At 26.6% G+C, this 144,179-nt stretch overlaps 1 protein-coding gene across 2 annotated transcripts; it reads right to left on the bottom strand.

Moving 5' to 3' along the window:
• Positions 1-70,286: 70,286 nt before the first annotated feature.
• Hsl (hormone-sensitive lipase) lies at positions 70,287-141,583 on the bottom strand. 2 transcript variants are annotated; one of them, XM_067277729.1, is made up of 8 exons: positions 140,973-141,583; positions 117,394-117,630; positions 113,144-113,326; positions 109,266-109,373; positions 98,285-98,429; positions 95,205-95,423; positions 83,028-83,692; positions 70,287-71,104 (listed from the first exon to the last, which is right to left on the bottom strand). In XM_067277729.1, exons 1-8 carry the CDS (start codon positions 141,486-141,488, stop codon positions 70,904-70,906), a joined length of 2,274 nt encoding a protein of 757 aa, XP_067133830.1. In that variant the 5' UTR covers positions 141,489-141,583; the 3' UTR covers positions 70,287-70,903. The 2 variants fall into 2 exon arrangements, with proteins under 2 accessions (XP_067133830.1, XP_067133829.1); XM_067277728.1 differs by lacking the exon at positions 140,973-141,583 and adding an exon at positions 119,399-120,014 and having other exon boundaries at positions 70,295-71,104.
• Between the last annotated feature and the right edge of the window lie 2,596 nt (positions 141,584-144,179).

The following is a 144,179-nucleotide window of genomic DNA, read 5'->3' as shown; positions in this document are numbered from 1 at the left end:
CTTGATAAAATACTACAAAACTGTTTTTATGCATATGATAGATTTAATTCATAATGTAATAGAAACAATTAATAATTGTTTCATTTGGTAATCCATTTTATTGGTATAACAAGAAGCAAATGAAACGTAAACTACCAACAATCTTATAATTTGTATTTATTTAATCGTTTACGTACAAATACATTTCTATCTAATGAACCACTTCAGTGTGCTTACGCAAATACTATCACAACTAAATGTGATACAACGACTCATTGATGAATCAGTCGTATATATCATCGTCTGTATATACTGTATATAGATCGATATATACGAGGAACTAGCAATGATGAAGTCCTTACATTGACTTTTTTCTATGTGGTTTGTTGACTAAGTTTTTTTTTTTTTTTTACTTTTACACTTTGTTATAGCAATATCAATGCTCAAGGTAGGTCCCTTCTCTCTCTTATATTCAAGATATTTTCTCTTTCATATGCATTAGTTGTGATTCTTAATTCCTTAGCTATTCATAAAGGATATACTAGTCTTACTATCTCTAATAACAACTGTCATTGAGGTGCAATTTGAAAAAATTGTAGACCTATAAATTTTTACTGTCTTTCCTTAATCTCTAGAAAGGAATTATCAATAGATAGATGAAAGACAAAACCAGATATGGAAACCGTAAGAGCAGGAGGCCCCAATTATATAATTGTAATTTCTTTTGCAGAGTTTATCAGAGTATTCGTTTTCTTTCTTCTTGATCTATCTTCTTTATGCTCTTTTGTTTTCTTGCGTAGGTTGATCGTTGTATTGTCTATACATAATATAGGTCTATATATGTTTATTTAATGTTCGTATTGCGTCGTACACATACAGTAATATGAAATATGGCTACGCTTCGTTACTGCTGATTTATTCGTATATATCAGGCGTGGCGAACCTTTCGAGCCCGCGTGCCATATAGTAAGTACACTTAGCTTTAAAGATGTTTATGTGTGCCAAAGTTTTAGACTTCGAATAACGATATTTAAAGAAATTAAACGAATATGCTTTAATTAGAATGAAATGTACAAAAAGCTTATTGAAAAAAGGATGATTGAAAAAGACAGATGATCAATCGAAATCGTATGATACGTTACGTGCCAGATGATTTCTTTATACGTGCCACTTTAGGCACGCGTGCCATACGTTCGCTATCCCTGGTATATATCATCGTCTATAAAGTATATATATATATATATCATATAGACCCAGTTACATTTTATTTTATTTCATTTTAAATTTTATCTAATTTAAATATAATATCAAATCATAGAACACTGCATGATTTTAAATATTGTTTAATTACTTTTATTAAGACAATTTAATAATCATATATAAAATAATTTTAAGATTTTAAATACAGTATTCAAAATTCAATAATACGATTTTTACATATATTTTTATAAATATTTCACCAGATTTTCCTGAAAGCAGTGATAAAAGTTTTATGTTCTAAAAATCATGCTGCTTATTATGAACTTTTCTGCAGCATATCGTTGGTTTTTTTGACATTTTTTAAGTCCTACTTGACATCAAAATAAATCATCAGAAGTCAGTTCTATTTTTGGTGAACACATTGAATATGTTTTCATTACTTTAAAAGCATACTTGCCATCGACATAGCCTTTGATGTTTCCTTATACGAGATCTAAATTTCTTTTTATACTAGTTACGTTTGACATTATTATTTGCATTGGTTCAGACCGCGTATTTTTTATATAAATATTTATAGTGTTTTTATTAACGTAAAAACAAAATTTTACTATAATTCTGTTTTCATGAAATACTTTATGAACATCTTTTGTTATAAGTGCAAATTGTAATACGTTATTAATTTTGTACAAATTAACCATTTAGTTTCTTGAAAATACAGTCAAATTTGTTTTTATGCGGTTTTTTTTTTTGTACGATTTTTTATGCGTTTTTTATGCGGTCCCTATCCACCGCATAAAAACAGGTTTGACTGGAATTTTATTTGATAAACAAAACATGCTGGAATATAAATAAAACATATATTGATATAATTTTAAATGCATTCTTATCAAATTAGCAGTTGAATTTTGAAGCAAAACTTCTGTAATTTTTCGACTATATACAAAAAGTATGAAATATTTTATTACTTTTGATTGTTGTTGCAGATTTTAAATACTTTGAAATAATTAATATCTGTGTTAATAATGTTTAAGCATGTAATTAAATGTTTATAATTTCAAAGAATTTAAATGAAAATACAGTAATTAAAATTTATAAAAACAGAAGTATCAAATTGTGAATTACTTATTATTTCTAAAGACAATAATTGTTGCGGTTTTGTCATGATAAATAAGAAAAGGATTTCGTTACGATAATTACTTAAAAGAGTTAATTGATGTAAGCAAGTGTAAATTGTAGAAAAAATATTGTCATTAGCATATTGAATAAATTACACATTTAGATTTTTAGAAAGATCTAATGGATTTTAAAAAAATATTAAGAATGAATAATTAAAAAAATTTGAAAAAATTTGCATTACTGAGATTCTCTGTGGGAGATTTTGCTTATTTAAGTAGAAGCAAACAAATTATCCTCATGAATTTCCAATGTCTTCGAATCTTTGAATAAAAGTATATATGACTGTGAATAAACTTTAGAAATAAACAGATATCTGTATTTAATAGAGATGCAATCAAGATTTTATAAAAATGAATAAAATTTAAAGATAAATCATTGAAAAAACAATTGTATTATCAGAGATCATGAGTAAAATTTAATTTATAATTGACTGAAATATTTATTAAATTATTATATTTAATTATCATAAAAAAGTAAACATTTAACAACAATCAAGTTTTAATAATTTCTGATAATAGTGTTTTAATTTTAAAATAACAACTTTAGACAAATATTGAAAATTAAAAATTAAGGATTTGAACGCGAAAATATTTAACAATGGCTTATATGTTCAAATATTAGCATGTTTTCAGAACATGTTAATATTTGAATATGTTAACGTTCTTCTACTTTCAAAAAGCTGACATATCTAAATAGCTCATTTTATTTCCAAATTCAAACAAACAAAAGGAAAAAAAAAACAACTTGAATTCCTACAACATCAATCCTAGAAGCTTATTCTGTTTTGAATAAATAAACTGAATATCATATTCAACTACATTGTACACATTCAACTCGTATGACATTCAAATATGTCAATACAATATGTGTCTCGCATCGTATAATGCAAGTTGAATGGCGATAATTCTTGAAATCAAAATAAAACTTTCTTAATAAAAACAGCTATAACTTATTTTTCTCTTGGTAAACTTATTTCAAAAGTTTCTCGGCAACATTTTCTGTGTGAACATTCGGAATGAATAAATTCAATCGTAATAAATAAGCAGATAAAAATTTTTAAAACTTGAATAAGCCACCATAAATAGATTAACCTAAGTTTTATATATCAATATAAAGAATAAGTCTGCCGAACGGACATTTTGAATCTGCCTTTCGATTACAAATAGTATACACATAAAAATATTCATTTTTATGTGTATACTTTCATTTCACTACTTATGTGTCTTTCATTTCACTCGGTAAATCAATATCTTGAAAAATTTTTAGAAAATCACTTATTAGTTGCCACGATTATGTTTGATTCCTCTCAATTTGTTGTGAGTATCTCAGAGCGGGATTTAAACATATGCTAAACAAGCTGTAGCTTTGGACCTTCAGAGGCTTAAGATAAACAAGCTGTACAGTTTATAATTTAGATGATCGCATTACGCGTATATAATTTAGGTATATATATTTTAATGTATCATTGATTGGTGGAAAGGAAGGACTGTTATATGACATTTAACAGTCCTTTTCCTTCATCAAACGATGATACATGATATGCCAGCCCTGTCAGAATATCTGAATTTAAGTATTAAAATAAAACTTTAAGAAATTATTCGATCCTCTCCGATCTTTTCGTTTTAGAATTATTCCCATACCCCAAAACTCTACATTCGGTAAGATATTTTAAGAATCTATCATTCTGATTCTGTAGCTATTATTCAATTGTTGAAGATGGTCCTGTTTCAATCAAAATTTTGTTATTTATTTATGTTTAATAGAAGAAAATAAAATCATAGGTATATTCGTTTTCTCAACATTCGACATTTTTCAGCATCCATGTATTTATTATCAAACTCGTTAATAGTTATAAATCTGTCAATCAGAAAATAACATCGAGAAAACTTCGTGAGAGTTAAATATAGTAATAATTAATTAAGAAGTATTCAACATAGTTTCGAGAAATTGTCTATCTTTGACTCCATCCATTATGAAAACCGTTTGTATTACGTTTCGTTTACATTTGCATCATTAAAATTTGATATTGAAGAATATAGAAACTTTCGTAATTAGCTAAAGGACATTTTAGAAAATTTGCAAACTATAATACATAAATATGATTTGATTCATATATTTACATTTTTTTATGTATAAAAATATATTAATTTTTGGTTATTAGTTTTTGCATAGATATATGTAGACCTACGTTAAATATTTTATTTAAAAAAATACTAAATGCATATCAACTTCTACACAGCTTTAAATTTTAAAAAATTGTAAACATTTTTAAAATTTATTTAAAACAATATTTGTTTTAAAAATTATAAATGTGATTATAAATTATTCACATAAATATAGTGAATAGAACGTATAAGAAATAAAATATCAATACATAAACATTTATTAGATTTTCAAATAAATAGAAACATTTAAATTATTTCATTTAAAAAAAATTATTTATTATAATGGATTTCTCAAATTTATGAATATTTGTAAATTATTAATAAATTTTAAGTTTGTTTAATGTAACCAGTCATTTCAGTATTATACTGTTTCAGTGGCGTAGAGTGGCTGTCAGCCGCCCGGGGCGGAAGAAAATTTCGCCGCCCCCTTATTCAGGTATCTCAATTTAAAAGACTAAAATATATAGTAATTCTAAAGAACTTTTCAGCAAGAACAATCATCATTATTGTGTATATGTACAGGTTCAAATTTTTACAAGATATTATTATTATTTATTGTGAAATTTTGCCGCCCCCTAAAACTGCCTCCCCTGCCGCCCCCACTACGCTACGCCACTGTACTGTTTACATGTATAACTAGCAAGAATATAAAATGTAGCATATAAAATTTCATCAGGTAACTCTGGATATAGTTAACAATATTAAATTATCAAAGCATTTTTTAAGCAAAATTTCTACTTTCTTTACTTAAATAATATATTTACATAGCAAGTACTAGTAAATTAGAATAATTATCATCTTAACTATGTATCATACCTTAGAATTATCCAATACAGTACTTCTATATTTAAAATAGAAGGTATAAAATAGGCCTATAATTTTATTATTCTATTAATTGTAAAATTTTTACGAATAAAATATTTTTAGTATATATACTCTGTAGACAGTACTCATAATTTAAATTCTCTTTTTCTCGAATTTTAACGCTCTAAAATATATGTAAAAAATTGATTTGTTACTTCAATTACTAATCCAAATTATATGTAATTTGTGATATTATTAATTAACTTTGTAATTATTTTTTAATCTAATTTTAGTAAATTTTTGAGACTGTTAATTGTTTTCTCACATGAATCGATTGACATATAGTATGGATCTATCAATATTTCATTTATAATCAAAGTGTTTAAGTCAGTTCATTTCTGTTTTATAAGGTTGTACTCAAGTGAGATTTGCTGAGTATTTTAATTGGTTAATTCAAGATATTAAATACTAATTTAAAAGATTTTACAACTGCGTAATGTTGATTTTAAAAATTGGAATTGCTTGTGGTCTATATAATATTTAATCATCTGTTCTCCGAACTGTCTGTCTGAAGCGATGTTTTTCTATGTTAATGTAATATATAACGAATTAACTTATTACTTCAAATTTAAATTTTTTATAATATTAGAAATAAAAACTTCGAAATCTATTTTTTAACCATCTGTTTTTGATCAACTGGATCTAAAATTATTTATCGCATAATCTATACAGTCAACATGCCAACAAACCATCAATATTTTGCAACCGTACATACTTTATTTATAAACATTTTTCCATTAATGAGAAGACATTAATGATTTCTAAATTAGACTATAACACACTGAATATAAATATGTTATAATAACTAACTAGAATTTAAGAAAAATGATAAAAACAATTACATTTTATATTGAAAAATCAATAACATTAATTACAAACATGCAAAGAATTGCATATAATATAAACTAGATTCTTATTATTTTTTCTACTGCTTATTAACAGCTTCTATACTCTAGAATATAAAGTAAATTGGTTTATTTGTTCCTGTGACAAATGTACAAGATTTATACTACATGTAAGTTTGATGATTGATAGTGTTGTTTTAGAAAAGAAATCCTTTTATGAGCTCTTCCTATAATTCCAAACTGTTATTTTTCCAAAATTTCTTTTTAAATTTATTTTAAGAATCCCTAACCATTTTTACTTTATATAATTAAAACATAAAAGAAAAAAAATTAATAAAATTATAATTGTATTTTAAAATTTCTTCATATATTTAGCTATTTTACTTTTAATTAATTTTTAGTAATACAATCATTGGCAAAGATTTTATTACTTGATCTTAAATAAAATATATTTATGAATTAAACTACTTTCATCTTAGATTATATAACATTTCATATTGATCGATGTAAAACTTATTTATTGTATACAATAAATATATAATGGATATCTTAATAATGTTTACTTATTCTTAATATTTATTATACCTAGCTTGAAAGTCTTTCAATGTTATTGCTAAGATATAGCAGACTTTTTCATTTCTAACTTATCAACAAAAATATATTTAATCCACTGAGTGTAGTTACTATAGATACTGTAAGTCTATACTCCATAAATCCTCAAGAAAGAATCGTTGTAGAATTACGTGAAATATTAATTCTGTTTATTTATTATTAAAAAGATTACAGTATTCGGATGGAGATTAACTTATTAAGTTTCAACGAAATTAGTTTTAAAATAAGTAAAATTTTTTACTTCAGAAGGAGTATTATTATAATTAAATTTAGATTTTTAATCATAGAATGGCATAAATCTAGATAATCTGTTACATCAGACAATCAAGTTTCTATTTTACGTAATTAGAGTTTTAATCATTAAGTGATACATCGTCTAAGTTTAACATAAAAATAGCAAAATATATATTACTATATAAAATATAATATGTAATATAATATACTGTATTTAAATTCTTAATTTACATGATTATTATTATATTATTATTATTTTTTATTTTTTAATAGCCAAATCCAAATCGTAACGATATTAAATTCTAATTTTGCATATATTCAAAATTAGAATTTATTATTATCGTAATTATTTATTAATTGTAATTTGATTTCAAATTAGAATTTAATATCAAGTTACAATTTGAGTTACAAGTTTAAGTTTACAAGGTATAATTTGGAGATATTTTTAAATACTGAATACAAGCTCGGTTTTAGTATATACGGAGTCCGATTGGGATTATCATAAAAGAAACAATAATTAAAATGCTATAAAAATATATAATTCACACAATGTTGCAAATCTAAAATTCTCAGCTCTCACAAAACAGGATAACAATTTCCTCTTTAAAATGAAATTTCTTCTCTTCGTGGAGGTAATAATCTTAGAGAGATTCTTCCTAGAGTGTGGGGCCAAATTGAGTCCAATCGGCTTAAGTCCGGCTTGACTTTTTGCAATTTAAAATTAATTAGTTGATAAAGTCTAAAAGAAACTACAGAAAAGTAAAGAATTTTATTTTTAACATTGGATAATAGAACAATTATTTCCAATTTATTGGACGAGTGAAATAAATAAATTTAAATTGTATTATTTGTATCCCCAACAGAAAAATTTTTCCTAAGTCAATAAATATGATTTGTGTATATCAAAATATCGATACAATTTTTAAAAATATTCTAAATGTAAAAAATAAACTTTCTATAATAATAAATCTGTTAAAGGGTGTTGACCAAAATATTTAATTTAAAAATAGTTCAATTCAGATAGCATATAATCACAGACCAGAATCCACAGGATGCTATAAAGATTGATTGTACTTGACTACAAAAGCTATCTAGTTGTCAAGCTAAAGATTAACTAAACAGGATCTGAAAGGCTGCGATGCAGGAAATGACCTTCTAAACTTATCCTTTCTCAACAGGTACGATAACTATGAAGAATGAGAAGAACAATATCATTTCATTCACTTATTATTATTGTTTTTTTTTTTCCTTCTTTTTGTATATATGCTATTGTCATTAATTTATCAAATAATTTATATAATTTTAGTTTTAAAATTTAATAATAATCATAAATAAATTACTCATAAAGAATTACACGAAGTGAGAATTATAGTATAATATAAAATTGAAGAATGTTATTTAAATTTGGTGTATGTAGAAAAATAATTGTTGAAATTTCAACGCAGCGTGTTTTCTCGATTTTACTATTATTATTTTTTTTATTTTTTATTTTTTGGACTTTTTTGGTCTCAAAAATTGGAGTGTGCATTAGAATCAGGCACAAAGTCGCAATTTAATGCAGCCGTTCGCATCGTTTGCTCTTAATTATGCTCGGCAAGTCGCATGCATTTTGAGTTAATGTTACGTATGGTTCCAAAATGGCGGCTCGTCTCTGATTTCAGCAAATAGAAGAAAGGAAACAGTGGGGACGGTAACATTAACCACCTTTTGTTGGTATAAACATGATACACGCCCTCCCACTACTTCACTTTTTATTTGGTTTCGGGTTTTGAATGGTTTAATGGTCTTTTAAACTACAGCAAGCTGAATGAACAATGTGCAACAGACAAATCTAAAGCTGTGTTTAAGCAGAGTTATCCACTCTGCTGAAGAACATGTATACAGATATTTCAGTGTGATACTCCATATCAGGCAAATTTCAAGCTTACATGCTTACAGCGAGATCGTACAGTAATTTCGACCGTGATTTTGTACTAGTCCGCAGATCCTCTGTATCTGATAATTGAATACATTCAAAAATGTGGACATTGTAAGGCACTATAAACATGAAAATAAAATGTTTTTCAACAATTCGCGTTTATTACTGTTTAAATGCATTGACTTTTGGCAGCTGCTGTTCGGTAATATAGGGCACGCATTACATTCACAAGCTAAATTTTTTTCGGGTTTTGACGTCTCGAAAACCGGGTGTGCATTAGAATCGAGAAAACACAATAAATATAAAAGCAGCCTCATTTTATCTAGGATAAATTATTCCTGAATCATAAATTATTCTTTCAAACGTGAAATGGTCTCTTAGAAATGCCAGCATTGGTTAAACAAGAACATTATTATATTGTCATTAAATCCACAATTCCCAGACTAATGTTTCATAGAGAAATTTTAGGATCTTCAAAGGATATATATTTATCTACCTCGCATCTCCTTTAAGTACATAAACGCGGGTCAAGTATCGAGAGATTTGAGAGAAAAATACTAACTCTTCCTTTGTTGATGATAATTAATCAACGTCAAAAGATAGCAGTGAAATAAATTTTGCATTCGACAAAGATATCATTATAAACAGATAAGCGTGAAACGCATACTTCTAGTAGCCTTTTATATAGTGAATTAAAATAATAAACCATTGATAACATTATTTAATACTATTTTATAAAAATTAATTTTCTTTGGAGTTTTTCAAGAAATGTAAATAAAATAATAATAAAATCTTATTTGAATTAATTTATACAGTTTTAAAAGCTATTTTAATAAGTTACAATATGTTTTTTCAAATATTTAATAAAACACTTAATTAACAATTGAATTAAAATTACGACAATTATTATATTTTAGTAAAATAATTATATATTTTTATATTATATGAAGATCAATAAACAATTCATAATTTAACCATTCTTATTCCCTGACATTTTCATAGAAATCTATTTATCGAAATGTATTCAAAATTTTTAGTTTTATACAATAAAATTTAATCCTAATATCTAGTCAACTAAAAGATGCCACAATAGAATCTTCAAAAATAAATAAATAAATAAAATTTGTAAGATTAGTTTGCATTATAAATATTAATATAAAGAAAATATCTCAAGCGATCTTAACTCATTGACTTACTATAGCATAACAACACACATATAACAATAGCATAACAGTACACAGCATCGAAGTTAAGATTTTATGTATAATTTTTAATATTAATAAATTAATTTTTACAGAATATCTCCGTTTTTAGTAAATTTTCGGTGAAAGACAATTTTTTATGGTAGCAATTTTTGATATCAGCTGAATTTTTTTTTCTTTCTTTTTTGCTTAATTTTCTTTTTTACCTTGATCGTATAAAATTACAAATTTTGAAAATATTCTTATAATCTTCTCTAACAAAATAGAAAACTTTGAACTTGATTAATTTATATATTAACACAAAACACGACAAAGGAAAGTCGACATAAAGATATACTTTTGATAAAACATAAATTGTCTTCTATCAAATTTATTTGCTCGAAAAACTACAATGAAAAAATAATAAATTTACTACATTTGTGGTTACTTTCTGATGTATAAACTATTTCAATATAAGCATCAAAAAGTATCCTTAAAAATTACATTAAAATTCCATAACGTACTGTACAAGTATATGAATAGACTAAAAAAGATTGTAAACTAAGCGATTTTGTCATCAATTAATTTACATTTTTACATTAGATAAATTAGATAGATTCAATAATGATGAATAAGCAATAGACTAAAAAGAAAAAAATTTAACTCGAAATTCAATTTAGTACTTCTTTAAAGTATTCAAGTATTCAAAATTCAATAATATACTTGATAAGATCTCAAGTGAGATCTTATCAAATATATGAATTAATTCCAAATAGCAATTCACAAATCAATAATGAATTTGAAAGCTATCGTGTAGTTATTTCTACAGATCATACAGTACAAATCAATAATTGGCATTATTATACTTTCATGGGTCGTAGAAGACTTAATTTTCTTTCCTTATTCAACGATTGGATTCGGTTTCGTGCGTGTCTAGAAGAAAAATAGGATCTCTGTATTCTTATGAAGAAGAATTATAATAAATGGATTTTAACAACGCACAAATGACTATTTTTTATGTTTATTTTGCTCAGTTAAACTGTTCATTATTGACTATTGCAACAAAAATATCTCTCGGTTTATTGTTTTTGTACATTCTGTCGACCTTTTGTACATTTTCTTTCTTTTATTTTAGTTAATTTTGTACCAATTTTCCTTAAATTGTAGTTTAAATGTAATATTTTATATCTATAAAGTAAATACAATTGAAATAAATAGATTATACTGTATATCGTTAATTAGTAATAAACTAGTAAAGCCATATCAATTTATCTCAAGAATTTTAAAATAATAACTATTAAAATGTATCACTTCTTAAAAAGAATAATTATATTATTTATATTTATTTGTTTAATAAACCATTGAAACCTTACAGAACACTAAAAATAGATACTAAAGAACTGAATTCATTTGAAGGATATCAAACTTTTTATTTAATTATTGTCTAACGTAATACTTTCAATTAGAACTGCGAAACATCGATAAAATTCTACAGGTGTCGTAAATAAAATTCTTCAATTACGAAAAAACTTAATTCTTTGTTCACTTTTTTCGGTTCTTTTTCTTAAGGTCAAACAGTTGAAAAAGGAGAAAACAAAGAACAAAAGGATATAACAATTCCCATATAAAAAGAAAACTCAAAAAATTAAAGAACTAATAAAACTGTGGGTTCTAATTAAATGATCAGGAAACCATTTTTTTTTAATTTTTCAGTAAGATTAATAGATTAGAGTTTCTTGTAACATCAATTGATTTTTAAATTCAAAAACTGAAATTTGAGACATGGTAGTATTTACGAAATATGGTAACATTTTGTAAATTTTGTAATCAACTAATGCATCAAAATCTTCATTCTCGTGAATTTTAATATTATTTATGATTCATTTTTTTAATTATTGATATTTTATGTTATATTTCACTTACAGTATGATATTTTATAGTGAAATTATCCATATAAGTCGAAATACACTGATAGAAATGAAAGTTGTAAGTTAGTTAATTAAAATTAAATAACACCAAAAGAAACATTTTTTTATAAATATGTTGAGGAAAAACAGAAATAAGTTAACTTTTTCTTTATTGGTAATAGACGAAATTCTCCCAGTAAATTTCCAAACCTTCTTCTTGAAGTTATTGTTACCTTGCAAGTAACCGGGAGAAGATAGTCTTACCTCACTTAAAGTAAAGAGGGATAAAGTGATGAAAAACATTATATATCTTTATCCATCGACTTCTTTCGTCAACTGTCGAGTATAAGATTAGAACCAGCAGATCATCAAATAAAAAAAAAGAAAAAAAAAAAGAAAAACGAAGACGGAAAACATCGCGCGATATTCCTTCCATTTCTTGGAATCGATAACTGACCGATCCAAAAAGCATTTCCCCAAAAAGTTATTTTATTTTATTTTTTATTTTCGAACTCAACAGAGTTATCGAACTTTCACTGAATAGATGATCGATTATAGTTATTTGCTATCGATAAAGTAAAATTGTAAAAATTAATTTAAATATTAAGTTATTTCTGTATAATTATATCATAAATATAAACTTATGCATTATATCATCAACAAAAACTTTCAAAATTTGCTTTTTAATTACTCGATTTAATTTATTTATAGTAGCGAATGTAGAATATATCTCTATTTATACAGTTTGCTTAAATATTATTTCAATTTTTGAGAAGTAAACATTTCATTATTTATTTTAAATAAAAATAAAAATAATAATAATAGTAATAGTAATAAAAGGAATATTGAACATGACAAAAATAACTTTTCTTACGGCGCTAAAGCTTATTTTCTGTGAAAGTAGATTATGTTTGTACTGCACGATCGATTTTTGAAATATTGAATAATACTGAATATATTATTCTCCTCAAGTTAATTAAAATAATCTACTTACTATTAATACAAACAATAATAATTCATTGTAAACAACTATTCATTTCATAAATGTATTAATATTTAAATACCAAAATATAATTTAGTATTCATTTAATTTTTACTCTTTTTTTACAGATCTATTATTAAATATATTTATTAATTAAATTAATTTTTAATTATTTTTTTTCTATAATTTTTAAAATTTTATTTATAAGTATTTGAAACTTACAGCTGAAATGTTACATTTTTACAGCAATATCTTATATATTTAAAATAGGTATAACTTTTAATATCGTGAAATATCATTAAATTTGAATATTTTAATGAATTGTAATAAGTTTTATTAATTTATATATCAAATTAAACAACACTGTTTAAATATTTTGATTTTTTAAAATATTTATTCAGAATAATAAACAATGAGTTAATCTAATATTTTGTAATTATCAAGGGAAATAGTGATAATTTTCAGCTTTGGGCCCTTTAACAAGTCCATTTTCTAATTTATTTTTATTTTAATATATTTTAATTACATGTAATTCAATTGATTATTAATCGTAAAATTACACCTCCCTATAACGGGGATATTACATAAGCACTAAAATAATTTTAGCAGGAATTTAATTGTGTACTCTTATAATTTGTTTAAAAAGTAGTATAACGAAATTAGATAATATAACAGATAATTTTTAAAAAATTATAAAAGAATAAATATAAATTAAGTTAATTATTATTATAAAAATTAATATTTAACAGAGTTTACATTATTAATTGTAATTCATTACATCTTCAAAGACAGAAAATGAAGAAAAAGAACTCTTATTAAAAAAGTGAAATTCTCTATTTAAATATGTTATTTTTGATTTATATTTCAGGAGTTACGTATTTAATCTCTGTTAAAGAATAATTGATAAATTACAATAAGAAATTCTTAAATTGTGAAAAACATATTTGTCATTTATTCTTACAATTTATAGAAGTAACTTGTTTAAAATTTATTACAATCAGGATTAAGAAGCTGCATTGAATAATTAATTATCACGAAATTAAATATTTTAAATTTAATATACCGCAACATAAATTTATATAAATTAAAGTTTATATAGATGAATATGTATTATAAAATTTTCGTTTTCTATAGTTGTTTAATTACTCTTAAAAATTTATAGATATTAAATTATTTAAATGATTTTTGTTATTGCATTTTGTAATTTTATTAAATAAAAATTAGGTATTTCACTCTATAAATTTATTGATATTCTTGTATGTCTGTGCACACAGATTTTAAAAATTGTCTCGTTTTGTCTATGAGCTGAAGTTTAATAACCTTTTTTAAATGGTTACATCATTTTAAAATGTTTATAATTATAACTACATATATACTAAGACTTCTTTCATGGGGGCCAGCAGTACTATTTGGCTGCAGGGCCTCAAAAATGTCACAAATTATTCGTTTTATTGCATTTTTTTATGCATTAAGGAAAAAGAATTCCAATGCATAAATAATCCAGATTGTAATAAAATGCGTAAAAAGAATTTAAAAAAGTCGTATTATTGAATTTTATAAATTTAATAATACGATTTTTTATTTTTTTTCACATATTGGGATCTTAGAAAACAGTGTCTTGAACCTTCTTTGACATCTAACATTTATATACGTTTTCTACGTATACATGCATACATGCATGTAGAATAATCCTTCAAATATATATATATATAATTAACTCTTCTATATTCTACAGAGAATAGCTGAAATTATAACAGATTAAATAAATATTTATCTTAATTTTGCCGTCGACTTTCAGAAAAGTTTCTATCCTTGTAAGACACGGATTAGAAGCATGCTTTGAACAGAGTTATTAGCTTTTGTCGGCTTTTAAAGAGGATTTGTTATTAGGATTTTGGTAGCCACTAAAATTACTAATCTTTCTGGGGTTATACTTTATTAAATTAACTTACTATAGATTTATATACGTTATAATAATGGCTTTAATAGTTCCATTAATATCCAATATTTAATATATACTGTATACTGATGTGACATGTTGTAAATTATATAACAAATTGAAAATTTAAAACTAAAGGAACAGTTTAAGGTAATTCTGAATAAGCTCTTAATCTAGAAGATGCTTATACGTTATTTGTTCTGCGTATTGAGTTGCTTTATCAGGAAAATAATTTAAAACAAGAGAATATTATAGGAACCTATTGTCATATATTCGAATAGACTGTTAGTATTAATTAATAATATATTATTAATAAGACGTTTATTTAAAAATAATATACTGATTTTTATCTCTACAATATTTTAATTTAAACTTTAAATTAAAATCTGTATCAATATCTCATAAATTGGACGTAAATTGATCTTAAAAACATTATTATGTTATTTTATATAAATTAAATTCGTATATAATGTAGAAAATATATTACATTACATGGGATAGCTCCAAAGTCAGTTAATCGAAATATATTTCAAGATTATTTAAAAAATAATTAAATCCGTTTTAAAAAAATAAATATAACTTATATGTAGTAACTGGTTTTCTGGGCTTCTCGGCAGCTACATATAAAGCAATCAAATAACAGAAAATACTAATAATTTTTCGAACAATAAAACAACAATTTTTCAAAAATGGTTTTCTTAAAACTTTCAAAAGATTTAAACTTTCAGTATTTTACTTGACAAAGAATATATTAAATCGCTAGGAAAATAAAGATGACTCAACTTTTTTTTCAAAGAAAAGAAAAGAGTTTGTAATTTCCTTTACAGAGTCATAATACATAGAATAAGCTGTTGTTTAATACATATCTTTCTGGTTATAATATATGGAGTAGGATCTATCGTAACATACGCAATTGTTTTCTTTTATCCTGTTATGAAGCTGGCAATGAATCATAAGGGAAAATAATATATATACAAAAAAAATCCACAACCTAATGATTATCGTGAAGATGGATATACATTAATCATTATAATTCTTTTCACACTGAATCAACGATTTCTTTTAATATGTTTCAATTTTTTTTGTTCTTATTTCATCAAAACTTTTTTTGTTTTTTTCACTCCTTCTTCTTTATTGCTTTTCTTCCACAAATACCCTTATAATCAAGTTTCTCATTCAGTCATTTCGACATAACGAAAACCAATTTAAAAATAACTTATTCACTTTAATCATTTCTTATTATTATTGCACACTCATTCCATAAGATAAATTATTTATAAAAGTTTTTATATTAATGATTTAACTGTAACATTAAGAAAAATAATTAATTTTATTTGATTTTAAAATTTTAATTGTTCATTGCTTTATTATTTATGCATAAAAATGAATGCAGAAACAATGATTTTCTATTGATTACCTTTCATTTTGTTATACAACTTCCTTCTATATTATCATATCCTTTTATTTTTTTTACATTTTTGTGCTTTTCGATCATATTGTATAATGAAATATTGTATGAACTTTCTAGAAATCCATAATAACATTCTAGTACAATGTATATTTTTAGATTGTAGTTTATATAATCGCGTGTTTGCTGTTTCGATTCATATTCGATTGGTCAAGAGAAACATATTTATGCTTTGAGTTCTTAATAAATTAGTTTTAAATATAATTTGAAGATGGAAAACGTTCGGTAAAATGATTTTTTATATCTTTATATAACTTTATGTGAATTGTAAGGAGTTTAACGTTAACATTCAACGGCATGGACAGGAATTAAACTTGGTAAGCTTACAAAGTAACTTAAGTAAAGAAATTATATATGTTCTTATACTTTATTCGTACAAACGTTAAAATAATAAAAATATATATTAGTATTATATTTTAAAATTTAATTTGATTTATAGATATCGATCCATGTTATATTGAGCAACTTTTATGCTAATTTATAAATTTTTCCATTGCCAAATCTATTTACTTTAACTGTACTGAAATAATTATTTCATTTATTATTGTAATTTGAAATTTTTTTAATACTTCGTTATAGTTAAAAAGAAAAATAATAATAATTCTCTATCCTATTCATGATAAGTCAAATTTTCAAATTTTGAAAAAATTAATGATTCCCTTGAAGTTTTAATGATTTAAAAATCAAATGAAAGAAATTTTAGCTACTGTATTTGTGAATTTTAAAATATTTAAATTCAAAATACTTTAAAAGAATTTGAAAAGATTGTAGTAATGGTTAAATTATTTTACTGTTTAATTTTAAATTTGATAATTTAAAATATAATTCAAAACGTCTGATAATTATCTTGATTTATTAATTGCTAAAGAAATATATATATTACTTTGCTTACTTTTTGCCTTATATATTATTTTTAGAATTTTCATCAATTTAAACAAGTTTTTACTGTATATATTAAAATAATTATATTTTTAAATATTTAAAACTTATTTCCAAAAATAAAAAGAAAAAATTCATTTCTAAAATCTCATTTTAAAAATCAAAGTTTAAATATTATTATTATTAATATTATTATTATTATTAAAATAAAATATCATATACTAAAAAGATTTATATTTAAAGTTAGACATTTACTACACATCAAAATATTATTTTATATTTTAAATAAAAATCATTGATGCTTTTAAAATTCTGCTGCACATAATGTTCTCTTTTTTATTTAAAATTCCATTACGAAGAAAGTATATTAGAACGTTTGATAAAAAAAGAAATATCTGTGGCATTTACTAGCAACTCTTCTAAGTTTACAAACGTATTTTTATCTTATTCTACATTATTTAAAAAAAGAAAATCTTCCAGATAATTTGAAGAATTACTATCATCTTCATACTTTCATAAGCTAGGATTATAAGGTCTCAGAGAATATTAATAATTAAACAAGACGAAACTTTACATCGATATATCAAAAAATCGATAATATATTTAAAAAAGAAAAATTTCTTGATTAAACATGTTTTCTTTTATATTTGAAAAGCTGTCTAACAAATATTTTGAATAAATAATTTACATAAGATCGATTGTTTACTCATTTCTATATGTAAAAACCGTGTGTGTGCTTATATTTAAAATTCATGCAGGAAAGAATAATTCTATATTTAAGTTTGCATTTGACAGGAAAGTAAACATGTAATTTTTGAAGAGAAGTGAATATCTTCTTGTAATTCTATCATAAGATAAATATTTTTACAAATTTTAAAAGATATTATATATAGTTGTGAAAAAGTGTCCCATTTATGGAAAGAAATAATAAGTTTTTCGACGAAAAATTTGATATTAAAAAAAGATATTAATAAAATTTAAAAAAATAAATAAATCAATAGTATTGCATTATTTTTATATACAATACTTTGCTTAGAAGTTTTTATCACTGTAAAAGATTATCGAAGTTTTCGTTCTAACGACACAATATTTCCAATATCGGGAGTTAATGGAAACTACAATACATGATATTCCGAGATCGATAATTCTATCTTGTGCCAACAGACTGACGTTATCGACTTTTCAGATGCCTAATGATAATAAAATTTAAATAGTATAGAATAAATCTATAAAAATAAACTAAAATTTCGGATATTTATGATAATACGCATACTTTCTATATTACTTAGATTATATGAGAATTTCATTATACAATTAAATATCGTTACACTTACCAATTATATTCATTTCAAAATTGAATAATAATAATAATAATAATAATATTCTAGAATTCAAAGTTAAATTTCTTTTTTTTTTTCTTTTACCATTAACAAACCACTATCTTTGATGTGAGAAGCACGGGGAGCTTCGTGGCAGCTGCTAACCATCTGTTGTATTTACAACATTTCTTAGGCCTGTTTCGAGACGAAAACTAATAACAAAACTTAGGATAGGAAATTTAAAAAAAATAACGAAGCATTTTTTAAAAAAACAAGAACTTATTTTTTTTATCCTCAAGAGAAACTCGTTAAGCGAAAAGAAAGATGTTCCACCTGCAAACTCTTTATCGATCTGAGATTCCATTTTTTTCCCCTCCTCTTTTTTATTTTCGGTTTTCTGTCTTCTTACGAATGAAATGACTTTTACTTACGCTTCTTCTACTCGCTTGAAAAATAATAATAAAATAAATAAATAAATAAAAATTGCAAAAGTAAGAAAATGTTTTAATCCATATCTTCGAATCGCATCAATTTTAATTTTAAAATTATCCCTTTTGATGTCTCTAAGTGATAATTTTTTTAATAAGGAAAAAATATATATATATACAGTACATATAAATAATTTAACAGGATTTTTATTTTCTAAAGTTAATAATGCGATTCGTCTAGAATTGATGCATAAATTATTTAAATTTATATGCGAATAAATATGTTTATTTACATTAATATATGCATATTTCGTATTTAAATTATGTAATTTGAATATATATTTTACATTAAATATAATTTGATTAATTAATTAAATATGTTAATTAATTATTTTGCATATTTTTTATTCTTTTATTTATTTTTTAATGAAAGTGATGAATATCAAAAGAATTTGTTGAAATTTATAAAGTAAATGCTTTGTATTGTGAAGTTTCTTCCGGATCAGTGGAGTGGTTGAAGAGGTACAACCAACATCTTCTACAAGTAGCTTTCGATCCTTTTTTTAGCGTTTGAGTAAATATTGTCAGATATCCCTCCTTTTATTTTCTTCTAAATTCTGTACTAGTCTTCTAATATTGATTTGTTATGAAACAGATAGTCTTTTATTCTTCTGTCTATTTCTTTATGTTGAATTAATAAATTTTTTATTGAAAAAACACATTAAATGTAATGAAATCACTTTTCTTTTCAAAGATTTTAACGAGAACTTAATGAAAAAAAAAATGTTCATTTATTATAAATTACGTTACAAATCTTTCCCCCTCTCTCTTTTCTTTTCTTTTTTGCAAACAATGATTTTCTCGTAAACTTTTCTTTTACTTCGAGAAGAAAAACATGTAAGTGTATATGTTTATATACCAAGTAACTTTATATATAATGTATATCCACTAAATCTTTGCTACCAAATTGACATCTTTCCTCAAAGATTAGCACTATTGGCAGATATAAATGTCAGGTTATTACCACATACGCAGCTGTTCCTGACCATGGATGATCCTCTTTTCATTTCCTTGCTCAAGATGACAATAAGCTTTATAAATATCATATAAAGAACACGAATGAATATCCAACACACGAATCTACTGAAAATAACTAATTTGTAGATTTTATGGAGAGTTTTTTTATGTTGTTAAAGTATTTTTACATGTTTATATCAATCCGGCATTTATTCAAATAAGATTTTTCTTAAATAAACATTGTCGATAATTGCGATTTATATTAAAATATAGGTTTTATATAATCACTTCTTTAAGTTTTGCACCCGTGTTTGTTGTTTTAAGCAATCTTCCTATAAATAAAGCTGACATAACGCCAACTTTATTTACTCAAACCACTATGTATTGGGTTGGTTTACACACAATTTAACTTGAGTAGTATTTTATATTAATTATTGTAAGCTTTTTATTTTATAATTTACTTCTGAATGAAAGAATAAAGCAAATATTTCACATATATATACATTTTTAAAACGATTACGTGTAAATGAACATTATAATTTAGCTATCAATGTCAACATCTTTTGATATTAATAATACTGGTGTCATCATTACACCATTATTCAGACTAATAAATAATCTAAACTCATTATTCCTCAGAGATTTAGTATCGTCACGTGATTAAACTAAGATTTTAGATTATCAAATTATACCATTTTGTCTTCTTTCGTGAGTTAAATTCTTTATTTTGAGTTATAATGATATAATAATGGTTATTTTATGTATCTACATATAATTTATAAATGAAATACATTTTTTATTTATTAAATAGTACGAATGTAGATTTATTTTTGAAATAAATGAATCATTAAATTCGTTTCTGTAAATATATTCGAAGAAAATAAAAATGATAACACAATCCAATTTAAATCGCATTAATGATGTGCATGCAAGCCCATCATTAATGCGATTTAAAAATAATTAAGATGGATAATAAATGTAATTAATATTAATATATAGGATACATGACAAACTTTCGGAAGTTTAGGGAACAAATCGTGTGGTGTAGTTTGTAAACATATTGAAATGGCAATTATGCATCATTTGAATCAAAAAAGTGTTGAAAGGTATCAGCTTCTCATTTTACTGCTTGCTGTTAAGAATGACACTTATAAATCATTAATTAAAGATTGTATCTAGTGAGTTAATTAGTTTCGGAATAATTGCAAATAATAATTGTCGATGATGGATAAGATGCGCTTAGCGTATCAAATATATAGGCCTAAGTGTAAAACTAGAAAAAAAAAATTATTATTATTATTAAAACTAAATTTAAAAAGTTTAACCAAACTTTTAAATTTGTAATTAATAGATTTTTTATATATAAAGGATATTATTATGAAATTTAAATTTTTAAATCGAAATAATTGTGGGAAAATACTGTGAAGCAAACAAGTGACAACAAACAGTTGAAATGAAGATTTATTCAACCAAACTAAGCCAAATATAAAAGAAATATATGTATGATTGATATAATCAGGGATAAAACACGTAACATCTTCATCATAAATTCATTTTAAGTAGACAAATCACCGAGATACGCTCATTTTAATTGCTGTTGTTTCTGTATGTCCCAGATGGATTCTATTTCGGTAAATTTTATATCCTTTTATGCTCGAAAAGTTTTTAAAATCGATTGGATAATTTTTATGTTCTAATGATTACTCAACAATTTATAGATTAATATTGAAATAATAACAGATTAATTATTTAGCCAATTTTACAGTTAAGAAAATATATTTATATATAATTTTAAGTTAATAATGTTTTGTCATTTTTTAGCTTATTTATTTCTTATAATCATGATGTTTTTTTAAAAAAAATCTTGCAATTAAAAGTTTTCGGACGATTCCCGCAAAATTCGAAGTACAATGTGCAATATTCATTACAAGTTTAATTATTATACAGTCTAATAATTTAAATAATGCACATGAAATGTGATCGATATTTAAAACATGTATTAAAACAATAAAATTAATTATATTGGCGATTATAAAAATATGTAAAATCCCTTACATTTAAAAATCATTAAATTTGTTTAATGTTATCAAATAGTCTATTGGTAAAGTGTTATAAATAAGATAAGTCAGTGAAAAATATATCGTCTGAATTTTAAAAATAGTTCTGTCATCTACCTTTTAAAACACTAAAACAGAAACATGAAATCGTAATTTCTGACAGGAAAACTTTCTAGTTATACTAAACATTTTGTTCTTTCCTCAGAAGTTTGGCTGATTCTTATTTACGATTACTTTAAAGACAATTTTGACAGCAAACTGAAGCCTTTTAAATATAAACGACATCATCGACTGTAAAGTAACTAATTCAATTTTTGATTATTTCTGTATATCCAGAGTTGTTTGCAAAGTATTTTAATCTTCATAAATCTTTTCATATTCAAATTTTTGTATAATATCTAATCAAATTTCTTTCTAAGTCACAATAAAATATATATATTTTTCTATCCATAATTTCATTTACTATGAAAATCCTTCAAAATTTCAAATAAATTTTCTATCGATTTTTTTTTGTTTCTTTGTGACAATTCAAAGCATTTATGGAATCGAAATTAACATGATTTAATTATACTAAAACGTATATCCCTTTTATATTAGAAAAATGTGAAACCAAAGTTAAAATTAAATTGAAAAAATTTTGATATAAAAATTGTATCTTTTGCATTAATGTCTATTTTAATTTGCTTTTTTGATTATTGATAATACTGTAAAAATTGAACAGAAATTTTCCAACATGGGTTTGCTTTTTGAGAAATCAAGAAACAATCCTGTGTTGAAAAGTAACCGATGTAAATTTTCGTATTCAAAAATTATAAAAATAAACACGAACCTAAAACTTAAAATAGTAAAGAGTAACAAACACAACGACACATTAACAAAATATTTTATTAGAATTTACAATTACGTAAGTAATAAATAAGTATTAATACATGTGATACAGATGTAAACATTTTGAGATATTTGATGAATTTTTAAAGCTTTTAAAGGTATGGAAGAACTCAAAATTAAGTATTTAAATGAAATTTGAACATATTAGTTTCTTCTTTTCGCTTCTGCATCTTTTATAAGTTATAACATTATTTAAAAAAATAATAATATATTTTATAGGTTATATTAAAATCTATTGATTACAGATAGCTTTCTCCAAATATATAGCAAAATTAGTCAAGATGACTCGCATTTGCACATCTACATATTACTCAGAATATTTAGATTTTTAAAAATTTTTTACATTTAAAAAAAAATAAGACCATGAGATATGAAATTTTTGTATATTATGTCTCATAAACTCATATTCTTTGTGGCTATTTGTATATATATATATACATATATATATACAAAGAATATTTAAAACAATACAGATTTATGTTTATATTAAGTAAATAAATTTTTATAATCACTCATGATTAAAAAATATTAAAACTTTTTAATTTCCATTCTTTTCTCTTCATGATAATATTTATCTTATATATATATATATATTCGTTAAGAAAGATGACATAAATATTCATCATAAATAACTTGTTCATTCTCTAATTATTTTTGGAAGAAAATATATAAATAAGTAAATAAATTTATTATATATATATTTTTTCCTATATTTTTATTGATTAAAATTTATATTTTATATTGAACTTATTAATATTAGAAATGATTCATCTCATAATTGAATATAAAAAAGTAGCCTAAAAGAATATTTCCTATCAAGATATTAAAAGTTGTTTTTATAATAAAAACTGACAAAAATGAAATTCTAAAAATCTATAAAAACATTTAAAATAGTTTATTATAGAAAATAATTAAATAAAATAACTAAAATGAAATGTTTGCTGATATTATTTCCTATTTAAAAAATCTTTTAAAAAATTATACTAAAAGTACATTTTCATGTTATATTATTTTTTATTTATTCCTGAAAAAATAAACTAATGACATTTAAAATATTATTTTAGTTCTTATTAGAACTTCATTCAATTCTTTATTTAATATAAATATTAAATTCATAAAGAACGTAAAAAATAAAAATTTTCCAAATTTAAAGGAAAAAATAAAGTAATAAACTTGTGAAAATAAAATTTAATTTAATTCATGTTTTATTTCAGTAATAAGTTTACTATTCCGTTATTAAAAAAATTTTTTATATTTAATTAAATAATTTCTTACTTTTTAAATTTTTTATATTTAATATAAAACATTACTGCAGACTATTATTTTATATAAATATGTAAATATTTATATATATAAAGCTTAACATATATACATATACATAAGCGCTCGTATGTATAAGTAAAAATATAGTATAAAAATTTTTACCTGCATAAAAACGTTTCCTTTTTAGTGATAAAAGCTATTTCAGAACACCTATAGAAAAACAGGAAATAAAAAGAAGTTTCCAATATTTAAAATAGAATATATTTAAGTAGAAATATTTTTTTTTTAATATATTACTTTTTATCAAACACAATAAGCTCGTGAAAAAGACAAGTCGAACTTCATTCTTTTTTCCCCTCTTTTAAAAGGTTGATTGTCTGTTTAAAGGAAAAATAAAAAAAAAAAGACTTTCTTTAAAGTCCATTCATTTCTCTTGATCGATGTCTCTCTTTCTAAAATGTGACAAATCCCCTGTTACATTACGAGATAAATGATTAACCTAACACCAAAGAAAAGAATGTTTTAGTAATTTATTTTTTTATTATTTCATTCTTTCGATTTTTATAAACAAAACAAGATTTTTAAAGCATATTTTCTTCTTCAGATATTACATCTTTTATGTTACATAATGTTTATATCATAAAATAACAAAGACGCTAACTAACTGTATTAGATTTGTTACACAAAAAGGATATCAATGTCATAAATTCGATTCACTTAAAAGAACTGACTGTGTTGTTTAATGATAAGAAATCTTTAAAACTGTGTTTATACGTTTTAGAAAGACGAATATAAGATAAAATTTAGCGTGAATACCGCCTATAACTGGCTATTCTTTAATAGTAATGAAATTTTATTCTAGAGAAGAGAATGTTATCACTGAAGAATAGCCAGAATTCAGCATGAATATAGCCAAACTAAAACTGCAAATACAAGAAAAATTTATACAAATTTCGCCTTATATTCGGCATAAATATAGGCCGAAACCTGTATAACCCAACTTAAAAAGAAATGTTTTTATAAAGAAAAACTGAGAAAGGATTTTTTAAAATTCTGATAATATTAGTTTGATGTATATAAATGAACTGTAAAGTGTTAAGAAAAAAAAATCCAACAGCTGTTCTTTCAGAATTATAAACTTACCATTCGAATATAGAACTATACATCAGTAATGACAAACCTTATATTTAGAAAAAAAAGTTTCTTAATGGTTTAAGTCTTTAAACCATCATTTCTTTTACATTTCTGAAGTACGGTTAAAAACATTCGACGTTTAAAAATATTTTCTTAACCGACAAAATATAGAAACTGTATATATTACGGAGGACATTATTAGTTAGAAAAAACATATATATATATTTCTGTTTAGTACACGATTCAACCGGTAGGGGGCATGGCTAGCTTATATTTGCAACGACAGATGTTCGAAAATGACAAATTTCCATACACCGTAACGGAAATTCCAAACTTACTTAGGGAAATGATAAATTCGATTCTGGATAATTTATTGTGCATGTCTTTGTATGGTGTTGTTGCCTTTCTCGAGACAAATTGGATCGTCTCGGAATCAGAAATCTTGTCTATAATTCGTCATTTTGTTGGAAGTGAGTTACAGAATGCACCATAGACTCAAACAGCATTTGACAAATAGTTCAAATGATATCTTCTAAATGGTTTCAGTATTCTTTATCAGAAATCAATAATAAAACTAATTTTCATTTTTAAAAAATGCATAAATTTAACAGTCAAAACACCTTAATTACATTAGAATTTATGATGGATAATACTAAAAGAATCCATAATTCTAAATTCTAGACTCGTTATAAACGAATAAACAATTGAAATTTTGGAAATTTAATCCAAAAATATTACGAATTTTACTTTTTAAAAAGAATTGCTGTTATTTTTTAATCGATAAGATTACGTGTCTCCTTTTCTCTTTCGAATATTATAATCACTAGTTATATTAGAGGGGAAAAAAGTGAAGAGAAGCCTTCACTTGTGGTAGATTTATATGACAATCTGTCTCACAATTAAAGACAATTTCGTTTCAATTATCAAATTTGAAATATTACAGTAATCGATCTTTTGCTAAATCTACGCCTCTATATTTTTCCAAGTTGACAACTTGATTAAAGTAACGTTAATAACAGTGATAAAAACCTTTTCTGACAGAATATTTCTGTCTCGAAAATAAGAAAACTTTATAAAATTCTGAATCTATATTTACGAAATAATAATAATCAGAACATGTTTAAATTAAGACATGTTAGGCTTACGTGCTAAAATTTCTAAATTTAATAAACGATTTTGCGGATAAATAACAAAAATTCTAGAATAATTTTTTACAGTGTAGTTATATTGTACGCGTGATTTGCCTTTGTTTATGTTTTTATAAAAAGCTTCCATTAATTTTTCCTACTTATCTGTACGTTCTGTTAGATGTTACGTGATTATCAAACTTATGTTAGCAATTATTAGCGACAGATTTTCCTCAACTAAACCTGTACTTTGGATCTATTACTCTTTTCTTGGCTGCTCGTAAGTCCTATCAATTTTTATGACTACCTGTAAGTTCTGTCAATTTTTATGACTAACTTGCAGGTCCTATCAATTTATTTTTTCCTCTACCAACTTTTATATTTGAAAGTTCAAACTTGAAAGAACTTAATTACTAGTAAAAAGATTTCTTTAAAAAATTCTCTACAACATAATTAATTTTTTTATAATTTATTCTAAATGTAAACTCTACAAATTTATTTGTAATTTCTTTTTACAATTTTCATATTATTTGCGTAGTTAAGATATAAATAATCTGCGTAAAATCGATTCCACATTAACTGTATGCAATCTTCCGTATAGGATAACAGCAAATTAATTTTGAAAAGAATCGATTTACATGCATGTATTAATGTCAAACATGCAATAACATTTAATTTTAAAATTATTTGATGGTTTTAAAAGATTCTCAGACGATAATTAATAACTTTGTTATTATTAATAACGGTATAATAAATATGCGGCATCAATTTTATTACAATCAAGTGGAGTTACGTATCGGCTGTCAACTACCAGTAAACTAGAAATCGTTTTTAACTTATTCGTTGGATGTCGATTGTTATCGTTAGGAGCTAAGCTGACGATGCAGTGTGGATGCGATAATAGGTCATATTTCATTTCACCCGCCATAATCGTTGGAAAGAAAAGAAAACTGGACTCGAACTAGTAATAAAATCTTTTCTACCCACAGCAGTGAGTTGAGTTTTTCTTCATAGTTTTATAACATCGGCAATGAGTTGGTGCAAACGTCCGAAGATGTATAAAAATATCTTAAACCGCTTATTTTACAGCCCATAACAAGACTTTTATAGGCTTGTGCAACGTTCGTCTCTTCCAACATTTCTTCGTCCAAAAGACATCGTAAAGTTTCCTTTCTCGCAACTCAAATAATTGCTTCATTTCATGCTTTTTTGACTTTCTTTCTCTACAACGTATTAGTGAGAATTGTTGCTCGACCGTGGAATTAGTTGACTTTAAGTTCTCAACATTTTCTACCAACAGAAATGGGATTTTTAGATGTGAAGCCTAGAATGTTGTTTCTCCCAGTAAAATCTAACTTTATAGAGTCTTCCATCTTGGGAATTGTGTTTACATCTCCGGAAACAATTAATATATGTTTAACAAATACATAACGATTATGCCTTCGGGAATTTATAAACTGAATTTCTAAAACCTAATCAACAAATTTATTTCTTCGTTTTCCTTCCAGCTAAAAAATATGAAAATTTTTCTAGATACGATATTTACTATTACTCGCTTAATGCCTATCGATTCGATTTATAAAACAATTTATTGGAACCATCGAAAATTTCATAACTCTACACCAACAAATAAATATCTAATAATAATATTTTAAATGAAAAATATTACTTCTCACAGTTTACAACAGAAATTTTTACCATTATTTTCACAAAATTACACGAAGATTTGTATTAATCATGCAAGTTACTATAAGAAAATTATATTTTACTCTAAAAATCATATTCAGATAAACTAAATAAAGATAAATTATCATTCAAAGGCTACGAAAAATAAAATAAAACACTGAAAATAAAATTTAGTAACCATAAATATAATAACTATTCTTAGAGATACGGCAAATTAATTACTAATTAATGTACACACCTGCAAAACTATATTATCTGATATAAAAGAATTAACTTTTAATAAATAATTTAATCAAAATAAATTTTAAAAAATCGTAATTTTAATTTAAATAAAAATCAACAAAACAATCGAGTATGGTCTTAAAAATGGTACGAGTGGACAAATGGTCAGAATAACCCCCTAGTCATGTGACCTCGGAGCAATAAAGGATAATAGTGAGTAAAGTGACCGGAAGTTGAGAAAAAAGGCGAATTCCGTTTGAAGTTTATCATGGTAACAGAACACGATCAATTTAACCAGTAGCCACAATGATATATGAGTAGAACACTAAGATGTCATATTTTTGTTTTGCAGTAAACAGAACAGACAAAACTGCGTAAGATAGTTCGTGTTATTGATTACATCCCGGTTGATGCAATTTTTATACCAAATCTTAATTTAATGTTGTCTTATGTAATTTTTCTCAGAAGCTATAAACGGAAAATCTACTAGGACAGTAATGATTCTTTTTTCCCCCCTTCTTCTTTTTTTCTTTCACTGATATAGAAAATTGAAATATTTAATAGATACTTAAAATTGTACGTATTAAGTTAGAAGATATTACATATCTTCAAAATAAATTTACTGAAACTTAAATTATTTTAAAATTTACGAAAGAAATTAATTTTTTAAAAGTTACTTTTATGCGTATTTAATGGGTAAATTTTGTTTAAATTTATGTCCCGGATTAGTTTAAAAGGTAATAAATACAATAATCTACTAAATTATTCTGTGTATATTATGCAGACTTCATTTTTCCCTTCAAAAATATACTAAAAATAATAAAAAATAAATAAAAAACTAATTTTTAGAAGTTACTTTTACGAGTATTCATTTCATACTTTAACTCATGATTAACATAAAATATATTTGAAATTAACTAAAAGAATTTAAAGTTAGCAAAGTAATTATAATTATATACATTTTAAAATATGCTTGTTAGCTTTAAAACATACTTAACAATAAAATTTATATAAAAAAAATATAAGATCATGTGACGACAATATACTATAATCGAATATAAATAGTCATTGCTTAAAACTGAATACCATAAAAATCATTAAGATTATTTTTGGTAAAATAAGCCTCATTAAAATTGTAAATTCTACTTAAAAATAATTTTGTTTAGTTAAGATAATTATGATAAATCTGAAATTAAATTTCCAACCACATTAAAAAAAAAGCACAATAATTACATTGTGTAATGTAAGTTTCAGTTTAAGTCTTTTACTCGTTAAAATAATATCTTTGTTTAATGCTCTATTCTTTAAATTAAAACAAAGTACACCATTAGAATAGAGTTTATGTGTTTTTTCTATGTAATTTATTCTTTAATAAATGTATAAAGTTTTTATAATTTTTATAAAAATATAGAGAAGAAACATATACATGTATACGTATATGAGCATTAATTACAGATAAATTAATATAATTTAATATATTTTATTCGTTAAATTAATGAAAAAAATCTGTCATTACAATACTGTTCATGCGTTTTTTTTAAATTAAGGTACAGAAATGTTCGAAGGTTTTTGCAAATGTTATAAAAATGAAGTAGAAATATATATATATATATATATAATATATGTGTACTTTAAGATAAACCCTACATAGATATAAACATCAATAAGTTAATCGGATAATCATAAGGAGGAAAAAAACATCATCAATCAGCGAAAAGCTCAGTAGTAGTTTGTTGACTCGATCGCGTCAACAAAGACGGCTGCTCTTACCGATCGAAAAAAATAATAAAAAACAAAATTTGATTCATTGAACAAAGTGAATAGAACTTTGAGAAAACTTATCGGCAATAAAAGAACATCTAACACCTTGATATTTATGGAAAAAGAAGGGACAAATGTTTTACAAAGAATCTTCATATGAATAAAAAGTCATTTCTTAAAATTGCATTTTTATTGAGTTTTTGCAATAGTTTCTTTTATAATTCTGTTAACAATATCTCCCTTAATATTGATTATATATTATGTAATTTACATAGAATAGTCTAATCTTTTGTATGGATTTCTTTATCATCTTTTCTTTATAAAAAAAATACAAAAAAAGGAGATGTATAAAGGAAAAAAATTATACATTACCAAAATTACTTTACCTATTTCAACTAAATGTAACTTTAGTAGTAAATTTTATAGTTATAAAACTGTTTCTCCCCTCCCTATTAAATACGGAAAAAACATTTTCATAAATAATTCCTAACGGTCTCTACGGTAACTTTTTTAACAAATAAAATAGATAAAAAAATATTAGCCCATTTAAATATATATATATTTATATACTTATTGAAATAGATAAAATGTAAAAAATTCCCGAATTAAAAATAATACTATTGTTAAATAAATAAAATAGTTATTTTATACCGAATGCTTTTTATTGTGTAATTTATATTATTTCATATTGTAAGCGCGTAATAGATGCAGTTAAAATGTTTTTCTTTAGTTTATGATTTGCGGTTTTTTCCTCCCGAAATTTATTTTAAAATTATAAACTTATTTAAGTGAAAAACACACAATATATATATATATTTATAGAATTTCATCTTGAAATTTATTATAACTAATATACACTGGAAAGATTTTTTTCGTTTATATTAAATAATATTTACGACGAAAACGCATCAAACTTTATCTGAAATTTTTCTTCTAATGGCTAAGTTTTTTCACAAATACGATATATTCTCTGTCTGAAATAGAAGGAAGAAAAAAGGAATGAATATTATAGGCTGTCCTCTTATTATAGAGAAGATTTAAATAAATAAATAAAAATACTACTTTTTAATTTGTATGTGATGTGAGAAAATGGTCTGTCAATATTGACCATACTTTTATTCCTACTCGAATTTAATTAACAGTTTGTTTTCCTATTCCAAATAATATTCTCTTTCTCTCGGAATAAATTAAGGTTATTTGTGTTTTATTAAAATTTATTTAGTTTTATTTATAAATTTGAAAATAAATTGAATAAAATTGCTACATAAAATATGATTAGATTATTTTTTTATAATGTTGAAATACGTCCTCTCTTCCACGGACACGTCCTCATTTTTTGTCTGGGCATTTTTAGATGTTTATGAAATAAATAAAATACAAAATTAGGAATAAAAATGTCTTTATTTTAAAATTTATTTTTCATTATAAAACAGAACTAGTATAAATTGGATATTTATATTATATTACCTTTTATCAAAAATTTTCTTAGGTGTTTTCTCTTCTTTTTCTATATAATTTGATTACGGCAAACCTATTTTTACATTTCACTATTTTTAAATTTAAATTTGCTTTATTAATTGGATTATCTTATTTTTCCTTTTTTTTTGTTATAAAAAATTAATGTTCCTCGCTTTAAATTTTTATAGCATAACTGAATATTTTTATTATTTCATAATTTTGTTCCGAACAAAACTTTCTGACACAAATTCGCTAAGGTTTAAAGTTAATGATTTTTAACGACGTTTAAAATAAACTATTTCAAAAATGTCTGAGACACATTCAAGATGTGTCTTTGACTTTAAATTTTTGATCCATTATATTTATTTCTAAAAATTTATACTTGTTTTTTTTGTTTCTTTTACTTTTTATTACGTAATGATTACAATTTAAGCGTGCATTTCAATCACAACTTTTCACAGACAATAAAATTAGTACGGTAGAAAAGTTTTAAACGGGACATAAAAACAGATTAGAACTTCTAAGTAATGATCTAATTTAGTTCAATGAGCTGTTAAAGCAATTCTGTTTGGTCGTATTCTTTCTGTCCCTAAGTCTTTGCACCACATTCGAAGATTGCCTGGTAATGCGATGTAATAGCAGCAGTAAAAATCAGCTACTGGTGACATCCACTGAGGCAAACTACAACTCCGAAATTCGAACCGGTGATAAAATCTGCTTCTCATAAGTGAAAACATTCAACCTTTTATTCGACTCTGCAAAAGTTTTATTTTTATCATAAAATATTTCTCAATTATCACTTATTCGCATTAATAGTTCTTATATAGTGAACTATAAGTAGCCTATTTCCCCTATGGTTGCAATAATTACAACTGTAAGTATTAGTTGTAATTAAGTTAATAGATCTAAGTTATTACAATTAATTAATTTTTTTTAACTAATATATATTTTTTAAATACTTTATTGGAGATTGTACTTTATTGGAGATTGACGTATTGCTTTTCTTTTCAGAAATAAAATAATAATGAAGATATATCTCAGAAAGAAGACATCATTCTTAAGGAGCTTAACCAATTGACCTTATACTTATCCTTTTCGAAAACATTCGATTGACAATAACTTAAAGTAGCAGTTCTCAAACTGTAATCGTGAACATCTTTGTTAATGGTCTCAATCATCCATTTTTTTCCTCGACATAACTCCACATCACATTTAGGTACTTACGAGCTACCCATCTCTTTACGAGTCCATTCATCTCGGCTGAAGTTTGTAGACTTTAAAAGAGATTGAAAGACGAGTAAATAAAGCGACTGCTATATTTTTTGAAAAGGTTTTAAACTTCAATTCCAAGGAAATGTCCTGATTACTGAGTCGTAGAGGATAGGTCTATCTCTCACTTGAAATTGCTTCATCAATACTGTAAATCTAATTTAAAATTTTTACATAAAAATAAACCGAAAAAAGAAGTACTTTCTGTAGATAATTTCGAAAAAGGAAAGATTTAATATAATAAATTTTAATCATTAAAACATTACATTAAAATTTTAAATTTTAAATAAAGTTCGTGGTAGTTTATAACAAAGTTTAGAACAAAAATTTAGGTATTAAAAAAACTATACTTATAATTTTACTTTAAAATATTAGATGAATAACAAATCTAAACTTGATTATAAAATTTATAAATGAATAAATCTCTATTTAACATAAAGTTTATTTAATATAATTAAATATGACTTGAACTGTAATTATAAAATCGTAATATAAAAAGTTTCATTCATGCATTAAATATGCAAAGTTTAAATAATAATTATTATTTAATATTTACAATTTTAAATTCGATAAAAACTTAATTTAAATAATATTCAAATTCTCAAATAATACATACTAGAAATTAATTGCTTTGCCATTACTACCATTAGTTACTTACCTCAATTAGATATAACTTATAAGCTAATTCGAGCATAACAGATTGAAATTTGATTAGTGTCAGCATTTCTATCACGTACAAAACATTTTTAGATTAATAATACTTTCCTGATAAGTATTAGCAGATACAATATTAAATTATCCATTAAAACCATTTTAATTTATTAATTTCTCATATGAGTTATGCCAATTGGAAGATTCTAAGATGCTACCTTTGACACAAACCTTTTAAATGATGTTCGAAATTTGCTTACGAATAATTTTATAGAATAATTGCATAATTAAAGTACAAAATTTCACCTTTCTCCATCAGAACCTCAATTATACAAACTCTTTATTAGTGTTGTAATTTTTAATCAAGCATTTAATGCAAAACATTAATACCACAAGAAGAATGTAAAACTTCACTTGATATTAAATTAATGTTATAATTTAAGAGTATAAAACAGCATAATCAAGCAACACATATTTTATCTCTAGGAAGAATAAATTTACAAAATTTTAAATATTTTAAACATAACATTTGTATTTAACCTTAGATATTTAATATTGTATTTAATCTGAAATGTTTTAATTGAAGAAAATTCTTCTCTTCCTACATAAGTTGATTTATATTTACTTGATTATTGAATAAATATTAATTATAACAAGGAAATTGTTTTAACTTATATTCACTTGTAAATATTGTATTTATTCAATTATTAATTGTCTTTGTATCGGAATTTGTCAATGTTATTTTTTCCTTTGCATACTTTCTAAGAACATTGATTAGATAATGAATGACTTTGAGCAAGTTCAATTAAAGAGATCTCTTCTTGCCATTCTTGATAATCACTTAGTTCTTTTTTTGTTATTTTTTTATTTTTCTTAATTTCGAAACTTAGTCTTTACATTATTAAACAAGGGATAGGCCTACTTTTCTTGACAATAAACACTATTAAATTTTCTTCTTTTTCACATTCTTTAAACGTTTAATTAAAACTAAAGTCATTTATTTCCATAAATTCCATTATTTATTTTCATGTAATTACTAAATCCCTCACTATTATGGATTATCGCATAATCTGACAATCGTATCATTTATTTTTTCATGATAATACTGGAAAGAATATAATAGATTTATCTGTAAATACTTCAAAATTATAAAATTCTTAATGAAAAATTATTCACGAAAGTAATTTTTCATATATTTATTTTTTACATAAAATGAATAAATAATCAAAATCACCATAGTTACATTGATATATTATATAATAAAGTCGTGAAGAAGCTGAATGTTTGTGTATTTTCGGTGATTCCGTCTGGAAGATTGAAATTTTCTAGATGCGGAAAAACCTTGTAAACTTTTTAAATAGGAATCTAAATTTATACAATGCATTCAGGAGTTATCATTTATCATAGATCTTGTATTATGATTATAGTGACCTACTTACTGTTATGTAGACTCTACACGCTTATTCATAAAGAAAAAATATAACCCAAGGATAATTTCAGTATGGAAATAGCTTAATTGCGTATTGATTTTCCATATTTTTTTTTATTTGAAATGATTATTAAAACGATTCATAAATTTTATCGATTTGTTTTAATTTACAAATCAATTAAAATTGGTACAAAATCTTTACTAAATTAGCAAAAAATTTAATTTTGTATAATTTTATTGTTCTAAAATTATTCATAATAAATATCTTTCGTACGTAAAACTCATTTTAATATTTCAATATAATTTTGCATTTTAGGACTCAAATTAAAATTATTTTAGTAGAGTAGTTGTAGTATTAAATAGTTAATCTTTGCAATATATTTTTTTCAAATTTTCACTAATTTTACAGAATATAAAGACGTATTTCGAACGAATTAAATTAGGAATTCAAATTTTAGAAAATCAAAAAACACATCATTAAATTCAAACAATCTTATAAATATCCAAATGCCTGAAAGTCGTTAATTTATATAAAATTTGAAAATTATGAGATGGGTTTTAAAGTAAATGAAGCGCATCGCCTTTACGGTATTTATAATTATTAATACCTCTGATATTTTCCCAAACAAGAAAGATTTATTATCGGCCTTCTCTTAAATCACTTCCATTGAAGTAGTTGAGTGTTGCAAACTCCGTTTCTACTCTTAGACCTCATTTTTCTACTATTCTACTTCGACAGGTCTCGCCAGCTGGTGGTTAGTATCATCAACAGACACCCCACCAGTCCATGCCATAACTAACACACAAAAAAGAAATTTTCAATGATAAATTTATTAGAGTTGTTGAAGTAATTTATTTACCAACAAAAAAAAAAATCTTCCAATCAAACTTTACATCATTTTATGCAGTCTTTTTAAGTTTTACATTTTCAATTACAATAAATTTTACATTAAAAAATTACTTATTGATTGATGAAAGTTTAATTATAAATAACATTTTTTTAAATTAAATGAAATGTAGAAATTGTATACAGTTTTTTTTTTCTTTTAATACTATTTTTATATTTAATTTTTGATAGAAATGTTTAAAAAATATAGTATAAAACATTTAAAGAATAAAATCATTAAACTTAAATTATAGTTTTATTTATTTATTTTTAAAGTTAAATAATAAAATATATTGAAAAAGGTATTTCAAACAATGTTTAGAATGACATTTTACATTAAATAATGATGTCGAAAATCGCACTCAATATTTTCACTGTGGTTTATGAGGAAGGGTAATATCCCGTTTGAGACAGGTATAGCAAGCCATAGGCAACAGAAAATGACACATTACTGTTTACATCCCTGCAGCGAGAAAAAGAGAATTTTTGAGTTTTCAACTCTTTATGTAATAAATAAAATAGCCTACATTAATCATTATTTCAAATTATATTTATATATTTTCCTTTTTCTCATTGTATACGAAAAAGTCAGAATGCAAAAAAAATATGAATAAATTAAAGTATTTGAAAAGTTTATTTGCTTTAAATTTTAGTTTTTTTAAAATATTAAATTATATCATGAAATATTAAAATATGCTAATTAAAAGTAATAAATATTTTAATTATATTTTCTTTTAAAAATAAAATACGAATACTTAAAAAACAGCATCAAGTTTTTCGTTAAAAATTAAGCAATTAAATTATTAATTTCGAACTAGGAAAAATATATAATGAAATTTAATATAATTTGTGTGTTTTTTATAACGAATTTCTTTTATGTGTTAGGTAGTTTAAAGGTAATTCGTAACATAAAGGCTTTTGTTGCACCATAATACACGAAATCAATTCCATAAATGTAATTAAATTATTTGCATATGCTTTGGTAGTACTTGTAGAACAGGAATGTAATTAAATCAGTTGTCTCTGTTCGCTTATTATATATGTGTATTCCTTTATCTGATATTGTTACGCATACATTTCTGTATTATCAAACTGAATATAATTATCACTGTACAGCCGACTTATCATATAAAAATATTGCCTATAGTGATAAAACATATATAAAATTTAAGATTTTCATTGGTTATATAAGCGTCCAAGTACCATTACAAAATATGAAAAATATGATTTTTATACGTAAATTGTCTGACTGCACTAAAACTTAAAGAAGGAAAAAATTCAATATCCTCAAAAATTTAGATTTTTTTCAGAATTTGCAAAAAAAAAAAAAAAAAAAAAAAAAAATTCAATAGCAAATCGCAGAAATGCTTTCATATCATTGAAAAATGTTTTATCCAGTAAGCGATAAGGTATTACTATTTTTTAGCTGCAGTATTGTAGCAGCTTCGAAACAGTTTGTTGCCAATCAGAAAAGGAAATTATTATTATAGATATAGAATAAAAGAAAAACAGGCAATCAAAAAGTATAAATTTAATATATTATATATATAAATACAATATTTGCAAACATTTACTATATTTCTTCCTTTTATATATATATACAAATGTATATATATATACTTGTAAAGGAATACCTGTACATATATCACAGTATTTCTTTATGTCGATATACAGTATTTTAAAATATATATCACTATCTTAAAATATAGATTTTTATGACTTTGTTATATATAATAACACTTCAAAATATTCATCGATATGTCGAAAATTTATACAAATCAATGAGAGTAATATATAAGACTCGTTTGAAACACTTCAATAGCGAGGTTGAAGCCGAAGTTTTAAACGCGAAAACGTGTACGTCGGACGTTCAGCGCCGCTTTCCTGTAAGCCTAGAAGTTTGACAATGGCGTTTGGAATGTCGAGCGTGATTCCACTGACTTTCCAAACACCATTGTCAAACTTCTAGGCTTACAGGAAAGTGGCGCTGAACGTCCGACGTACACGTTTTCGCGTTTAAAACTTTGGCGTCAACCTCGCTAATATACGTCTAATTTACATGGAAAAAAATGATAAAAATATAATAATAATTATTATTTTTCCAATTCATATTATACATTTTCATATTCTTTATCTTATTTACCAACTTAAGATATATTTCTTTAATTTTATAATCAGCAACTAGAGTTAGTAATATAGTCAACAATGCCTTTAACTTTGTAATTAACCACACAACTAAATGTTTTTAAATTTAAGAATAAGAATTTCAAAATTTCTTATTATTGTTGATTTTGAACATTTTTCAAATATAGGCTATTTGTTATATGATCCACTCATTCGTATGCCAGCAATTATCTATCTTCAAGAAATAACTATAAAGAGTATATAATTTTTATAGCAATTTTTACACTAATAGATTTCAAACGTTTTGAATGAAGACAGCAATTTAAATCAATTTGTTATATCTTTCAACATTCTTATAAGCACAGTATGAATGACCCGTATTCACCATCAGCAAAATACAAAGAATATGAATATTCGTGCCACTCGTTGAAGATGTCTACAGCACCCAGTTTGGAAACAACTGTTCTGGATAGCTTATTGAAATCTCAGAGTAAATAATGTATATCCTTCCCTATAACAGAGACAAACAGAATTTTCCTTTCGTGAAATAGATCTTCAACAAAGAAAACCTTGTCCACATTGATGAAATTTCATAAAAACGAATTACCGAAAGTTAACTTATTGCCATGTACAATATAAATATAATTTTTGTAAATAATAAAACTAGATTAAAAGATTATTAAAATAAACATTAAATTTGGAGCGTACACAGTTCGTTCTTCTCATACCTTTGAAGTTTTTCCTTATAAAATTTCTTTAAAAATGTCTCTATTAAATAATTATAAATATATTTGTTAAAAATGCTAAATATAAATTAAATTTCTGATTACAAAATCACTTAATATTCATATTTCTGTTTCATAAATGGATTTTTTTCGTCTAGTACTTATCTATAATAGTATTAAAACGCGTGATTTCTTTACACGAAAAAGGAAAATAATAAACAGACACAAATCTGTTGTCTATCTGTTTTCTCTCCCTCTAAATTTAAAAAAAATCTTCAGAATAATAGATTAGAAAATATCCATATAAAAAATCCATTATAAACTTGGTGATGTGACAATCTCGTGATAAAATAAAATCTTGGATTTACATCATCATTTCTCTGAATATATTAAATAAGCTTTCAAAATTGGTCATATTTATTAAATTTTAAAAAATAATAAAAAAAAAACAAATTGTCGAGAACAACTTCACATCCATCATACAGAAATTAGTAATTGAATATTAAAATATATTTAAGAAGAGGGAAAAGAAAAGAAATTTCAAATTTATATTCGGTAATATTGGACAAAAGTAAAAATAGTTTCATGATTCATTCAATGATATAAGTAATAATTAGAAAAAATAATAATAATTAATTCAGCTGGAGTTAATTTATTTTAGAAACAAATAAATCAAAAATATAATTGAAAAAAAAATCATAAATTATTAATATTTTTTTCTTTTATTTTCAAAGAGGAATTGCGTGATTTTTATCTGTTTCGAGAAATATGATAAAAATAAATACTTCCATTTTTCTCAATTTTACTATTGATACATAATGTTATCGTGTTTCATCAATGTGAATTTTCTTTTCACGAATAGAGTTTCTTCCTATGTCATAACACACGTATCTAACACGAAATGCATCATAATTTAAATAAATTAAATCATAAAATATGTAAAGTGTCAATTTTAAATGGGCATTGAGAAAATTTTGACAAACGCTTAGAACATTTTTCTTTTCAGTTGCAATTCTGTGAAACATTTGGATTACATCAATGGTTATCTTCCTTTCTTAAGAACTTTCAATCTTCAAACGTCGATTTAAAAGTGATTTGTATGCACCAACTTACATAAAACAATTTTTCCTATAATATATATTTATCATATATTCACAGAATCAATTTAAATTCCACAAATTGCATAGTCCAATTTTGTTTTTATCAAGTTTTCTGTAATTATCTATTTAAATCGATACATTGTTGAATGCATTCTTAGGATTTTCTTATATTAATCTAATAGCTCCTTTTGCAATTAAATTGTTGGAAGTATTTGTTAATAAGTTTAATTCAGATAATAGAATGTTGTAATTAAACTTTATATAGTATCAAGCTTAATGAGTCACGTGGCACATTTACTCTAAATATATTAATAGCTCTGTACGTTCTATCTGTTTCACTAAAAAAAAAAAAAAACATATTTTTTTAAACTTGAAGTTGATGAAAGGAGCTGCAAAAATTGTAATTTAGAAAATTATTAAAGTACTATACATTTTAGGTAAGTATTTTATTAAAAGAATATTTTATAACAAGCTTCTCAAGGCAAAAAAAACTTAATTCTACTCCTCCATCAAAGGCTAATTTATCCTCCCTCCAGACTTTCATACTTTAAAGCCATTGTAGATCTATATTAATTATCAAAAATGAAATTATGAAAATTCCTTATATATATATATTTATATATTTTTGATAATTAATATGGATCTACAATGGGTTTAAAATATATTTGTTAAAGATAAACTGTTTGTTTTTTTTATATACTTTAAAATATTTATCTAAATGACTAAAATATCAAGTACGTTCTCATTAAAATTCTCCTTAAGTAAACTAAATAAATATATATATTATTTTCTTTACTTTCTTTAGTTTATTTTAAAAAACAAACAGTTTAAAATGTCTAGAAAAACATAATTATTTGTTCACAAAAAATAAACAAACGAAACAACAAGGCAAGTTCGATAAATTTAAGTTCAATAAACCTTAATGTTGTGCATTTCTCGGTGTAACCACCTTCATACAGTTAGGTTTAGTGCCATTATTCGAAAATAGCGAACAACAGTAACAACGATATAAGAGTTCGATTGAATTCAGTGGGGATTGGTTGGAAATGGCTTAGTAAAAATATGTGGAGAAAAGAGGTTTTACGGGCTTACTGTAATGGAAGCTAATGTAAAGAGACTGCATTCTAGAAAGAGGTTAGCTTGGTGCTGTAATCAGTACTGCTATTAGAATCGTTTATTTATATGGCTTTGCTAGGAATAGCATGATTGTGAATATTCTTGGAAATTCTATTTGATGAAATGATGCTTACAAAACAATATTAAACAAATGGATGCTACAGATGATTTCCATAAACAAGAGGTAAGCTTATAGTAATATATATGTTATTTATTTCTCAGTTAGCAACAAATGAGTCCAAATAAATATGTAATTTAAATCTATGATAATTATATTTCTAATTTCGTATAAAACTATAAACTTATGTAATTATAAACATTGATATTTTCGAAATTTTAGTGGGGTTTTCACTACTTCAAATTGTTACATTATTCAAAAATATTGTAATAATTATTAAAATATACTTCAGAAAATTGATTATATATTTAAATTTTAATGAATTTAAATTTTTATTTTATTTTGTGATTAAAATTATAATTTAGGTAAAAAATCATTGTTAACATTAAATGCCATTAATGAAAATACAGAATACCATTGTAAAAACTAAATTATCTTATTCGAATACTTTATTTCTTACAAACTTTATAAAAATTGTTTAAAATGAGATTCTTCTTGTTATTAACTCATTAAAAAAAGACATGGTTTACTCATTTTGGAGCAAACTTTAACTTAAATATTAAAAAAAACTATAATTCAATATTATTAATTGTAATTAGAATTTAAGTGTATTTGATATTATTGTATTACAGTGTAATTTGTTCTCTATAATTCCAAAAATAAAATGGATATAAACTTAAATTTTTGAAAAATAATTCGAGATAAAAACTGATTTTTTTTACATTATTCAACAGTATTATAGTAATAGGAAAAAATCAGTATGGGTTTATGGATGAAAAATATCGTGTTTGAAATTATAGTTGACAATTCTGAAGAAAACCAAGAGATAATCTAATCAGCTTTGAAGTAAAATTTATTTTTCCCAGAAGATCTATATACGTATATAAATTACTACACTTAAAATTTATAGTGAAAAAGCTTTAATTTTAAAAAATTTTTAAAAATTACAAGTTTAATCTCATACATTATAAACTTTTTCATTATATTTTATCATTGCTAATATCAATGAAAATAAGAATTAAATGAAAATGAATAGAATATGTTAAAGAAAATATAGAAAAATCATTAAGTTATCATTTACAATTTTAGACAGTTTTTTTTCGATCACTAAACGTTCCACAGGTTTATCTTCTTTTATTGAAATTCTATATCAATCCATATAAAATCTATAAGACAATTTTGATGTATTTTCGATTTCTATATCTTTTCCTTTAATATATTTTTCTTCTTTAGTTATAAACTTATCATAATAGATAAAAATTGCTATACTATCCAATGACAGATTTGTATATCAAATATCATTTACAATTTTCAACCAAAACTTCTTCAATTTAAGAACAAATATATTAAAATTTATCTCGTTTAGTTACATAAAAATATATATATATATATATTTTTTAAATTTATTTCAAGAAAATTTTTATAAAATTAATGTAGAAAATTTAAATTTAATGATAGAAAAAAAAATTTCTTTAATATTGTTCTGATCGATTATAATCTACATCCGTCCTTTCATTACTATAGTTTGAAACAAAAATTACAGGACGGTAATTCATTTAACGATAGATGCAAAAATTGATCCGCTTTTATAATATAATACGATCGATATTAGATGCATTTTGAAAAGAAAACTGGCGTCGAACTCATTTCATTCTAGGAAAGAAAGTTTTGTAAATAGGAATAAGATAAAATCGAACATACTACTAGAAATACTGTATAAAAATACATTCTATCACCCTAGGGCGCTGAGTGAAGAGAGCTTCCAAGATTTTATTTTATTAAATAGATTGTTGACTCTCTCTTACTTGTTAGATTTGATATTCTATAACATCAAACTTCGAATTTAAAAAAGAAAATCCAGCCAAGTATTGAAATTCGTTATAAAAAATCAAGACACAAATTGACGAATTACAGGTAATTTTCGACTTTATACAATTTTAAAAATTGAATAATTTCTCTTTAAAACCTTCAATTGTATAAAATTTTCGTAATTTACTTTAGAATTCGCATGATGTTTTTCATTTTCTTGTGTTCTAGCTATTTAAATTCCAACTTGGTTAAAATTTCATAAATTAAAAATACTAAACTATTTAAGTTCTATTTTTATTTATAGAATTTACTGTTTGTGAATGTCTTATTTAACCAGTTAACGTCTCAATAAAATAGGTCAGCATACGTGAAGAACAAAAAAGAACGTCTATTCAATACTGTCATCGTGATAAATTAGGGAAGTGTCTAGAATTGATACGAACTTGGGTTCCAACTGTGGTAGATTAGCGTGGCGATCCCTCTTCATTGAACAATACAAAACAATCTTCACAATTGGCCACAAAATAGTTTCATAACTTATTACAAGATGGCTACTTACGAAAGTTAAAAGTAGCAAAGATTTTTTTTTCTTTGTTACGTATACCAACCCTTAAGGAAAAATACATCTAGTTTGCAAAATATGTCTCAAAAATGTAACGATAACACACTATAATCCATTTTGAAGAGTCATTACATTTAATGCTCAACATTCACTTTTTTTTTTCAATACTACACTCCCAAGAAGCTGTAAAAATGTAAAGCACTTTACTTTTTTGTAAATGAAATTTGATACGATTTTTAAAAAATATCTGCTAATATTTTTAGTGTAAGGAGACAAATAAACGATAATAGATTTTTTTAAAAAATTTATTTGACAATATAAAATTAAAATTAAAACCATATCATTGAATGCTTTCATAACTTTACTTTCTGAATTTATATAAATTTCTCCGCGTATAACCTTAACAAAGATAGATATATAATTATTAATTAATTAAATTCCTAAACGGTGAAATGATATCAGATTCATAACAAATAATATTTAACAGAAAACAAGGGAAGAAATAAGAAATTTTACAGATTTTCTAAAAGAAAAAAAGCAATGTTGTCTATTAGCAATGATAAAAAGAACACTTACACAATCCTTTCATCTCTCCCAATTGCAATTAATCTTGTCCAATCCTAGTTAATCCAGTTGAAGTGAGATAAAGATGGTTTTGTCTGAAGGATTAGTAGTCGTAACTATTTTTCACCATTAGCTTCATTTTCTGCTGCTTTCACTGATTGTTTCGTTTTTTCTATGCGGTCAGAAAAATTTAGTACAGATAATTTTTTATATACATATATATTTTCTTTTACTTATAAAAATTCTGTTTATATTTAGAATTATACAATAACAATACATATATATATATAGGCTATATATAAAATTTAATTTTAATTTTAAATAAAACAACAAATTAAATTCAATTTTCTAGTTTTAAATAATATTAAAATTAGAAGAAAAATAAGAATTTAATATATACGTAAATTTTTCTCTATTTTTAAAAAATTGTAAGGCGGTTGGCCATAAGGTAAATTTGCATTTTATTTTTTATTTTTATTTTTTTGTTTTCTTTAATAATAATAGCAATATATATAAAAATATTACTTTCTAAACATTTTTTTTTTATGTTTAATTATTTTTCGGGGAGAAGGTTTAAATAGAAAAAGATGGTGCAAACATTAAATAAATGTGAATTTGTGACTAAAACTAGATGAAAGAGATCAGGATTGCGAGTTAGAGAAAGAATTTGCATGTCATTATCGCAGACAGTCTAGGATTTGCAAATCAGCTTAATACGCTTCATTTAAAATCAAAATTAACGAATAATGAGAATGCAAATCGACAACCTTCTCATATTTTTAAAACTGTTTGTGTATTTTTTTTTTCCTTATTCTTCTTCTTCTTCCTTTCATAAACTTATTATTCTTTGCTTGCCTCATCATAGTAAAGAGTAATCTTCTATTATTGTAAGATATATATATATATATATTTTAATTTCGGAAAACAATTTACATTATTTTTTTAAAAAAGTGATCATTATTCAACTGATTATTTTTAATTCAAAAATTACAAAATCAATCGTTTCTTTATTTAAAAAACTTGTATGTGTCATTGAAGAGGTAGTTAAAAAAATCTCGCAATACTTTAATTTTAAAACGAATTAATATTTATAAATTCAATTTAAATCTTATTTTTATTAAAATTATTTAAATATTTTATGTATAAAATTTAATTTATAATAAAATTTTAGCTTGGGAATTCTTTTTCATTATATTATTTCAATTTTACATATTTTAAAAAACTTATGTAATAAGGTATATATAAAAGCTAATATTTATATTTTATAGTCAATGTTTTGCAATCTTTCAAATGAATAATTTTCTATTTTGCAAATTGGAAAAATGACATTATCTAGAAATATCGTTTGCATTCTCCAAGGAGCAGGAGCTGGAAACTACCGTTGACGAACTAAAGAATGAAATAAAGTAATTTTTTCAAAAATAAAAAATTGAAAACAGTAATAGTGTAAATGTAATCAAAATAAAAGATGTGTACTAATAAATTTGATAAATTAAAGTATATAAATCCAATATTTATGCTATTATAAAACTGTAAAGTAAATCAAACTTCCACACAATATTCATTGAATCTATATATCATATTATTTAAAAAAAAGAAAAAACTTGTATAAATTCAATAAATAATAATTTATTTTTCGATTATATTTCTCACAATTTTTGATATAGAGTCCTTATTTCGAGTAAAATTTATCATAGTATTACTATTGTCAGTGTTATCAATGTATAGAGCACTTCATCGTGTAATTCTATACCTTTTGCATGTAACAATTTGACTTAAAATAGTATTCCAGTAGGACTTAGAAAAATATGAATAATTTTGAAAGTAAAAACAATTTATAACAGTGTATAATAAGAACATTTATATAACTTTTATTACTAGAAACGTTCAACTTTTTCTCCTCCTCAAACATTTATCAATGGTTAACAACAATTGGTGATATCCCTTATTACTCCTTTGGGATAAATTCCTATACATCATCGGCATTTGATATTCTACATAGTTATTCAAGTTATTCTATTTTGAAAAGGAGAAGAAAAAAAAACGAGAAAATAAGACAATTTATCCATAAAACTAAGAAGACTAATATTAGAAAAGAAAATATGTAAGAAAAATAACATTTTCTTATTGTGGTTTGTAACTTTTACAAATACAATTTTTCACAACAAACGCGGAATGAGATATTTATAATGATTATTACATATACAATAACATAATGTAGTTTCATACATTGTCATTATTGGTTCTTTACATGAGGACAAATCTAATTTAGTGATAGTCGCCGGACCATTAAACCGCCAGCAATTGTCAATGTGTGCTCAACTCATTAACGATAATGACTTTTTTTAATAGACCCCAATAGCAAACACCATCTCGTCACAGTCTGATAGACTCGAGACTATCACACACCTTGTTTTTCATACTCAAATTTCAAAATATGATGATAGGGTGACTTGTTTTAATGATGTCTTTTTCTCCCTTCATTAATTTTAATGGGTTTCTAATACTCTATTCGTGTTCTGCTAAATGAAATAAATATGTTTAGATCTGATTTATAGAGATAAACATTTAAGAAATAAATTAATAGAATTATGTTTTACTATTTATAAAATATTAATGTTAAAAAGAATAAAATGTGTTTAGCTTTATATTTGTAATGTCATATCATACAAATAATTCTCTTATTTTTATTGTTTGTGTATATATTACACTTAGGATCTCTCAGAGGTTGAAAGAGACTTGAATCACTTGTCTTTGAGTCCATTAGTATATTAAAAAATAAAAAATAAAAATAAAATAAAGAGCATTAAAGAACTTTATCGTATTTAAAATTAATAATATTGATTTAGAAAGTACAGATATTTTTCTTAGTGCACAAGAAATGCAATTAAATGAATAATTTGTAACAAATCCCTTCTGTAAATGTGAGTCCTGATGAATGAAAGATGAAGAAGAACCCTGCTAGTCCACCTGTAATAGGGGATGAGATTAGTTACAATTTTTTTTAATTTGGATAATGTAATATACAAATTATAAACATTTATAATTAGATATTTAATATTAATTTTCTAACTTTTTACTTTTTATATTAAAAATGTAGCAGAAAACACGCTAACTGACTTATCAGAGATTCAAGAGGTTTAAAAGATAGAAAAAATTGACAAGACATGATATAATTCAGAATATAAGATGATAATCCAAAATAAATAATATAAATTAGTTTAAATACATTAATTTACGTAATAACAGCCATCTTGCAATCTTATTTACTTATTTTGGAATGAAAATATATTTAAAAAATACAATTTAATATTCTCCTGATATTATAAACATAAAAGATTAAAATCTGTTTATACCAATTTAAATGAAAAACATAACGTAAAGTATAGTCAGAAGAAATGAAATTATAAATAAAGAAATAAATTTTTAATTGTGAAATTATTTGAATAAAGCATTATAATGCTATAAAATAAAAGAAAATTTAAAAATATATATATTTATAAATTCATCTTTGAAGCTATAGAAATAAGACAAAGTCATTTGTGTTTAATTAGTCATTAAAGTTCGATGTTATCCGGCAAGAATGAAGAGCTAGAGTGTTATTTATTTAAGTCCCTCAGTGCCAAATTTCTGACACTAAAAAACTCTTAAAAATTTTGCAATCACAAATGTAAATTTGATGGAATCTCCCACATGATGGATAGTAAATGTTATTGGTGATGGCTTAATAGATTTTCCGCACTCTCCTGAGACAACAAAGCTATCTAACTCTCCATGATGATATGTTCTAGTTAATATACAACAGCTGAGGGAAGTGCCAACCATTATGTTCAAACAGGATTTGGGATTAGTGACTGATGTTTGGTAATGGAAGTAGACAATTATGGCAGTCGTTGTCATTAGTAGTAAGCAAAGAGAGCAGCTCGTTTGATGCGGTTGTAAAAAGAAAAAAATATATATAACTACTTATACGTTTGTACTGTTTTTATTCATCTCTCTTTACTTTCTCTTTTTTTTTAGAAATATTGTAAACAAAATACTAGCAGAACTTCTTCTAAAAAATATTCTCTAAAGTACAAAAAAACTTTTTACAATATAACATAAACCTTTACTTGTTTTTAACATTATATTGTCTTACCATACTGGAATATTATTACTATGTTATGTTAATAATGACATTTGTAAGAATTCGTTGCAATATTTCATAAAAATAATTTTTAAATTTTACTTAATTTAATACATAAATTTACATAAACTAGATTATTCTTTTAAAAAGTTATAGCCTAAATTATAAGCCATTTTTATAAATATTTATTTTATTTGTTAAAGCTTATAAAATTTAAACATTTATATATGGAAATATATTATAATACAATGAAAATTTATTACAGTTTTTTTAAATTAAAGGAATTTTAACTTAACTTAGAAAGTTAAACTTTTTTTTGTAAGAAAACAAAAACTAAATTCTATACACCAATTAATGTTTTGATAAATTACAATTTGATACTGAAACAAACAGGAATTATGTAATTAATACCTTCATAATGATCTGTCAGTCTTTTTTATAGGGTACACTATACACTTATAATATGTATTTATAGCACACATATATTAAAATATATTTTGAACATAATTTTTAACATTTTTTTCGATATATAAATCGAGGTATACTGTACTGGTACATATAAAACTTATATACAGTATACTGTATAAGACATGTTATTGCTATCAATTGAATTCCTTATATATATAAGAAATTCTATTCTATTATATATAGCAATTCAATTTTTATTCGGTTATTGTTTTATACAACTATCATAAAAGAAAATACACTACTTATAATTAAAATTATTTTTTCGTTTAATAATTAAAGTTAAATTTACAACAAACTAATAATTATAGCACACTCCTATCGAACCAATTGATGTTGTTAGTACATAGGCTAATTATCCAATAATATACTGGGAATAATAGGGTATGATTGATTGATTTACGACAATATAACGATTACGTACGCGAATTTTAATAATTATAAATTTTATAAAATAAATAGACGTGTTTTTCAGTGCATTTTTCTTAATGAGTTTGCAGCTTTTGCTTTTTTTTTTTTTTTATCTTTTGTTCATTTTCGCCTTCATACCTCGACAGAAAATATATTAAAAAATTATTATTTTCGTAATATAGAATACTGATTGTAACCTTGTAATTAATATTAATTTGTTTCTTAGTGCTTATTACTTATTCAGTTTTAAAAAAAGTGAAATTAACATCGTCGTGTTCATTTTTCTCTATTATTTAATAATTAATATTTGTCAAGTGCAACTATCACGTTTATGCTTTTGTGCAGTTAATAATAATTTTCTGTATTATATAATAAATAATTCATAACTAAATAAGTAAACAAATTTATTTAATTAGTTAAAAATATTTATACTGCAGATGTAGCAAATAATTATACACATCTAGATATCTTACATATAGATATTGCATATAAACATTGCATTTATATTGCATAGATGCGCAGGCTTCAATTACTATAAATCTATATATAATACATAGATTGAATTCTATAACCATACAGTTCTCATTATTAATATCCATACAATTGATCTATATGAATCAATACTTCTGTAGACTAACATCTACCTAATAAATTCAACACTAAAAATTATCTATTAATATAGAATATTTAGAAAAGTATTTATATTGAATAAAAAAAAATTAAGAACATCTTATTCCATCTTCCCAAGTAAGCATAATTTTTTTATGGAATTTGCGTTTGATACACCATCTGAAAGAAAACAAAATCCTCGTGTTATCTAAGAAAACTGAAAGAAATAGCACAATTACTCAAATTTAAGAGATGTTCTGTTGTGAAAAGAATGTAAATAGAAATTCGTATTACATAAAAATTGATTTTTTTCAAAACTATGCAATATCAGAAAGAAGTTACACATTAAGGAAACTGGGAGGATAATAATAATAATAATAATAATAATAATAATTAATAAATAACGTAGCTTGTAGCAAATTGTTTTATTCGTTTAAATCTTTGATCATAAAAAGATCAATGGCATAAAATCCGTATTATCAAATAATTAAATCTATATTATCAATGATACTGGATTTAATGCTGTTGTACTTCAAGTTTTATTTTTTTAATCGATTATAAATACGTTTTTCTTCTTCGCATTTCGAGCTTTCTTTTGTTATAGTGTAGATAGAACGATACTCCGTGAGCACATTTACATTTTATACATTTTTTTCCTCCTCGGTATAAATGAAACATTTAAAAATTTATAGGTTATAGAATTACTCGCTGACAATTCGAATTGTAAAAATTCAATTTCGAGAAGTAGGAATTATATTATTAGCGGTTAGGCTATAAGCCGTAACAGAGAATAATAAATGGAAAATGGTATTCGTTTTCCATTTAAATTTTTTTTTTCTTTTTCTCGTAGTAAAATTCTCTCAATTCGAAAAATATCTTTCGATTGTAACAATTCAATATTTATAACGTCGTTCGGATTAATATATCAATCTAGAAGTAAAAGGTGACAATTGAATTGTTAGAAACCCATTCAATATAACTGGTTCTGGAGATGTCCCGAATGTCACTACTTTTCAAAACACGGCATCTGCTCAGTGTCATTTATAGAAGTTGTCTGGATATCCATGCAGAGCTGTCCATCTCGGATTTCGACATCTGATACGCTTGGAAAACTCTGTCAGGCACTACACAGTCAAAAATGCTTTCTTTAATATTAAAATGCCTCTATGATATTTCGCTTGACAGAAGAATTTCTAAAGTTAACACCATATATAACAATAGCTTGTCGAAATCTCTTACAAAAGTTAAGATAGACAAATAAAATTGTCTAGTAGAATATCTTAATTGCAAATTTGTTAGATAATATTATATGTCCATTATTCAATCAAAATTTATACGAGTTATTCAAAAATAAAAAGCTTTGAAATTATGTTCTAAAATTACGAAATAAATTCAGGAAAATAAATAATAAAATTTCAATCATTTTATATAATTCTTGTGCCATTCTATACTGTTAAAATTATTTTAATTGTATATATTTTATTTTAAAAAGTAATCTCGATATAGCCTAAAATATAATACGATAATATATAATATTTACATTATTAATTAGCGAGTATTAAGAATATTAATACATTTAAACTCCATTTCTAAATAATCCAGTGGTAAAAATGTTTACTCCAGTTTAGCGATAAATGTAATTTGCGGATTTCTAATCGTTTCATTTAAATGCGCTTTGTTTAACTAAAATAATAATTATAAAGGTAGTTATATCAGCGACTAACCTTCCATATAATTTAATATTATATCAGTTATGATACGTAACAGAATAATTAGAGTAATTATAGAATAATAAGGAGATGAAATATGACAAGAAATTTTCGAAATTTTAAAATGAATTTCGAAATTTATTGTATCTAAAGTATCATTTTATAACTATAATTTTGTTTTTAAAAATGTTAGTTTTTTTTATCTAATTAAAGAACTTCTTTTTTAAAATCTTTTCTTTCTTCTCTTAATTGCTCCTTCATATCAAAATGTCGCTTGTTATGAAAGCCAAGATGTTTTTACGTTCTTTATTTTTTCCTCTAGAGCGATACAAAAGCCTTTCCGATTATATAATGTAAAATATAATACTGTTTTTTTATTATTAAATAATGGAAAAATAATATTTTTTTATTTGTAACTGTTATATTTATAAGGAAACTTCACAATTATAAATTGTAAGATTCCTATTAGTAAAAACGAGAATCCATTAATCCTAATAATAGTAAAAAAATAATACATATGTTTATACTTATTGAAAAATAATTTTTATCCATAAAAAGCTTACTTAAATTTGTATAAGTGCGCTATAATAATGTTACAATAAGAAAATGATGCACTTAAAAAAAGCTTAGGTTAATCTAAAAAACAAGGAAATTGAATAATGTAGGCCTTCAGAAAATTGCAGCAAATTTTTCTCTTCCTCGACAACTTAGGTTGAGAAAACTAGAAAATAAAGCTGTAATTCTTTTTCTGATATTGCTTCTAAGTCCCAACGTATAGAAATGGAATTATCTCTTCTAGAACTCTCTGTAATTGAATTCGTGTATCCAGTACTACTACTACCATGCTTTAGATGCTCTTATAAAACCTAAAAAAAATAATCAACAATAAACACTTCAAAATAAATATGCTTTCTTTGTGTTAAATTTATAAAAATTGTAGTTTATAAAATAATTAATAATATAAAAAAAAAACAACACTCGAGTGCACATTTTCTTAATTACTTGAAATTTTTAGTGATGAATCTATTGTTTTATAATAATAAATTATATAAATTTCCTGAATTTTAATAGAGAAAATTTTCTATTTAAAACTAAAATTTTACAGCAAAAACGGGCATTCTTATCGTATAAACGAAACAGTAATATACTAACAACAACACGGCTATTGTAAAGCTATAAAAATTTTAATAACAATAACTTGGCTTTATCTATCAACAGATAAGAGATTTAACGTAAACGAGACCATTAACAATATTATCTTTTAGAATAAAACTATAATTTAAATATTTACTTTCGTTTCCTAAATGATATCCGTGACAAGGGGAAAGGAAAAAGAAAGGGAAAAGGAAGAATCTACGATAATAATTTGTAAACAATATCTTCGATTTCATAAAATAATCAAATCATTTCTTTTCAGTTTGACAATATTGTTGTAATCATTGTACAATGTGTCCATAATCGAATTTTCCTTATCGATTTTCTGTTGAACAATGAAAGAGATTAAACAAAGTATTTTTTTTATTTATAAAGAACTTCGTGATACAAACAAACATAAATATTAAAATATTCTAAAAAAAGGCTTTATTTTCTAAATATTTGTTTTTTTTCCTCTTATATTTCACATAGTAATAAATAATTTAATATAAAATTATAAAAAATGTCTTCTACAAAAGCGAATTTATAATATAATTTATTCAGTATACCAGAGTTACAGTTAACTTATATAAAATTAACTAAATTTATGTTATATTTTATTATGTTATATACTTTAAAATTTAATTATTTATATATCGATTATTTAATTATTTATTTAAAATAAATATAAATTGAAATAAACTATGAGTAAATTTATAACGCTAAACAATGCTTGTTTATAGTTATTTAAAATGGAGTGAATTTGTCTTATTTTTTATTCTGAATTTAATTTTTTAATTTTATTTTTTAGCGTAAACACTTATAAGATAAGTCTTAAATTTATTGCGGCTCTAAGAAATTATTTTACTAGGGGCCCTTCCTCTTCACCAAGTAATAATAAATTAAAAGGTGAGGCCTTAAGCTGCAGGGCTCTAAGTTACACTCTCATAGAACGAAACTGTGATCCTGGCACACAGCAAATTTTCATTTTTATATAGTTATTTAATTACATAACACTTAAGCTACTAAATTACGACATATTAAACTCGCCTTTGAGTCATGAAAAATCACTATAATTAAATTAATTCGAAGTAGAAGGAAAAAAATATATATGCAAAGATGCAAAACAGATTTAATTCTCGATCCCTGTGCCATCTGGTACGGAAAACGAAAACTATATTCTATCAGGTAAAATAATCGATCAATTTTGTCTTTTATGTAAAAGAAAAAATTTTTCAAAATGATATATGTTCAATTTTTTCCAAGTATAAATTTCGCAGAAGCTACTGAAGTTGTTTTATTGTCTACCATTTGGCAGATTAACCTGCAGAAGAATGGCAAACAGTTTGTCAGTTTCATTCAGCCATCTTTGCTATTTGAATGCACATGAATGAAAATGTGTTGATCTTCTTTTCCATAAAATAAAACCTGATATCAAAGAAAATTTGCAAACTATTCTTCAAAATTCCTCTATAATATATTTCTGTCTTACTTTCGCTTTAATACGTTTTCGCTATGATAAAAGATTCGTTGTAAACAAAAATAGAATATCCTTACCATTTATTTATTTATTATTTCTTCAACTTTGTTTACATAATTTTCAATTGTCTACTCCTGAATTTATATAATAATAAGAAGAATATTTAACCATAAATAAATAATATTTTAATTAAAATAAATCTTTTGTAAGTGTATTAATTTCGTATTTATATTTATTTTATATACACGAATTTATTCAATATTTAATTCATGTTAAAAAGAATTAAATTTTTACAGTAAAATACATTTTTCTAATAAAATATATATATATTTTTTTATTAAAGTTATAAATTCATATTTTTTCTATTCACGTTTTAATAAGAACATTTTTTCAGGATATCAAAATTTTTAATATAAAAAAAGAATAAAATTCTTTTATTTTTTAAAAAATATAAATGTATTTAGTTTCTATTTGCTTCAAAAAAATGGATAGAGACTAACAATAAAATTGTTTTTATAATAATATCCTGTTATTTTTTCGAAAATATTTCAGTAAAGTTACTGTTTTTTTTATTGTTATACACTACGATAACATTTTTAAAAAAATGTATTTTGTAGTAAGGAAAAGTTTGGTTATAGTAAGAGCTTATAAACTTGTTGGAAATTTAATATTCACACATCTGTATACGTTTACAACAAGGAGAAAGAAGGAAAATCGAACTTCAAGAATGCAGAAATCATCAAAAAAAAAAAAAAAAATGTCAAAGTAATATCTAAAGAAACATATTATAATGTAATTAATTATATGCTATTTTGTATACGTCTTTATTTCAATTAACCCGTGTTAATTTTGATTTAAAGAATTATATTTGGTAGTATGGAAAAGTTTAGTTATTTTGGAAATTTAATACTTCAAAATGTAAGGTTGCATTATAGATTTCTCTATAATGTAGATGAATCAAATAACTTCAAAAATTCAGGAAATTATTATTAAAAAAAATCAAATTTCTAAAGAAAAAATTTAATTTATTTAAAACACTTTTACTTTTGTATAAATATTTAAAAATAATTAAACTGCTCCTACTCAAAAAAGCCAAAATGATTAAATTAAACTGTATGCATTTTGGTAAAATTTTTCTTTTTATTGTTTTAGCAGTTTTTTTTAAAAATATATTCGGGAAAAATTTGGTTAGAATAGAGCACGTAAACTTATTTAAGAAATTTAATATTCACACTTTTGTAAAGCTTACAGTTAAGAGAAAGTAGTTGAATCAAACTTAAAGAATTCAGGAAATTATAAAAAAGAAAATTAAAGTAATTTCTAGAGAAAAATATTTTAATGTAATTAACCATTTCCTCTTTTGTATAAATCTTTATAAATGATTAAATTAAACTGTATGCATTTTGATGAAAAATTTTTCTTTTTATTTATGTAACTCTTTTTAGAAATCTGCAGTTATTACAACCGCAATATTTATGATTTTACATTAATCTGCTAAAACGTAATTCGACTATTGTATCTCGGATGGCTAATAACGTGTAATTAGCAGTTAGATTCCAAATCGATTGACATCTCCAAAAACAAAAACATTTATTATTATTAAGTTTCAGTTTCCAAAGTTCTCTCGCTCTCTCTCTCTCTCACTAATTATGAAACTCATTTCGACTCCCTGCAGATTAGTTAATTGTCTTATTTAAATTAAAGCGTAATAATTTACTACGTTATATTATATTAATAAATTAATATTCACGATATAATAATGTATTTTTTTTTCTAAAAGTAAAATAAATTATACTCAGATTTACTTTCTCTATATATATATATATATATATTTACATAACTTATTATGTAAATACAAGTCTATATAGAATATTCTAATGTATATATTTACACATTCAAACATTCTCATTGATTAACATATATATAAAAAAAACTTTATATTTGACTTTCAAGTGTTTGTTTTAAAGTAAATCAATTATTTTTTTTTATTTTTAAAATTCAAATAAAGTTCTTTAATAAACAAGTAACGCCCTAAATGTAAACATTAGGGTATTAATTAACGTGGTTATCTTAAAAAGTAAGATCCAAATAGGTAAAAAATTAAGGACTATATTATTTTTGGTACCAATCAAATTTATAATTATTATATTTCTTTTTATGCGTAAATAAATTTTTAAATAAATAAATAAATCTGTGTAGCTGATTAAAATCGAGCAATAAAATAACTTGATTGATATTAAAAATTCAACTGCATAAAATATGTAAATAATTACTTGTTTTTTTAATTAAATAACCATTTATTAATTTTAAGAAAATTAAACTAAATAATAAATTTTCATTATTTTCCAAATTTTATATAAGAATTTGTGGATTTTCCTAAGCGATTCTGGACAAATTTGAGACGAGAATTTATGTTGAGACAACGAGATTAACCTGAAAATTTCAAATTTTTACCACAATTTTTCAAGATATTCATCGAACATGTATACTGATAAACATTCGAACAAACTGCGAGTATAAGCAACTTATTTTTTTTCTAAAACTAAAACAAATTAATTCAATTAAGTGTATTGTCTCTTACAAGAAAAGATAAATTTATTTAATTATTATTTTTCCTGTGTAAAATAATTCAATTTGTTTTACTGATACTTTTTCAATTTCTAAAATGACTTTTGTTTCAATTAACATTTTAATTTAGATTAGTCTCTTTGAATACAATTCGTTTTTATTTCAACAAAATATTCGAATTTCCTATTGGCAAAATAATTATTCCATTATAATAAATGGCGTTGATGTTAGTCACGAAATAAAAGAAACTGTCTTTTTTTGTCATAGAAAAATCGAAAACTTCGTTTTACAAGTAAAATTTAATTTTATGGATAGGAAAATGAAACTTACCAGTTACATTTGAGAATATCATTTTGTTACAAACGAACATTTTTAATAATGTTATTGTCAATTCTAGTTTCATTTTTTTCCCTTTAAAGTTAAACTGTCATATTTCGATCTAAATAATACTTTAATGATATTGTATTTCATCTGTGTGATTGTCGTTTGAGGTAAAAATTTAATTTCTCAGCACAATGCTTTTGGCATCTTGATCGAAATTTAATATTTAACTCTTTATAAATTGCATAAGTTCGAAGATCTCCTGTACAATTTGTCAATATAATGACAGACTTTTCATACTTAAATATTCATAATGTTTTTTTTTCTTCTTCTTCCTTTCTGGATATCTCTAACTTTATTCTTATTAAAAATAAAACTAAACCAATCTAATTTTAATTTGCGAAATAATTAAATATTAAATGAAAGAAGTAAGAGATAGAGAAAATATTTTTCATAAGTTCATCAAAGAATTTTTTTAAAGTCTCATTCTTACTTTTTATACATGCAAATATATTGATTTAAAAAAAAAAGAAATAGTTTGAGTACGAGATATGAAATTAGATTTGAACAAAGTAACGTTTAACAAATCGATTTTGAAAATTATTAAAATAATTTTTGGTAAAGATTATTTAAGAGAAAATAAATTGAAAATTAATCTCTTTTGTGATGGCAAAATCACCGCTACTTATCCTTCCACTAATACGAAGATGAATGAGGAAATGATCGTTATTTCAGAGTGGAATATTAATTACATTAATTAATTTGTCGTTGATAATATAGTAAGTGATAGCTATAATTCCTTCAATAAATTTTTTAAAAAAGAAATTCAAAATATACCTCCGTTCAAGTAACTAACATTAATTATAACACGAGAAAACTTACTTTTTTTTCTTTTGAAATATTGTAATTATCGCTTTGATATTTATATGTATCCAGGAAATTTTATCTCAATAAAAATATTTTTATACGTATTTATTTATTAAAATAAATCATAGAATATTTTAAACTTCTTATATATATATAATACAGAACATAGAAATCTTACTTTCACATTAATCCTAATTTTAGGTGTCAGATTTCATGACAGAACTTCCGGAATAAGGAAATACTAAGCGACAAGAATCGATATTAAACGTGAAGAAAATGGGATCGATATTTTGTGAAAAATATCCGAATATTTCTGACGTCATCGACTGGTAAGAAAGGATCTTTTTGCACTTCGTGTCCATTCGATTCAATGTATGACAGATCACACGAAATTTCCTTTTAACCGATTCTTTCTCTCCTCTATAACAGAATATTCCTTTCTTTTTTCCACTTTCTGTCTTCTCAATCTCAGAATTTTAATACGTCACAAAGCGATTTTATATATATTTAGATATAGTCTGAATAGAGAAAATATAAATTATTTTAAAAAATACATTTCTTATTTCATTTTTTCTAAAATATGTAGGCCTATTTTTATATTTTGTAAAATATTTCTTATACATTATTATTTTTTAAAAAAATTGTATTTTTATATTAAAAAGCCGTAAAGGAAATCTTAAAAAAATAAATTTAATAATCTTATCTTTAAGTTTAAATAATCTCTGACGCCATTTACAAATGGGTAAATGCGGCGTGAATATGTAAAGTACAGTTTATATAAATTGCTAAAGAAAAGACTTTACTGTTTAATTTTCGGAAAAATTTGTCGAATTACTTTTAATCTAATTATTTTATCCAAAAATAAACTTCCTTCCTGCTTTGTTTTTTTCCTCCTTAAAATTTATAAAATAATTAAAACATTAATTTACAATTTGTTATTTTTTAATTAATTAAAAGTAATCAAATTAATCACAATTATATTAAATTTATTGCTTTTGTTAAAATGAAATTTTCTTTTCATTTAAAACGATATTTATCTGGTTAATTTATCAAGGATTAATAAGATAAGTATTAACATTAACTGCTTATCGAGCAAACAATACATTTTGGAGACAAAAGATATTTATTTTATGCTAATTATATTGACAATAATAGTATTGTATGTAATGATAAGGGGAATCGCCTTTCTAATCTCTGCTTCTGAGTTATTCGGTTTTACAATGACTATTTTTCTCTCTTATCTAAAAATTTTCTATAAAAATTATTAGCAATTTTGTAAATTTATTGTAAATTCTTATTCATTTTATCAATAGCTTGAAATTTTTTATACTTAATTTCTTAGTTTTTATTTATTTATTTACTTTTAATAATTTTTGCTTAAATCTTAAATTACTATATATTCGGTCCTATAATATATATATTAAATAATAATAAATTAATTTACATAATTAAGTTTTAATATTTATTACTTTGTCAAGGCTATTATACTTTTAAAATACTTTCTAGTTAATTTTCTAATTCCTAAATAACAGATCCTACTTCTAAGTTAATCAGAATTCTTACTGGTTATCATTAATTGCTTAATCATAAATTTAGAATAGATTGTTCTAAATCATAATTTTCTATTGCGGAATATTCTATAAAACTAATTCAAACGTTAAAAAATGTTTTATTACTTTGCAGTGTCACTTTAAAAATAGATGGGTTCAACTGATCTGGGCTTTTTAAGATGGTTAGGAAGAGTCTAAAGGATATAAAAAAAAAAAAAAAAAAAAAGGTTTTCTTAGAATTTTAAGAAAGTGCACAAAGCTCGCAATCATAAATAAAGTTGAAAATATTTTAGTTTTTAATAAAGTTATATGAATGCAAAATGTTCAATATTTCATGATTTTGTTTAGGTATATAAAAATGCATTTATTTTAGACTTTTATTTAATATTATATACAGTTTTTATACTTTCAAAGTAGCAAAGACCTCTTCAGATTCAAGATAAAACTTGACTTTCATGTTAAAAAATACTAAGACATAAATTACTGAAATGAAATAAAATATTGAGAAGGGTAATACTAAATTTAGAAATTAAAATCAATATTTCAGATTGTATTTAATAAATAAGTTTTATTAGCTTAATTTAATTTAATTTAGAAACTATTACAGTTCAGTTAAAGTTTTTATCATAAATAATAATCTGTATAGAAAGTAGTTTTATATGTTTTGAAATTGTAATTGTTATACTATATTATAAAAAAGTATTTATTATGCTAATTCGAATCGATTCGTACATAAATTATTGAAATTTGACTGACTTTTACATAACGTTTTAAAATATGTATACGTATTTTGTTATACAGAATAAATTGTATTTAAAATAATTGCTAGAATTGGGGTTTGGGGCGAAGAAACATGGAGCATAAAAGATGTATAATGCAAAAGTATCGTATTCGATGTTGCAGGATGGAGACACAAATACCAGATTTAATACTCTGGTGAATGCAATACTCTCCTACACTCGACTGAAAGCTAAGCACGTTACATCCACAAACTTCCTATCCATCATTACTTTTCAGTCAGCCACAGAAGTACAACCCCCCAAAGAGAAGTCACGTACAGACTAAAGTCCTAAACGTTATAAAAACATATCAAAAGTTCTCTGTGTCGAATAAAATAGAAGAAATAAGTCTACTCTCTTTTGACCCTACCACTTTCTTTATAGATACAATTTCTGCTTGATATATAACCGAAACGAAATGGCCCTATATTTACCATGGCAGAAATATGATACTATTCTGCTTCCTTCTTCTTCCGTATATTGTTCTTGTGTCTGTTATTAGCAGAATGCGCCACTTGTCAGAGAAAATGTTATAATCTGTTTCCGTTCATTCCATTTATTTGTTTCCTTCCTCTTATTCAATAGCATTCTTCCTTATAATAAATTTAAACTTATTTATTCGTTATATTTAAATGTAATAACCGAACATTTGACACAACAAAAAGTCACTTGTAAGTTTAGTTTGTAGTAGAGTATTTTTAATTTACTAAAACTAAAAATTGAACATTTTTATTGGTTACAAGTGCAGACATTCGATGCGTGTTATTGCGCCTTATACACAATATTCGAGCTAATTTCCTATAAGATATTTTATTTACCCTTTCCAGCTTTTTTATGAGTAGTTTTATATAAGAAAATGTTTATTTTTTATCTCTCTTTTATGTTACTTTTATGTTTAGACAGGAATAAAGCGTCATATAAGGATTTTGTTTCCAACTTGGAATTCTATATTCGCATCTGTTATATCGTAATTTTTAGCAAGTTGCCAAAATTAAATATTAAATATATATATATATTTAATATTTAATTACTTTTAAAATATCTAGGATGTACGATATTAAATTTATATATATAATATTTTTTTAAATATACAAAATAAATACTGAGAGTAAAGATAAATTCTCCTGCTTATAAATTTAAACATTTCCAATTGATAAAATTTTAATGAAAAAATATTTATCGAAATTATATTTTCAGTTTATTAGATACTATTTCTATTAAAATAACTTTTTATATATAAAATATTCTAAATTTAATGTTCAAATTTTGACAGGTGATTGAACTTTTTTCCATTATTTCATAACTTTAAGGTCCTTTTTTTAATTTTTATTAATGAAAGTTTTCATCATAGATTCTTCTAATTTTAGAATTTAATTTAATTTTATAATATCAGTGCAACTTGTAAACGTAACTTATTAAAATAGTTATTTAATAAAGAGTTTAAATTACATTTTTTTTCTAAGCGAAGCATTTATGAAAGAAATTTCATTATAATTTTCTAAAAATTGTTGATAAAAATATAAATATTTGAGCGTCTAAATAACAAAAGACAAATTTGAGAAAATTTAGATCATAATAGAACCATATAGAAGGAATTTTAGACCATATAGAAATAATATTACAGTAAAATCTGTCTAAACTGCGACTTGAATAAAACGGAAAAAATTCTTTGAAAAGAATCAATTTTTTATGTTAAATTTTACTATAAGCAGGAAACCTGTCCAAAGCGGAAACGGAAGAGGCTTTTGGATACGAAGAGTCCCTGTATTACTGTAATGCAATCAGAATTACCAAAGGCATAGAGCAAAAACTACAGTAAAACCTCTCTTTGTGGCCTCCTCAGTTACATGGACATCTTGCTTATGTGGCCATCAAAATCTGATTGTATTTTGTAAAAATATAGAATATCTTGTAACTATGTAAATCAGCAGTGATAGTGGTGAAATATGTCACTCGCAACACTCAAGAAAAAAAAAAACTATTAATGAGCCTGATATATAAGCCGATTTAATTATTAACACTTTTTTAACACTTGGATACTTTGTGTATTTAATGACTTCCGTTTAATAAACTTGTTTTCGGAATTATTCTGTTAAACTACAGTACTTAAACAAAATCTTTACTACCATTTTATAAACATATTGATTCTGTCTGTGTATTACACAATTCCGTTTAGTATTGTACTGCGTGGTACTTGAATGAATCCTATTGCAAACAGCTTGCATTGACTGTACATGTACTGTACCCTGCATTTTAATACATCACCCTGTACGAAAATGTAAATTACTGTATGTTGTAAAGAATGTACAGTATTATGTGGATTTATTATTATTGTTTGTTTACTTTTATAATCTGTATTAAATTTTAGTAGGATTAGGTACAGTACTCTAATTACAGCTCCGTATGTCAATTTTGTCCTAATCTCACGTAATTGACCACCTCACTTATGTGGCCATAAATTGTATACCTCGAAGGTAACTCAAGTAAAGTTTTACTGTTGTTTTTGGTATTCGAATTGGCTTGTTTGTAGTCATATGAACTCACAAGGATTGCATCCGAGAAGTATTCGAATAGCAACATAAGATCAGAGGAACAACGAGAACTTTTTGCCATCGATTAGTTCTCAATTCTTTCATTCGAATTCCCATCTTTGGATTAATTTGAATTAAAGTAATAAAATCTTTGTGTGTCCAAAAGTGATTTTACCATAAAAATGTAACTATTTGGCATTTATCTAATGTACTCTAAAGATTAAAAAAAAAAAAAAAAAAACTAAAACCTGTTCAAAACGGAAACCTGTCAAAATGAAAAAAATAATTCGGTACCACGCGATTCCGGTTTATACAGGTTTTACTATATAATATTTTATTAATTTTCATAGATTAATTCTTTATATTTTTGTCAAATTGATTGAAATTTTTAAAAATTTGAATATATTTTCGTAAACATCATAGCAAAACAAATCTACAAAACAAACTCAAATTTAAGCTATGTTGTTAATTTAAATATACAACAAATCTACAAAATATAAAGAAAAATAACGTTATAAATATTTAAGAAAATAAGTTGCATTTAACAGCCTATACTTAATTAAGAACGGATGATATTTTTGAATTTATTCTATAAATAAATTAAATATGTAATTAGTTTATTTATTCATATTATAATATATACCGTATATGCAATTATTTTTTGATTAAAATTTTTGAGATAAAATGCTAATAAATTAATTATCATAATAACAAAAATTGGTACCTCTCTTACTTAAAAATAATTTGTTTGTTACGTTTATCTTGTCATATTGGGCTGCAATTGGAAAAAATTGTAGACCTATAAATTCCACTGTCGATCTGTTTCTGTCTGTCCTTCCTTAATATCGGAGAACGGTGTTAGATAGATGAACGTCGAGACTAGATATGGAAAGCGTAGGGGCAGTAGGTCCCGATTAACTCTATAACAACATCCGGTCTAGACCGGAAGTCATGTGATTTCAATTGAAAAGAATTTTACCCAGAACGAAATTACATAGATGACCGGCATGACTCTGTTGTTATCAGGCAAAGTATGATGTACAGGGGCAAGATATTACTAATTTGAGATCGAAATCGTATATCTTAACTTAAATAAATTAAAAATATGATTAAAATTGCAATTTTTGTTCGTTATATGTATGAATAAATGAATTATGATAAAATATATAAATAAATGGAAAAATATAAACATTGAACAAATTTAAATAATTAAAATATAGAATTTCGGAATTGTAATTATTATATTTACAATTGAATATAATTATATATTTTAATTAATTAATTAGTATTAAAAGAAGGATATAATAATCATAGACTTATAGGATCAAAAGAAGATTTTAAAATTAAGTCATACAATGTTTAATTTTTACAAATTAAAATTGGAAATTTTTAGAAAATGTTGAATTAAATATTAATTTCTCATTAATATATGGAAAATGATTTTAAATAGACTTATTTATTATTCAAAATTATTTAAATTTTAAATAAAATGAAACTTTCATAAAACCTGATATGTGATATTTAAATTATTTTATTACAAAATAAGAAAAAGTAATAAATTTAATTAGAAATACAACCATAAAACCAAAATTTATCTATAAATTACTACAGTAATTACGTGAAAAAATAAAGGAAGTAATCAAGTGACATTTTGCAAAAAGCCAATTTTTAACTAATATTTGTGGACAAACTACAATTGCATAAAAAATATAAATATAAATTTTATTTCCATAATTTCTGAGGCATCTATCGATATAAAAAAATTGTAGATTTATAGTATCATTGATTTTATAAATATTTTTATATAATACTATCCAAAAAAAGACAAACAAATAAACACATCAATATCATTATTCCTTTCAAGATAATAGCAACCACGCGCTTTTTGTGTATTTCTGTAGCCTGAAGGATTTTATTATATGATCGAGCTTGGGGGTATTAAATTTACAGATCCAAAATCACCGAATGGATGCGACCACCTTCTCTCCAAAATGTAAATAAATGCCTCCAACTATAATGGTAGAAAAGATTGCTTTATAACTTTCTTTCTACTGCAAATACTGTAAAATTCTTTTTATATCTTCTTTCTACAAGTGTTTTATCTTCGAGTATTCATTATTTTACTCAGCTGTTATTTATAAAATTTTATATTTAGGACTTTTTGTTATATAGTGATCTAAGAATCATTTATATCCACTTAAAATCTTTAAATAGTGTAATAATAAAATACGAGTAATTAAAGGACGTATCAAAGATATGTCTATTTACAAGAAAAATAATAAAAAGTTGTAATCGTATGCTTGGCTCCCGGAAAAATTTGATAGGGAATAATGTTATATTTTTTAATCTATTAATAAATTTAGAGAGCAACCTTTAGTATAAATTTACTTAGGTCACCTGTCTTGTATGAGAAGTCACGCATTTTACTTTCCCGGCTGTTATGTATACATAACAAGGAAAAGTATTTGAATCGTGTCTAGTTTGGCCCTCCCAGACTTTTGCAAATCTCCACGTTTTGAGACTCTTGGAGTCAAAAAAGTCAACAAAATGGAAAAAGTTCCGTGTGTGTGTGTGCTGGCATCTACTTCGTTTAATATCTCAGTACGGGGAAAAGATTAAGAAACAAAATTTGGCAGGGTAGCTTATGTGTAAGTAGACTTACCAGACGTCTCGTTTTGGTCGGGACTGTCCTGGTTTGATGATGTGGTCCCTGCATCCTGACCAGTTTGTCACTTTGTCCCGGTTATTTGGTAAAATTTTAAAAGTGCCGAATGTAAAAGAAGAAAAAATAGTGCAGCCTCGGGTATAATGACGATTTGGCAACTAAAATGTCTCTTCTGTTACACTCACTGTTGCCAATCTAAATATTTTGTATCTAGATGTAAGTATTTTTAATATTGTCTAGATGTTTTCCCCCAAAATTTATAGCATGTGGTCTAATGAATTTAAATGTTTTATTTTTTCATCCAGCTATTTTTTTCACCGAATTTATAATAGCATGTATCCTATGAGATCGAGATATTTTTATTTCATTTTTTAGATATTTTGTTTCAATTAGAGTTTGCAACAGTGATATTTACATTGGCACGTCATTGTTGAGCATGTCCTATCTTAGTAGAGTTCGAATTGTTAATCCACATTTGCGATTATTTTGTACTGTACATTAAATTAATTTAATTTCCAAAATGCCAAGAAGAAACTGTGTGTTCACCGATGAATTAAAAAAAGGATTATCCGTTTTGAAAAAATGTGATCGTATTGACAAAGTGAAATGTGAACAGTGCATTTCAGAATTTTCAGTAACTCACGGGCGTTCGGACATTAAGAATCACTTCGAAAACTCATCTCTATCTTCAAAATTAAGCTTTTTGTCATTTTATAATAATTAATAATATAAAAAGTTTTTTATATCAAAAAATTATAACAGATGGCGCCACACACATTTTTATTTCTTATGATTAATACAATAATATAAATGTTATTTTTAAAATAAAATATCATAGCAGTCGGGAAAGTTACGCGACTCACTGATAGATTTTTTCTGGAAAATGATAGAATTAATGCAAAAACTTTTAACAGCAGAACATAATATGCTTATGTTTAGGAAGATAAATTTTTTTAGAAGATTTGACTGACTTTTTTATATTTTCTTTTTACTTTTAAAGCGTTTTGTTTTTCATATAAGCCACTCAACTACTACGTGGTTAAGTTAATATTGCGTATCATATTTATAATTAACTTTTCTTCTCATATGTATTAGTCTGTGGCAAAATATATTTTGCACACAGTATAAAACACAAGAATACATTTCAAATCATTAAGAGTTCTCATATACGAGTACAAGAGATGAGAGGAATGGGATGAGGCTAAAGTCAGACAAGTTTGGATCATATACCTCTATCCGAAATCTATAAAAAATATACGAACAACATCAACATTCTTTTATCAAAAGACGTTTTAATTTTTATCATTTTCAAATCATGTTTTCTATATTAAATTTTGAGGCCCCTCCGTAGCCGGGTCATTCAAATTTCATGTAAATAGAATTTAACTTCAGGTCCGGGTAGAGAAAGCGTGACGCAGATCTATGTATTTACGGTATTATCATCATCATCATCTTATTTTAGAATCAGGTAATAAACTTCATAAGGATACAATTTATTATAATAGAACAGAAATCACACTTTCTTTGATCATAATTTTTAATTATATTACAAAATTAATCTTCAAAATATTTCTGTAAATAAAACTTTAATCACGTTAGAGAATTGATTTTTCTTTAGGTTTTAACGAATAAATAATATCAAAAATTTACATAAAAATTGTTTATGATTCAAAATTTATATTTATTTGGAACTAAACTATAAAAGAAATTTTTTTAAGAATCGAAAAATATAAATTTTGATACATTTCAAAAAATATATACCGGTATATTAAAATATCTAAATTCGAATATTTTACTAGTACTTTCTATTCGACATTCCGTACAATAAATAACAAATCTTTTTATGTTGCGTGTATTTTCTACTTTATATATTTTATTTTACTGACGGGTATTTGAAAGAGATTTATTACTATGGCAATCTTTGATATATTATGTTTTCTCATATTCGAATATATAAAATCTAATCTTCTCTGGCATAAAAATAAATAATGATGTAGTGATATTCAAATAATTACAATATACCTTTATAAATTACATATAAAATCTTAATATTGATTTTAATAAAATTATATCATTAATATCATCGTCCTTCAAAATTGCCAAGATTAGATCTATGTTCTCTAGAGAGTACTTCGCCCAGAGACCTGTACTTTATTTTATAATTTAAAAATAAAATTTACAAATCTACGCCTGAACTCTTTTATAAATCCCCATGCGAGAAGCTTTAATATGATCTATATCTATCCTGGCAACTCTAAACAATAAGCATAGGAATATAAGCTTTATGTGACCCAGCCTTAGTAACAGATCTGATTGGCATCATTAAACTACTAAAAGTTTTATATGCATACAACGTTACTAAATCTTAAAATCTGCAATTATCACAAAATGAGGCAGTAATTTTGGTTTTAGAATGAAAATGTCATCTCTTCTCTGAAAGTATACTCCTAGCGCTGGATCCAAATGGGCCCAAACGATTCAATTGGCTCAAGGTGGCTCTGAGCACTATTCTTATTAACCAGTATTACATCATTCTATTCTTTTAATCATTTTGTGTACTGTACAATCTCTACGGACTTCATGTATCCGCTCCCAATTCTGTAATAGAATTTGTTAAATTAAGTGTTCATTTTTCTGTTCAAGAATGTATGTACATTATTATACGTATAATATTTTCAAAGTAATTTTCTTGGTTAAAATACATTTTAAATCACATAAAGTTTACAAAAGAAAAATATTTCTTTATATTAAACGTAAAATATATACTCAATATACCGGATTTTACAAATTAACATAGTAGTAAATATCAAAGCCTAATATCAAACTGGAAGTGTAATTATGTAGAAAGAGCTAATGATATTAGGCCAGGTCAAGTGCTGGAGCATAATGGTAGATTGCTTTTGGTTGAATTATACACACTCAGCATGATAAAAGTGGGTACTCCCAAGCCTTGGTGAAAAACATAAAAAGCGGAGCAAAACATTATGCAACATAAAGCTATACTGTATATTTGTGTTAAAAATAAATTCCGACAAGAAAGAAAAGATTCAAAAATTTCAAAATCTAACAGTAATTATGTCTTTAAATAACTACTGCTGATAAGTTGTAGCATATGCTGGAAAACTGTATATAAAAATTAAAGAACTCATATAAATGTAATACTAAATAAACTGTATGTCAAATTATTCCGAAACAAATCAATAAATTGTTAATTTTTAACCTAAAAAATTTGTACTGCTTAAAAAGCGAATACTTTTTTGAAGCAACAAACATATTCCTTTTTTAGATAGTCTTTTCCCTTTAAACGAAAATAGTTTATTGTTTACGCACAGTAATTTATAAAATACAATAATTGAATAGTGTACTCTTTATTTCTTGTTCTCGTGGTTTTATTAATTTATATTAAATTGGCTTATTTGGTTATGACTATGCGACACGTGGACGATCTGCCGAGGCAGGATGCCTCCCGGAAGGTCTTTTGAGGAAAATGGCCCCTATTAAGGTGCTACATTTTCATGTTCCTTACTTCAAAAAATTTTATTTTTTACATTTCATTGATTGATTATTGCAGAGCAACTTTCATAAAAGCCTATGTGGTTCGTCACAATTACGCCCATTACAGTGTAAGTGAATGACTAGCAATGGAATCGCAGTCAATATGCGCGAGTAATGAATGCCACGAATCGCACTGTTCGTATAATAGTATTCTATATTTTCAGACGTGGTTGCAATTATTTAAAGAAGAATCTGTTTTATAAATTAAGAAATAAACCAAAGTGATTTAAATAACAAGAAATATAAAAACTGGGAATTAATCGTATGTAGGCCCTATTCTTCTTACAACTTTCAAAATGTCATAAAAGAATGACATTTTTTCACTTTTATTGTCAAATAGTAATTTTTAAAATGTAAAAATAAGAACTATTGATAAAATAATAATAATAAATTGAAGATTATTATTATCCGACAGCAAGAATGCATTTAGTGAGGAGAAATTTATAAAGAATCATCATCGTCGAAAGAATCGTTTATACACTATTTCTTTAATACCACTTTTCTTGAACTTATTACGAACTCATTTAAATACGAAATATTTTCCCCGAAGATAGTTACAATATGAATTTTTTTGTATGATATTCACACTATAATGTACAGAAATTATAGTATTTTTGTATGTATATACGTAGATAGGTACTATAATTCTTTTCTTCGTTAAGTTTGAAGTTTCAAACAATTTTTTTCCCTATTAAGTGTTCGTAAAATTTCAAAATTCCTAAAAGAACTGAAGCAAATTTTAATTACAACTAAACTTAGTTGTATTTAAGTTTTCTTGGTAGCAGAATTAACTTAAGACATTATTTGGTCAATAAGAGAAAAAAAAAGCTCCTAATACTTTTAGTAAATATTGGTATAATGTACTTATAATGTAACTTGTCAGTAAAAAAGAAAATCTGATGTTACAATAATCTAAATTTAATTTCATCATTTGAGAATTCAGTAAGAAATTTTTTTATTTTAAAAACTTGTTTTTTTAATTGAAAAATTAATTATTATTATGATTTAAAAAAATATTTTATCAGAATATTACATAATTAATACAATTAAAAAAATAATTTAAAATTGTAGTGTTTTAATGTAAATAAATGCAAGTTATTAATTTCATTTGAATTAATAACTGTTGCATTTTCATTTCAATAATTTATCAGCATGGTTAAATATTTTATTTTGAAATGCAATTAATATTTATCTCCTAATTTTATAATTTAATTTCATCTGAGTTTGTTTACTGTACTTAATCTTGCAAACACAGGATTAGAAATTTAAAAAACTCTATATATTTAGAATATTTAAATGTATTTAGAAAACAATGATAATTATTATTATTAAATCATTAATATTCAACAGTTTAAAATAATTTTAAACAACTTTTAATGTAATAATACATATTAATAATGTAATAATGTAATAATACATATTTACAACATAACTTAAAAATTCATTAAAGTGAGCATTTTATTATTAAATTTCATTTTTAATTTAAAAAAGTTCATTGCACAAAATTTTTTGCTACAAGTGGACATACAATTCTTCATAAAATTCCTATTGCTATGTATTAATTGTTATCTAAGAACATACTTAAATAGGATTTTGATAATGAAACAATTATATCGTTTTACATAATTTACTAACATTTAGTCACGAATAATTTAACAATAAAATAAATTATTTTGCAAAAATATTTCAAAATAAAAAATGTATATATTATTGCTATTGTTTAATTATTTCAAATTTGTAATATACTGAATACATATATAACAATAAGTACACAACATAAAAATATAAATTGCAGTAACAAATATATGATGCATTATATATATACCGTTTATATTATAGTATATAAATTTATATTTTTTTCAATGTTTTTTTTTGTTTTACATCGAAGAACGATCACAAAGAATATGATCGATGTAGCAAATTTTCTGCAAACAGTTTCAGATAAATAGAAACTATTTGCTAAGTAAAAATTTATTTTATTAATAGATGAGTAAGAAAAAAATTAAGCAATGGAATTTATCATACTTTTAACTTATAAATATTGGTTTGTTTCCCTAAACTGTAACGCCTTTCAGGATTCGAGTTGTAAGGCTTCTCGAATTCTCTGTACACAAAGTCGAGAACCATCGTGTGCTTCTTTACAAAATGGCAAAAAATTCAAAAATCCATGTGGAAGTTTATCCACGATATCTACATGAACTGTTTTCCCCAATGATTTTAATCTTCTTCCAAACATAATCGTATCATCCAAGCATGGATCAAAGTTTGTAGACTGTAAATAAAATTGAAATTTATTATGAAATAAAAAGTTTTACAATATAAATTAAATTTTAATACTAATAAATAAATATACATGCCATAATTATATTATCTGTATTAAAATAAAGTTGTTATGTATTATTTGCAATTTTGAAAATAATAGTTTAAAGATAAAAAATTCAAAAATTTTACTTAACAATTTTTCAATATATATTTCTAAATAAATTTTAAAAATAATGAATAAACTCAAACCGTTACCTAAAAGATAAATGCTTTAAACTTCTCAAAAATGATATCAGGCATAAAGATGACCATAAATCATTATATTACAATATATTTTATATAATATTACATATTAATATAATTAATATATAAATGGAAAAGAATATTTTTCTGTTTTAATATATTTTATCATCAAGATAACTATCAAAAGCTGAGTATGCTTTGATTGAGATTCTGAAAACCATAGATATAAACATAGCATTAAAAGAAGTTCATATGTATGTTCGATCAAACAAGTTTACCAATTTCTAATATAGTTTGTTTTATGAATAATAAAATTAGTATGTACACTCTCAGGATTAATGCTTAATAATATGATTCGTAAATGAAAAATCATTAATGCTTAATAATATGATTCGTAAATGAAAAATCACTCCAAATGTTCTGAGAAACATGAGGAATCAAGAAAAACCTCTTATAAAAAACAGATTATTATTGTTGCAACGCAGGTTTATATGAAGTCCATGAAACTAAACTGGAAAAATTGTTAGCACTTACAAGTTAGTTTGAATTACTATATAAGTACAGACATCCTTATTAATTAATCAGTAGTGTAGAATTGTTTTTTCATGATGCTGAAGATATAGAGGACCAAGCAATAGAAACGGGGAATCCTCCATTTGTAGGTTGCGGATAAGTTGTAGCGGTCTGGAGGTGACTGACTTCAAGATAACCCCAGTACCCCCTGGAAAAATTCTTAAATTTGGAAAGATTTGATAGAAGATTTTTTAATGAAAAGGATACTGGATAAAATAAATGCAACATATGCATTTATTTTATCCAGTATCCTTAAAAATTCAAATGCATACATATGAATTTTTAAGTGATGGTGCAAGTTTGTTTGCTTTTTAATTAATTTTATATTGAATTTTCTTTATGATAATTAGACACCTAACACCCTGATCACCACTGATCAAGCATTTATTGAATATAAAATTACTGATAATAAATAAAGTAATATATATTTTACACAAAACACTACTGTGATATCATTTTGATACTAAAAAGATTTCAATCATCAGAATTCAATGTCGCAAATAAACAGTTTCATATAAAATACATTTAATCTTTCAACAGTACTCCTATTATAATATGCTATGATATGTATGAATGGATATATTGAAATTCTACTTTATATAGGAGTATTATATAGATATAATATAAGAATATCCAAGATTAAAAGCTTAAAATTTCAATATTCTCTAAAATTCTATTACCTAGGACTTTTGTGGTTCAATAAAAAAAGAATATATCCCAGGTAATAGGATTTCAGAACATTTTTATTAACTCTGAGCTCTTGAATTTAAAAAGTGATAGTATTACTGTGAATGCTATGAATAAAGATGAAATTGAATAGCAAGAAGTACAGATAAGATGAATAAAAATAACAAAACAAATGGAAAAATTGAAATTGATACAAAAGGAAAAAAAAATTAAATGCATAATGAAGAAAACTTTCATATATTAAATATTTTCATAATTCTTAATTTAAATTTATATAATTTGTAACAATAACAACAAGCACACTCAAATATACTTTATAATATTCTTTAAAAATATTTCTTTACTTTAAATGAATACAACAAAAAGCATTTCTTCTTTCTTGTTCTTATTGTTCAAAATGATTTAAGAACACATTCCAAACCATTCAAATCTGAAACACTTGTTAATTAATAGTTAACCTATTCACAAAGCCATAGTATTTTATAAGGAATACTTTTCATAATTGCCATCAATATATAAAATTGCAATTTTGGCATCTCATTCAGTTTCAATATCAAAGTTGTCAGATTAAGGGATTTTTCCCAAAAGTGGACATTTTTCAATTGAGAAAAGATGTAAAAGAGGTATTACTTGGAAAATTTTGTGAGAAATCCTACATTCTTAAAGGGAAAATGGAAATCTATAACTTACTATTATATGATAATTCAACTTATTATTAACAATGAAATGTTTATAAAAACTTTTTTATTGCATATCATTTATTTTTAGTTTGCCTAAATGGATAAAATTCTGATTAAGCTTGTTAAAACATCTACAGTTCTATCAAGATACTATTATTTGATTTTTAAAGGAATTTTACAAAATCTTCACATTCTTCATGTCTTATAACTATATATATAAAGCATTCATTTTATGTTAAAATTTTTTTAGATGTTGCAAATTGTTATATTATGATACCAGTACATTATTAAAAGACTAAAAACATACTTTCATTTAAAATTTAAATTAAAGATTATCAATTTAAAGCAATATTGTAATAAATAAAAATCACACTTTTAAAAACACATTTCTAACTTTATAATGCAATTGTAGTACTTGATTCTGCTGTATTTAATTAATGAATATATAAAATCTTAATTTCTGTGAACATTATTAATTAGCAATTTTGGAATAATCCTAAATTTTTTAATTGAAAAACATAAAAGTAAACTGACATCTATAATTCTAAATTAAGTTCTTTGCATGGAATTATACTTAAAAAACTCTTTAGATTTATTGCCAGATTTGCTAAGATTATTTTTAACTTTTTTTAGTCTAAAAAAATGAGAAAGAAATAATAATTTAAAAATTCATATACAAAAACCTATTACTACAATAATAATAATAATTTATTGATTCAATCTCAATTTCATTTGTTAGATTCTTAGATATATGACAATTAGATAGTTTTGACCATTGTCAAAATTATCTTTCTGCCACTCAGGGAATTATATGCTTTGTGCCTTATAATTATCCATTTAAATATATTCTAATTCAGTTCATATTGGGTCTCTAGTAGCATAATTAGAAAGTACAACTTAATACCTATTTTATTATTAGGTATATTTTCATATTGTGATTAAGAATTAAACTTTTAATATATAAAATGTATCTGAAATTTATAACCAGTGCTGTAACTAGCTTTTCATATGCCCTATGCAAGAATTTATTTTTGCCCTTCTCTTTTTTGGGGGGAAAAAATACAAAATAGAAATGATCAGCTATTTTTTAACATTAACTAAAAACATTATGGATTACTGATCATTTTTTGAATATCCGATTTTAATGTTTCCTTTGCCTGGGCCCTGTGCCTGGTCCACATGTTGCATCTCTCTAGCTTCAGCACTGTTTATAACTATCATAAATCTTTACACAAATAATTATGATTAGATTCAATTGTTATTTTATAAACAAAGTTTCTTTTGCTAATCACAGTATTTATTTTAATTCTTTATTTTCACTGGAAAATATTTTTCTGTATGTATTACTTTTTATTGTTTAAAATATTTACAATGATTCATTAGATTAAGTATATATAAGTTGCAGTTATTTATCTTATAAAAAAATAAATGAGATGATCTTTACAAGATAAATATTTTGTGATATATTATATACTGTATTTTAATATACTGTACTGCTATGTATAGTTTTGTGCCACTTTATAGATCTGATTTTTCGTAGCAGATCTTAATTTCATAATATAATACACTAGTTTTATATTAGAGTATATAGAAAATAATTAATTAAATTGTTATATTAAAAAATGTTGTTTTTTCCATAATTTCAAAGTCATAAATCATGAAATAACATCAAAATCATTTTTTTATGAGAAAATATTATTGTTTTATTAGTTTATGGTAAATTTACACTGTTTAATTTTGCAAAGTAAAATTTAAACTTGCACATTAACTTTTATGTTTTTCAATTAAAAATTTTAGGATTATTAAAAAATTGCTAATCAATAATGTTCACAGAAATTAAGATTTTATATATTCATTAATTAAATACAGTAGAATCAAGCAGTACAATTGTATTATAAAAGTTAGAAATGTGTTTTTAAGTGTGATTTTTATTTATTACAATATTGCCTTAAATTGATAATCTTTTAATTTAATTTTAATTTTAAATGAAAGTATGTTTTTAGTCTTTTAATAATGTACTGGTATTATAATATAACAATTTGCAACATCTAAAAAAAATTTTTATTATATGATTTTATAACATCCTGATATACAGATTTAAAAAAGTAAGAAATTTAAATTAACTTTGCCTTTAATTTCACATATTTCTTACTTTTGCTCATTTATTAAGAATATTTACTTTACAAAATAAAAATTTTTCTTTTGTTGTAATAGAAAATTTTAAACCAAAAGAGTATTTATTAAAATAACCATAATTTTGTTAAATCTCTATATTAGTGACTATTGCAAATTTTTAAAATTAAGATTTAATTTATTAATAGCGAGGTTGTGGCTGAAGTTTTCATCTCTAAAACTCTGAAACGTGAACATCGAGAGCCGCTTACAAGTTAGCAGCACTTGACGTTCAGGTTTTAGAGATGAAAACTTCAGCCACAACCTCGCTAATAATAATACTCGTATTAAAATAAATCAATATGAATTGTTTCATTGATTATTTAATGTGAATATGTAAAGCTTTTTTATGAAAGTTTTTGTTTTTAGGTCATTTAAAGGGGTTATCATAGCAGGGACAGTTATAAAATGTTCTAAGGAATGTTACTATGTATCAAAATTAACAAATAAGATCATTTTTCAAATTAAATGTTACCTTACATAAATGTGTTACATGTTAAGAAGTATTTTAACTTCAGTTTATAAAGTTTTATATACTTTTCCATAATAATTGAGTAAATAATTTTTAGTATATTATTATTATAAAACTAAAAATAATTGGTAGTTTGTGTATTTATAAGTCAAAGACTGCAAAGATGTAATAAAGAAGTTGTGCAGTAATGATTAATAACTTTGTATGTGTTACAGGCACATTTGTTGAAAAGTGCCATTTATAAAAAGGCTGCAGGCTGCATACAGACTGTTCTTTTTAGCTAGTATCTCAAAAGGTTTACAATTCATCCTATGAATTACTCTGTTTATAATCAAACTAATCTGTTTATTGGTGTTGATATTCCTACCAGGCCATTTTGTGGAAAATATTATATTATTTAATAACAAATGTAAAAATTAAATTTAAAAACATTGTTACATATTGTTAATTATTTAAAAGGAAAGTAAAAATATACACTGAGTGCAACATTAACAGTTTTTTTATTTTTGCTAGTGCTTTCAACAAACTTATGTTCATCAATATTACAGTCAAACCTGTTTTTGTGCGGTCTTTTTCTGTGTGATTTTTATTTGTGCGACTTGTTTTGTGTGATTTTTTTGTGCGGTATATGAAAATTTCAATCAAATTGGAACATAATTGACTCCTGTAAAATTTTTAAAAACTCTATTGGTTGTTTTCTATGACATCAGCAGGTTTTTTCATTTTTTATTCAGTAAAATTTTTTTCTCATACGTTTATTTCGGTCCCCTCTTATTTTAATAGCATAAAAACCATAAATATTATGTTATATTTGAACAGATGCTGTAAGTTAGCTCCCCTCCAGCTTTAGACTGCAGGTGTGAAATTTCACTCCTTGTTAAATGAAATAACACTTGCTGCAGCTATATTTATCAAATAAAATCATTATTTAACGATTATTTTTAACTTTTTAATGTTAGATTCGTATTTAAGTGGAAATAATTAATTAATATAAAAATTAAAATTCTTAGAGGATTTTTTTCCCCATTAGGTGTTGCAGAAAAAGGCCCAAGGAGTTAAAAAAGCAATTCCTAGTTATTTCCTACGGTTTCGAGTTATTTTCTACGTGAGACTTTTTTTATGCGGTCCCTATTCACTGCATAAAAAAAAAATATTTTTTAAATTGTGTTGCGAAAACTATTTTTTATAGCCACTTGTGAAGTTTCGCGCAATTTTTTTTAATGCATTTTCTTTTATGCGGTCCCTATCCCCCGCATAAAAACAGGTTTGACTGTATTGTTAATTGTCTACTTGGACTTTACTTATTAATAGGACTTTATACTGGTGTTTAAAGATTGGCACAGTAATGACAGTTAGTTCAGGAAAGAACAAAATTTCTTTATTATATCACCTGTAGTAATAATTTCTGTAGTAATAAAGTCCAAGTAGACAATTAACAATAATATTAGAATTTAAGGACGGTAAGGCTTTTACAATTTATGTTCATCAACTTCAGGCAAACAAAATTTAAAAATAGAACACAATATTCTAATGTAAATGGAACAAATGTCATTTAAATTAAAAAGTCATTTTGAGCATGGTCAAAATTTGATTAGACAAGATATTGAAATATCATGCAGTACATGTGTGGATATACACCCATGTTAAAGATGTGATGGCAGATGCATATCACTTTTTAGCTGTTTATATAGGGCAACCCACATGTTGGGTAGGTCAAGTGAGAGTGTTGCTTGGCTCCAAAGTTGTTGTAAGGAGAGATTTTGAAGCACAACACTGTAACAAGAGGGAGATGTCAATAGTTCAATCATCATTACCATACCTCAGACTCCTCTTCATATGCATTTCCCCTATATTCAGGCAACATAACTTTCTCCTGCCACTATCCCCACTACCAAATTTATGCAGACTCATCTGCAATGATTGGGATAAACTTTCCACCTCTGAATAGTTGGGAAGCCTATGCTGTACTGTTAGAAAATCCTGCACAGGGTGAACATAAGGAACATTGGGGCCACAACATGAATGCTTGCTAGCCACCTAACCAAGCACCACGATGATGTGGTAAAAGAAAAGCATACCAAGGAGCTTGCAAAAAAAGGTGCTCAAACAGAACTACAACTTGTTATGGATTCAAACAACGCTACTCAGACACTGCAACGACCAGAAATTCATTTTCATATGGAAATCTCCTTACAACAACCTTGCAACCATGCAACACTCCCACACACAAGTGGGGAGTGTTGCAGCGTTTATACAGAACAGCCCAGTGTGTGGGTTGTCCTATATAAATGGCTAAACAGTGATATGTATCTGCCATCATACCTTCGATGTGGGTGTGTATATCCACACATGTGCTGCATGATGTTTCAATATCTTGCATAATCGAATTTTGATCATGCCCATAATGACTTAATTTCAATTTGAATGATATTTGTTCCATTTACGTTAGAATATTGTGTTCTATTTTTAAATTTTGTTTGTCTGAAGACGATAAACATAAGTTCTTTGGTACAATTGAAACAGTGTTGTTATTTATATTTGGTATACTGGCACTTCATTGTGCCAGTATACCAAAACATAAGTTCATTGAAAACACTAGTAAAAATAAAAAACTGTTAATGCTGCACTCAGTGTATATGTATATTTTTACTTTGTTTTTATGTGATATTTCATATGAGGTTCAAGTTATATTGTGTTAATTATTTAGTCTTACAACTTAAACTTTTTTGTTACTTAGAAGTACCATAATATATGAAAGACAAAAATTTATTGCAGACTTGAAACTAAAGACAATGATCAACTAAAAGAAGAACCTGAGTTTAAATCAAGCACAAGTTTTTAAGCTTTTACTAAAAGCTTTGAAGGAGTTTGGAAAGACCAAGAATTTTTTGATAACTGTAGACTTAGAAAATTGTTTCAATAACTTCATTAGAAAACTAAAGAAAACTAAGTAAACAATGTCAGTCTTATGTGTTAATAAAATATATATACATCATTCCATAGCAAAATAAATAAGACGACTCATATTTTTTCATTTATCTGTCAGGTCAATTTTTTACAAGAAATACAATTCTAAAATGTTCTAGTTCATATAGAAATATAGCACTAGTGGCACAGTGGTAGCATTGTGAATATACACTGGAAATATTAAGGGATTAATTCTGCTCGAGGTTTTTACTTTTTATGGTTTAACATAAATGTAAAGGAAAAATACGATGTTTAAGACTAATTAATTGTTTACCATGAGCACATGAAATGAAGGCATTTCTATCACAATCATCTAATGAACATTTTGTTTTGGGAAATGTAAAATTTACATCAATAATATTAGAAAAACTTATAATGTTCTCTTCTGTCACATATTGTAACTTCTGCTATGCACATATTAAATGTTTTTATGAAGAGCAGCACATAATTCATTATAATGCCCAGTCCAGACACAATGTTACCAATGCACCATCAATGCTATATTTCTATATGAATTACATTAGAAGATTTTAGAACCCTATTTCTTGCAAATGATTGACCTGACAGATAAAAGAAAAGCCATGGGTTTTCTTATTTTTTTCCTTCTATTATATGATATATGATATATATTTTGTTAAAATATAAGATTGACATGAGAAAACTTTCCCTTGTAAAATCATTCATACAGAAAAATTTGCAAATTCTGTTTAATTTTAGTTTATTTAAATCTTTAAAAACATATATTTAAAAAATAATAATGATTTATTAAAACAGAAAATAATTTTAAACAATTACTTTAAAGTTGATTACCCAAAAAATATAAAGGCAGATTGATATTAAGATACCAGGGGTCAACATTAACCAAGCAAAAACTACTAGAAATTACTGTAGTTGGTTAGGATCACTAATTTAAGAATGGGCTGAGGCAAACCCCTAATAGAGAAGGAATTCTTGCTCTTAGAGGTAAAAATTACTGTGCAAGAGCAATTACTAAAAAATTAAATTGATCATCCACTACAATCAACAACTTTATTAAACTTGGAAAAACCAATATGATCAAAAGAAATCACAGGATGCCCTTCATAGTTTACAAACAGGGTAAAACAAGCTCACCAGATTGCCAGCAATATATCATCATTTCAATAGTGAGCAGCAACACTCAAGTGTAGTGTTTGCAAATCAACTATTGGAAATGTGCAGATATGCCAGCATCTTGTATTTAAGTCAAGAAAACCTATCCCATCACTAAAGCCCACTCACAAGAAGAAATGTTTACTATAGGCCAAGGAAAAATAAGCTGGATGAATACATGGAAACAAATTATCTAGAATGATGAGAAAAAAATTCAACCTTAATGGTCCAGATGATTGGAGCCACTACTGGTATAATTTGAGAAGGGAAGGACTATAGTCCAAATTATAAAACAAGGTGGTGGCTCAATTATGGTATTGGGTGGTTTTAGTTGGCAAGGAAAGACTCCACTTACTTTTTTTTACAAAACAAATGATTATCAAGACATATTAACAAGCAACCTCTTTTCTTTGTGGAATGTATTTCTGGAAATCAATAGTTGTTTCAACAGGATAATGCTCTAATTCATACAGCTATGTATGAATGGTTTTTAGCTAATGGAGTGCCATTATTGATGGACAACTCTATTTCCTGATCTTAATCCAATGGAAAATCTTCGGTAAATTCTGGCTAGAGTTTTATATGCAAATGGGCAGCAATATAACAGTGTGGAGGAACTAAAACAATCCATCACTGGAAAGAAATAAGCACATCTATCCTCAAAAACTCGTACATTCAATGCCAGACTGCTTTTACAAAGTTATTTTAGCCAAAGGAGGCTTCATTGGATATTAAATGATCGTTAAATAAAATTTATTAACATATCATTAATTGTTTTAGTTCATTTTATTATATGCCTTTATATTTTTGGGACAGTCAAACTAATTGTAATTTTTTAAAATTATTTAATTAATATGTCTTTGTGTCCTTATTAAGTCCTGTTAATTGATAAAGTACTAGTAGACAAGATAAGTTTAAATTAAGTCAGGTGATTTAAACTTTAAAATTATTGTTTATTTTTTCTGCCTCAACAAATGATTATCATTTTTTATACGTACATTTGTGAATGTTCAAGCAAGTCAAAAATTTAAGCCATAGGTTTCTGGTGTTAAATTATCTTTGCAAAGATTTCAGTGTAAATAATTTTATATGGAAATCTATTAGTGCCTTTATATTTATGGGATGCATCTTATACAGATTTTTCTATTGGTGATTAAAATTTTATCAATTAAAAAACAATTTTATTTTACTTGTTTTCTGCTTATTTATCTTTGCTAGTGTGAGAACTGAGGGAATGAAGAACTGTGAGCTCGACCCTGCTTACCGGCAACGGGATGGCGAGTTCCATCACTGCGTCAATGGATGGCGCAGGTTAAGAGCAAACCCTCCCTGGATGGTGCAGGTTAAGGATGGTGCAGGTTAATGGAAGGCGCTGGTTAAGAGGAACCCTCCCACTCAATTTATTGCCTGCGGCGATAAATTGAGTGGGAGGGTTAGAGAGGACATGATAAGGTGTCGACCGTACTCAAGGATGACGAACAGTAAATTATAAAAAGAAAATATTTAATAAACATCAAAGCGAATACAGAGAAATATGAAAACAGAAAGTTGATACAGATCCTAAATAATTCCTTATTGGCATGACAATTAACAAGGCCACATCTCCAGTAGACATCAATTAGGCTGGCTGTCGCTGTTCTGGTCTTTAGTACGAGCAAAGAAATTTGGTTGCTACCATAGCATTAGTCTACCTTATAAACTATTCGGGCAGAAAGAGAGTTTAATTTCTCTAAGTAAATATCTCTTAACCTGCGGTGATCAACTCCTGAACAGTCTTGTGATAGGGTAGGTGAGTAGAGGTTCAAATGAAGTCCCCTGCCTGGAGGGTTCCTTTTGACAATCACCTGGAGGCTTGAGTGTGACCCCTTTTTACATGCATTTTGCAGGAAAACTATTGGAAGGAATTCTGATGCAACTTATGATGTAATGTGTTCTAAGTTTGATTTAGGTCAGGATGGTGTGGATACAAACTGTCAAGAGTTGGATGTGTCGATGAATTATTGACACTTTCTATCCAGCATTGTTACTCATCTTACTTCAAAATTGAGATAACAACTGTCAAACATACTAAATTAATTGCCGGTAGTGACTAACGTCAGGAGTTATATGGAAACCTTAGTATTAATTGTTTAAATCGAAGAGACATTTAATTGGTCTTATCTGTTAAGAAATCGGGAGAAATTGGATGTGTGCGAGTTTCACCATTGACCTTTTTCTCTCCATTTCAAAATCGTATGAACATTATTCTTAATTATTTAATTACTTTCATTCCCCCCTCTCAAATGTCACACTAGTTTCTGTTTCTTACTATTAAATAAATATCTGATAACTTATGTATTTGTTTATGCTGTATCCACTTCTCTCATTTTATTTTATAATAATGTTTACCTTAACTTTGTTTGGACTACTGTAAAAGCTATGGACCAGGACACACGCCATTTTGGGACTTTTTGAGTTGCATGTTTAAAACAAACTTGTACAAGCAGTCAGTTTTATATGACATTAATTAAACTAATTTATGCAATTTTAATTAAATTGATGTCCTATAAAACTGACTGCTCGTACAAGTTTGTTTTAAACATGCGACTCAAAAAGTCCCAAAATGAGGGCTCCAGTATGCGTGTCCTGATCTTCTTATATAGACCTTGTGAACACTAATAAGTAATTCATGACATAATATAGTCCAAAGGTAGGTGTAACATGTTATACCCTTAACTAATAACCCTTACAAAATTATTACTATATATTGTAATAAAAAATGTGTTACAAGACTACTTAGCCTTGTCAATAGTCCAAAGTTACAGTGAAGAGAACTACAGTTATAATATAAAATGCATAATGTAAAGACTATTTTTAATTTATAATATAATTATCTATTATATTACATTATACATGTATATAAATTGTCTTACATTCAAAATATGTTTATGAAAAACTTTTTAGGCATATAATGAAAGATTTAATAAAGACTACACAAATTTCTTTGATAATATTTAAAATAAACTTACCATAAGATATACAGGTGGCATCTTACTTAACATTTCATCTGAGGCAGAAAATGGAGAAATAAATGGATTATTCATAATAACTTTAATTTTTTCAAACTTTTTTGCAAGTGTATGTTTCTGTACACGATACCAAGGCATTGCCATTGAGCCTTTAACAGCTTCATTTAACTTCAACACATCTTTACTAGAAAAATGATTTTTATAGAGATTACTATCTGCAATGAAATTACTTAGCCTATCCCAATACTGTCTCATCATTCGACAGTATCTTCGATGCACACTATATGAAATGTCAGTAGGAAAATCATATAAAAGATGTTCATCACCATCTGTTTTGTCATCAAGATTAATAGGTTCTGGCATTACCATATATTTGTTCATAAATTCCGTTACATAATCTTCAGTTGTCATTTGATCAATTTCAGACACATCCTCTGATCTATTTTCTGAAAGACTAATATTAGGGCAATCTACTTCACTTTTACTTGATATTGAGTCAGTTGGTGATGAATTTGATTGACCTTCTATATCCATCTTTTCTAATTCTTTCAACATTTGAATTCCTGAATCTAAAATTGTTGAAATTCTTCTTGCATTTTCAGGTTGTGTAGATGATTCTTTATCACAATATTCATCATCTTGAATTTTATCCATTCCAACATATGCTGAAAAATTGATATAAATACAAAATTAATAAATTATAATATTAATCCAATTAGTTGTTTAAAATAAAATTAAAGTAAATTCAATTTCAGAAATTATCATTCTTTAGTAACCTTGAAAATATTTATAAAGCTTTATATTATCATTGAAAGTTAATAACTATAAATTTACTAGTTTTATGTAAAACATTGTTTTATATGAAAATATATTTTTTATTTGTAAAACTATGGGTTTTGAAGAAATATTTTTAAATATTTTATGTTGATTCCATGTTCCCTCACTGACCATAAAGTTATGCATCCAGAGAAAATTGCTTGATTATCTTAAAACTCAGCATACAGCAATGTCTCAGACAGATATGTAAATGATTACAGTGCTGTTTAGAGGTCTTATAACACCAAGCAAGTCTGTATAATGCAGTCATTACACACCTGACAGTTTGAAAAAAATTGAATTGTGGAACTTAGGGAAGCAGAATACCATTTCATCAAATTGCCACCTGAGATGTTCTAACCTGACTGTGAAGTAGTATTGGAGGCAAGTTCTGTATGCTTCAGACAAACCATAGAAGAAATGATTGTGTGATTGTAAAACAGACACATACAACTACAATGGTGTCTTTGTCAATCCAGAGACAGGTGAAAGTCTCAGTACCTAACCCTTTCTCTTGTACCATTGGCAGGGACTAGCAGAGGTAAATTTGCATGCACAAAGACTGCTATGTATCCTGTCATTAGCATCCCAATATTGTCAGCTTGATTTGCAATAGTGCCAAAACAGAGAAACATGGACTGCTAAAGACTGGCAGCATATCATCTTTAGGGTGATGAATCTTGATTCTTTTTGGAAATAAACAACAACCATATTAGTAGAGAGAGTCATTTGGAAACCCTTCAATTCCTTTACTCTGCATCATCAACAGGCTCTTTTCCTTCTATTTCCTTCATAGCTCCTTCTATTTACCTTTTAGGCGGGCTTCTATTCAGAATAGCTGTACATATGATAGTCATAATTTTCTCAAAATTATAGCGTTTTTAAACTTACAGTATTATAGTATAATATAACTTTAAAGTTTTCCTTGAAAATACAAATCTCAGAAAAGTTGTCATAATCTAAACAGCAGATTTATGATTAACCACTCTGCAGTGACCGACAGATATATCCGTCAAGGGCAATAGTGTGGCAGTGGTGAGGGACAGATATATCCGTTAAATTCTTTTGGGAGGTATTGCCAAAAACTAGCCAAAAACTACCGCAAAAAAAAAATTCACATAAAAAAATGAATTATGTAACAATAAAAAAAGACTTTTCTTTACTAGGCATAACTGCTTATAAAATCTTTTTCCGAAATGGTAACGAGAAAAAAAACACATGAAAAAATACTTTAAAAATTTCCTACATTTATTCTCCATTACTTTGGGATAGTACCATACCTGACTATCCCACTGTTGAAAGGTTAATAATGGACAATGTTAAATTTCATTATTCTGAAGTAATTAAGACATTTCTGTGTGAAGACATCACTTATCAGCATATTTAAAAATTTATCAGCATATTTTCCACAGTTTAATCCTACAGAAATGAGTTTCTCAATTTTAGTAGTAGATACTATGAAAAGACATCTAGACATAACAAATAAACAAGAATTGTTTAGTTGTAGGTCTAGGTACAATTCAAAGTTGTAGATGGGATTCTAAATATCATTGATCTTATAATTGATAATGCAAACACAAATTGATTTCCATCATTTTTACATGCAAGAGAGAAATTCTGCAAAAACTAATGGAATCTTCTGTTGTAATGCATTTATCATGAATTGCATCTATTGTGGTAGCTTTTTTTTTAAAATGCCAATAATCATAAAGTAAGTCATTTGAAGTGTGCACTATATTACATATTTGCAAACATAATACTGTATATTACTTTATCCACATTTCATAATCATATATTTTATATAGCAAAATGTTCAAATGCAGATAATGTTAAAAAAGCAAAAGAAATCCTAAAACCAACAAGTGCAATTATATTTGTATAATTTGTTGAAATATTTATATTTATTTATGCATTCCATCATCTATGTTTTGCATGTCTCATGTTTCTGAAAGGTAATTTTATTGTGAAATATTTTCATTCACTATTACAATATGTTTACTTGTTTCTTCTCTTCTGTAATTTGTGAGTTATGACAACAGAACAATAAAATAAATTTACACAACCCATATGATAATCTAATTAAAGAAAAATAAATAATCTATCTATAAAAATTGTGTGTTCCTACAGAATTTAAATTTAAAATCTATAACAAAAATTCATGAGCATGCTTGAAAGTAAAATCTTAATTGTCTCATTTATCTGTATATAGATCATATAAATAACACCTTTTTTAACAATCCAGCAAATGTTTAATTTATATTAATACAAGTTAATAGATGTATCTTCTTGGATGGCACTATTTATTTATATTTAGTTGTTGTATTTTCTTTTATATTTATTTTTATAATTTTGATTAACCCATAAGCACATTTCCGTTGATCTGCGCAATCGTGATTTGAGTTTATTTTTGTTTTTTGTAAATTTCGAATGCTTTGTTCTTAACTTTAGAATAACTGATGAAGACCGCTGAAATTGGTGGAAAACATTTTTTAATGAATTAAACATTTGCTGGATTGTTAAAAAGGTGTTATTTATATCTTTTATACTTTATTTAGCTCCAGTAGGCATATATTATTTATGTATACAGATCTTTTAAAAACTGTAGAAATCTAATTTACTTCAATGCTAATATTTTTGAAATATTTACTATAACTTATAAAGAAAATGAAATAAGTTCAAGCCTTGAATGATAGAAAAAACAGAAGTCATTTATGACATTATTTCTGCAGAACATCCATGACTTTCTGAGAGGACCATGGTTATTTTTTTCCATGGCAAAATTTGACTTATACTCTCAATCTTTCTTTTATATCATGAAACTTGTTTACATAAAATATTAGGCAAATTTCAGCAATTATAGGACTAGATTCAATAATATCTTGTAAGATACAACATAATAATATATCTTTCAAATATCTGAGGTACTTATAACATTCAAAAAGCATTACAAAGCAAAATATTTGATAATGAAAGTATGTTTGAAAGTATGTGATGTATAAAATTGGAAGTATTGGGACCTTGAATAAGTTCTTGCTGTTTTACAGCAGGGGGCGTTACTAGAACTGTGTGCGTGTATTTTTAGATGGTGACGCATCTGTAAGGAAGTACAATAAGCGACCTTGAAAATCAGTATATGTCATTTCGCCGAAGTGTTAACAACTTTTTTTCTCGTGGTGTTAAAAATGTCGCATTTTGTGCCAAAAAAAGAGTATTTGCGGGGAATTTTATTGCACTATTTTATTCAAAAAAAATCTGCAGCTGAAGCATACAGAATTCTTGTTGAGACTTACGGTGACCATGCTCTGTCGGAAACAACATGCAGAGATTGGTTTAGACGCTTCAAAAATAATGATTTTGACATTGAAGATAAAAAACGTTCTGGCGCACCGAAAAAGTTTGAAGACGAGGAATTGGAGGCATTACTTCATGAAGACTCATGTCAGACGCTAGCTGAACTTGCAGAATCATTAGGAGTTGATCATACAACAGTTTCAAAATGTTTGAAAGGATTAGGAATGATTCAAAAGCAAGGACATTGGGTGCCGTACGAGTTGAAGCCGAGAGACGTCGAACGGCATCTTTTCACATGTGAACAGCTGCTTCAACGGCAGAAAAGGAAAGGTTTTCTGCATCGTATCGTGACTGGGGATGAAAAGTGGATTCACTACGATAATCCTAAGCGTAGAAAATCATGGGGTAAGCCTGGCCATGCATCAACATCATCGGCAAAGCCGAATATCCATGGCTCAAAGCTTCTGCTCTGCATTTGGTGGGATCAGCTAGGTGTAGTTTATTATGAGCTGCTCAAACCGAATGAAACCATCACAGGAGATCGCTATCGACTACAATTGATGTGTTTGAGCCAAGCATTAAAAGAAAAATGGCCATTGTACGAGCAGAGACATGACAAAGTAATTTTGCAACATGACAATGCTCGGCCACATGTTGCACAACCGGTGAAAACCTACTTGGAAACACTTAAATGGGAAGTCCTACCCCACCCGCCGTATTCACCAGACATTGCCCCTTCCGATTATCACTTGTTCCGATCGATGACACATGGCCTGGCTGAGCAGCACTTCCATTCTTATGAAGATGCCAAAAATTGGGTTGATTCTTGGATAGCCTCAAAAGACGTATCATTTTTCCGACGTGGAATTCAAATGCTGCCAGAACGATGGGAGAAAGTAGTGGCTAGTGATGGACAAAACTTTCAGTAACATGTTTTGTATGACTTTTTTTAAATAAAGCATTAATTTTTACGAGAACTTACATTACTTAATTTTTACGAGAACTACGAAAAAACAGCGAGAACTTATTCAAGGTCCCAATAGTAACTAATGAATATTTCCAATTTTATATTGCCAATCAAAAAAGTGTTTTTTAATGATGTATTATCAATTTCATGTTTGACTTTTATTGCTTTTCACACATTTGCAATGTATGAAAAAAAAACAATCAAATGCCATATCATCAAAATTAAAATACTTCATGGATGACATAGAAAAAAAGGACAGAAAATAAATGTGTTTTGAAGACAATGATGATGAAGCTTGTCAATCCATAGATTAGACTGCTCCTTCAATAATATGGAACCTGTATACTTGTAAATACCAATATATATCCAAGCTGCCTCCAAGATATATCCATTCAGATACAAAATTTTATCATTTAAAATTTAATTTTAGCTTTGCTATTATTGATAAGGGACAGACAAAGATGCTAATAAAGAGCCAACTGGAATTATCTAATGTTCTTATCAACAATCTTAAAATGAATTAAAGAAAATAATTTTGAATAAATATCATAACTGCATAGATAAAGTTTAACAGCCAGAGATAATGTGACAAAAAATTTTGATGTTAGGATTACAGAATTAAGAACTATTAAATTTTCAGGAAATTCATTCTCAAATATTCTAATAATAACTGTTAAAAAAGTTATAATTACATCATACATTCCTAGGCACTGTCATATTGTGACAGAAGTGAGGCAAATCATTGCATTTTTATAATTGGAAATTTTTTAATTAGTATTAGTATTGAAATAAATTATCTTTCACTCCATCTAACCTGAGCTGACATGTGTTTGAATAAGTATGTAAGAGCACATGATCAGAAAGAAACAGTTGCTGGCCACATGAGAAGGCAATTCTTACACTTATCTGCTACAGTGAGGTGATCCTTACAGCTGTTGGACACAGAAGAGGCAATCCTTATATTCACTCAGCAGCAATTGTTTTATTCTTGTGTTTTGTTTATTTTTGTGCCTTTTTTCTGTTAGGTGCATGTATGCTGTTTTTTTTTTAATTTTTGTATCCTAAATTCCATTATGCATGTTCAGTCATATCAAGAAGAATGGAACAATGTTACTTTGACCCCAATATATCTTGAAAACAAAGTCATAAACCCATTTTTTTATTACACTTTTGGATTCCTCATTGCAATTAATAAAAAATGGCAAAGTTTCATCAATATTGGCCAATCAAATTTTGAGAAATAACACAATTCTGTAAGTCATACAGAAGAAGTTTTGCTAATGCTCCACCTCAAAAATGAGGAGGAGGTAATTCCAATGTATAAAAAGTTGAAAGTTTACCACACCAAAGATTATGAATCAGAATTATGAGCATTTTTCATCCTAAATTATGACAATTTCTTGTAATTTGCCAGAAATGAGAGACGATGTATTCACAAAGCACATCATGAGTTCAAGTATCAACCACATTATTATTAATTTTAAGTAACATTCTCACACTATATATCTTTGTTTCTCATTCCAAATGATAAGAATTTAGAAAAAAATGTTACCTTGATATTTTAAAAAATTGTTATCTATCTCTTCATAGTCTAGAATGCTCTACAAGTTCTTCCGATATAAAGTTTACTTTAGAGAATCACTTGTCTGTAGAATTTTCCTTTGAATATATAGTAACATGAGTGAACCAGTATACAAAGTTATTCTGAATTTATTTATTTCATTCTTTAAGAATCTTAAAGCTAAGATTAAAAATATTTCTACTTTTAGTGATAGGAATAGGTTTTTTATAGAACAAGGTTACTTGTTTGCATCTATTGTTCTAGTCTAATTTCTTTTAGGTCTTTACTATTTGTATCAAGCTTGTAAAGAAAATAGTTCAAACACTCATTTATTGCCTTTAAAAAATTTTAGTAATGCCTACTCTAAGATACTGTAGGCTTTAATTTTTTTTTCTACTTTTAGTTTGAACTACTGTTCCTTATAGGCTTTTATGAACTCAAAAGACTTTTTCAGTCTTAATAGTGTCATATGAGTAGGAATATAATAATGAATTACGTTTTAGATTTAACATTTTGCCTAACATAGTAGTTAGTCTTTATTCAGTAATATGTAACCTGCATCTTAAGTATTTAGAAAATTTTGTTTTAGCTTTTCTTCCTTTATGATGATAGGAATTTATCCATTTTAGGAAAATCCATTTGAGTAAATGATGATGAGATTAATAATTTAAAAATTAAGAGACAAATATAAACTTTCTTCAATTTCCAACTAGACTGTTCTCAATCATGTGCTGCTAGGAGTGATACTAATATTGTCTATTTTTAAGTCAGTCTTTTGAAAGCATTGAAAGCACTGACAAGGTCTCAATTATTGTATTTTGTAAAGCTGTCTAATACACATTTTCCATCGAAAACAACTGAAAGAATCTATAGGAATTTCTTCAATCTCAAAAATCTTTAAAAGGCAGCAACTTTGTCATTAGGAGAAGTTGTTTCTGAAGAATTTTAGTTTCTCAGTGAATTTGTTTAATACATCTCAATGCCTTTTTAACTTGTTACTGAATTTTGTCTGAAAAATCTACTTTGTGATGAACTAATCTGATTCCATTATAGTTTTGAGCTTCAAAACTGCAACTGTCAACTCTAAGAAATGTTTAAACCAAACATATGCTTTGTTTTTGTTTCATTATGAAAAGACAACATCTACTCAAAAACTTGTTTAAGCATCAGATAATTTTTTTGAGCTTTAATCTAATACAAATCAATCTAATACTAATGTGAGTTCAACCCTGCCATAATTCAAAAGAATTTGCATGTGCTAGGAAACAACCGCTAACACATGAAGGAATTCTCATGTTAGAAGACATTTGACTTGTAATTGAACATGAGAAGTAGATAGATATTTAGTGTTTAGACAAAAGGATATTAAATTGTATCAAATGGAACTTTCAATCATGAAAAATAGATATATTGATAATCTGATTCTATTGATTGTGTTGAAACAATAAATGTAAACAATAAATAAAGGCAAACGAGGAAAACTTCCCTAGGAAAAAGTAGCAATCCCAAAATAATTCCCCATACCCCACCTTATGTTTTGACTAGATTCTCAAAGTGTCACTGATACTTTTAGAATCCAGTTGAAACAAGAGGTAAATGAACTGTTCAATAACCAGGACCAGCAGGCAGTATTTCTGTGCAAATTTCCATCCTTTATTTATTTTGCTGATATTCTTTACAGTAAAATATAAACATTGCATGTGTTTAATTGGTATATTTATTAAAAATAAAACATTAAACAGTTTGTAATTAATAGTTATTGACAGGATGCTTGATGTGTTAGTTTTGTAATTTGGCACGAAGAGTATGTAAAAACATTATTGATACAATTTATTGTTTTTAAATATGAAAATTGTTTTCCAGTAATTTTTATATTATTTTTTTAATGCTTTAATAAGAAATGCTTCTCATAAGAGGTTTGAAAAATGAAAGTAAAATGATGTTCATCACAAAACATTTATTATTGAAAGGCATTAAAACTAGACATTAAAACATTCTTGTCAGAAGTAAATTTTACATTAATAGGTTCACAAGCAGAATTTGAAAATATCACATTTTGTCAAAATAGTCAATATTTTTCAATATTTTCAGTTTAAGTTTTCATATTTCAGTATCAATGGCCAAAGACGTACTAAGTGAAAGACTTAATATTAGTTTCTATCAAAAATTTAGAAATGATGAAATTAAACATGTCCAAGGCAGTAATATATTTGCTAAAATTAAGTCCAAGAAATGTTCAGGTGGCTAGTGTTCATCACAAAGTAATAGGCCTGATGCACTAATATAGCTTACTATTTTTAAAAATAAATTACTTATGGCTTTAAATTTTGTGTGTATTAGGCTGCATCATGAAAAAAATTATAGAAAACTAAATAGGGACCCATTTTGGAAGTGTTGCATAGGGCCTACACATTGGTGCCAACCTTTTAAATATACTGGTGGGCTCAAAGTGGGAGTAAACTGGTTGTAAAAATTTGAAAGAAAAATAAATGTAAATCAATCAGATTCAGTATTATTAATATACATTTGCTTATATAGAAAGATTTAGATTAAGATATGAAATATGCATTATCATAAAAATATGTCTAACATCCTAATATTTTGATGTTTTAGTGTGAAAACAGATAATACAGTTTTAAAGATGCCATTAAAACAATGTCATGCTCTGATTCATTTTAATTTTTAAAATGTTTATTTAGTCTGCCAGAATAACAGGGTATGTTACAAGAAGGTGATTTTCAGAATATTGATAAAAACTGATCACACAAAATTCATTTATTGTATCTTCTCCAAACTTGGTACAGACATCCTATCAGGAGTTATGATATGTCCGGACATGTTCTGTTTTTCATCAAAATATGAAAATTTCTGCATATGACTGTATGAATGAATCATTGCATATCTTTCTTGCTTGTGTTCAAAATCTGCATCTGCTGCAATCATCTATTTAGTCTCCCCAATTTAGCTCAGAAATATTCTCTGTAGAGCCTATATGTCATTTTATCTGACAGATACTTAACTTTAATGAGGTTATATATCTTGAGGATGTTGAGATGAGCATCTAGATACTTGCCCACCAGTGACTGAGTGGATAAAACCACTGAACACTAGTAGTTAGTCATGGGTTTGCACCTTGCCAATAGGCTGGCAATGTGGAGCTTTCTGGATTTTCCTCATGTTTGTAACATGTAAATAGGGGCCAGTTTCCCTTAGAAAGTCTTTTGGGGAGGCATCGCCCTCAGCACATTGCCATAACCAATTAAAACTACACTAAAAACTAAACATCTAGATACTTCAGAGACTTGTTTCCATAATGTTCATTTTTTGTGGGAAAGCTTCAAATGTGCTCATCTGCATGCTGCTCCAGCTCAATTTCACATTTCCACAGCTTTCATGCCAACTTTGAAGGTCATGAGGGGACAAATTATCTTTGAGCAGCTGCTGCAAATGTTCCAGATATTATGATATGCTGCCATGAACAGCAACAAATACTTTCTTACACACAGTGATGTCTTCTAAATCCTCTCTGATGATGTATACAAAGGTACCATGCATGGGGCTTATATCCTGTTCACACTGAGCATTTCAATCTAGATTATGACCAAGGTCAGTGATTATGCTGTGGTGCGACCTCTCTCGACTGTTTCAATCTCGAATGAAATGAAGTTCAATCGCGATTGACTCAAAAGTATTCTTGAAACTAGATCCAGTCATAAGAGAGATCCCACAATCCCATATGCGCGAGAAAATACAAGATGGCTGCAGAACACATGTCATGCTATCAATAGAGAAATAAAAAAGATACTGTATTTGGAGAGATGATGACATCTGTCTATTATTAGATATATGGCAAGAAAAAGTACTGTATTTATTTCTAACCAAAATTTCCATTTTGTTTGTTGGTGTTTGTGACTTACCACATAGTTATGTCAGTTTTATCAACGTGTGTGATAGCCGTGTTTTTCTCAAGCAAACTGCCTGTGCAAACAGTATTGTGTTCAACTGTCAACAGTCACAATCCACATTGTAGGTAAATAGAGATCAAAGTGAGTCGTGCATTGTGTGTGAACATAGTATCACTGTTGTTGCAAGGACAGCACTATTTAATGTTCTCCATGTGTATTTGTGATTGAAAGTAGGTTTCTTCTTCATCTTTATGGCAAATTTGTTTATTCTCTTGAGAAAAGCCTGGAAATCAGTAAATTTCTGAAAGAAGTGTTTCTTACAGATGATATGCTGATGTAGAGAGCCACAATTTTGTTCCTACAGCATTCTAATGGCACTTCCACACCGTGATGGTTTACGTGGACTATCCCAGACACATTTATCTTTGTCTATAGAATCTTTTTTTTTTTCCAGGTCTAAAATGCCTCTTCTTGAATAAGCTTAGCATGCCTACTGGCCTCTCCATCAGAAAAAGAAATCATACTCTCCTACAAACTGACTGCTGCACAGAGGTAGCTGCCATCTTGAAATCTACAACATCTCATGGCTGAAACATATATTCCACCCCATCATATTTGGGTGAAAAAGAGACATGTCATGACTACCTCCTTTTATGTTCCAACAAAAACTTTCTCATCTCATATTTCAGCACGGATTGACCCAACAAAGCCACTTTTTCTGCCAACAGATGCATCTATCCCTATGTAACACAGTTCCACTGTCAACTCAAGCCAAAACCCTGACTTTGCTTTTATCCCTCAAACTAATTCAAATGTCTTGTAACTTGTGCACTTTATTTTACTAAAAATTGTTGTTGAAGTATTCTACAATGCAAATAGTTCTAAATAACAAAAAATGAATTATTCTATGAGCCAAAATTATTAGAGTTGTAGCATCAAATTATATAGATTTGCAAGCCTTGCAAATATATATAAGTTGATTAAAAAATTCTTGGGAATTCCATAATCCTACATCTGCAGGTGTATAGGAATGCTACTGGTAAGTCAATGGTCCAAAACTATGGTTTAATTATGTTTATTTTGGTTGATTATATAATTAAACTATAGGTTTGGATTGTTGAATTACTGGTAGTGTTCCTTTACACCTACAGATGCAGAATTATGGAATTCCCAAGAATTTTCTAATTGGAATATAACTGGTATCCCAACAAAAAAAGAAACTATATAAGTTAGTGCCACTGGGCCCACTCATATGTAAATATGCCATTCAGCATAAAAGATGTAGAATAATAAGTACTGGTCTGTTTGTCATATATGCTGACTAAAACAGAACTTGGATATGGTAAATTATTTCCTTATAAAGCTTTAAACGTGTTCCAAAGAATATTTTTAAAATTGTATTGAAGCTTGAGTGTATTCATCCCACATATAAAGATGAAGCTAGTTTAAAAAATATTAATGTTGGAATAAATTGGATTTTTATAGTTTAAAGAGCTATCTTTGCTTCAAATGAAACAAAGATAGCTCTTTAAACTATAAAATTATACCTTTAAATCATAATTTATTCTGAGATGTTGCTTTCAATTATTTATATAATGTAGCTTCAGTTTTTATCTGAGTTTAAGAACATCACTTACCATTGAGACAGCTTAGCATAAATCCTAAAGGAAGAAGGGGATCCATTGCTGATAACATACGAGATGGAGATGGCACCATATCCAAAATCATTGGAGTATAAGCACAAAACAAGGCATCTGGTTTTCGAATTCCTAATTCAATAGTTTTTAATGTCAATGCTGTCATTAGGTTTCCTCCAGCACTATCACCAACCAAACATATTTTCTCTCCATTAAAACCTGATAATATTTTCATAAATTATTATAAAAATAATCTTAAATAACTATCATATTAAATTTAAACCATCTTTTCATTTTAAAAAATTCATTTTAATAATAATCATAGCATGCATATAAAGAAATATAAATTACTATTGAATTTAAAATATATGTAAGCATGTAGCAAAAAAATTGCAACAAATACAATGCCTCTTTACTTGTTTATTTCTCAATTAAATCACAAAATTTGTTCACAGCCATAAACTACAAACTTAATACTTATGATTAGTTATGAAAATTGGCACTTAATTGTTGCCACCATTCTTGTCAATGCATTCCTCAAGTTGATGAGTCATGCAGCAAACATGTGACTCCACCAGCATGGCTTTGTTCACATCTTAAACCTCTTTCACTTTTGCAATAAAGTTTTCTTTTTTGGGATGATCTTGTAGCTCTAGCTGGTTCTTAAGGCTAGCCCACAGATTTTAAATTGGGTTAATATTGGGGCTTAAGGCCAGCCAGTTCAGAACATCGACGTTGTGGTACATGAACCATATCATTAATGCATGCCCACGTATGCAGTCACAGCACATGTGGGCATGGATTGTCTTGCTGAAGAGTGTATCCTTCCAGACAGAGCAAACCCATCATCTCCAAAAGACATTCATGCAAGACATTTTGATATTGTTCAGTGTTAATGGACCCTCAGATGATTTTGAGTAAAAAATAATTCTTGTTACAATTTTTTCACTGCATATCTCAGCTGATAATATATATAAATAATGTTCAAATCTTCATAATAATTAAGAAATAATTTATGTTTGTAATATATGTTTCTAATTATGTTCAATATTTATTTAAAACTAATTATAAAGTTGTAATCATAAAAAAAAAAAAAAATCATTTCTTTAAATGATTATTAATAATATTGGGCTGTGCAGAAAGTAATTTCTTTTTTTATTACTAGAGGAATTAGATGTATTTTTACCAGCCAATTTTATTTTAAACCACATTTTCATTATAAACTTTGACAGCTGACATTTTAAGGCTTATTTGTAAAAAATCTTGTTTGATTCTGTACAATTGTTTTTTTTTTTGGTGACCCATCAAATATGGAAAATCGAAAGCATCATTTTCGGCATATTTTGCTTTTTCATAACTAAAAAATCAAAATGTTGTTCAAACAAGAAAAAAAATTGTGGTACATGTTTGGAGAAGATGTGTTGAGAGAAAGACAGTGCCAAAACTGGTTTACAAAATTGTGTTCTGGCAATTTTAATATCGAAGATACACCACATTCTGGATGGCCATTTGAAGCCAATGAAAACAAAATAAAGGTACTGATTGAAGCAATCTGCCGTATAACAACACGTGAAATCACTAAGAGGTTAAATCTGTTAAATTGAACCATTTATTATTACTTAAAACGAATTGGTTTCGTTTCAAAGCTCGATATATGGGTTCCACATGTTATTAACGAGAGATGCTCTCTACGGTTGGATTTAAAAAAATTTGTTTTTGAGCTTTTACCAGACAATTTAACAGTTGATTCGAAAGTGTACTGCCATCGAGTAAACAAATTGAGTAATGTCATCAAACAGAAAAGGCCAGAATTGATCAACAAACAAAGTGTAGTGTTTTACCATGATACTGCCAAATTTCACACAAGTTTGGTAACTCGTCAGAAACTGTTATAGCTCAGATGGGATGTGTTATCACACCAACGATATTCACCAGATTGGAGACATTCAGATTATTACTTGTTCCGGTCTATACAAATTTTTTTTAACTGTAAGACATTTACTTGAAATGACAATGTCAAAAATCACTTGGATCAGTTTTTTGTAAACAATGATGAAATTTTTATGAATGTGAAATCATGCTACTACCAGAAACAATGACAAGAGGTATTTGACCAAAATGATCAATATATAATTCAATAAAATATTTATTTATTATAAGAATATTGCATTTATTTTTATATGGAAAAACAAAATTACTTTCCGAACAACCCAATAAATGAAATAAAGTATAATGTATTTTATAAATCAAAATTTTCATAATTTATTATTTATTTCTATTGTATAAATAAATGATTATTATGCAGAAATTGAAATAAATTAATATTAAGTCAAAACTATTCTACATTTTTTGTGACAAATTTATATGATATTAATTATTTGTTAGTTCAATTCTATATTTTTCTTTGTCAGAAAATGAAGCAAATAAACAAAGCTAATGATGCACAGAAATATACAGTTAGATGTAACACAAAGAAAAGCCAAATGAGGGGAGACAACACGCCACACAGAGATGTAGCAGACCAAACAATATCGGGACCTATGACCAAAAGAATGTAAAGCGTGCCAATAGTAGATAGCGCCATCTAATACAAAATACATATATCTTAGCACACAGAGACTACATTTTTACTTTCTTTCACGTTCTTGATTTTCAAAATCATAATAAATGGATTCTAAAATAAAAGTTAACTAAAAATACAAAATCGTAATTGACTCTGTGTTATCTTTTGTAAAGTAAACACCTTGAAAATGTCATCTAAAAGAAACAAAGTGGTTATTACAATGGAAAAGAAATTTAAAATATAAAGTAAAATGTATATAAACTGTGTTATTTATGTTGCTAATGAATTTTCCAGATTATCCAGATATTTGGTTATCCAGATCATGCCTGGTCCCATTTAAGCCTGATAAACAGGGTTCCACTGTATTTTTAAATCTTATTAGTAATGTCATAAATTAAATATCTTATATTTAGAGTATTCTTAAGTTATTTTTTTTACCATTACTTTTTTCCTCATTAATTACTTTCATTTTTATTTAATATCTTTATTATATAATATTACAAATAAATTTGTATACCAAGTTTATGACCATTTTCTAAAACCCAAGCATAGACAAGAAGAATTTCTTCTAAAGCTCTTGGAAAAGGTGCTGCTGGTGCCAAGGAATAATCAATTGATAAAACAGGAATGTTCAGTTCTTTAGCCCAATCTCTTAAATAAATCTAAAAAAAAAAAAAAAAAAAACCACAAACATGTTTATGACATTAAATTATAATGTATAATCAATAATTAATCATTTATTAATTGTTAGAGAAATTTCATTTTAAAAATGATTACATTAAACTAATACTGTTGTAATAATTATTTTATGGAAATAAGTTTTAATTTTTGAATTGTTTATTAAAAATTAATTACAAAAATAATTAAAATAATGGTATATATTGTTTTTTAAAACACATTTTATTCACAATTTACTGAATCAAAATTATAACACCTTTAATATCAAGAAATGTTATAAAAATTGCATCATTTAGTGTTGGCCTGACTAGTATTTATGAAAATAAAATATTCCAATCCCCAATGTGATAAGATTAAACTAATATTCCTGAAAGCTCGAATTAATGGCTTATAGTTTCCAATCTTCATTTGTTTTGTTTCATTCACTCTATATATTCATTATTTAGAGATAATGAAATGCATAATAACTGATATATTTGCTTATGTTATTCCTACCTTTCTCATTTCATATTAGCTCCTTTTATATTGTTTAATTATTATATTTAATAACACTTTTTATTTTATTTTATTTAGAATCATTCATTGGTTGATGGGTAATCAAATATTTTGTAGCACTAACTAGTAATGTCAGCTTGATAAGTGAGGCAATTATTTATGAAAACATCTAATCTAATCAATGATATAATTAACATCAAACTTACACTCATTTTCAAAATAACAGTCATCCCAAAAACTTAATTTTCTAAAGAAATTAACCTTATTGGCAGGCCACACTTAATTAACCACTTAAGAGCAAAAATACAGGTATCCCTTGCTTAATGCAGGATTTGATTGATGAGTAAAATTAATTGTGGCAATCCCTTTTTATATGCAGCAAAAAGTTTTAATTAATGCAGCTTTAACAGTTGTCTTTACTTAACACAGATATGCTTATCTCTGCAAATAAGGTGTTAGTGAATTTGTTATTTTTGTTTATTAATGTGAAAATATTTGCTATTAATTAAAAATTTGTTCTAGTGGGTGGTGACCGTTCGGTTGAGTATCGAGGCATTACTGTATTTGATTAACTTGATTTTGATATATGCCGTAACATTGAGGGATTAATTAACTGAACTAATCAAGGGATACTTGTAATCTTTTCATATCAGGAGTTCAAGATGTGTAGAAAAGTAAAGAAAAACAAAGAATACAAAAATTTCACAATAAACAAACTTTCATTCAGCCATAACTACTGAAATGGTTCAAACTAATAAAAATGTTGTTTTTTGCAGGAACTATATCCAGAATGATAAAATACAACAACAAGTACTAAAGAATTAATCTATTACATTTAGTGTAATAGCAAGCATACAAAAAAACTATTCAATACATTTACAGTAATGTAAAAACAATACTCACACCCAAAACCAATCACCAGTGTGAAAACTTCCAAAAAAGCAAACATTTTCAATTCCCCTCCTGGGATCTTCGTCAGGCTTAATTAGTTCTTTTCGTTGGAACTCGATTCAAAGGTTTTTTTTAAAAATTTAGAACATGCCTTGCTTCCAAAAAATTTTTTAAATGGAAGAAATTCATGAGCTGCTTTGAAAAATGTTTTGGAAGCAAGGCACGTTCTAAATTTTTAAAAAACCTTCAAATCCAGTTCCAACGGAAAGAACTAATTAAGCCTGACAAAGATCCCAGGAGGGGAATCAAAAACGTTTGCTTTTTTAAAAGTTTCCACACTGGTGATTGGTTTTGGGTGTGAGTATTGTTTTTAAACAAACCGGCGTGGTGAGACAATACATTACAGTAATGTAGTTATTGAACACTAATTATGATAAAATTTTTAAAAATTTGTGTTTATTTTATGATTGTTATTACATTATGAACAAATGCATCATATAACTCTATCATGCTGGCTTAAAGTAACTTTATATTGACATTTGTTTTAGGATTTTCAGATGTCATGGCCAGACATCTGAAAAACCTAAAACAAATGTCCTATGAATGTGACGGAAAGAACAAATGGAAAGAACATGATGTATAAAAAGTGTTAGCCCAATAATTTTACTGATCCATAGGGCAATGCAGGCTGGAGCACAAGCTCCTGGTAGGGAAACCCATGCCAGTAAGGTTTATGGGGAGAAATGAAGCTAAGAGTGACCACACCCACATTCTGTGGAGATATTTATTATGGTAATAACCAGATCAAAGTATGATACTGGTTCGGACATCACCCGGGTTAACAAGGTCCGCGTTCGTGGGTTAGGCAGAGGCTCATGTTCGAAAAATAGGTCACAGTCTCCCTTGGTTACCGGTGGCGAAAGCAGCACCGGCCCAAGCATGGCTACTGCAATGCCCTCAACAGATGTGAGGAACCAACCCAGCCTTGGTGTTTCTGTGGCAATGCATCCACAGACCACAAAGGCTGGAAAACCACGCCAACGGATGAAATGGACAGTAGAAATGAACAAGTTTATCATCCGTACTTACTACACTATCACAAAACTCGAAACAAACATGACAGCATAAACACAACAACTACACCATAGATTCACACAACAGTATCCTCATCTCACTGCCACCGAACAAAGGGTTGTTGATCAAAAAAGAACAATTATACACAACAACCTTATTCCACAAAAAACACTTGAACTTATCAAACAACAGGTTGCTGATCAAATACATCAACAGACAGAAACATCTAACATTAATGAAGATCATGTAACCTGTCAGGATTAGGGATTGCAATCCAGCAGTGTTTTGAATCCAGCTGGATTTTTGCTGGATTGAAATCATTCCAGCTGGATCCAGCGTGGATCCAGGTGGATGTATTTTTGGTGCAATAAAGTGTTATCTGTCTATCTATCTATCCTGCAATTTATGTTTTTTTTAATGAAATAAAACATTTTTTAAAAATACTTAAAAAGCTTTTATTATTTAGACTGGTCACTATAAATCAGTAAAACTTTTTACACATTTAGGTAGTAAACTTAACATTGGTACGGTTTAACATTCGAGATAGAGATAATTAACTTTAAATGTTTAGTTAGATTATAATTATAATGTAATCTTTAAGTTAAATGATAGCAAAGGTAATTCTACTGATTAATTTATATTACCGTATTTTACGGACTATAAGACGCTACGGATTATAAGACGCACCTGAATTTTGGAGGCAATTTTTCGAAGAAAAAAATGCGTCTTATAATCTGTAAAATACGGTAATATATTATAATAATGTAAGGACGGATAATCAGTGGCTAAGTGGCTATCAGTCTTACCAGTTTTCATATATAGGCTCTACATATTAGTCTGTAGTTATTTATAGGTATATAAAACTATGTACTGGAAGTAGAATAAGTTAAATAAACTACACCTTTATCAATCCAGCAAAATTTAATAAAATAATAACGTTTTCAATCGTTTTTAACGATCTTCCTCGGTTACAAAAAAAATACAATATTAAATATAGAACATAAAATGTGTTCGGAATAAATATAAAAATTAACGGAAAACGCCCAAACGGACAAAATATAGATAAATAAACAAAATAAATAGTGGAAAAAATATATACAGGGTGTTTTTTTTAAAGTGACATTACTCAGAAACATCTGTAGAGCAATCTAGCAGCCAGACTGTCGCCAAATTTGGGAGAGTGACTAAGGATGACATGGAAAAGAGATTCCGCGAAGAAAAAAAGTAGTACCTAAATTCGCCGGTAGAGGAGGATTTGGCGCTGTTGTAGCGAAAAAGCTACCAGCACTTCACTGAAGAAAGGGTCATCAGTCGCTTTTTTCCACTTGCATGGCCGCCTCGCTCCCCGGATCTAACCCCATGTTACTTTTTCCTGTGGGGTTACTTAAAGTCCAAGGTCTATCTTGGTAGTGTCCCAAACTTGATGACTTTGAAGGACAACTTTCTCGAACTGTGATGAACATTCCTGCGGACATGTTACGTTCGGCCATAGAGAACACGGTGTTCAGCATGCAATGAGTTGTCCAGCAGGACGGTGATCACATTGAAGAAGGGAGAAGGTTATTTGCTGATTAATTAAACTTTCGTTATTACACTGAAACCTCTGTCTGATTATTCATTCGTGTGTTTGTTAATTGCAGCTGGATTTTATGCAGATTCTTAGCTGTTTTGCTACAACAGCGCCAAATCCACCCCTACCGGAAAATTTGGGTACTACTTTTTTCTTCGCGGAATCTCTTTCCCATGTCATCCTTAGTCACTCTTCCAAATTTGGCGACAGTCCGGCTGTTAGATTGCTCTACAGATGTCTCTGAGTACCGTCAGTTTAAAAAAAAAAACACCCTGTATATAAGATCCAACGAAACCAGCATTGTCCGTTAATAACATTAATTAATGTAAAAGGATCTCCACATGGTAGACAATGAGTCCGCATCTCTATGGTTTATACAACCAGTTGTCATGTGCGCCTTGCAGATTTCCAATCTCTCAAGATGTTTGACCGTTTGCCTATTCGTCGTCGTTTTTATAATTGCCGCTCGATCCCATTGGACGTTAACATCCTTCTGTCTTGCGTATGGTGCCAGCGCAGTGTTGTCAAGGTTCTTACTGATTGTATATTTGTGCTCTTGAGCCTTTGTTTTAAACTGCGCATCGTTGCACCCACATAAACAAGCTTGGAATTGAAACGTTGGTTGTGTAAAGGCACCGAATATATACCCGTTGTTGAATTCCGATCCTCTTTCTTTTTATCGTTTCTTAAAAGTTTGAAAACAGTGGGATTACGTCGGTATACAATACGAAAATTATTAGACCTGGCAGTACATCTATGTATCTTGTTTAAAAATGGAATGTAATTAAGCACTATTCTTTTTACATTTATTCCAAACACATTTTATGTTTTATAGTTAATGTTGTATTTTTTTGTAACTGAGGAAGATCGTTAAAGCGATTGAATACATTATTATTTTATTAAATTTTGTTGGATTGATTAAGGTATAGTTTATTTATAAGTAATTTAATTATTAGTGTTAGTAAAGTAGTGAGTAAGTAATTAGTAGCAGTCTAGTAGTTAGCAAAGCGGCAACGCGACGACGTAGACTTTTGCGCAATTATTTAGAAAGTTAATTGAATATTTGCGGATCCGCAGTGCTGGATCCAGCAGGCCGAAGAATGCGCTGGATCCAGCTGGATTGCTGGATGAGGGATCCAGCAATTGCAATCCCTAGTCAGGATAATCCAGCAACAAGCATTGATAATAACACACATACAACAATTACCACTAATGATACTACAGACACTTCCTCATCCATCACTGATAATATAGACATGGATTTAGTTAATACGCTCTCACTTATATTTCAGGAAACACTCACTAAATATACAGGCACAGATCCCACACAACGACCATGAATACCAAAAATCAACATCGTCAAAAGAAGTAGGAAAAACACTAAATTATGTAAACACTCACTTACTATCAAACCACATTCACTCAATTTCTACATTCGCAGACATTCATACATTAGTTTATGCTGGGGCAGTCACAGTAGTGACACACCATGGACTGAAAGTACAATCACAGACAAATACACAGAAAACAAAATTCTATCACAAGCCTGCCTGGCAGAGAAGAATAGAAACTCAAATAAATGACATTAGACAGCAATTAGGCAGGCTGACACAATACACTAAAAACAACATAACACCCAAATTAAGGAAACAGCTCAAAAACATTTTCAAGAAAATAAAAACACACACAAAACATTAACATCACAACAACAACAATGCATTACAGAATACATTGATACACTAAAACAAAAACTTGCTGCCAAAGCACGTGAGACTCAAACGATACAAAACATGTACACTACGAAAACAACAAAATAAATTATTTACAAACAATGAAAAACTCTTTTACAGACAAATTAATAACAAAGCAAACACTGATACACAGCACAGTGGCACACCAACAGAAGAACAACTCACAACTTATTGGTCTTCTCTTTGGATCCAGTGCTGTCACGCACAATGCTGATGCAGGCTGGATCGAGGAGGAGAACAGAAACTTGCACAACATACCAACTATGCCCTGTGCTGAAATAAACATACATGATTTCCAATACACTGTTAACAGAACACACAACTGGAAGACACCTGGTGTAGACAACATTCACAATTTCTGGTACAAAAAGTTTACATCACTGCACCAGGAACTAGCTAAACACCTAACACACATCATCATCAATCCACAAGACATGCCAAATTTTCTTACTCAGGGCATCACCTACATGAAACCTAAAAACAACAATACCACAGACCCCACACAATACAGACCAATTACATGTCTTCCAACACTCTACAAATTATTGACATCCTGTATCGCAAACAAAATATACAAACATATTGAAGAACACGACATTCTAACGGAACAGCAAAAAGGTTGCCGTAGAAATCACAGGGATGCAAAGAACAGTTACTCATAGATTCAGTCATTCTACGGCAAGCACACAAACAACACAGAAACATACACATGGCATATATAGACTACAGAAAAGCATTCGACAGCGTTCCACACAGTTGGCTGCTACATATTCTACACATGTACAAAATACATCCATCACTCATTGCATTCTTTCAAAACACTATGCAGCACTGGAGAACAACACTACATCTCAGGGTTAGTAACACTTCCATACAAACAAACCAAATCTTTATTAGGCGAGGAATTTTTCAAGGAGATTCCTTGAGTCCTCTCTGGTTCTGCTTAGCCCTGAATCCATTATCCAACATGTTAAACAACACGCAATATGGTTACAATATCAGACATGAAAAAACAACACAGTTTACACTGTCACATCTCATGTACATGGATGACATAAAACTTTATGCATCCACACAAAAACAACTTCATCAACCCCTACAAATCACACATTCATACACCAAGGACATACAAATGGAATTTGGCCTAGATAAATGCAAAACACTTCACATAGAAAAAGGAATCCTGAAGAAAGAAGATTTTGCACTTGGAAATGGAGACATTATTGAATCCATGGAAGAGGGCAAGTTCTACATGTATTTAGGATTCCAACAGGCCAAACCAACAGAACATACACAAATAAAGCAAAGATTAATTAAAGAATACCAAAGTAGGTTAAATGCTATTCTCAGAACACAATTAAATGCAAAACATACAGTTAAAGCAATAAACACATACGTCATTCCAGTACTTACATATTCTTTTGGAGTTGTACATTGGACTCACACAGATCTTGAGCAACTCCAAAGGAAAACAAGAACAACACTTACTAAGCATAAATAACATCATCCTAAATTTGCCACAGAAAGACTAACCCTTCCACGTAAAGATGGCGAACGTGATGATTGACATAGTTAACCATTCACTACATACAGACAAATACAGTCACTGCGAGAGTTTTTCTACAAAAAACAAGAAACATCACAATTACATAAAGCAGTAACTCTAGCAGACTCAAATAACACACCATTAAACTTACACTCACATCATATGGATACAACACAACATATAAAAAGCATAGACATTATTAAGCAATCGTGGGCTCGAAAGGCACTCCATGGCAGGCATCCTTATGATCTGGCCCAGGATTTTGTTGACAAAACTGCATCAAACAGCTGGTTAGCTCGGGGATGCCTCTTTGGGGAGATGGAAGGATTTATGATCGCCATACAGGATCAGGTCATAAATACTAAAAACTACAGAAAACACATACTCAAAGATGCAACACTCACAAATGACACATGCAGAAAATGTCACATCATGCCAGAAACTATACAACACATCACCTCTGGTTGCAAGCTCTTGGCACAGACAGATTATTTACATAGACATAATCAAGTAGCAAATATAATACACCAAGAGCTTGCAAAGAAACACAAATTAGCAGACATCCACAAACCATACTACAAATACATTCCACAGACAGTATTGGAAAGCAACACGCACAAAATGTACTACGACAGAGCCATAATCACAGATAAAACATTTATCACAACAGACCAGACATCACACTCATTGACAAACACAATAAAATCACATACATTATACACAAATCTATTCCAAACACTCACGATGTACAAAACACATGCACTGAAAAAATTAGCAAGTACACAGAACTCGCCCAGGAAATAAGGCATCTGTGGAAGATGGATAGGGTGCTTATTGTACCTGTTGTTCTCTCCTCTACAGGTGTCATACCACACACACTACACAAAATCCTGGGCACATTACAATTGAATAGAAATACATACATCACACTACAGAAGGCCACTATATTGAATACATGTCATATTGTGAGAAAATTCCTGAATACAGACACACACACTGATACACTTCTTTAATTTCTGTTTTGGTTACTATGCCTTGACTTTGGTCCGGCATAGTACACAGCCACCGGTGTTAACTGAGTATATCTCACTTACCCAACATAACAATAATAATAATAATAATAAGCTAAATACAATAAGTCTCACAAATATACTTTAAAGTTGTTTATAAATAATTCATATAAGAGTGAAGTATTCTTTCTATATTGGCAACCATTCTGGAAGCAGGAATAGCAAAAATCAACTTTGCCTTAAGTGCAAGTTATGAAGCAAGCACTAGCCACATCCATCTCAAAATGCCATGGACATGATATAAGGTTAGTGTAGATAATGATTGGTGATACCTTTACTCCCTCTTAAAATAAAATTAACAAAGGTATACATGATTGATAATGAATCCCCACTTTTAAAATCATGCTAATTATGATTGACATCAGCCTGATAAGCCAAACAAATCAGTGATAAAACGTCCTTTGGCCCTTTCAGTGCTTGAAAAACTGTTACTTCTCAATAAATGTATTGGCATCTATATTGCTTGTAAATCTCCAAGCCTTTTGCCTATCTTTAAAATCCTGCTAATTCTAACTGACAATAGTCTAATAATCCCCAACATTCAACCAAGTAAGCTTCATTTAGTGCAAGTGATAACTGTCTGGATTATAAGTAACATAAATTAAATAACTTAAATTTGTAAACTTTTAATCGAGTACTTTGGTGTTTTAAGTGTTCCAATTTCAATATTTAAACAGGTCTCAGGCACAAAACATTTATGCATTTCAGGATCACTATTGATATAACCCCTCTGCAGAACATTATGATTTTTTACATATTTAAAATAGTAATTTTATTTATGATTCTCTTAAGCTAAAGCAAATAATTACAAAAAACAGTAAAGACAACTAAGTATAGTTGGTAGTACATCATATTGTGTCGGAAGCATGTTGTTAATAGATTTTAGGTATAGCCTTTTACTTTTAGCTTAGTAATTTTTATTTATTATGATTCTATTTTAAATATGTAAAAAAAAAAAATCACAAACGTTCTAAAGAGGGGGTTATATCAGTAGTCACCCTGAAATGCATAAACATTTAATACCTAAAATGACACTTTAATAGTAAATAAAGACATCTAAATTAATTGCAGTCTTAAAAATTCACCTGTTTGAATATTGGAATTGGAACATTTAAAACACTGAAATATTTAGATTACAAATTTATGTTATTTAATTCAATTAGTATGCTTGAAAAGATAAAGATGTACAGTACAGTCTGCAGTATAAGTTTGTCCTATGGAATCACCAACTCTCAGAAAAGCAATGTATGAACTTCTACGATGATACAACTCTTCTATGCCATAAATTAGTGGTTGGTGATTGGAAAAAGAGTTGGTCATCATAAAAAAGAAAAAAATAATAGATGATACAGAAAAATTTCTATTCCTAAAAAATTTGAATAGAATAAGAGTGATTGAATGGTTTGGCGACAATGTTTTCCTATATATAAATATAACTTCCTGTTTCTTTTTTAAATTCCTTTCATCATTTCAGTAATAAAGTCATCCTGTTGTGAAGTCATCCATTTCTAGATGATACCATATCACTAATTGGTAATTTTAAAATATAGCATATTCTGCTGAATTAACTATTTAAGTTTGTGTGTGAAATGTTAAAAATGTTATAAGGCAATATTTATTATATAATATGGGGATACTATAGATTACTATCTATGGAATTTCGGGACTTTGAGTATATATCTGAACTGGAGGAACCGAGACGAGTTCAACGATACCCTACTTTTGGACCGGAGACGAAAACTAAAAAAGTTATCATACTTTTTTCGGCAATCACGCGATGATAGGGAGTCGCGTCACTCTCTGCTAAGTCGGCCTCGCTATTGCGATCGGGAGTCCCATCGCTTGCCGTTAAAATTGTCTTTAGTAGACGTTTCCCCCTTTTTTTACTTTGTTCAAGAACTACCATGAATCGATCACTAGTTTAGCACATGGCAGCATGTGGTGGCGCCCATACAAGAGGTCAGTCAGGCCGCCATGTTCGCTGCTGTAAGTAACATTAACCGAAATGGCGATCGCGCGATGATCGGAAGTCACGTCACTCTCTCCGCTCTCGTATCGTGTGTTTAACCCTCCAGAAGATGACCATAGTCCGACGTCATGGTTTGCAGACTTTACTGCAAGATGGCAGTACTAGCAACTATGGTGCCGTCTTCATGAGAGCATTAAAAAAGTATGGTAAGTGAAAAAGTATGATAACTTTTTTATTTTTCGTCTCCGGTCCAAAAATAGGGTATCGTTGAACTCGTCTCGGTCCCCTGAGTTCCAATATATAATCAAAGTCCTGAAATTCCATAGATAGTAATCTATAGTACACCCTATAATATAAATGAAAACAAATAAGAAAATTAATCCTTTATTATTATTAATAATCATTTTGAAGAATAAGCACTATCAGAGTACCTATTAATTTCAACTTAACTTACTTCATGAGATTCTGGTGTTTGCGCAATAAATCCACCACCATGACAATGCAATAAAATTGCTGGAGATAATGGTGCAACTTTCGTACGGCATCCAGCAGTACTTGAATTCTACAATAATGAATAATAATTTTACATTATTATTTTACTTTTTAAAAAGTGATTTAGTGCATAGTTTTGTACTATTTTTTTTTTATTATTAACAACTAAGAAATAAAACAATAATTTTTGAACAAAAATTTTGCTTCAAAATATGTTTTTGTTAATTTACATGATTTAATTATATTAAAATTTATTAAATCTTAGTAACAAACAATTTTAATAAAATTTTAAAAATTCTAATAATTCTTATTCTATTTAATTGATTATGTTTATCATTTTTAATAATGTATTTTTATACACCATTTTTAATAAATTTTTTTATCTAACTAAAACTGTGATAAAACTAAAATATTCTAAAAATAATTAACCAGTAGTTTTATCAAATGTAATCAGGGCTATTATTTGTTAGTCATTTAATGTTATAAGAATAAAAAGTACAAAAATATATATTAATTAAAATAAACTATAAAAGCTTCACTTAACTGTAACCAAATTCTGGTTACAGCTACAGCTATCATCTTCAGACAACAGGCATTTTAATCCAAATTTTTATGCAATCAGATTGCATAAAAATTTGCAATTGTTTGGTTAAATGTGTGTGGTCAATGTGTGGTTAATAATGCACAATCCTTATGTTGTTATTACCCAGTGCTTTAAACATTAATTACTTCAGTTGTTATTTGCTCACAATATAATAGTTTAAAGTGTTGGCATTTCTTGCTTAAATTATACAGTAGCTGTTATAACAAATGCTTTAATGGAGTAAAATTATTCCACTAAAGTATTTTTAATTATATTTTCTTTACTTTCAGAGTATTAATTTTATACAATGACTGTTGTTAAAGATTAAAAAATTAGCATGCAAACAACACTTACTAAGTTATTATTAATTATAATTATTAATTATTAATAATTATTATAATTAATAAATCTCCAAATCACACAATCTATAACTGTTTTAGAATGTCCTTATAAATGTGAGATTCAATAAAATGAGACCTCCTACTAATTTTAGTATTGTTTATTTAACCTACTTAATGTTTTCATTTGATTATTGTTATTAGTATAAATCAGCAAATTAAATGTACAAAACAAAGTTCCAACAGAAAAAGAAAGAAGAATGAAAAGAAGGAACAGTTTTATTTTTACATCACTAAATTCTGCAAAGAACAATACAAGTAAGAATGAATTTTCATGTAAACTAGCTACAGCTTTAATACATCAGAGATTGCTCTTAACAAGATAAATCATCCAACATTCAAAAAATTTTCTAGAAAAGTATATCAAGCACTCACTCAATCCCTGACCAAAGTTCACCAAGGAAATGATACGCGTAGCCTAAATAGAAACCAACTTTAAAAAAAAATACAGAAAGTAAAAGGAAACTGACATTTTTATTGTGGATGAAACAAAGAATGTACTAAGAATGTATAGCTGAACATTCTCATTGGTCTGTTAACAAACTTACAAGTATAACCCATACTGTTAAGAGTTTACAAATTAGAAAAGAAATTCCACAACTGTTAAGCAGGCCTTCAATGATACATGTGCCAAATTGTGAAACTATCATTCCACGCAAAAATGTTTGACTTTAACAGATCAGGCACCATACATAATATAATAGGCTAAGTGCATGCTCAAATATAAAGTTGATATACCCAAATCTGACACATGTCACTTGTCTTGCCCATTCCAAGAAAGTACGTAAAGCAATTATGGCAAAATTTTCTTGGTTCAACAATTTCATTTCAGAAATAAAGGCTTTGATTAAATGTACTGTGAATCTATATCTATATAAAAAGATAACTGGCTAGCCATGACCAAAACATCCTGTAATAACTAGGTAGGGGCATGTGGATTCAAGTGGCTTGTGTTTTATGCTGAAAATGTTCATCCATAGGAGCATTCATCATTGATAAACTAAATGAAAAATCGGTAACAGCCAAAATGAAACTCAAAAGCTTGTTAAAGCAAGAAGCCCTGTTAAAGAAACTCATATTCATTCATACAAGTTTCTATGCAGTTCATGTTATAAGTTTGAAGAAAGAAATCTGTATACCAAGTAGTAGTAGTAGGAGATTTTTAAACATTCCAAAAACCAGTTGGATGGATTTGCTTTAGAGAAACTGGAACACTCTCTGAGCAAAAGTCAGTAATCAAACTAATCAAAATGTAATTCCCAAGTCTCTTCAGTAACAAAACTGGAGATTTCAGTGAAAACCAAATGTGCTCTTCTAACATCTGTTGATATTGAAAAATATTTTTTGCAGTTATTTTTCTCACACTGTCGATGACCGACCATGGAGAATGTAAAACGATTGTGTGTTTGCGAGTATGATGCATTTATGTTTGTAAATTATGAAAGTGATGGATCAGATTGTAAAACTGACTAACTGATTTGAATTTGCTATCATCTTCAAGTTTTAAGTGTGCTATATATATACACTTTTATCACAATAAAATAATAGTTTCACTTTCATATATTTTTAGCAGCACTAAATCCACAAACCTATTTTTTAATTAATAACAAAAGATCTGCCATGTTTCAAATTATAATATAGCAGATTGTTTGGAATTTTAGAACCACTTTTTTTAATAAAAATTCCATCACTTTTTAGCCTATTTTTTAAAAGAAATTTTGCACCTCAACTTTCCAACTATATACATTACATTTTTACATTAATGACATGGTGTTGATAATGTAATACAGTGGGTGATTGGTTAATGAACATAATTCATTCCAAGATCATGTTCACTATCTGAGTAGTTAATTAACTGATTATCAATTTACCATAGATTTTTGTGGAAATTTGATTAATTTGTTCTGGAGAACCCAAAAAATAAATAAAAACTTTTATGCTTTCTTACTATGTTTATTTACATGTTATAACAAACTAAAAGCAATCTCGCCATTTCTTTATGGATGGCACATCTTTGTTTCTCAGATGCAATTTTTGTTACTCTTTTATCTGCTTGAATCTTTTTGATTATATCTTTCTTAGCTAAGATTGTATCTACTGTAGACCTGTTGAAGTCATCTACCTACAATATCAGACATCTTCTGCCCACCCTCTACCTTGGCTATTATCTCTTGCTTAGTTTCTATAGTGAACACAGTTCTTCACACTCCACTGTTTTTAAGCCCCAATAATATTATCACTTTTTTAAATTAAAAGTTCAGAAAAGCACTTACAAAAATTCAGAGAATAGAAATTAACTAGTGCAAAAACAATTATGTATACAACTGTGAAAGTCTTATTCTATAAACCATGTATAGATGCCATTAAAATATAGTTTTACAAATCTTAAATGCAATGTCACTTCTTATGTTTGTTCTTCCAGGTGTTCATTATCCAAACATGTGTTTGCTGTCCTAACATAAAAATCTTTCACAAAAGTGTTCGTTGTCTGATTTGTTTGTTGTCCGAACTGTTTGTTAACCAATCACCCACTGTATCAGGTTTGTAAGCATCATCATAATCAAAACTTCAAATATTTATTTAATGAGTATTAACTTAAAATGTTAATAATAACTAATGTGCATAAACAAGCTAAATTGTACCATAGTATTATTTTAAGTATACCTGATTCAAGAACTGATTTGTATACAATATCAGTTCTTAAAATCAGGAATTATTTTTTAAATAAACTTATTATCTGAAAATCCAAATGCAATTATTTTAGAGGCAATATTATAAATATAATTAGAAAAATATTTAAAACTTCATTATTTAATTATTAATTAATTTTAATTAAATGTACTATTTGCATACACATACTTGTCCTTCACGACGAACATAAGATAAAAGGCGACAACGAATGGCAGCAGTTGGCAAATGCGACGTAGGAACTGGTATTTCTATTAATTCATTTCCATCCATTAAAGGTACATTTATGGCTTCTGCAGGTACATATATTTCTTCTCTAACTGTAGGCGTTGGACAAAGTAAATTCGGAACATTCTACATCAAATTAAAAACTTCTATATTCCAACTTGAAATATTTATATATAATTATAAATTATAACTTCAAAACAACTTTATAGTATTTAATACTATTAAATAACAAACATAAAAACAAACTAAAAATTTAAAGTTATTTTAACAAGGATAATTATTGTATTATTTGTACTATAATTTAAATTTCTTTTGTATTTTTCCAATTCATAGTTCTGTGTTAATATTTTAAAAATAGTACTAATAATAATTATATTCTATTAATTTAGTTATAACAATGACCAAATTTTGATATTTAATGCTATAATCAAACAAATAATAATATTTATCAAGATTTATAATCGTATATTATTCTATTAATAAAATTATATAATATTCTAATAGTAAAAATTATATGTCTATAAAGGAAGACAGAGAAATTAGGTTTACAGTTTTAAATAAATAAATAAAATTCAATTTCAATTCTTTGTATGAATTTTACTAATACACTTGATTTTATCTTTAAAGTTTCATCTTGAAAAATTTATAATCTGAATTTGCCTATATATATGTTCTAAAGCAAATTTGTATATATATAAAACTACATTAAGGATCTATAAATATGTTGTAAAACTTTAAAAAAATGTTTCAGAAGTTTTAGTATTAAAGTAAATTTCAATGTTTAAAATAATAAAATTGGTTATCTAATGTGCTAATTTTTCTCACACAATTAAATTATTTAAATTAGTAGCTTGATAAGAATTCAGAATAGCTTTTCAATTTTTTAATACTTTTTGAAAATTCAAAACATATTACTATAATAAAAATTTCACTTTTAACCAAACTTACATTTATGAAAGGATAATTACTTGTTTTTAATTAAAAAAAATACATTTGATATAAAATCAGATTCAATTATTTTATCAATTGAGACAATTTTACAATTAATATTTTTGTTGTGATAAATGCAGGGTCTGACAGTGGAGTAAAGTGAAAAAGCAACGGCTCGGTTAGAACACAGAGTTTAATCTAACAAGTAAGCTGTATATACTACACATACCAAAAACAAGGGGAGATAAGGTATGAAGTACAAGAACGCAATTGTATAAACAAAAGTGTATACATCCCCTGGAATGTCCCTAGGAGAGTGTCATGATACTATCACCAACAATTTTAAATTCTGCTTATTATTTATCTAATATTGAAAACAAAAAGTCTACCTAAAATTGAAAACCATATGTATGAAATGATGACGATAACATCATTAATATGATGTTTTTATATATATATATATATATATATATACACGTGGTATGATCCAAAAGTTTGGGGACTGCAGTAATCTATGACAACAAAAGCATGTATTTGAAGTTACAGCGTATGAAATGGATTCTACCAAAACGCCTCTATGTGTTCAGGTTAATTTCACCCATGTCATGTGATTAAATTGCGAGCGCTGCTGTTTTTTTCCAGAGATAGTTACCTTTGTTCTGCGATGTAATAAAAGTGGAGTTTCAAGAACAACCTCCAACATTTCGACTTCGCCATGGTAGAATTACCGTACACCTTTCTTAGCAATTTTAAAGTCTCCATAGGTGTTTTACCTAAATGCTGACAAAATTTAATGTTGGAGGTTGTTCTTGAAACTCCACTTTTATTATGTTGCAGAACAAAGGTAACTATCTCCAGAAAAAACAGCAGTGCTTGCGGTTTAATCACATGACATGGGTGAAATTAACCTGAACACGTAAAGGTGGTTTGGTAGAATCCATTTCATATGCTGTAACTTCAAATACATGCTTTTGTTGTCATAGATTACTGCAGTCCCCGAACTTTTGGATCGTACCACGTATATATATATATATAAACATCATATTAATGATGTCATCGTCTTTTCATTAGCAAGAGCATGTTGCCAACTGTAGCACAATTCCACTAAATTAACAAATTTGTTTAACATACAATGGTATAGCAATGGTGCTAGTCTAAATACTGGAATTTTCATAAAGCTGTTATAAGAGCAAATTCATATTTGAATTAACTACTAACAAATAGTGACTATTTCTATTTGTGGTTAAATTTTAATTTAAAAAATATTGGCTATTCAGTGGCTACTTTCAAGTTAGTGATATTCATCATGGCATCATGGCATTTTGCAGTGGCACATTGGAAAAAGAGTATATTCTTTGTTAACACATGGAATTGATGATATAATTAAGTGTTGCCGATGATAAATGATAACTTGTTTGATCCTAGGGTTAAGTTATAGGTGTAAAAATTAAATTACATTTAATTTGTTTTTAAATGACATGATGAATTATTGAGAATTGGGTTTTTGGGATTCTACTGTATTGTGATTATGCTTTTACAACATAAATTTATGTAGTATTCTCATTTAAGAAATCTATAAATGATTAAATTGTGTTGAATATTTTTAAACAATTAATGCTTTTTTAACATATATTGTTAATTACAAAATGAATGTTCTATTTCTAAGAACAGAATATTTGAAGCAAAACTGCCTAAAATGCATTAAGTATTGAAAAAATAACAACAAAACACAATACATAACTCATTTCATGAACATCGATGATACAAAAAAAGAAAAAAAATGCATCCACACGAGTAAATTACCTATTAGACTTAACAGACTTTGTTGATATCCAGATAGTTTTAGCCTAGACAAATGTAAAACACTTCACATTGAAAAGGAATTTTAAAGGAAAACTTTTCATGAAAATGGAGACACCATTCAATCCGTGGATAAGGGCAAAGTCTACAAATATTTAAAATAGTAATGATGTCATCTTCAGTTTTGTTAGTAAAGCAGCAGAAAATAATGCTGTGAACAAAGTGAGTATTACACAGTCAAGCTGGATATCATTTATACAATTATTTTATTAGTAAAAACTTACTTTATTGCAAAAAACAAGAATTTATAGCCTACTAGCATTATAATTATCAAGTCACATCTAATTATCCAATAGACTAATTACTCATCAAAAACTATCTAGAAAAGTTCATCTTTTGTTGACTAGACTATAAATATGTAATAAGTGTTAAAATAAACTCCAAATGAATTACATAAAAAAGACTTTAATGTGGATAATATATGTAGTATATCTGATGTTTAAAGAGCAAACTGGGATGGAGGTAAGATTGAGGCAATAAACCAACCAAAGCCAAATTTTCGGGCTGGTAGATTGAGGTTTAAAATAAGATTGAAGTTCAAAATAATTATGTGGCCAGTGCAGCTTTTGATGGAAATGATTCCAACACCAGAAGAAGAATAAATAAGTGGTAAATAACGTATTGTAATTTTCATTAACAGCATTGTTGTTTCTTTTACTAAAAAAGTTCATATAGGTTTACAATATCAACAAAATTGGTTCAGGAGTCGATTGCTTAGCTCTTAATCCATGTAGAGAATTAAAATATGTTGAATTGACAAGAATTTCTTAACAGTCCTCTTAGATTCATTATTTAGAAAGGGGGAATTTATTAGCTTTCAAGATACATGTTTAAGCAGGTGTGCCAATTGATGTAGAAAAATTGGGAGAGAACTAAAGGTAAGACATATGTACATGTGTGTTTGGTGATTTGCACAAAAGCTAATAGCAAATGAATATGTGATGCACATAATGGATTTTAGATGATTTTAAAGCACACTCTTAGTAAGTTCAGGTGAAGGAAAGCTGTTAGATGAGCTCATTTAAATGTAATTTAAAACTATCAGATAATCCATAATAGTGTGTAATCTGCAACCAGTTTAAAATCAACCTTAAAACAAATACTCACAGGAAATTACAGTAATTATCTACAATCAGAAACAGAGTTGACTAAAATCACATTACCCATAAAATTTAATCTAATGAATATGCTGATCTGTTTAAAATAAGAACATCTTTACTTAATAGGAAAAACACTACTCAGAACTCATATTTAATTCTATTAAGACATTACAGATGAACCTTTTTAAGGTAATAATTAGTATAAAATATTTATAATAAATAAATAATATGAAAAATGTAAATATATTCCTAAATAATTCTGATTAAAGCATTTTATATTTAATTTAAAACTATAAAATTAACCTTCATCATCTGAGTCTCATTTAAACTCCAGAATGCTTTTAGAAATTCAACAGAGGCATTTTGGGCAACATATACAATTTGTTGAGCACGTAATTCAGGATTCACAATATATTTTCCTCCATTAACAACTGATGCTACTGCATGTGATACAGCTCCTCCAGGTAATTGATAGAGATCACTAAAAGATGCTAGAATCACATTAACACCTCTAAGTGTTTTCCTCATTGATTCACAATACTGCAAAAATAAAAATTAACCTATTAATAAAACTCTTATTTGTGCTATATAATAAAATTTTGTTTAAAAATTATTATGTTATTTCAATTTGATATTTATTAATAAAAATTTATGAATTTCTTTAAAAACATTATAATCTGTATTAGAAATATGGTAATTAAAATGTATAAAAGTCACAGTTCTACAATTAAGTTTCTATAAACAAAATACTATATATAATAATTATCATGTATTAAACTTACTTTTTATTTTATAGTTTCCTGAATGAATCACATATATATGTTTTATATATTTTTCTGGAAATTGGAAAAATAGAATATCTGGCAAGCAGAGAAATTATGGATTTATAAATGGGATTTGAAAGAAAAGATAATTAACATTAAGGGCTTGACTCCCTTTCTAATGCATGGAAATGGTATGCAGAGAAGTGTGTAAAGAAAGGATAAAACAGAAAGAACAGATTATTAGGGACAAATATCAACACTAGTTAAGTTTATTTTTGTTAAGTATAAATAATAGAATTTTAAATTGTAGATAATGACAAGTTTTTACATTTGGATTTTGTATTTAAACTGATAATATTCAAATGTCCAGTTCTAAATCTTTTGAAATTATTGTAGATATGTTCTATATTCTAAATTCTACAAAATGCAGCCTTTGATGATGGGCTTATCAGCTTGAAAATACTTAGGTTAAAAATTTGTGGTTAGTTAGAATACTCCTGAAAAGCAGTAAAGGTCCAATTTGACAATATCTTAATTTTAAGCAGCAAAATATGAAAAATATGATTAAAGAAATAAACTGATTGATTTTTAAAGTAAAAATCCTCTCCACTATGATTCAAATATCTGTTGTTTTTTAATAAAAAGTAAGCCAATCCTGAAAATGTTCAGCTTAACTGGGTTTCCAGAAAAGGGCTGGTTTATTATATTTAAAATACAGGGGGGAACCTCAATATTTAGTCTAAAAACTACAAACAATTTTGTTCATAGATAAGTACTGAATTTTTTCTAAAGCATTTCTACACTTAAACATTAATTTACATTTAAATTTGACACTAAAAGATAAGCTATTGTTTACTCATAAATTTAATCTATCAAATTACTTTAATCATTAACTTAAATATAAAAGAAATATCTAATTTAACTTAACTGGTCTTTTAATCTTACATCTATTTATTTGAATATTTTCAGCAATTATTATGCCTAACTTTGGTATTGTTTTCTTGATTTTACTTCATAAATAATTGCTTCAATCATCATTATTAATTCAATTTTAAACCATAAACATTTTTAACTTAGTACAAAACAAATATAATGAATACAGTTCATACTTTTGAAGTATACTACTTAGAAATATGAGGCTTTTGAATTAATTTTGCAAAATTTGAAAATCAAAATGTTACTTAAATTTTATAAAATATTTGTATATTTGTATACTTTTCGGAATTTTTGAATTAATTTAAAATGTACGCAATATACTTTATTTCAATACGATATCAATATTATCACACATACGTCAAAATGATTAAGTGATTCTGTAATATTCATGTATCATATCATATGGAATGTATAGCATTTTATAATAGATATATGAAAGATTTGTATATAACTATACACAATTCAATACATTTAAACCAATAAACTTATGAAAAGATTTCATTTAGTGGATCTTATCTGTAAATTTACTCTAAATTTAGAAGTTGAGAAAATTTTCCATTACTCTGACTATAATTATTAAGTTTATATAAATTTTATTTTGAACTTACATAGAAACCATGACACCTGCCATAAAAGCCTGTCTGATCAATATTACAATATTCCTGCAATAATTCAGTAGCTGTCAAATGTCCATCGCACGTAAACAATTCGCCTTTTTTGCTTCTAACCAGCATCTTAAAAAGATAAGCAAGAGTAACTCTCAATCCTCCGAACACACCCGTATGAGCTTCTAATTCTTTTAAATAATGTTCAGATCGAAAGAATATCGACTCTCTATGCGTTACGAGAGTCTTGCATAATTTCCAACAAGAATTTAAATGGCTGTTTAGAATATATAAATAACTTCTATAGCCATTGCCTGGAGTTTTCTCGTCGAAATCGAAATTCATTACTACTTGACACAAACTATCAACGTGAACGGAAATCCATTGATAATGTTCCAACATCAGATTTAAAGCATCAACGTATCTCGGGGATAAAGATGTCGGATCTTCTCGAAAATATGCTAAATTGTTGGTTATTAATAACGGTAAACCGTCGCAAGAAACGTCCTGACGGAACATCGTCAGGCCACACTCGACCTCCGGTTGAAACTGATCGAATCTACTCAGCCGCTAATATAAGCGTGCTCGATACGTCATGGTGACGTCTACATGACGTGATCGATGACGAAACATCGATTAATGTATTTCGAGTTTTTCCATCGCAATCTCTGCGATGAAGCAAGATCTACTCTTAAAATCCTTTTTGTTAACGAACTTTTATTCACTAAATTTATATAAAAGTTCCTTCCTGTTACAAATTGTTTTTATAAATTTATGAGTATTTTTCTAACTTTAAAAATGTACTAAAATAATATATGTATGCATTATTTATATGTAATATAACTACAAAAATAAGTGTGTATTGTGTGTATTAATAAATTTATATTAGCAATAAAGTATAAACTGATATTTAGGCCTATATTAATGTTTAAACTGATTATTGTTATCTGTAAATTAATTTATTATATGAATAATTCAGATATTGTAAAAACTCAAAGTATGGAACAATGGTTATTTAGATAATTCTAACTACAAAGTTCAAATTAACCCGATAAAAATATTAATTAATGCAAAATAAATTCAATTATAAGAAAGAATTGCAACAGTTTGATTTTAAAAAATTCTAAAAGAAAGGTATGAATTAATTAATTGAAGAAATACTTAAATAAACGTTTAATTAATTATACGATTAACACTAGTAGTAAATTTATTATATTTTGATTAATATATTTAAAATATTATATTCAAAATCAGATGGAATTTCTCGGATCGGATACGATAGACTCTGCTCTAAAAATTAACGATATGTATTATCGTTCATTTTTAGATATAAAATCCGAGGTTGATAGGGTAGAATAGTGGCGTAATCGGCCTTGAACTGAATGTTTTGCAGATACTTTCATATACTTTTGTATTTATTAACCTGTACGAAATGTATGTCAACTAAATAAAACATCTCTAAATCGACTTTTCCTTCAAAACATTCCCTCCAAATTCTTTATCCTTAATTATAATCACGCTGTTATATTTTTAGCAAAGACCTATATTTATATTCAACAAAAATATCTAACATTTAATTATATATATCCCAGAGATAATTGATTTTTTTTTGTCTAAATTAAGAACATTAAATAGAAATATTTGTATAGGACAGATCCAGATTAGTACAATTAATGGCTTCAAATGACTTGATAAAGTATTTCCCCGGAATTCAGAAGTTTTTTCGATTAGCCAGGAAGATAAAATTCCAATTCAATGACTAATTTGCATATTAATTAATTTTATAAATAATTATAAAATTGTTCCTTTTCTTACTCTCATTTTAACCGGATCTTATCATTTCGAACACTAATCGATTTTGACTAAGCTTTCAAAGCCTCAAATTTCTCAATTTTCTTGAGACTAACGGAACTATGACTAGCGTAAAAATTATATTGAATTATATCAATTGAACTGAATAAGACACTGAAAAAAGAAATAAAATTAAAAATGAAAAGCCTATAAACAAATACAATACCAAGTTCTATGTTACTTCATCTGGGACTTACTTGAATAACTAGCAAAGAAACGAATGATCCAAACTGCAAAAATTGCCTTGCGACAAGACCTAATTCCGTGAAGCATAGAATCAAAATTTATAAAACGAGATAGCAATTCATCATAGGTTATATGGCTGGTTTCGATTTTGTTAATTACAAACATGTCTGGAAAACAATATGCTTCTGGATGGACGAAAGATGAGATTTGAATACAATTTTTTCTGTAAGAGCCTTATGACCATAGTCTATCATAAGTAATTTAACTTTCCCGGCTGTTATAACAAAAAAAAAAAAAAAAAAAAAAAAAAAAAAACGCTGGAAAGAATTGTAATAGTCTCAAATTTTTACTTTCCCGGCTGTTATAATTTTCTAATCGTACCATACCTGAAATCTCTATCTCGTTCTATTCTATCTCTATCTCGTTCTATTCTATCTCTACCTCCTTCTATTTCGTTTGATATTTCAGGGTAGGATAGAGATTATAAAACGAAATTTGGCATGGTAACTTGTATATAGGGGACACTGATACTATTAAATTTTAGTGATTAAAGGTTGAAGGAATAGAGAGATATAAGGGTGACATGTGTCATATCTCGAGAGAGGTCGGACTTGATAAAGATTTTACTCGTGATTAGCATTTACAATTTTTTTTATAAAACTCATCACTACTCCGAAAATTAAACCTTTGCCATTTTATAATAATTAATAATATAAAAAGTTTTTTATAACAAATTCTCGTAACAGATGGCGCCAAACACGTTTATTTATTATTACCGTATAATAATATAAATGTTATTTTTTAAATAAAATCTCATAATAGCCAGAAAAGTTGCTCAACTTTTACTAGATTTTTTTATAGCACTCCATAAAGGATCCAATTTCAAATTTTGTAATCGTTCTTTTTTCTGGCAATTAGAATCAGCATGTTCTCGTTCAAACTTTCATTATATTATTTCTATGGTAAATTAAATTCTCTCCAAGAAACAAAACTGATATCGTTTATATGTTTTCTTATAAATTTGTGTCAGGCATAACAGTCTCATAGCAACAGGGCCATTCGATTGTTTTGTTTTGTTAAGTTATGGCAACGTAACACTTGGGCGATCTGCCTAGGGGGATGCCTTCTGGGAGGTCTTTTTTAAGGGTAACCCTATTCAGCGTTACAAATGTGGAGAAAACCCGGAAAACTCCACGTGGCCATCCCGTCCTGGCCAAGCGACCCACGAGCCAAACCCACGACCGAACTCCCAGTGTTCAGGGTACGAAACCGCTTGGCCACCGGTGGGCCAGGGCCATTCGAACCCTTACGACATGAAATACCTGATAAGTGAGTTCAAACCAGAGTTGACAACTGCTAGAAATTTTCCGAACTGCACAAAATTTTAAACATTGTTCGGAAAACGAAAACTGTTGAGAAATGTTCTGAAAAATGAACGAAGAGTTGCGTGTTTTTATTTCAGCTCGTCCCTTTTCCTTAAGAGAAGTTGACACTCATAATTCGAATTATTTTCATTTCTGCTAGATTAAATAAATATATATTTTCATTTTTGTTTCTCCATCCTGTGTGCACTAAAAAAGCCTATTTTAATCATATCCAGTAATTGTGAGTTCGGCCATGTCCACGGGAAAGGTCAAAGTAGTGAAGGACGGTGCGGATAGTCCATGAAAAATTCCTGAAGGTGCTTGCCTGGATTCGATCACAGGTTCCCCAGTGCGATAGAAGGAAACCTTAACTGCATCGACCATCCGGCTTTAGAAGGGAGGTTTCTTTCCCACATCATTATTTTCAAGTTAGTTTTTTTGACACTTAAAAAAAATCCTTTTTATCCAGGAATCGTTCCTTCTCCGCGTTTGAAGCTTATAAACCCATTGAATATCAGACTCGTTCATAATAAATAATTAAAAACAATTCTAATACACTAAATAAACACTTTTACATAACCTAACTTGCCCACCAGTAGCCGAGTGGATAAACCCACTGAATACTGGTAGTTGGTCATGATTCTCGCGCACCAACGGGCTGGCCACCTTGAGTTTTCCGGGTTTTCTTTACGTTAGTAAAACCTAAATAGGGGCTAGTTTCCCATAAAATATCACCCGAAAAGCATTTTCTCCTCGGCAGATCGCCCATGTGTCACGTTGCCATATACGAATAAACCAAACAATCTAACTTTGTATGGCTATTTTAAAAATTAGTAATCGGTCCATATAGAGGTATAAATACCTTACATATTTTTAAAAATGTCCTTAACTATCTGTATTATGGTGCACCTCCTGTGATATTTTCGGGGTCCGGTCATTGTATATATATATATATATATATATATATATATATATATATGCTTTTGTCAATGCTGTTTGCTTTTGTCGGTCGGTTAAGAGTAATGTAATATAATATTTAGATCAATATAATCTAAAAGTATAATATTGTTCAAAATAAGAGTATTGCTATATACAGTGAATATATATATATATATATATATTCACCGTATACTTTTAGATTATATTGATCTAAATATTATATTACATTACTCATAACTGATTGACAAAAGCATGCAGAATATATAAATTTTATTATTTTAAATAAAGGCATAGCTTTTTGAAAGAGAAAGCAGAGCGTTGGCGATTGAATGAACGTAACTGACGATTCTGAAGATAAAAATTATGCTAATATAAAAGTAAATATTGAAGTGCACCCGAAACGTAAAAATCTACTTTGCATATGACAATTGCAGTATTTATTTTTGAAAATAGAGTTTCAAGTGAATGAAAATATCCAGCTGTTTATGAAGTTAGAACGTTTGAATTGAATTGATTTCATTCATAACACTTTTATTAAAATAGGCTATGTAAACCTACGAAGTAATATTCTATTGAAAGAAGCATTATATAAACAAGAAGTATTTCAATTTCCATCTTCTCTTTTTATTTTTAATATAAAATGTTTAAAAATACATCTGTTCACGTATATAAGTCTAACATATACATGTATATGAATAATTATATATACAATTGTCTGATGTTTCTAGTAATTCAGCTTAAGATCATATATTACGTGTAGTATGATAGCTGACATTTTGTGAAATTATTATTAACGAATAAAATAATAATAATAATAATGCAAAATTAAGAGGAACATTTCATTTTAAATACTATATATATCAATTTTTAAATGAAATATTAGTGCCGACATTGTTAGTGCGGAATTGTTAGCACTTAGTCAATTTGTCATATCTTCAGCTGCACAAACTGCGATTAGACCTATTTTGGACGACACAAACGCTTCCTCCATAAAAATAAATATTTTAACTTGTTATTTGCTTCTCAATGGATGAAGCAATTAGAAAACTGCAAGGGATCTATTTTAGCAAAATTTTCATGAAATAAAGAATATATCTCTTGTGGAATGCAGCATATAGGCCTATAGTCTAAGTCGCGACTACCTGTAAACAATGAGGTCTAGATATCAAACGGGTCATTTGGGATAAGAGAACTTGAGTTTTTAATCACTTAACCTTCAAACTGAAATACAAGCGACAAAAAGTAACGATACCCAGCGGAATTTCTCTTGAAAGTCGCACATGAAATCATTACTTGTTAGCAAAGTTATTAAATAAAATTGCATCTTACAAATTCATAGCTTTTTCAACAATAATTTAATATTAATTGATATAACAATACAATTAGAACGTGCATATCTTGAGCTTCACAATTTGTGCTGAAAAATCGTTTATGGTGATTACCAAAAGGTAAAAAGACAAGTTACTCCATTGATGTTTTGAATGTGACTGATGGAGGTGCAGTCTAGTAAGGGGAATGTTCTCTTGCAGGGCTGCTAGCCCTCTTATTATTATGAATACAGAAGAAATATAGGTAAGGTTGAAAACGTGGGTTATTAAGGAATATTTATTAAAACCATTTTTTTTTTTTTTTTTTTTCTTTTCTTTTTGCTCTAATAGAAAAATAGACTTTTGTTGTTCTAAATAGCCTTGTGGTATGTGAGTCGGCCCGATGTCAAATTGTTTACAAACTTTAGATAAAATTTTATTTAACAAATAGCGTACAAGGATATCGAAAATTATCTATCTTTAAATTCCTTTATACATGATTAGATTACAAATATTTGAAAAAATTCAGATAGTTTAATTCCTAAAAACAAACAAAAACTGTCATATGTAATTTGTATAAGATCTACTTACCCAAGAAAGTTATATTACTCGAATAAATTATTAATATTATGTATAAAATTTGTAAAAATCTTTAACATGTGGGCCTACTATATGATATAATTTAAATATATTCTTTGTTTTGTTATTTATTTACAATTACACTGCTGGCCATTAAAATTGCTACACCAGGAAGGAAAGCAAAGAGCATAATCATATTTATTATACAGTATAATGAAAGGAAGACATGATCAAATTGATAGGTAATCTTGAGGTACAGAGCACCCAGCATGTTATACCTTTCATGTATATTTCGCGTTTGTTCTGTACAGCGTTAGTGGTGTAGCAATTTTAATAGCCAGCAGTGTGTATATAAAATTTATTTAGACAGTTTTTTTAGTTTAAAATATATACATATTTTCTACTTTCTACACATAAATATAAAGCTTTAGGTTAAGTCAAATTATAAACAATTTTCTTATAGTGGGCCTAAATATTTGTTTTTAAAGAACGAAGAACGTCTATTATTTATTTTTTATTTTTCAAGGAATTCAATGAAGTAAAACTCATATTTTTGTAATTTTTAAAATCCTAATACTTACGTTGTGAAAGTTATCGAATACTTTAGACCCGAGAAATGTATTTTGATAATTTTAAAATATTTCTTAGTTATGAATAAGTGTTTGTTTTTCCTTACAGACTGATGAGTCGACAGGTGTATTGTGAGATAAGGGAGATAGGTTAAGTGTTTGTTTCTATACGTATGGTTTTTAGTGAATATGTATATAAGAAAATACATATATATGCCATATAAAAAACCGGATAAACAAGATATTTTCTGTAATAATTTATGACATTTACATTAAGTGCAACGGTTTATCAATTTATTATCATTATCTAATATTATATCTTATGATGTCATAAACTGTTTATTAGTTTTATCTATTATTAAATAATAAGTTATCTGCTCAAAACGTATGCGAAACAACCTTTTTTTAAAACAAGTAATTTTTAATTTATTATAAAAAATGAATGTTTTTTTCTATTTTAGTTTATTATATCAATATTTAAGGTTACTGAATAGGCATAACATGGGCTAAATGGTGTGCATTATTAAAATGCGATAGGAACAAATACTTGTTTGCTTTGTTTCTGGAAAGAAAACATTCATTTGAAATATGATCTGAAAATAAAAGCATTGATCGTAGTTAATAGTTTATTTAGCCTTTATTCCCAAAGATATTGATTTGTTTCGATAAAATGATTATATGATATGAGTGAATCTGATTAAAAAAATATGACGTATGAGATGAATTTTACGTACTGTATTTCTGTTTTGTTAATTTGATTTGTTCAATTTATTTATATTGTTTTTTTTTATGTATGAATTTAATTTCAACATTTTATCTTAAAGTTTTAAATAATAAAAGTTTTACTAATATGTAAAATACAGTACCGATAATAACTGATTTAACATCTAAAGCAATATTTATAAAGCAGATAAAAGAACTTTGAAAAATTCTTTTAAGAAAAAGTCCTTCAAACTTTTCTAATTTTATTTATTTAAATATAAAATATATCTACATATATTTTATATTTAAATACTTAGTAGTAAGTAGGCTAATACTTAAAAATTCTATAGTGAATATTTTATTTGCATCTTTTCCTCTAAATACGTATCTTTCATGTCAATACTTTAAAGTTATACGTCTACGTAGTGAACATTATTAACGCTATAATGGGTACTGTACATGAGTTTGATATTGTTATCTGAATTCGTAACCATGTGATAACTTATAAGTTAAATAAGGTCAATAGATAAAGTTAACCGTTTTCCAGATTTTAAATTTCTTCTCAAATTATTTTAGTGTAAATCTTGTCTTTCGTTATTTCAGTAATAGGTTATTATACGGAACAGTATCAATTGAGAAATCAGTTCGGAGTAACCTCAATCATCACTGATGTCGATTGCGTATATTCATATCTAGTAGCGGTTTTGAAATCCTAACCAAATGTCGGACGACCGGATGACCGAGCTGTTAAGTGGCAGCCTATTGTCACCTTAACCTTAATCGGGACGGTCGAAAAACACCAGGAATCTTTTTGGGTGATCAGTCCCAAAAATTTCGTGATGTCGGGCCCCGTTCCTCGTCACCAGAGCGCCCATTGCGAGCCTTAAACCCATAATGGCTTGCTAAGAAAAAGCCCTCAGTGTCCACACGGCGGAAAAGTAAATCATGTATCGTACAACAGGCCTACTTAGTCTACGGTCCTAGACACTACTGGATACTTTTATGTTTTTTCCGCCCTGTGGACACTAGGAGGGTTTTTTTTAAGTATATCGTGGCTTCAGCCAGGTCCATGATGAGACTGCTGAACAGTGAGAGACTGACATATTCAGGACAGACTGTCCAAGAAAAATTCGCGGTGTTTTTCAATCGTGATCTCTCAGAGAGGTAGGCTGACGCCTTAATCGCTGGCTGGATGGCAGAGAAAATTAAGACACCGGCTTACTTCTCACCCTGAATCGCGAGAACCTGACCAATAACGAATATCGATAAGCACATATTTGTGCGAATCTGTGAGTTCACTAAAAAAACACAATACCTTAAGCAAATATGACTGTTTTTGTGCCCAAATCTGCCACTGTTTATATTATATATATTAAATAGCGACAATTATTTTCGAATATTCAGTTCAGGAACCGCGTTGTAGCACTTATTGTACTAATTTTTGTATAAAAGTATTAGTCCAAATCAATGCATGAATTGTGAAATAAAGGCGTTTGACAAATCAAGCGTTGATATGAACTAATAATAGTTCTTACAGAAAAATCAATAATAATTAGTCCCTAGTATTTTTATCATTCATAAGATCGGCATTTTTTTAACAACATGCTACCTCACCCTTACCCTTTTTTATCTTAATAACAAAAATACTTATCTTGGTGAAAAAAGTGAATACCAAGCATTTTTTTCATATCAATATTTTTAAAGTTATATGAATACGAGTTTGATATTTTATCTGAACTTGCAAACGTGTGATATAAATAAGGTAAAATAAATAAATATTAATACAAAAAATAAAAATAATAAAGTTCAATAGATAAGGTTGAAGTTCAGATCTCAAGTTTCTTCTCATAATAGTTTTATAATCAAATTCCGCCGCTTTCAAAACTTATTTAATTTTTTTTCTCAAATTAATAAATGAAAAATTTTGAAGATTTTTTAAAATACAATTGTTTCTGATGAAAATACGTTCTTAGTTTTGGATAAACAAGAAATTATGCTTTTAATATAATAATTTCTGGTTTATTCAGAAAATTGCCAATTTATCAAAAAATAAATTATATTTAAAAAGTATTTCATGAAAATGAGTTAATACTAGAATCTAGAACATGTTATTAGAAAAAGGAAATTAAAAGAATTTTAATTTATTATTTGCAAAATTATTTTGCAAATAATAATTGGGCTATATTGCCGCTAATAATAATTATTAAATACCGAGTAATTTGGTATTAGAGGTAGGCATTAGGCGCCATCTCTTAATAAAATTAATAATTACTGAATAATTAAAATTAATATTTATTACATAATATAGAAAATTTTTATAGAAAAGAATCGGCCCGGAGCGGAACTCGAACCCGCAACGGCCACTTACCGTGTGGATGAATTGCCAATTTCCAAATTATTTAATAAATTTTAATTATTAAAATTAATCAGAGATGGCGCCTAACGCCTATTTCTAGTGACAAATTACTCGGTATTTACTCGTTATTAGTAGCGGTAATATAGCCCTATTTAATCCGATATTGGTTTAGCTTTAATATAATTAACGGGCACTGAGACGTTTATATGTGTTTTCTTTGTAATTTAATATAATGTAATTAATTAATACATCTCAAAATTAAAATAATATTTAAATTTTTATCGGTATTTCAAATTCGACTACAGTATTTATAATGTAAAATAACCAAAATTATATGATTTTGCTTGATTTTATTCCAACAGATGGCAGTATATGAAATTAAATAAATTTTTTTGAATATTGACAGAGACTATTATTTACTGTGAAATTAAACAAAGCAATATGTCAGTGAGGATTCAGAAAATTTCAATTTTTTAACTGATACAGGCATCGAAATATCTTATATCTAGAATATTGGCCGACAGATATAAGAAATAAAGTTTTAATTTTCATTTAATTGAATATATATAAAACTGATGCGAGGTGTTATAAATTATCTTCACAGCGACATTACATGAACATAATAAAATAGTAAAAACAATAATTCTCATTATACAAATATTATGGTAAATTTTTACAGGTTTTAATTTACAGGCTTATTTAAAAAGCAAAAATTAATATATATTTTTTTAATATTAAAATATACAGGATCTGAATTTCGAAATGTTGAACAGACAACGCTATTTCTACTGATGAAGAAACTTGAAGTTAATGACTAACCAAATTTACATTGACTCATATCTTTGGTCATCAAGTTGCATAGGTCTAATAACTAATTTATGGATATGCAATATAAATCGTACCCTTCTAAGGAGTTTCTTTGCAACGCAAGTTAACATATTGGTTGAAATCATAGGCATTATTAAAATAAGAAAAATGTTACAGAAAACGCGCAAATTTTTAATGAAAATTAAGATGTATAACTAATTTTAAAGAAATAAATAATTTCTTGTATGTTAGAATGATGTAATATAACCTAAAAACTTTGTTTTATTCTATAATTTAACATAATGATTTTTCCTTGATTTAGTATCAGTAAACATAATTTATGGTAGATAATAGCTGTTGAGGTATTCCTTAAGTGAATTATCTTCAAAAATTCCTCATTATTGGATGTTAAACGATCATTTAACATTGTAAAAGCCTTACTGTCCTTTAATTCTAATATTATTGTTAATTGTCTACTTGGACTTTACTTATTAATAGGACTTTATACTGGTGTTTAAGGATTGGCACAGTAATGAGAGTTAGTTCAGGAAAGAACAAAATTTCTTTATTATATCACCTGTATATTATTATATCACAGAAATTATTACTACAGGTGATATAATAAAGAAATTTTGTTCTTTCCTGAGCTAACTCTCATTACTGTGCCAATCCTTAAACACCACTATAAAGTCCTATTAATAAGTAAAGTCCAAGTAGACAATTAACAATAATATGATCATTTAACATCATTATCACGATTTATAATTACGATTCATTACAATTATATCGTTAAAATTATTACCGTAATAGATCGTTAAAAGTTATTCTTATTTTCCTCTTTAATATTTTCGACTGAATTTTCTTATTAGTTTTAAGCAGCGTTCAGTATACACGGAAAATTCAATATTTTCCTCCTTTTCGTCACAGAAAAATATTTTAACTTTTATCAAATAAAGTTAAATGTCGAAGGAAAAACAATGAAAAGTTGTTGCACTTTTATTTATATTTTTTCTTGTAATTCTAACTTCTATTTAGAAATGAAAATGCTTCTCCTATTATAAAGTGAGGGATTTTTAAAATAAAATATAAACAATGATTATGAAATTTAATGTTTTTTATTCATGTAGATGATGATATATACAGATTTCTTAACAGATTTAACGTACATTTTAAATACTAATTTAATAAAAATAAAAAAGTAGAACGAGAAATTATTTATTGTGACATCGTCACAATGCCGAGGTGTAATTTTTAATCATATTCTTAATTTATTTAATTTAAAATATATGCTCTCCACCTAAAATTAGTAGTGGTTTGCCCCTGTACATCATACTTTTCCTGTAACAATAGAGTCGTGCCGGTCATCTATCTAACACCTTTCAGGGGAAAACTTTCGAATTAAAATAATATGACTTCCGGTTTTCTTCGGAAGTTCGTATATAGTTAGTAGGGACCTTCTACCCCAAAGGTTTCCATATCTGGTCTCGGATTTCATCTGTCTAATTCTGTTCTCGAGATTAAGGAAAGACAGACGGACGACAGTGGAAATTTATAGGCCAATAAGAACAATCTATGCGCTATGCTTTCTACTTATTACAGAATAACAACGGGTTGATAAAGATTCCATAGTACACAAAACTGAAAACCACTGTTTTATCACATTTATAAGCTGTTAATACTCGTACATCAGTACTCAAAAAGTTCCTTACTATGTGACACATGCTTAACATGCAGCTTTCTATACTGTAATACAAAAATGTTATTAAGATCTAATATTTCTACTATTTTACATATTAGATAATGAAAAACCATAGAAGAGTAAAATGTAAGCATAATGAATTCTTTATCAATATCCATATTCAAGTTTTGTATGTCTTATTGTTATTGGACTGCAACTGCAATTTGATAAAACTGTAGACGTAAATTCCCACTGTTGTCTGCCTGTCCTTTCTTAATCTCGAGAATGGTATTAGATAGATGAAAGTCAAAGCCAGATATGAAAAGCTTGGGGGAAGAAGGCATCGATTAACTATATACGATCTTCTGCTTTTGTCCGGAAGTCACGTTATTTCAATTCAAATATTTCTCCTGAACGGAGTTAGATATGACTTCTTTGTTGTTAACAGGAAAAGTAAAATATACAGAAACACGACACAACTAAACTTAATTGCATTATGACGAAAAATTGCAGCCCGATATTGTGACGATGTCACAATAAATAATTTCTCGTTGCCATTAAAACATAAGTTATTATTATAATACTTGTAGTTTGATAGAGATAAGTCTAATTGAGAGCCATAAGTTTTCTCGATTAACCTCGTTAGTCTCTAATTACATAATATATATATATATATATATTATATTATATTATAAATATATAATAAAAATGCAGAACTAACGATAAAACAATACATTAATTTATATTTTAAAAAAAAATAAACCAGCAACGAGTTGTTTAACTTTTAACCCGACATTTAAAATTTTGGTGGTGTCATCTGTTATCATATTTTATTTTAAAAACATTTTATGTTTTTAACTGTTATAAAATGGCAGAATGCTTAATTTTGAGGGTAGGAATGAGTTTTATAAAAAAAAAAAAAATAATAATAATAATAATTGTAAATGCTAATAACGAGTAAAATTGGCATTAGAGTATTGGCATAAGTCCGACCCTACTGGAAATACATTCGACTCTTCGACCTTTAACCACCAAAATTTAATAGCATCAATTCCCCTAATAAACAAACCTCCCTACAAACTTTTAGAAATTTTCGACAAAGGCACAGGAGTTATTAAGCTTCAAATAGGATGAACAAAATCGTGCCTCCCATACACACTCACTCCTCATATACTAACATCCATCCCATTCATACATACAGAAATTACCCCCGAATATTTTTTGCATTTCTCAACGTTTCAAGTTATCCTAAGTCCGAAAATGTAAAAATGTTGGAAGGGTCATTTTTGACTGATCGTCATACTTTCCCTCTGTTATATAACAGCCGGAAAATTAATATCTCTATTCAAATGATATCAATACCACATAAATTTCATTTTATTTTTGATTCACCGTCAAACGCAAAATTATATTTTTGAGGAAAACAGAAAACAATACAGTATTGTTTGTAATTGTCATCAATAAACAATAAGGAAATGTCGTAAGAGAAAAAACAAATAAAAGTTATTTTAAAATATACTACATGTTGTACTTAATAGTTTGAACATGGCAGCATGGAACTATTGCTGTTAAAATGTTACAATTAGGTCTATAGTTTGGTTACAAGCCGTAGCTCAAACTGAAGCTTGAGCTGAAAGCTGCTATAAGTTATTTGTGAAATTTAATAACAATATATACGGCATATAATAACAATAACATATATTGTATATATATATATATTAAATTATTTTTTATTCTGAATGATACAGAACAAATAAGTTATGTTATATTCTCTCAGTTCAGAGGAAAAAACGTTAGATGTACAGTACTTTCGTTCTCCATCATTCACCATTTTCAATGATAGTACACAAGTTATATTTTTATATTATTTTGAATATTATAGTTAGTGAACAATAGAGTACTAGTGAGAATTTAATTTATGGGGTATATAAGTCTACATACCGCAATATATAGTCTATATCGGGGTGGCGAACCTATGGAACGCGTGCCCAAAGTGGCACGTAAGGAGAAATCATCTGGCACGTAATGTATCATACGATTTCTGTCTTTTTCAATCATACTTTCGGTTTATCACCTGATCGTCCTTTTTTCAATCAGCTTTTTTACAGTTATTCTAATTAAAGCGTATTCGTTTAATTTCTTTAAATATTGTTATTCGAACTCTGAAACTTTAGCACGCATTAACATCTTTAAAGCTAAGTATGCTTACAATACGGCACGCAAACACAAAAAGGTTTGCCATCCCTGGTCTATATATTCCCCGTTATCAAGCCTTTTCTCCAGAATGTGTTCATAGAATGATTACAAAATTATACACATATAAAACTTTTGTCCCAATCAGAACTCCGGTAACTTACGTATCAGTAAATTAGGATATCGACGCGGCTTTGTAATGGCGTGGTATTGTTTTCGACATGGAGCCGTAATGTTTATTCATCTTAATCGTCTGTATTCACGCGGAATAAGATAAAATGAAGATCACGGATAAAGAATACACGGGAGAGTAGATTTGAGTTTAAAGTACTGATAATTTCGACTTGACGAGACCGTATTATATAGAAAAACCTTATATACTGTATCCAGGACCTGTAGTCAGCTTCGAGTTAGCGCAGTTCATTTTAACGAGGCTTTACTCTATACACAGTATATATACACATGTATTTATGTATTTATTTATTGATAGTTTGAGAAAATATCATGTGTAGATCCGTGTGCATTCGAGCTATGATCCGTTAATTTTATTCTCCGTAACCAAAAGTGACTAAATAAATTAAAACAATTTTGATATTAAAAATTTTTGTGATGAGATTATTGAAGATATTGAGCCAATTTATATTAAATTTATTTTAAATGCGAAATATTCTGCTAGAGTCTCAATGAATATGAAAATTATTGTTATTTTTTTTTTATATTCAAGAGACTTGTTTAATTAATGGATTTTAAACACTGAAGAGCATATACAGTATAGTACATGCTTCTTAGAAATCCCAGTAAATAGTGAATAAAAATTACTAAACTACAGATTATCTGACAATTTGTGGTAATTTTTATTCAGTCACTCCAGACATCATTCTAGAAATTAATTTAATAAAAACTGATTTACTTCATTTAATAAATGAAGAATTAGCATTTAAACAATTAGGTAAAATGTAGGATTTAGCTAACACAATTAGTATTCAGTGTGTAGAAAAGAAGTTCGAAGAACCACTTAGTAATTACGGAAAAACTATATAAACTTTTCAAGTACTGAGCTAATAGTGATACTAATTTTGCTAATGGAAAGTTCCAACAGAACTTCTGAAATCTCTGGATAAATAAGTAACATTAGAATAATCAACAAAAATCACGCAACATCTAAACAGATTTTTTGCAGTTAACGGTGCTACGAATATTTTTTTACATTGAAACACAGTATTATTAAAGAGTGTGTCAACCAACCACACACAGAATTATTTTCATTATCATAATTTAATATATTATGTAATAAAGATTTCTCTCTCTCTCTCTATTTTTATAATTTTAATATTCTTTAATATAAATGAAATATTATAATATTCAATTTAACTATTATTTTTTACATGATTAAAAGAGAATTTAACTTTAATTAATTAAAAATTAGCAATTAAAAAAAAGGCATCGTCTGATGTTTAAATTTGATACACTATTGAACTCAATATATAATTGACAATATCCCTTCTATAGAATACTAATAGAACATTAATAACTAAGCACGTAAAAATGTTATTTTAAAAAATAAGTTTTTTTAATCTATAGAAAGAATCAAATAGATAATGGATTTTCTTTAATATTTTAAATATGATAACAACAAATAGAATTCTATATTATTAACTATTATTAACAGCAACATCCAAACTTCTAGGTTAAAATCATAGATTCATATTCTAAACAAGAGTAAGAAGAAAGACCACAAAACATCCGATTATTTACAGTAAATACAATACTTTAAATTAGAAACAATACTTGAAATTCGATACAATTGAATTATATACTTTAAAAACCTGAACATTGATATAAAATTATCTAAAAATTTATTTTACTAAATATGAATAATAAGTATTATCATTATTTTAAAGAAAAACTTGTAGATGAAATTTTATTAGAAATATTAAAGAATATTTTCTGAAGTCTTAAAAAAATTATTTTCCTAGATTGAGGAAAATAATCTTGCCACAAAATAATATAATATAATGCCTGCAAAATGACATCACACTATATTTATAGTGTATTAAAATATTTTATTTATTTCATCTACTAACCATAAGGTCATATAACTAATACTAAAATAAAATTTTTATTATAAAATTATATTTTATCACATTCAAACAAGCAATTCATTTTTAACGACTTCAATAATCTAACTATATGATCATTGAGTCATTTATAACGAAGACTTTTCTTATTAATCATTCTTTAAAGAGTTCATATATAATCTAAGTTACTATACATTAATGTTTTAATAATTAATTTTGATAATCGATTCGATTATGCTCAGTACCGCAAATAGAAATGATTAATCTACTACAGGTTATATTATGTGATAGTTTTATAATGTTAAAGATTAATAATACAACAGATTTTAAAACCAGCAAGCATGATATAGAAAATTCTTATATATAATCCTGTTAAATTATGAAAAATATTTCTGACATTCTCCTATTTTCAAACATCTAGAGTATGTAAAAAAATGTTAAATTAACGAAACGTACGCGCTTAATACTTATTTCTACTTCCGGAAAATTTACGTTTTATTACTGCCTTTCATACAAAACATTACAGACATTTTAAATAAAATAAATTACAAAACAAAATACAATTGACATCAGCAAAAACTCACACTTTCTCTGCATTTTAAATGTAAAAATACATTTGATGTTATACTAAACATTATTTTTAGTATTAAAAATGTCATGTACAGTACGTTTAATACATTACGTATATTGTAATTTGCATTGTATGTCATAAAGAAATTCAATAAAATAATCGATGAAATAATCAATACATTAAAAAAAATCAAAACTTCTGCACTGGATACTTTAAATGACATGGCATTGTGTTTTCAAAATGAAGCATATTTTTACAGATTATTAAAGTTATAATAGGCACTGTACATACAATCGTATTCCAATTATTCAAAATTATAGGAAGCTGAAGAGGAAGAAAAATGTTTGTATTTTTACTTTAATATTGATTTTAAAGGAGTGTTTCAAAACTGTTACATTAAATTAATAGCATTATATTGGCAGTGTCATAAGAAAGTTCAATTAAATACCTTTATAAACTGTTTACTTTAGGAATTACTACCGAAAATATAAAGCGAAATAACTTAGTTAAATATTTTATCCCAAAGCATCCGATGAAATAATCATTCGGGATAAGATGCGACGAGCGAAAATAATTTTAATCTTTCCAGTGTTTAAAATAGAGTGCATTGTTTTTAAATATATTATAGAAATAAATTAAGTGCAAAGTAAATAAGAAAATAAATCACTCATTTTTAAGGACAATTGCCAAATGTTTCCTAAATCATCCGAACCGTTTCATCCAGCCATTGTACTTATTTTCATAAAAGCATCCTTTATATATTGTGCATTATTTATTTTCATCATTTCTGTCCGTAAATATAGTCTTTGATGGCTATTTTCCATCGGATTCTTTCGACCAAATCACATAACTTGCCTGGATTTTCGTATGAATCACACGAAGATCATGATTCAAATTTATCTCATTGTTTCCATGCTAAACAACACCGTACAAAAGAAATGATGCCTATAATTTTTGAATAATTTATATATTTTATTTTATTATTATTATTTAGAAGAAGATTCTTTTTCGTTTTTGAAAAATGTCTTTGCTCTCTAAATTTATATTCAGCAAAGTTATATATTATTTAGATATTTTCTGAAAAACTTTAATAAAATAAATTAATTTTAGTTTATTCGTAAAACCAAATAAATGTGAATATCACACAAGTTTAAAATATTTAAACTAGTACAGAGTATGTAAATAATTTAACCATTTAAAATTAAACCAATTTAGTTTTTCCAGTTCGATTTTAAATTATATTTGATATTTTAGATTATAGAAAGACTAATTAACACCGAGAGGGTGTTAATTAGATAATATTCTAACACTAATTTGTTTTTTTTTATATGATAATATATATATATATATATATATATATGTCACGTATGCATGTGTTAAGTAAAGGATTCTATACCTCGTTCAACGTAACCTTACCAAATTTAGCACGAATATTCTTCGACATCCTACTGTGGGGGTCTCCAGGTCTCCACCTCAGCTACCATAAAGCCCACCTTCTCTTAGTTAAGCCCAAGCAATTTTTTTTGTTACTTACTAAGACCTTTTCAAAATAAAGACAGAAAATTTATCGAAAAGTATTAAGAAATTAATAATAACAATCGGATAGAAAATGTAAAAAAATTCAGCTAGAAATAATAATTACTATAGCAAAATACTTACAAAAAACGTTAATGTAGAGAAATTACAAACGTGTTTACTACAGTAAAAAAATGTAGATATAAAGATTTGAATTTATTCGAAAAACTTGCTCTCTTATTACGTGATCTAAGATATTATCGTAATATTGATTCTGATATCAAGTCCTGGGAAAAAACTAAGTACCCAAATAATTTGTTAAACTTAATCTCACAACTAAATTAACTACAAAATTCTTCAAGAATCATTATTTGATTGATATTGTTTAAAATATTAATTTTGATATTTTTATTCTTAATTAAAAATACTTTTAAATCTGTCTTTTTTAAACTGTTACGGTATTCTTGCTTTCCGATTGAAATGATGATGAATTACTAAAGTACATGAAAAAATAGATTTAAAGGCAGTAGACTAAATCAAAAACAGTTTCTAATTTTAGCGATACAAGGTAATAGAGAATAAACACTTGCGTAAAAAAAATTACATTACAATTCAAGGTGATGTAACTTTATAAATGGACCTTAAAAGCCTTCATAAAGACTTATTTATAAATGTTTTAGTCATTCATCTAAATAAACTTTTAGTAGTGTTATGTAAACGTAAATATATATTAAATGTGTGTAATAGTTACTAAACAAGCTACTGTTAAATATTTATTTATTATACAAAATGAGATTGGTACGCTTTTCTTACATATTTCTTGATCAGCGATTATGATTATTACGAAATGTGAAAATTTCATAATAATTACAACGAAAATTATAATTATAAATATAATTATACTACTTTAAAAACTTTATAAGTTATTAAAAGAATTATGCGTGAATTTTTAAGAAACTTTGTAAAGAAAATACGTAATAAATATTTGGATCCAAAATACTATAATGGATTAAAAATAGCCAACATTTTGATAGCCTTCTCCGCCCTGTGTGAATTAAAAGGATATTTTTCTTAGGTTATGGGTTCAGTCAGGTCACATCGCAGACGGACCCGTCACATCTGAATCAACTTATTTACGAAACTCGTTTCGAACCGATGTTGAATAGAAACTGGTTCCCTAAAGGTATGTTGATGCCTTTACCGTCTTGATCCTTTGCCGTTTACCGTTTGAGAGATGGGCGGCCGTTTCGGCCGCCCATCTCTCAAACGTCTTACGACTATATAATACGAAGAATAAATTCATATGCAAATTTCTATCTCTTCATTCAATTCTAATGAAAAGATCCATCAGTACAGTTAATTAGAATTTCATTGTTTCAGGTAAATACAAGTGGAAAGAATAAACAAACAACTCTAGTTTCAGATGTAATCAAATAAGATATTTACGTTGTTTTTTACGTATTAAATTAATTATTAAATAATATTCGAATATTTTTTTTCCTATTACTAAAAGAAAACATTGATTACGTTTCCGTTTAAAGTACTTAAATTAACCTTTATTATTTATGTTATAAATTATTTGATTTTTTAAAGGAAAAAATGTAATGTAAAACGATTAAATGGCGTTATGAGATAACTGTTTACGTGAATCTACGAAAAAATAAATAATTTTAGCAAATATCAAAAATATCTTAATTAACAAATAAAAAGGCAATTTCTGAATAATATAAACTCACATTAACATTTATATTTTATTTAATTATATCAATTGACGATAATCATCTTAAAAGAAATAAAAACAGAATTTATGCCTCGTAGTTAACTAAAAGTAATATAATTTTGTTTTATTGTCTGTACACGATATTTACTGATACTACACTAAACCTATACACCGCAATTAAGATCCTTAACGATAAAACAAGGAAAAATATATACATATATTTTCCATAATCTCGTTAAAAAGGTAGCATTTTAAAAATAATGAAAATTTAAGAAAATTAAATCGATTCATCATGCTATAAATGATCACATTCTGTACATCTGACTTCTTCCAATTTACGTTTTGTTTAAAGAGTTACCTGTATATTTTTGTTATTTAACATTAAAAATGTTATGAATTTGAAATCCAGTTTCTTCCTTATTATGCAATTACTCCATGTAAGGAATTCCGTATCAAATCTCCTATATACAATCAATAATTTTGTAAATTGTACTGTATATAGTCTACATTCAATGAAGGTATATACATTTACATTATGTATACAGAGAATACATATAGATTTTCGTTATTAACAACTCATCGAAAATTTATAAATCATCAATTTTTTGTTGTATCACCATATTTATTTACCGTAACAGTGTTACGCAAACATATAAAATATTTCGTGGCTACTCAGAAAAAGACGTGAATTTTTAAAGTAAATTAATTTTTAATTATGCTAAATTAAATTATGAATATAAGTGATAAAATTAAGATAATTTTTACACTTTAAACAACCTTAATTTCATTTCTTGCATTTATTTCCTTAGAAGGAACCATTCGAAAGATGCTAATTTTTCTTTCTATGTACTGTACGCTCGTATTACCGTCACACTAAAACATATATTTATAAAATATTTCCATGTACAAAAATGTATGCAACTTAAGTTGCATAAATGTATAAGACTCGGATTTAATTTTATGCATAATGTATATAATTGAATGGTGATACGTTTCCATGAATTCCTAGCCTGTATCAATGAGATCCGACAGCTTGGTTACCATGACAACACTGACGTCATAGCCACCGGATGTACATTGATACAACAAGCAGTGTACTTAAGGTTAGTCTAAGGTGACTTATTTTACAAAATATAATAATAAGAGAAAAAAAATTACTTGCCCAAAATCCACAGTTTCTTCCGTAGAATCCTTCGTGTTGTAGCAGATGATAAGCATCTAATAGTTCTAACGTAGACTCGACTGTTCTATCGGCAAACAATTCACCTTTATCGTAGACGGCAAGATATTTGACAAAGTACGAAACGATTACACGTATGCCGTGTAATATTTTATGATGTTCTTGCAACTTTCGATAATAATATTTCGAACGGAAAAATAAACAATCTCTCTTCAAACAAACTTTGCGGCAGAATTTCATACAAGTTGTACCTTCGGCTTCGAAAACGTGTATCCAGCTTCGAATTCCATTACCTTCGACCTCCGGCGATATATCGAAGTATGGTGTTACCTGACAAATATTATCAACGTGATTTCCGATCCATTTCACGTTATCTAACATCAGTTTCAATATATCAACGTAATTATCGGAATAGGACGATTCGTGTTTATTAAAATAAACTAAATTATTAGATATTACGGGTATTAGTTTTCTATATACCTCGCATACCCTTGCCATTCTCGATTTCTTTCGACAAATCTTCGACACTCAAGAAATCATCGAAAAAACTTATATCAATACGTCTACAGGAGAGAAGATTCTGTCGATTCTGACAGTCATTCGATAATGATTTTTTTCTTTAATTTTCTTTCCAACAGATGGCGCTGTTATCAATGTCGCAAATACCTCACCGCTGGTGAGGTAACACCTTTGCCTCTCCTTTAAAAAAATTCTAAACAGAGCTTTGGAATTAATTGTAAAAACCTCCTTCCATTCGTTTTTTGTAAATGTTTTCGTATTTTAATTTTTGTAAAATTTGTTAGTATTTTTTCCTCTAATCTAGAATTTAAAACATCAAATTCCTCTTTTTTTTTTTTTTTTTCTGGAATTATTAAGACTTAAAACATTTTACAGGATTGCAGTGGATGACTGATTCGAGCTTGAAACTGGTTCTTGAGGTATCGGCAATTTAAAATCGTAAGCGTGGAGAATTAAGGAACGGCATCTCAATATCTTAACGTTTTGCAAAAATTTTAAATAAGTAGGGTGTAAATAATGTATTGTACCATGAAAACATGCAATATTATACAGCGATTATTGTAGATAATACGCACGATATGGCATATAATGCAGGGCTATCGAGAGGAAAGAAATGAGAATATTTCCCAGGGCCCGGAGAAAACTTTGGGGACCCGTAATGGTTCCTATATCAATAAGTTAATGATATTTTTATTAGCAAAAATAAAATCTTTCAGACTGCGTTTTATTAATAAATTATCATTCAATGTATTTCATTTGTTCATTTGTTTGAAGAAAGGGACCAACACTATCTCTAGAACCCATACAAACTCCCGACGGACCTGTACAGTGATTCATGAAATAGCTTCATATTGTATATGAGGATTGGATATGAGATAAAACTATTAACATATAAATAATTAAATTTATATACAGGCTATATTGTGTTTAATAGTTTACTAAAACCATTAATTATATTATATTTTATCAAATTATTTCACAGTTTAAATTTTTTGAGAAGAAAGAAAACATTTGTAAGGTATGTTTAACATTGACCAAATTTTCCTAATTAATAAAACGAAAATAGTCAGTATATTGCAATTGCATTTTATATCCGGAAGAATTTGTAATTCTTTATTTATTCACAGAGAAGGAAAATAAATAAACTAATTAAATATTTATTTACAAATGGCTGATAAAATATTCTTGAAATTAAACAAAAGTGTTTTACTTTTGAAATTAAAGAAAAATCGATTCAAATATTTTATAGAAAAAGTTATTCGCGTACATTTATATTAACTCTATTTTAATTAATTTTTCTTTGTTAAATTAAAATAATTTAGAGAATAAATCACCAGTTTTTTTTATTTTTTTAATTTTCTCATTTGATTTTGCTAATGTAAATTAATGACAAAAGTAAAAAGTGTAATATAGATTCTAATTATTTCAACAAATTAGAATAGAATAATAATATTAAGTAGATTAGTTACACATTTTAGTTGTTGTTTGAATAAGCAATATAAATTAAATTTTATTATTTTGTTTATATATATGTAAAGCTAGCGATAGTTTTAAAATATTTTATAATTAGCAATCGTTTATATAATTTTGTTTTTTTTTTTTTTTTTTTTGGTTAATTCATTATGATAAAATATATCACAAATATTAGAATAGTGGCCTATTTTTATAAATATTATTTTCTTTTAAATAATTGAGTCACTATTATAAGAAAAAGTTTATATATATATATAAACAACGGAAATGTGTTTTGCTAGAATAATGAATTTTCGACTATTGAAAGAAACTACTTAAGGAAAAAGACAGAAATATTTTTATCATTACTTTTATTATTAAGTAATGTATGTTCTCCAAATCCTTCAACTATTCTAACTTTATGCTTGAATAAACACTGAAAATGTCAATATTAACTCTACATTGATATAGAAACTAATAAAACTAAAATAAATACTACAGAAAGTCATAATATGAGATTCTTTATGTAGTTTTATGTATTCAGAAATATGATTTTTTTTTTTTTCATTACGGAACCGTACACTTATTTCTTACAAAACTAAATTTGATCGATTTTAATTCACTTTAGTAAACAATACATTTATCACTTAAGAGTAAGCCGATAGTGATTTTAAATCACTGTCAAATATATTCTTTAATGATTATCAGAAAAAGCATAATCTCTCGAAAATCTTGAAATCTTTCTAACTTGATATCCTCAATTTAACAAAATTATTATATATGGAAATAACAGTAATATATGTCATTTATTTAAAAATTCATATAGTATATAACAAGTAAATAATTAAAAATTAAACAATTTTTTTTTTTGTTAGCATAATTTTGTTTCGAACTGTTTAGAAATTTCAAAAATTTAAACCAAACGTAAAAATGTTAAAGTATTTAACCATTATGATATTTATTAATTAAATTTGGTTTAAGAAGAAACACGTTTAAATTTAAATTATAATTGATGTAGTTATTTTACATTCAATTTATAATTAGAACAATTGTAATTAAAGTCGATGCAATTATAAATATAATTAATTATTAGCCTATTATATTATTTTAACAGTCAGTCAGTGTAAAATAAGATTATGAAAATATTATGCGATTTCGTTTACATTCACGCGCCGCAATATGTTTTAATTAAAACGTTCAATAATTAACCCTCTACTG

The sequence above is a fragment of the Centruroides vittatus genome, unplaced genomic scaffold (genome assembly GCF_030686945.1).
Source record: "Centruroides vittatus isolate TY-2023 unplaced genomic scaffold, ASM3068694v2 contig_754, whole genome shotgun sequence".
NCBI classification, from domain to species: Eukaryota; Metazoa; Arthropoda; class Arachnida; order Scorpiones; family Buthidae; genus Centruroides; species Centruroides vittatus.
The sequence above is the reverse complement of the archived record's forward strand: the minus strand, read 5'-3'. Positions and strand labels throughout refer to the sequence as shown.

Coding starts and splice junctions, on each gene's coding strand:
- Hsl (XM_067277729.1), bottom strand. CDS start 141,488: ATGGCAAGGGTATGCGAGGTATATAGAAAACTAATACCCGTAATATCT. Junction 109,374..113,143: donor ATGTTCGTCGTGAAGGACAA/GTATGTGTATGC, acceptor TCATTATTGTAG/AATTCAAGTACTGCTGGATG. Junction 95,424..98,284: donor AGAAAATGGTCATAAACTTG/GTATACAAATTT, acceptor AAATATTATCAG/GTTTTAATGGAGAGAAAATA.